This window comes from Chelonia mydas, chromosome 2 (genome assembly GCF_015237465.2).
Source record: "Chelonia mydas isolate rCheMyd1 chromosome 2, rCheMyd1.pri.v2, whole genome shotgun sequence".
NCBI classification, from domain to species: domain Eukaryota; kingdom Metazoa; phylum Chordata; order Testudines; family Cheloniidae; genus Chelonia; species Chelonia mydas.
The window spans coordinates 257781344-257892899 of record NC_057850.1 but is presented as its reverse complement, the minus strand read 5'-3'; the positions used below and the strand labels follow the sequence as shown (position 1 = coordinate 257892899).

The following is a 111556-nucleotide window of genomic DNA, read 5'->3' as shown; positions in this document are numbered from 1 at the left end:
GTGTTTACACTGCCAGATTCAAGTGCAGGTGTGGCCACATTAGCAGCTCTTGCAATGCCACAGAGAGCAGTGCATTGTGGGCAGCTATCCCAGCATGCAAGTGGCTGCAATATGCTTTTCAAATGGGGGTGGGGTGGGGTGGAGTGTGACAGGGAGTGTGTTGTGTGTATGTGGGGGGAGAGAGGTGGGTTTTTGGGGGGCTGAGAGCATGTCAGCATGCTGTCTTGTGAGTTCAGACAGCAGCAGACCCCTCCTCCCCCGCCTCTCTCTCATACTCACAGCAAGCAGCATCCCACACCGATGGTTGCTGTTAGGATATAGATATTCAGGCCTGTCTGTAAAGGCCTATACTCTAAGAATTTAGTGTATTCTTATCACTTGGCTAGTTATAGAGGTACAAAAGAGAATCAAAATCACTGTCTGCTGGTGTAAGGGCCTTTTCTTACTGTGACAGTCTGAGGCCCTGTGCTTAGGCTAAGGCCTTTGGCTAAGCAGCAGAGGCAGCCATAAGCTAGGAAGCGACCGGTCACATCCTCACATTCCAAACTAGTCACATTGAAAGAAGGTGCTATTGGGCTCTTAGGAATACAATCCTGTCCTGATAATGCCTATCACCTCCAGAGAAAGGGAAGTGCCTAGAAAATGTAAAAGGAAACAGCATCCTGTCTGGCAAGAACTCACTTATCAATACTGGGATGTGAAATCCTCACTTCTGTATTGTTTTGTCATTATAGTTCCCACTTTGCTATTGTTTGTCTGTATAATCTCTGTCTGGTTCTGTGATTGTTCCTGTCTGCTGTATAATTAATTTTGCTGGGTGTAAACTAATTAAGGTGGTGGGATATAATTGGTTACATAATCATGTTACAATATGTTAGGATTGGTTAGTTAAATTTCAGGAAAATGATTGGTTAAGGTATAGCTAAGCAGAACTCAAGTTTTACTATATAGTCTGCAGTCAATCAGGAAGTAGAGGGGTGGGGGTGGGCGTGGATGGGGGAGATGGGAACAGGGAATGGGGGTAAGGAAATTGGAACCATGTTTTGCTAACGGGGGGAAATGGGAACAGGGAATGGGGGTAAGGAAATTGGAACCATGTTTTGCTAAAGGGGGAAATGGGAACAGGGAATGGGCGTGAGGAAATTGGAATCATGTTTAGCTAAGGGCAGGAATGGGAACAGGGACACAGGTGTAAGGCTCTGTGGTGTCAGAGCTGGGAAGGGGGACACTAAGGAAGGAAACTGGAATCATGCTTGCTGGAAGTTCACCCCAATAAACATCGAATTGTTTGCACCTTTGGACTTCGGGTATTGTTGCTCTCTGTTCATGCGAGAAGGACCAGGGAAGTGAGTGGGTGAAGGAATAAGCCCCCTAACAGTTGCTTTATCCTGGAGCAGATAAGCAGCTGGCTGTCAGAAACGGAGCTTTGAAAGGGCATATCCGCATTCCTGCAGCCGATTCCAAACAATGACAAGAGTGGCCACTTGACTTAAGGGGACTTGGGGAGGAGGGATAGCTCAGTGATTTGAACATTGGCCTGCTAAACCCAGGGTTGTGAGTTCAATCCTTGAGGGGGCCATTTAGGGATCTGGGGCAAAAATTGGGGTTTGGTCCTGCTTTGAGCAGAGGGTTAGACTAGATGACCTCCTGAGATCCCTTCCAACCCTGATATTCTATGATTATGGGACATTTCCGGAGGCCAATCAAAGCGCAGTAAGGCAACACCTCGTTCACACTGGTGCTGGGGCGTTTCATCCGAGGTGCAGCAAGCTTTATGCTCCTCTTGGAAGTGGATTACCAGAAGCGCTCCAGCTGCAGAGTCCAGGAGCTTTAAGTGCCTTGCCAGTGTGGATGGGTTGTGAGTTAGGGCACCGGGGTCTGCTTTAATGCGCTCTAACTTGCAAGTGTATCCAAGCCCTTAGGTGCCTTGCTGGGGACAAAAGGGTCTAGTGATGTGTCAAAAGCTTCCACATCACAATGGGATTTGCTTTGCTAGGCCTGGTCTATGCTAGGAAATTAGGTCGGTATAACTACATTGCTCAGGGGTGTGAAAATCCACACCCCTGAGCAAGGCAGTTAAACCAGCCTAACTCCCAGTGTAGACAGCAATCCCATCAACCTAGCTGCCACCTCCTGGGGAGATGGAGTACCTACACCGAAGGGAAAACCTCTCCCATCGGCATAGGTAGCGTCTTCACTGAAGCACTGCAGCGTTTTAGGCGTAGACAAGCCCCTGGAATGACTGGGGGAATGTCTACCCTTAAAACGCTGCAGCTGCCCCGCTGTCGTGCTTCCGGGCTTGTCTTTATGCCCAGTGCTTCGCGTACAGTCGCACCCGTGCAGCTGCAGTGCTTCAGTGAAGACTCTGCTACTGTACACCGACGGTTAATCCACCTCTCCGAGGGGCGGGAGAAGCCCTCCCATCGACATTGCGCTGTCTACACGGGAGGCTAGGTTGGTGTAACTGTCGCTCAGGGGCGTGGATTTTTCACACGTGTAGTGTGAACATCTGTGGTGTAGATCTGTCCTTAGTGTAGACACTACCTGTGCTGATGGGAGGGGTTCTCTCATCACTGTCGTTAATCCACCTCCCTCAGAAGTGTTCACTGGGTCAACGGAGGAATTCTTATGTTGACCTAGTGCTGTTTACATCTGTGGCGGGGGGCGTAGGATGGCATTTTTCACACCCCTCAGAGAGGTAACTGTACCGATGTAAAGTCCAGGTATAGCCCAGGCCTCAATTAACTGACATTTGGAGACATGCTCCTGTGACTGTGGCTGTCCTGTACACACAGCTCTGTTACTTTACATCTGTCTGACAAAAGGCAGCCTGGCCTGCTGGGTAGGCCATTGGGTGGTGTAGACAGGCTAGCCGGGGCTCGTCTCTCTCCGGGGCGGCGGGGAACCACACTGCCTCACTAAACTCGGGACGATGCCTTGTGGGGAATTAGTCCGGCCATGGGAGACTTCCTCTGCGGCCTTTGTGAGGCTACGAATAAACACAGTGAGCCCAGGCCCTAGGGCAGGACGGGGCAATGGTGAGTCAGGCCCTCAGGCCGGGGCTGAGCAGTAACAGGATATAATAACAAGCCCAGGCCTTAGGTTCCAAAGGGCCTGGGAGAGGGGGAGACAGCCACCTGTGAGTTGGGTGGCAGGGGAGAAGCAGGCCCTCCCCTGCTTGGGTTTCCCAATCGTGAGCTAGGCCAGAGGCATCTGGCCTCCCTGGCATCTGCTCTCTCAATGAGCTCTGAGGTCATAAGAACATAAGAACAGCCATACTGGGTCAGACCAAAGGTCCATCCAGCTCAGTATCCTGTCTACTGAGAGTGGCCAATACCAGGTGCCCCAGAGGGAGTGAACCTAACAGGTAATGATCAAGTGATCTCTCTCCTGCCATCCATCTCCACCCTCTGACAAATAGAGGCTAGGGACACCATTCCTTACCCATCCTGGCTAATAGCCATTAATGGACTTAACCTCCATGAATTTATCCAGTTCTCCTCTTATAGTCCTAGCCTTCACAACCTCCTCAGGCAAGGAGTTCCACAGGTTGACTGTGCGCTGTGTGAAGAAGAACTTCCTTTTATTTGTTTTCAATCTGCTGCCCATTAATTTAATTTGGTGGCCCCTAGTTCTTACATTATGGGAACAAGTAAATAACTTTTCCTTATTCACTTTCTCCACACCACTCATGATTGTATAAGGTCCGGCCTTTATACTTCCGGAGCAATGCCTGACCCTCTGGGGGGTGGGCTCAGAGCTCCCTGGCTTCATCCACTCTGGTGTCCGGAGGGATTCATTTCTCTCCGGGGTGGCGGGGAACCACACCGCCTCACTAGGGGTGGGAACTTGGGAGAGCCGGCTTCTGTTCCTGGCTCAGCTACTGATCTGCTTTGTGACTTCTTAACTCATTTCACTTCTCTCTGCCTCTGTTTCCCCCATCGCCCTTTGTCCTGTCTATTTAGACTGTCTGCTCCTTGGGGAAAAGCTTTACTCTGGGTTTGTGCCCCACCTAGCACAATGAGGCCTTGACCTTGGCTTTGTGGATTGCTACAAAGAATAATTCTATATATTTTCTTTTCTATTTATCTCAATTCTTCATTTTGCTTCCTTCATTTTAACTCTCTGGCCACTTCAGAAGGACCTTTCCCTGAGCGATTTGCTAACACCCAAGTAAAGAGGTTACAAAAGTCTGTTCTTGCCCCACTGGTCCCCAAGTTTAGCTCTTGCATAAAACTGTTCTCTGATATGTTAGGAAACAAGAGGCAGTGTGCACTGCTTAGAACTTGGCATGTAGGGGGAGAGGGGCTGTCATCTGACCAGCCCTGGATTGCAAAAACAAGGCTACGGAAACGTGTGCAATGCATTTTCAAAGCAGAAGCAGAGGAAGAATTGAGCAATTCTAAGCACTCTTCTCCGGGCTGGCAGCTTCTGCAGATCGGCCTGTTAGCTGGCATCAGAACCTGGGCCTTTATTCCTAGAGCCCAAAATCTGCCGAGAGGGCCTGGCTCTCCTTCTCTGCTACCTTGGGGTAAATCAGGAGCAATGCCACTGAAGTTAAGGACTTACAAGGGTGCGACTCAAGGGAGAATCAGGCTCAGGACCTTCATGTAACTGTAGCTGGCAGGGAGCTGTGCAGTCCATGCAGCTTGCCTGATCTGATCATTTACATCATCACAGTCAGACTTCAGCAATTCAGCTGCAGCCTGGCCCAGCTGTTTGCACACATGGCCCAGAACACTGTACCCTGGTTACGGCCAGCCAGGTGACAAATCGTGGTCACTACCCTCGACTGGCTAAGAATTAGGCACCTTTTATTAATTTTATTACCGTCTCCATCACCCCCAGCCTGTCTGCCAGACCCACCCTCCTGTTATGCTTTGTCTTTTAGACTATCAGGACTTTGGGGCAGGATCTGTCATTTATTACATCTCTGTACAGCGCCTGGCACAACGGGCGTATACCCTGCTTGAAGCTTCGGGGCACAATCACTTAATAAAAATCACATGGGTCCGGACAACTAACTGCTGTTGTGCTACTTACTCACTCAGTACCTGCTGGCCTGTGCAAAAGAGGGTTTTCCACAGCAGCAGATGTTACACACACAGATGCAGCTGGCCCCGGCTGTCTCATAGAGCTAAAAGAACCAACACTCAGAGCATGATCCTGCAGGCTGTGCCATTGATTGTTTTTAATCAGAACTCTCCAGGGATTTCAGCTGAGAGTGCAAGTTAAAAACCAGTGCCGGGCTTGCTTCAGAGGGTCTAGATGGGCTTGCACTGATCTGGATGTTTATTCAAAGGGATCCACTTATTTTTTTCCGTTTCACATCCTTAGAAGAGTTCACTGACTCTGGAAATATTTGTCACTGGTCCAGGCAAGCATTTCTAGCCCATCGAAGGCAGGGATAGATTGAATTGGTAAGAACATATTGCATCATTCTCTAGGCCTAGCTGGGCTTTCCTCACTTCCAGTCCTCAGTGACTGGGTACCATGGAGCTGTTTCAGTCGATTGAGATTTAGGAAATGTCTTATGTTAATATTCTTTCCCTTCCAGTAACCCATTCTGTAAGCACAGTTAACAAGACATGACCGGTCACGGGCTTGCCAGAGGCACGAGGTGTTGCTGCCCCAGTGGGTTTGTATTGGTTGAGTGACACATTATTGCTCCCAGAGAAGCTGCTTTTGCAGGCGTGCTGTGTTCACAACCCACACAGCATCCCAGGCCATGGCAGGGCCACTCACAAGGGACCCACTGAAGTGCTCTCATGCCTCAGGCCCAAGTCTGCTTCCACTGAAATGGGTGGGTCTCTCCACAGCTGACTGCAACGGGGGCATGACCGGGCGAGTGTGCAGGGCACTGGGGTCTAAGCCCTGGTGGTGAGCGTTAGTAGACATTCTCCTTTTGTTACTTGGGGTTCTTTCAACCCAAAGCTCTTGGTAACTTTTACTCTGTGCGAGGTGGTGTCAGGAAATAAATCAGGGGAGACACGGCCGTCCGACGGATCGATGGCTGGCACAAACAGGACAACGCAAGGGTGCTTTCACTTAAAGCTAAACTTTAGTCTCAAGCACTTACACACGTCCGCAAAAGGTTAGTAAAACACCCCAACTCTTGAGAATTACCAAGGTGGCTCTCGAGTGGCACAGCAGCAGGCTTCCAGTGGCTAAATCTTCCGTCTGCCAGTGGGGACTGCAAGATGTATCCAGAGGGAGAGTCCAAAAACAGTCCCACTACCTGAAACTTTTCCCCCTTATTTATACATTAGACATGTCCCTTAAAGAAAACTTGTTACAAGCAGTTTCAGTGGTCCAGCAAAAGGTTCCTTCTGATTATCGATTAACCAGGTGCGGGTTTTTCCAGAGTTTGCAGCCTTGAAGCCCCAATAGACATTCCCGGGGCACATCCTGCTCTTCTAAGATGCATGAATCAGCAACTTCAACACAATTCTTATCAGGAAGGACGCGGGGTCAAGCTGCCCTCTCTGTGGCACCCAAAGACCCCCCCTCCCCTCCTGCCTTGGTTAAGCTAAGCCTGCTGACTTGGCCAATTTACAGCCTGCTGACTTGGCTGCTTTTAGCAATAAGCCATAGTGGTTTCAGGCACTTTACGGGTTTGCCAAAGTCTCCCCGTACAGTTTACCCCTGCGGCAGCATATCTGTGATTTAGCTTTAGGGTGTCCATTAGCTTCAGCCCAGGGACTCATTCCAGTGTGGCTTTGTCTTTTCCCGCTTCCCTTCCCAGCTGTTAACTCTCCCCCTCAGCCCCAGTTCCCAGGATCCCCTGGCTCCAGGTCAGGTTTGGGCTCTGTGATTGCTGTCACACACTGCTACAGCCCATGGGGGCTCTACGGGTCAGGTACCCAACAGTAGCTCACTCCTGGAGGGACCGTGGTGAAGGGCGAACGGCTCCCGGCATGGGGGAAAATACCGTCCAGTGTGTGTGTGTGTGTGTTATCTGTGCACAAAGCGAGGGGAGTTGGCAGGTTGCACAGCCCAGCTCTGAGTTACGGACGTGGGGCGCCGGGAGTTACCATAGGGGTGGGCTCTGGAGAACACTGGCAACCTGCCCTTTGACTGGCTAATTAACTACACATCTCTGCTGTGGTTTGATCCTTCCCATCCCCCCCCATCTCCTTACCCCTCGCTGGGGCCTCTCACCTGACTGCTTCAGTGCTGGGTCAAAAGAGGGATTTTTGTGGGAGATTACCTTAGGGTGTGGAAAGCACACAAAGCTGACTGGCACAATAATCTGCTTCACACCGGACCACACACAATGGGCACATCGACAGAAGGGAAAATGCACGTTAGGAGCTTAATCCTGCTTGCTTTACTCATCCGTGTGCTCCAATTCCCTTCAGTGCTCGTTGGAGGACAGTGACCAGGTTGTGAACTGTAAAGGCACAGAGAAAAGGAGTACTTGTGGCACCTTAGAGACTAACCAATTTATTTGAGCATAAGCTTTCGTGAGCTACAGCTCACTTCATCGGATGCATGCAGTGGAAAGTGTAGAAGATCTTATTATATACACACAAAGCATGAAAAAATACCTCCTCCCACCCCACTCTCCTGCTGGTAATAGCTTATCCAAAGTGACCACTCTCCTTACATTGTGTATGATAATCAAGGTGGGCCATTTCCAGCACAAATCCAGGGTTTAACAAGAACGTCTGGGGGGGGGGGGGTAGGAAAAAACAAGGGGAAATAGGCTACCTTGCATAATGACTAAGCCACTCCCAGTCTCTATTCAAGCCTAAGTTAATTGTATCCAATTTGCAAATGAATTCCAATTCAGCAGTTTCTCACTGGAGTCTGGATTTGAAGTTTTTTTTGTTGTAAAATAGTGACTTTCATGTCTGTAATCGCATGACCAGAGAGATTGAAGTGTTCTCCGACTGGTTTATGAATGTTATAATTCTTGACATCTGATTTGTGTCCATTTACTCTTTTACGTAGAGACTGTCCAGTTTGACCAATGTACATGGCAGAGGGGCATTGCTGGCACATGATGGCATATATCACATTGGTGGATGTGCAGGTGAACGAGCCTCTGATAGTGTGGCTGATGTTATTAGGCCCTGTGATGGTGTCCCCTGAATAGATATGTGGGCACAGTTGGCAACGGGCTTTGTTGCAAGGATAGGTTCCTGGGTTAGTGGTTCTGTTGTGTGGTATGTGGTTGCTGGTGAGTATTTGCTTCAGGTTGGGGGGCTGTCTGTAGGCAAGGACTGGCCTGTCTCCCAAGATTTGTGAGAGTGTAGGGTCATCCTTCAGGATAGGTTGTAGATCCTTAATAATGCGTTGGAGGGGTTTTAGTTGGGGGCTGAAGGTGACGGCTAGACAAGCCATTTACAACACACACTTTGCTTCTCTACAAAAGAAAAAGGACACTAAACTTTCTAAACTACTACATGCCACAAGGGGCTACAGCAATGGTTCCCTCAACCCACCCAGCAATATTGTTAACCTATCCAACTATACTCTCAGCCCAGCAGAAGCAGCTGTCCTATTTTGGGGCCTCTCCTTCTGCCCCTCTACCCCCACGAACATGATACAGTTCTGTGGTGACCTGGAATCCTATTTGACGTCTCCGACTCAAGGAATATTTCTAACATACCTCTGAACAACATACTAATCCACAGAGACCTCCCTACCAACACTACAAAAAGAAGGATTCTAGGTGGACTCCTCCTGAAGGTCGAAACAGCAGACTGGACTTCTACATAGAGTGCTTCCGCCGATGTGCACGGGCTGAAATTGTGGAAAAGCAGCATCACTTGCCCCATAACCTCAGCCGTGCGGAACACAATGCTATCCACAGCCTCAAAAACAACTCTGACATTATAATCAAAAAGGCTGACAAAGGAGGTGCTGTTGTCATCATGAATAGGTCGGAATATGAACAAGAGGCTGCTCGGCAGCTCTCCAACACCACTTTCTATAAGCCATTACCCTCTGATCCCACTGAGAGTTACCAAAAGCAACTACAGCATTTGCTCAAGAAACTCCCTGAAAAAGCACAAGATCAAATTCGCACAGACACACCCCTGGAACCCCGACCTGGGATATTCTATCTACTACCCAAGATCCATAAACCTGGAAATCCTGGGCGCCCCATCATCTCAGGCATTGGCACCCTGACAGCAGGATTGTCTGGCTATGTAGACTCCCTCCTCAGGCCCTACGCTACCAGCACTCCCAGCTACCTTCGAGACACCACTGACTTCCTGAGGAAACTACAATCCATCGGTGATCTTCCTGAAAACAGCATCCTGGCCACTATGGATGTAGAAGCCCTCTACACCAACATTCCACACAAAGATGGACTACAAGCCGTCAAGAACACTATCCCCGATAATGTCACGGCTAACCTGGTGGCTGAACTTTGTGACTTTGTCCTTACCCATAACTATTTTACATTTGGGGACAATGTATACCTTCAAATCAGTGGCACTGCTATGGGTACCCGCATGGCCCCACAGTATGCCAACATTTTTATGGCTGATTTAGAACAACGCTTCCTCAGCTCTCGTCCCCTAACGCCCCTACTCTACTCGCGCTATATTGATGACATCTTCATCATCTGGACCCATGGAAAAGAAGCCCTTGAGGAATTCCACCATGATTTCAACAATTTCCATCCCACCATCAACCTCAGCCTGGTCCAGTCCACACAAGAGATCCACTTCCTGGACACTACAGTGCTAATAAATGATGGTCACATAAATACCACCCTATACCGGAAACCTACTGACCGCTATTCCTACCTACATGCCTCCAGCTTTTACCCTGACCACACCACACGATCCATCGTCTACAGCCAAGCTCTGCGATACAACTGCATTTGCTCCAACCCCTCAGACAGAGACAGACACCTACAAGATCTCTATCAAGCATTCTTAAAACTACAATACCCACCTGCGGAAGTGAAGAAACAGAGTGACAGAGCCAGAAGAGTTCCCAGAAGTCACCTACTACAGGACAGGCCTAACAAAGAAAATAACAAAATGCCACTAGCCGTCACCTTCAGCCCCCAACTAAAACCTCTCCAACGCATTATTTCTGCCACGTGAGCTAAACTCACTAAGCTAAAGTGAGTTTGTGTGTGTGTTGGGGGGGGGGGTGAGAAAACCTGGATTTGTGTTGGAAATGGCCCAACTTGATTATCATACACATTGTAAGGAGAGTGATCACTTTAGATAAGCTATTACCAGCAGGAGAGTGGGGTGGGGGGAGGTATTTTTTCATGCTTTGTGTGTATATAATAAGATCTTCTACACTTTCCACAGTATGCATCCGATGAAGTGAGCTGTAGCTCACGAAAGCTTATGCTCAAATAAATTGGTTAGTCTCTAAGGTGCCACAAGTACTCCTCTTCTTTTTGCGAATACAGACTAACACGGCTGTTACTCTGAAACCTGTAAAGGCACAGGGTGCTCAGAGCCAGGGGATAAATAATATCAGGGCATGAAATTTCCCTGCCTTCCCCTTATAACTAAACTACTGGAAGAACCACCTCTGGGCAGGAAGGGAGGGAACTTTTGTTTAATCACATGGAAGTTGCCCAGGATGTGAAAGTACCTCTCAGAACTCGATGGAAACCCCCAGTTTACTACCACATGCCCAGTGCCAGTAGTCACTTCCATGTTTATGCAAAAGCCCGGGACCTGTCCCCAGCTCAGCAACAGGCCCCACCTATGTTCAGTTGCATACGGCTCTTCTGGGTAGGCCAGGGCAGCCTGCAGTAATGCTGGCGCGGCTGCACATCTAATTTGCCCACACGTCCAGGAATTGCGCACTTAAATCAGTGCAAGGTGGCCAGCTGGGTGTCTAAATGGCTGTTGGCAGGCATAAATCCATGCTTTCCAGGGCACAGGCTGATGCCACAGTGACACGGTCACAAATCACCGTGTGCAGATTTCTGAATGCAGCTGATGCTTGGTATCATTGGTGTCATGACACAGAGGGATTAGAGGACCGGGGAAGGGTCCTGCTGCTGGCAGGCCCCCCTGTGGCTGGGCATGGCATACCAGGCTTTCCTCCTCTAATGTCCCCATAGGACCGGTGCTCCAGTCCCTCTGGTGGTCTGCATCATTTCGTGACTCGGCCCTCCGGCCAGGCCACAGCCGTGGCCCCCCTTCTGGGGTAACAGACAGTCCAACAAAAACAAACCCCTGACCCCTCTGCCACACTTGGTTCTGGTAGATGATTTTCCCAGGGCTTCACGCCACCCTACAAGAGGCTGGTAGGGGAACCCAGGCCCATCCTCTACGCTGGCTTCCAGTCCAGTGACCCCAGCACAGGCAGTCAGGCTCACGCCAGACTCCCTGCTGCTTGCTTCCCTCTAGACTTCTCCCTACCAAGCCTGTCAGCTGGGATCCCTATGTGTGTCCTGCCAGGGCCAGGACTCACAGGGCTCCCCCAGAATACCGCATCAAACCCCCCCAAACAAAAGTATAAACAAACCCACTTCTGCCCTCCTTGGGCTTGAGCTTTCATCCCCCCAATCCACAGTGGAACACCTCCCAGGGGTCTCTCCCTGCAAATCCAGATCCTGCTTCATTATCAGGGCTCATCACCAGCTCCAGCTCCAGCTCCAGCTCCAGCTCCAGCTCTCTCCTGGCCTCTTAGCAGACTCCCCTGCTGAGCCCACTCTTCCCCTGGGCTCCCTCCTGATCTCTCTACTCTCATCCCAGAAAGTGACTGCAAAGCTTCTCCCTGCTTCAGACTTCTTGCTTTTAGAGCAACCAGCCCACCCCTCTCCCAGCTGGGACTCATGGGGCTAGCCCACCGCCCTAGCTGCAGCCAACTGGGTTAATTGGCCTCTCATTAACCCTTTTACAGCCAGGATGGGGTATATGTATCCCATCACAGGGCCAGTCAGGATCAGGTCCCCCTTGCATACACACACACAGTATGATATAGTCCTTGCCCTGAGGAGCTTACAATCTAAAGCAGGCCCCTTTCAGTTTCTTTCCCTTGAGCTGGGGTGGGGGGATAAGTGGTATCTCCTAAGCAACACCCACTTGTGATGCCAAACTGTAGTGTCATAGCTGGCATTAAAATGATCATCACTGGGCCCCTGAGTTAGTTCGGCATGGCAATGTATGGGGCAGGAGCTGTTATTTCAGGCTCTCTGCAGGCTCAGGCAGACACTGCTGCAGAGGGCACAGATGAGATCGCATCGAACAAGATGGCAGCTGGGGAGAAGTGGTGCTACACCACATTGCTGGGCATCTCTGACCCAGACCCTGGGAGTTAGGAGCTAATAATAAATGAAACATGTCGCAGGGAGCTGCACGCTCACTTCTTCCTTCTTTCTTTGCAGCTGCTTGCCCATGCCAAGTAAGGCAAATGTTTAGCAATACACACAGCCCCAGCATTGTCCCTTGTTTGGGCTGATCTTCTTGTTTTGCACATACCAGCAGATTGGCCAAGGGACATTTCCTGTAAACAACAGGAAAAGCCTCAGTTTCTGGGGAGCCCAAGGACATAAACAGTGAATCATGAATCTCCCCGTCGCGGAGCTAGATATAAAAGGGCTTCCTCAAGCAGCAGGATGGCACTCTGCCGGCACTGCCTGCAATGGGCCCGAGGATGGAAACCTGCTGCCGGCCCGTCCTGCTGCTGGTCATTGTGGCCGCAGCAGCCACCGCGGTGCCTTCTCAACACAAGACGCTGAGCTATGAAGAGGCCATTGCCCTGGCTGTCGATTTCTACAACAAAGGGTCAGGCATCGACCATGCCTTCCAGCTCCTTAAAGCGGACCCACAGCCTGAGTGGGTAAGTAGCAGCTCACTCCCTTTATGGCACTATGTTCTGGCTGCGGCTGAAACCAGGCACCAGAATCAGACCCTCACCCACCAGGCTCCCATCTATTCAAAACACAACCCTCGAAGCTTTGAGATATTCACACCAGGTTATAACACAGCAGCTTCCTGCCTTGTAATTGTCACACTGACAGACCCCGGTTGTTGGGCGGGATCGAACCTGGGACCTCTGAAGCTTAATGCATGAGCCAAAAGCCACAATGGCCATTAGCTAAGGCTGTAGCAGACTCATTAATGTCTAAGTGGTCTAGAGGGGACAGAGCACCACACCCAGGAGGTGTGCGGGTTACATACTTCCCTGGCTGAGGAAGCACGTCCTGAGCTTCAGAGACTTCCCAGTTGAAATCCCAGATGAGCCCCCACTTGTAACACCGACGGACCCCAGTCGTTGTCTTGTGGGGTCGAACCTGGGACCTCAGTGCTTGAGCCTCTACTGCATGAGCTAAAAGCCACATGATTCTGAGCTAAGGTGGTAGCAGACTCATGAAGCTCTAAGTGGTTTTAGTGCCCCCAGAGGGGACAGGACACCACATCTGGGAGGCGTGTGGGTTACATACGGACAACCATGAAGGGTCGTAACGCAGCCTTTCCCTAGGATTTGTTAAGTTAGGGATTGTTTTCTCTCTAGGCAAAAATTCATGATAAACTTTAATATTACATATATTGCAGAGCTCTCTCTCTCTATATTTCCAATGGAGAGCTGTGCAATAAGAGAGAAGTTTTAAATTAAGGGCCAGGTGTTCAAGCACTTGGTTGTACAAAATACAGATGTGATAGCTAGACTAATTTGCACATGTGATTGCTGGGATTGCTTGTGCAAACTGGTAATTGCATTACCAGCGGCTCAGCAGTGGCATTTGTGTGTGTATTTGTCCAGTTTTCATGCTCACTTGCGATAATTATGCATGCAAATTAGGTGAGTAGTTGCCATCCAAAATGTTTGTAAATCTGCCCCCTAGTGTCCACCGTGTGCCTCACTGTGCAGTGAATTGACATCTCAATAAGATAAACCCTGAGACACTACTCTAATGGGTGCCATATAAAAGCCTAAAGTACAGAGCTGGAGAATGGGTTGAAAGCAGATTTATGGAGATTTAGCAACAGTGTCACCTGCTCCCCATGTGTCCTCTACAAACGTTTGCAAAAGACTCATTTTATTTGTAAATTGCAATGATGGGGCTCAATTCTGCTCTTGGTCGCTCCGGCGTAACTTGGAGGAGTTCCAGTGGTGTGAGCTGGGTGACATGTGGGAACTTCGTCTTCTGCCTCATGACAGCTGGACCAATGCACTGTCTGCTGCTGCAGTAAGGCTGAGCTGCAGCCCGATGCACGGCTGCCCTTGCTGGATAAATGCAGAGAGAGAAGTTGGGATCGCACATGGCTGATGTGAGCTAAATGGCGAGGCAGAGCCTGATGTGTGGGTGCTGTTGTGGCTATGGGGGCTTACTCCCCATCAGAGTTTATCCCAAACTTCTATTTCATTTGTTTCCCCAGGACATGACGTCTAACTCTCGGCAGGCGCTGAAGTTCACGGTTAAAGAGACCGTGTGCCCGGTGTCAGAGAAGCTCCCCGGGACTGAATGTGACTTCAGAGACGATGGGGTAAGCCATAACCGTCTCTGAAGACAGCGCCACAGGCTCTGTCTCCTGTTTCGTTTAACACCCAGCTGCCGTGGTCCCTGATCAGCGCTCCCTAACCCCCGGGATAGCAGGCGCAGAACGTTCATCACCATGGCCCTTTGCGTGGCGACAGGCTCTGTGCCGAAATAAAGCGGGCTAGTCATGGGAGTAAACCCTACTTAGGAGGAGTAAGAAATGCGGCGCCAGACCCAAGCCCTCTTGCTGGAAATGAACATCCGGAAGGGGGGTGAATTCATTTTACAGTGATGTTCACAGGCTGATTTGCCAGTATCACCCAGCAGGGAAGGCTGCTGCTGGGGGGAAGTGTTCTTAGAGAAATGGTTGGGGGTGGGCTCTGACCCACCGTATACGTCTGTCTTTTGCCCATAATGGTTTGCAGCCTGTGGTCCAGCACTGCTCAGGAAGCCGCAATGGCCTATCCAGCCTTCTGCCTAGCCCAGAAGTTCCAACTTTTCCTCTCTACCATGGCCCTCACCAGGGTCATCCAGCTGTAATCACCTCCAGGCTAGACTCTTGTAATCTGCTCTTCTTAGGGCTGAATTTACAGACCACCAAGGGCTTTAACTAGCAGGGATGCAGCTGGTGGATAAAGTGGCCATCCCAATCTCTCCCTCTTGTACCCAGCCACACCACCTGTGGTGCTACTCGTCACCATGACCTAGGCTGAGGACTTCAGCCCATTTTCCCCACAGCCAGATTTGTACCCACGCCTCCAGAGGCGGCTCACGCACTGCCTTTCCTCCCACGGCACCCAGAAACTGAGCTGAGGTCTTCTTCCTCACAGGTGGTCAGAGACTGCTCAGGATTCTTCTCCACCCTGCAGAAGTCGCCCATAGTCCTCATCAGCTGCAACACTGTGACCCAGGAGGTAGGTCTTGCACTCTGGTGACATCATCTTCCAAGTGGGGGCTGGGCCGGTGATGGGGCAGGGATCGGTTCCCTGGGTGGGGATTTGAGACTGCAAGGACAGCACAGTGATGGGTGTCTAGCTGCATCCCGTAGGGACATAGCCATTAGAGACCCCCCTTGGGCTGGCAGCTGAATCCCACAGGTCCCATCTGCCATGCAAACACCTCACTGGGATATAGGTGGAATCCAAACCTCGGTGTCGTCTACACCTAGGACCAAGAGATGGCCAGGTGGAGAGGAGGATGCCCTCTCTGTGGCTACGATTTAGTCCCATTTAGGTGGTTCATGGGTAACTGATGCAGCAGGAGCCTTTCCTAAGCCCATACAACAGATATTGCACCCCCCGCCCCCATGTAGCAAGGACCTTCCCCCTGCCCAGAGAGCCATCATGGAAGCAAGGCTTGGACAGAAATGGGAGGTGGGTACTCTTTTCTTCCATGAAAGCTTTGTCCCAGAGCTCTGGCTCTCCAGCAAGGGAGTTTCTGGCCCTCCCAGACAGGCCCCATTGTGCAGCGTCAGCCACCAGCCAGGAAGAGAGAAGCAACAGTCTCTCCCTGGGGGGGACTCAAGGGCTGCAGCTGCTTCCCCCTCCTCCCAGGGCACACACTTATAGCATCCCCTCCACTAAACGCCCAGCTCCTGGCCATGGAGCAGGCGACCAAGCTGGGTCTCCTGACTCAGACCTCCCCAACACAGGGCAGTGCAGAGAACATAGCAATGGGCTGTTGAAGGAGACCGCCTCGTCCCACTTCCCAAGCAAATCCCAATTGGCAGATAGTGATGCAGAGCTGGTATCGGTCTCCCTGGAAACACTCGTGTGCTCCTTTCCTTCCAGCGTACTCACATCAGGAGGTCCAGAAGCCCAAGACGTAGCTGGTGGCGTCGTCGCTGGCACCGGCCTGGTTCCTACACACTCATCTCCCAAGGTGGACGCAAAGGCAAAGGCAAAGGCAGTAGATTACAAATGGCCTGATGGGAAGAGGCCTGGGCATCCGCACAGCAGCTTCTGCGACTCTTGCTTTGTTACTCTGTTCCTTCTGTTTCTGTTCTTAGTTTACTCCTGACACCATGTCATGTTCTTCTGCACCAGATGTGGACTGGATACAGGGCTTCCTTATACCCACCAGATGTGTTCATCATACAGTCCTTTTATGCTCTGCTGGGTGGTATTTGACACACAGGTGTGGCTAAGGTATTAAATAAAGTATTTGACACCCCTCCTTGCCCCCAGTGTCTTGACTGTATAATACAATTTCGCATCCCATTACAGTTCCAGCCTCCTCCCTGTAGCTTCTGAATGGCTTGTAAGTGACTCAGATACGAGGGGTGGGCCACATGACATCAGAACCACAGTCCAGCTAGGCCAGTGTCTTGCCTCACACAGTGACTAGCTTCTCACGATGGAGCAAGGAGGAAAGACGTTTCAAACACTGTCTCATTTTCCATCTCTTCCTTGGGTTGATTTTAAACGGCCTTTCCTAAACAAGTGTCCTTTCCTTGTGTCCTTTCCTAAACAAGTGATTTAACACAGCTGGGCAACACAGGGGTGGGCCTTCGAGTAACATTCGTCCCTGGGCCTCCTGCCCAACTTCGTGAATCCACGGATGCCCAGCACAAGCAAAAGCACTCCAGGCTCTGAAGCCAGTAGACACACATGGGGAGCTGGGGTGGAAAGAGCTGGGAATGGGGCTCCTGCATCACAGCTGATGGCTCGGTACAAGTGACAGATGCTCCAGAACTGCAGATCGATGCATTAATCTAGATAGGAAGATGGTAAAAACACTCACTGTGTATGGGCCTGATCCAAAGCCCATTGAAGCCAGTAGGCGTCTTTCCATTGACTTCAGTGGGGTTTGGGTGAGGCTTTCCGCTCCCACTTCCCTTTGCCTTTTGTGGGTGAGAAACTCCGGACTTTACCTGGTCTGTCCCAGTGGCAGAGCAATCTTTGCAGCACTGAAGGCCCTATACCACTGACAAGAACCCCAAGGCAATGTAAAAAGGAAGTAGATGCTGAAATTTCCCCTGTGAACAGAGGAGACAGAGACAGTATTTGACACTGCATCAGGCTTCCCAGTCTCCCCTTAACCTTTGGCAGGGGGCCCTAGATACATACTGGCCTCAGTGCTGCATTTGAGGGTGGGGAGAGTTCATCCCCTCTGAAGTTGTGGTTTAGTACAATTACAGCCAAAGACGCTATTATAGTCTACTGAGGTCTCAATGCATATGAAGGTTACTGTAGATCCTCACCCCATTGCCTCACCTGGATGTTGTTGGTTTAGGCTGTGAACTCTCTGGGGCAGAGACACTGTCTCCCTGTCTGCACGCTGTTAGCATGGTATGACTACATCCCAATAACCATTGGATCTATTTGACCTGGCTGAAGAAGGAGTATTATTCCTTGCCGCTATCCAAGAGAAATACATTCAGTGAGGTGTCTGTGCTCAGCTACCCAGCTGTCATGTAACTTGGAAGGATTAGGGCCCACTGACGGAAAGCAATAAAACATGAGCCTAAAGTCGATTACATGCTTAGGTCCCATTGAAGTCAATGAAGTTCTCTGCTGAAGAGAGATGCTTTTCTCAGCCAGGCTCTAGGGCATTTAATCTGTCACCCCCCTGCCAGCGCAGGGTTGTTCCCTACAGGGTAGTGCACACCCCAGTGCCTTTCCCAGCCTAGTGTCAGCAATGGGATTCCCTTGGCAGACTCGTTCAAGGCCCCCAGATGTTCTACCTAGATCACCCTGTGCTAAGTTTTATCCCAGTTGGTTGCAACTGCTTTCCTCTGAGTCTCTCCCTAACACCCGGTCCTAGTCCTGCCCCCCAGCCACTCCTGAATTTACCATCCTCGTCTCACCCAAGTAAAGTCCCCTTGGAGAACTAGCCCTTCCTGCTCAGTTCCTGTGCTTGGTGGGCCAAACTCAGAGAGACCTCCACTGGGAGGGGCTCCACTCACAGATCTGACTGCGGACACATCTCTAATTGCCCCATGTGGGCACTGCAGGGGATTTGAACTTTCAGGGTCTGAAGCCACTGGCTAGACTCCCACTGATTTCAATAGGCTTCAGATCAGGCCCTTGCTGTGCCCTTTTTGCCCCACATGATTTCCCTTGGGTTCCAGACATGCAATTGGGTCTGAATTTGGCTCAGGCGGTAAATACATTTAAGATAATCAGCTGTAATATTTACAGCTATTCCCAAACCCAAACGTGAGTGCAGTGGCTAAGTATGGGGAATCTAAACACAATTACATCTGACTGTCCCAAGCAGATCTCAGGCACATACAGAGTGTAACAGAAACGTGTCAAGCTTCACCCTGCACACTGAGATTTTTGACAGTAACAGCACCCCCTGCATGGCCTCGCCAGGTGAAAGTCACCCCTGGGCGGAGGGCCAGCCCAGGGCTATGCACCACTGAAGTCCCAAGGACAACCTCCGTGCTATGTAAGGCTCTCCATGAATGTTCTCTGTCTGGTGAATCTGATTTGCTTTGTCCATCATACCGGAAGGCTGGCCCTCGACTCAGTTACAACCTCTTGACTTCTATGATCATATAATCTTCCATTAACCTGTCTTGGTTCCTGCCCCAGGGGGTATTTCCCAGATGGTTCGGATGCTCTTTCAGTCTAGTTACACATGTTGAGGAACACCTGTTTGCTGTCTGCTCAGAGACTTATTGTTCCTCATGGCCTATGAAACTTGTCTGCCAGCAGGGGTGCTGGACTAATTTGTGTGTAGTGAGGGTGCAGAGAGCCATTGAACCAAACCCTGTAAACCCTGTATATAATGGAGTCCATTTCAAGCCAGGGGGGTGCAGCAGCACCCCCAGCACCTATATCTGCAAGTGTCTTTCTCAGCACAGGTCTACCACTGCAGCAGCCCCTGGTATTGGTCTGGTCTCCTACGCTGCTCTGCCAAAGGGCCTGCGACACCCCCCGCTAATTCAGTCCTGAACCTCCCATGTAGCTTCACAATGCACCTCAGTGCTGAGCTGCAGCTCCCATGCTCTTCCATCCTTGGCCTGCCCCCGCACCGCTCCACCAGGGCATTCCCAGCTGTTTCAGTCCTGGGGGTCCTCCACCTCTGCCAGGCCACCTTGCCCCTCGCTGCCAGCAGCTCCCGCTGCTCCAGCCCTGCTCCCACCCCACAGTCCTGCCTCGGCCTTGTGGGACCCCCCTCCCTCTGCCCAATTTTTCAAGGTGGTGGATATTGCATGAGGGACTGGGGGAATGATGGGCTAACAGCAAAATCAGGGAGAAGAGCCAAAAGTATGGAAAAATGAACCCCCAAAGCCATGGTCAGTTACACTCACTGTTAAAAATGTGCACCCTATTGCTAGTCTGAACATTGCAAGAGCTGCACCTTTTAGCCCCCGATCCTGCAGTCAGATCTGCACAGACAGTCCCCTGTGCCCACATGGACCCTGTTGAAGACAGTGGGGTTCCACACAGGTGCCAGGGTCTGTCTGTCTGCCCGTGATTGTGGGATTGGGATCTCATTTACCACAGCAAAGAAATGGACTAGGAGACCCCATTCCAGCGAGCAAGCCACTGGGGATGTTACCTAACTAACCTCCACTTTCCAGATTCGCAAAAGAAATGCCCTGGCATTTGGAAAGCAAACCTGCAACTGCCATAACATTGCAGTGCTGTGAAGCTGGGAGACCCATTCTCAATAACCTCCATCCTTAGCTCGTTCAGTTTGAAGTAGTGTACTCTCATAGCAGAATTTATATTACATTTTACATATTTAGCCATTGCCTAATCAACCCTCCCAATGCTCCAGTGAGCAGGGTCTAGATAGTGTTTTAAGTCAGGACTGGAGCTCTTTCTAAAAGAGATGATGCTCTCACTCATACAGGGGTTATGGGCTCAATGCAGAAATGACTGGCTGAGGTTCTTGGGCCTGTCCTGTGTTCCACAGATGATCTCAGTGGTCCCTGCTGGCCTTAACAGCTGTGACTGTATGAAAACTGTGAAGGTCGGCAGCAATGCTTCAGTAACACATGTGTTGGGGTTCCAAATTCCTTTCTCAGCGAGAGCTTGGAAGCTCCCTCACTGCGGTAAACATCACCACTGATTAGCTTCAATTTATTCTGTGGTCTGACCCTCCTGAGCCAAATTAAGACCAATTGTGTGTCTGTATCCCAAGGGAAACCATGTGGGCAAAAATGGCACATGTCAGCAAGCGCCAGATCTGAAGCCCATTGAAATCAATGTCCAGTGACTTCAATGGACTTTGGTTTAATTGTCAAGATCCTGAAGCTTAAAACGCCCACGACTGCCCACATGGGGCAATTAGAGATGCGTCCGCAGTGAGATCTGTGAGTGGTGCAGCTCCCAGTGCAGGTCTCTCTGAGTCTGGCCAGCAGAGCCCAGGAACTGAACAAGAAGGGTTAGTTCTTCAAGCAGATTGTTACTTGGGTGAAGTAGGATGGTAAATTAAGGAGACTTAGGACTAGGACAGGGGGTTAGGGAGTGATTTGGAGGAAAGCAGGTGCCTCCATGTGATAACAAAGAACACAAGGTAATCTAGGTGTAACACCTGGAGGGAAAAAACCAGAAGATGAGGTTTATTAGGCTGTTGTTGTTAAAATTTTCCAAAGCTCTCAATTTCATTCCGATATGGAAGGAAAACAAATTCTGAAATCTCAGTTTTGTTTGTGAAACTGAATTTTTGTTTTCTGGTCAGGCCTAATTATTAACCCCTTTTTAGAGGGAGAAACTGAGCCAGAGAGAGAGAACATCACATTTTCCAGTACTAATGCATCTCTTTATTTCTATTAATGCCCTCTTCACTGATACCTGTATTGACTGCAAAAGTTGCCAGTCACTTTTTTTAGTGAGTGTGGAGCAAAACTAGAGAACATCCCCAAATCTCAGTGAAGCAGAAGTTCCAGGGTAAGTGGGGTTCAGTGACCTAGGGTTCTGCTGCACAGTTACAAGCAGAATTCACTGAGACATTTGAACGACATAAAAGCAGCCACATGTTCCAGAAGCAGCTTCAGGAACAAGACCGCCAAACTCTGCAGGCTCCTAAACTCATAGACTTTAAGGCCAGCAGGGACTGTCTTTATCTAGGTGCCCTGGATGATCAGTGTCAAAGCCTAGTGCTCTAATCGGACTCTCAGAGCAACCAGAATTCAGTGGAGTTACAGGCTCCAACCAAGATCAGGGCCCCACTCTGCATACACATAGTAAGAGACAGTCCCTGCCCTTAAGAGCTTACAATCAAAATGGACAATACAGAAAAAGGGTGGGTGAAACGGAAGGATCATTATTTAAAGATGGGTAGCTGAGGGCCAGGGGGATAAAGTGACTTGGCATGTTCATACAAGCAGTAGACACTCTTTGCAAACTTTGGAGCCATATTCAATGAACCAGCATCCAAACTGGGACTCAAGTAAATTCCGCATCTAAACTAAACCTTAGGGGGACACAAGCAAGAGGCACTCGCTGGGGCTGAGGTGAAATTTGGGCTAGAGAAAGAATGGTTTTGTGATTAAGGTGTTACAACTACACAATTCATAATAATTATAAGTGAATTAAAACATGTGACAACTCAAGGATCAAACAGGCAACTAGGGGAGTATTATTAGACACATTAAGAATTTCTAGTATTTCAGCTACTAACTGATAGAGAAGCATGTGATATGAGCGCACTGCCACCCAACCCCATGGGACAGAGCAACAGTTTTAATTCACATACCGCACAGGGAGGGATGGAATTGTTGGCTACAAACCCCGACCGTCCTGCCTGGATTACAAAACCATAGCTAAACAGTCAGCCAGAATGTGCAAGAAATGAGCTGAAGAAAGAATCCTGAGACTTCCTGGTCTTATCCCGCAGCAGAATCCAAGGAGACTCCAGAGCCAGCAATACTGTCCACAGTGTTCACTGCATTTTATGTGAGAGGGAAAGTATTGTGAGAGCCCCACTCAGAGGACACAGAGAACATGCGGTAATCACACAGAAGATATCTGATAGTTTGATTGCTGCGCTTGACAGAACTGCAGGACCAGTGGATGAGCAGTAAGTGGTCAGTGTGATATAACCAACCCTTGGTAACACATATGAGATAGTGTCTTACAAAATGTGACTCTCAAAATTAATTCAGATTGTGTGGAGATCTGGTCCAACAGAATTAAGACACGTAGCTCAGCCTTTCCCAGCGCAGAGGCCCCTGGACAGCTCCCCGCCTCACCACGGGTTGTTTAGCAATTGGTGCACATGATTTCAGCAATGTATTTGAAAATTTTTTCCTTTTCCCCTGACCAACCTCCCCATGTACCTGCCCCGGCAGGGTGGCCAATGGAAACATCCTGCAGATGGATGGAGAAAAGCCATCAATTCAGGGAGGACAAGAGCAGGCAGCCAATGAGGCACTAGCCCGTACAGAGGAGGCAGCGTATAAAAGGGCTTCCCCCGAGAGGGACAGGGTTGCCGACCCAGCTCTCACTGAATCCCACAGGGCACAGGATGGAGACCGGCCTGAAAGTCCTGCTGATCCTCGGGGTGGTCACAGCAGCCCCCGCGCCATCATCATCCCCTCTGCCAACACACGAGGATGCGGTTTTAGCTGCAGTTCAGATCTACAACCGGCCTATCAGCTCCTGGAAGCTGAGTCCTTGTCTACCCTACTGTTTAAAGAACAGGAGGACTTGTGGCACCTTAGAGACTAACCAAATTATTTGAGCATGAGCTTTCGTGAGCTACAGCTCACTTCATCGGATGCATGCAGTGGAAAATACAGTGGGGAGATTTATATACACAGAGAACATGAAACAATGGGTGTTACCGTACACACTGTAACAAGAGAGTGATCACTTAAGATGAGCTAATACTAGCAGGAGAGTGGGGCGGGGGGGGACCTTTTGTAGTGATAATCAAGGTGGGCCATTTCCACCAGTTCACAAGAACGTCTGAGGAACAGTGGCGGGGGGTAAACATGGGGAAATAGTTTAAGTTGACGTAAATTACATCACTCAGGGGTGTAAAAACCCACCCCCCTGAGCAACATTCCTTACATCAACTTAACACAGTATCTACACTGCGCTAGGCCAGCAGGCGACACGCTCCCGTCAGCACAGCTTCCGCCTTTCACTGAGGTGGATTAATTATGTCGACGGCAGAGCTGTTTGCCAAAAGCTGGGAACGGGCAACAGGGGATGGATCGCTTGATGATGACCTGTTCTGTTCATTCCCTCTGGGGCACCTGGCACTGGATCCTCTTGGAAGACAGGATATTGGGCTAGATGGACCTTTGGTCTGACCAGGTATGGCCATTCACCAGACCCTCCGGCTAACTTGATGCCACTGCATCAATCGCAGCAGTACGGATTTAGCATGATAGTGAAGACAAGCCACAGCCTCAGCCAGACTGGGTGAGTGACCTGGGGAATTGCTTTGTGGCCTGTGTATATTCCATGCTGCTTGAGCTCACAGGGCCAGTCAATGGGAATCGCTGCCCTGTGATGCTAGGCTCCTGAACCTACTGTCTGGTATTTGCACCCTTGCTGTTATTAGCGAGGGCTGATTTCTGGTGGTGCCCCTATGGGCCTGGTACTTTCCAAACATTCAAGGACACTTAGGGAAATAACCTGTTTTAATGAAAGTCTGGATCCCGTGAGCTGCTGAGCACCCCCTGCTTGCAATGAGGTCGATGGAAATTGAGGGTGCTCAGCCCCACACAAGGGTGCTCAGAGCCATGCATGTTCAAGCCCAAAAGGAGGACACTTGGGGCCCGATCCTGCAAACACTTTTACACACAAGTCACTTCTGCAAGACAGGAACCTACATATGAAAATTACCGTGAGGCAATAAGACCTGGAATCCCAAGAACTCACTTGGACCATGTCACTTTTCAAACCAGAATTGCACTTTCAGGAATTAAAACACGTGCAGAAACACTGAGCGACTGGACTTTCCAAAAGAACAGCAGGAGATGGGGGAGGAATTGCAAGATACTCATTATTTGTTCAAAACATCGTGCTGAAGACACATTGGCCAGACCTCTACTGGTGCAAATCAGCCCCATTTAAGACAATGGAGCTACACCAGATCTAGCGCACAGCATATGAAGTTACATTCCTGGATTAATGTTTGAACTGCATTTGAAATATGCAAGGCCCTAGTCAACAGCTGAGAATGATTATTAACTTTTTACTTCAGTGGACAAGAACAAGTCAATGTTGCATTCTGATAGACTGGAATCTCTTTGAGGCAAGGGCCTTGCCTGCGTATGTGTGTGACAAGCGCCCAGCACAATGCGGCTCTGACGCCAATCTAAGCCTCTAGGCGATACTGTAACATAAAAGAAAAATATTTACAAGCCCAAAGTGGAGCCTGGTGCCTTGTCGATCACCATAAATGTTTATTTTGTTCTTTCATTGAATGTCTTCTTAGGACGTGTCTTCAAAAACTATCCAATCGCTGAAATTCACTGTTAAAGAGACAGTGTGCCCGGTGTCAGAGAAATGTGACATCAACCAGTGTGAATTCAAAGAAGATGCGGTAAGGATCACTTGCTTCACTGAGACATCTCCATCTGCTCTTCTGTCTCACTGATCACACAGCTGCATCTTGATAATAGTATTGCTCAGATCCCCAGGTCTCACAGAAAATGTCTGTTTCCAGCAGAGACATAAAGGAAGGAATGGGGCTATGGGACAGTGCCTTTTCTGCAGCAGCCTGCTTACTGATCCTTACGTCAATGTCACAGACAACATACATCCATTCATCCAACCCCCAATTATAGGACTGGATGGCTTTTAATCTCTGGTTTGCTGTTGTCAGCTGGGGCACCGTTCTACCGGGGAACCCTCACTGAAGTCAAAAGGTGAAGGGGATGCAGCTCGTGTCTAATATTATTTGTGGTACACTAGCACTTTGACATCCCTAATGAGATCAGGGCCCCATGGTGTCAGGTGCTGCCCAGACTCAGACAGTCCCTGCCCCAAAGTGTTCACAATCTAAATAGACCAGACAGAGAAAGGCTGGCCGAGAGGGAGTGCTCTTATCCCCGTCTCACTGGTGGGTGATGTGACTCACTCAAGATCACGCACCAGGTCAGCAGCAGAGTGGAGAATTTAACCCAAGTTTCCCTAATCTCAGCCCAGCGCTGTAACTGCAAGACCCTGCTTCTAGGTCCATAAGCATGCTCTGCCCTAACAGCAATCCAGCCTCGCCTGGCTCAACTGAGTGTAGATTTTGACTCATTCTCTCCATGTCTATGTCTACATTTACCCATACACTTTTTTCTGTGGGCCCCTCTCCCTCATCTGCAGTACACAAGGAATCCCACAGATCGCACAGTGAAAGCTCACAAAGTAAGGTGCTATTGAACATGAGCCAGGGTTACATAGATTGTGAGCTCCTCGGGGCAGGGCCCATCCTTCTGGTCTCTGTACAGCGCCTTGCACAACGGGGTCCTGGTCCACTGTGATGTCCAAACCAGGCACATAGTTGAGCCTCCCAACCTCCTGCTGAACTTGTGACCAACCCACCCTGGGAAGCAGGTCTCCACACGCGAGTAGCCTGAGCGTTATCACTCCCTGACAGGCAGATGCTGAGGTCTCTTTTCTCTCCCTTGCAGCTGGTCAAAGACTGCTCTGGATTCTTCTCCACTGAACAGGACCCTGCTTCCGTCATTATCAAATGCGAGGAGGTGTCTAAGGAGGTGGGTAACCGAGACGGCCTCCTCTCTGCTCACAGCTGGGCTGAGGCAGGGCTAAGGGTTTCCCTCGCTGAGATCCTGGCCAGGTATTTCACACTGCACAAGTGTTCCCAGAACAAGTGTCCAGCTCCACCTGCCGGCAGTGAGCTGGCAAAGGCCGCCTGCCCCACAGGCCTGGAGGTGGAACCCTGCAGCTGCCAGCAGAACCGCAGGGAGCAAATTTTAATGTCACTGGGATACATAAGAAACCTAAAGCTCCAGACGGTGCCTGGGAGCGGGGCAAGGGCAGGGGGCTCTGGGGAGGATCCTCACCACCTGCCTTTGTCTGGCAGCGACATTTACAAATGCTGTATGATGCAGACACTGAATGGCCCCTGGTCCCACACACAAGACAAAAGGCCCCAGCATGGCCCTTCCTTCTTACCCTAGAGCAGGGACCTGCCCTAACACATGGGCCCAGGTGGGTGTGTGGAGTAGAGACAGCAAAGGGGGAGGGAATAGGAGTTGTTTATAATCATAGATCCTGCACCTTCAATGGCACGGCCCTATCACACTGTCCCTCCAGCAGGCAAGCGCCTGCCCCTTCCTGAGCCACAGAGCCATGTCACCCTCTGTCCAAGAGCTCACTGGCAACACTCACTCCTGAAGGCTACACTTCTCCCCCAGTAGCCACCTCGGCCTGCAGTGACACTGGTCAGATGCTCTCTGTTGCTCTGGAGAGGCCATGTGCTCCAGGGGAGCGGGCACTGGGCTGGGACTCAGGAGCCCAGGGCGCTACTCTTTGCTCTGCCACTGAACAGCTGTGGGACCTCAGGCATGTCACGCTGTTACCGCCCCACCCTTTGCCCCCATTTATCTTGAGTGTAAGCCCCTTGGGGCAGAGATGGTCTCCCAGTGTGTGTGTGTGTACAGTAACACCTGCAGCCCTGATCAAAGGTGGGGCCTCTAGTCATTGCTCACCAACAATATACAAAAGAGAACAAACTAACATTCCCTGAGCTGCGGGAGCCAGTTTCAGTCTGCGTGGAGATGCTAACCCTGACCTCTTTCCCCTCTAGCCTAATGTCGCCTCACAGGGCTGCTGAGGAAATGTTGGTAGGTTTATTCGTCAAAATGCCTGGAACCTTATTCACGTCGGTCTTGCCCTTACTAGCTAGGAAGATCCAGAAAGAGAGGAGATGAAAGCGAGCTGATGCTGCCAGACCCAGCTGTGGCTCCATTTCTCCTCCACTGGAAGCACCATCGGAAGCCAGGCTCATAACAATCTCAACAGCTTCCGAGTGTCTGCTTCTGTCCGCCGCTTAGCACCTATTTCAGTGCTGCTCTACGGGGCTCCTCTGCATAATAAACTGCCATGCTGCAAACCTATACTGTTGTCCTCTTCTCCCATATTGTAGGAGGAGATTAGGGACATGAACCAGAGTGAGTCACCAGACTGTGCAACAGGCCAATGAAAGACCCCGACTAAGAGTCACACGCCACCCTCATTAAAGAGACCCAACCCCTGCCCTATTGCAACAGAGATCCAAACACTAAGGCCCAACTTGTTAAAAGTGACAAGAGATTTTGGGTGCCCAACACAGACGGCCTCAAAGAGGCCTGGTTTTCAGAAAGTGCTGAGCCCCCACCCTCTGAAAACGAGGCCCCTTCAATATCTCTCTCATTGGGCATCCAAATTTTGAGCCATCCAAAACCAACAGTCACTTGGGAAAACTTAGGGCCCATGGCATGTAATGCTTTCATAGAATCATAGAATATCAGGGTTGGAAGGGACCTCAGGAGGTATCTAGTCCAACCCCCTGGTCAAAGCAGAAACAATCCCCAACTAAATCATCCCAGTCAGGGCTTTGTCAAGCCTGACTGTAGACTGGGACTTTCATTTATCCACCACATGGCACCAATTGGCCTCAGGTGCAGTAAAGGGAATGGGTGTAACTAGCACACACAAGCCCTGGCTTCAGTCACTGAGGATCTTAACTGGGTTAACAGTCACATCCATCATGGACTCACTCAGTCTCCCTGATTTACTGCAGGTTCCAGCCAGAAAGTGGGTAACACCTTCTGCCCTGTTGGTTCGATGACCCAGGTAACCCCATAACCCCCAAAGAAATCACTCCCTGAGGGTTTAGTACACTCCAGCAAGGAGGGACTGACTGCATCCCATGTTAAAGGCTTGATGGTCACAGGTCCCTTTGCAGACTTGGGGTGAAATTTCCCCTAAAGAACAAGCTGGGGCTGCCCCAAGGTTTCTCCCAACCAGACACACCAGTAGAGTTCAGGCTCCTCGCACAGCTTTCAGTGAGGTGTTGATAACGAGAGTAGACCCCACAGCTCCCTTCCCACCTCCCAGTGCAGAAACCAAAAGGGACCAAATCCCACAGCAGGGTCATTAAGGGTACAATTCCACCAGACTAAAAACCCTCGAGCTGTTTGGCCTGACAACAAACCTGATTCTGCCGCCCTTATGCTCCAGCCTTAAAACGCTATGAATTTGGAGTCATGAGGGACAGAAAGTCTAGTGAGAGGCCAATATGGCTGTATCAGGAGCTCTCTAGGGACCTGAAAATCATAAAGTGGAATCATGGACAAATTGCTACGGATGAGTAGAAAAGAACAACCCAACAACCCAAGGAGAAAACCAGGAAGGCTAAGACACAAAATAAGTTACACCTAGCAAGGGACATACAAAGCAATAAGAAGAGGTTCTATAAATACATGAGGAGCAAGGGTAAAATGAAGGAAAGTGCAGGTCTGCTACGTAAGAGGGAAGGAGAGCTAATAACCGAAGACATCAAGAAGGCAGAAGAGTTTGATGCCTATTTTACTTCAGTCTTCAATAAAGGAGTTGATTGTGACCAGATGCTAAACAAGAGGGGGGAAGGAACACAAGCCAGAATAGGGAAAACAGATTAAAGAATATTTAAATGTTAGATGTTTTCAAGTTGGCAAGGCTGGATGCCATTCACCCTAGGGTACCTGAGGAACTAGCTGAAGCAGTCTTTGAACCCGTAGCAATGATCTTCCAGAACTCATGGAGGATGGGTGGGGTCCCAGAGGACTACAGAAGGGAAAACATGGTCCAGCACCTCTCTAAAAAAGGTAACAAAGAGGATCTGAGGAATTACAGACCGATCAGCCCAACTTCGATACCTGGAAAGTTATTGAAACATTAATAAACCATTCTTTTTGTAAATTCCTAAAGTATAACAGAATAATAAGTAGTAGACAAAATGGATTGGTCAAGAACAAATCATGCCAAATCAGCTTAATTTCTTTCTTTGTCAGGTTTCAGGCCCAGGGCGTGGAGTGAAGCAGTAGATGTGCTATATCTTGGTTTTAGTAAAGCATTTGACACAGTCCCACATGACATTTGCATAAGCAAATGAGAGGAATGTGGTCTAGATGAAATACTATAAAGTGGGTGCAACACTGGTTGAAAATATAGTAATGAATGTTCACTGTCAAACTGGGAGGGTGTATTTAGTGAGGTTGTCCAGGGATCTGTCCTGGGTCTGGTACTATTCAATATTTTCACTCATGATGTGGATAATGGAGTGGAGAGTACGCTTATAAAATCTGCAGATGACACCAAGCTGAGAGGGGTTGCAAGCACTGGAGGACAGGATAAAAATTCAAAATCACCTTGATCAATTGGAGAATTTGCAGTAAGTATTATTTAGATTAGATATTAGGAAATACTTTCCAACTATAAGGATAGTTAAGCTCTGGAATAGTTTCAGCATTAACTGCTCTCTGACACCCTCTGCTCTGCCGTGGTTCCTGGGCAGCCACAATTTAAGCACACACTAAACATTCCAGGAAGCACCCACCAACCTCATGGGGTCCCTACCGGGCCAAAGTCTTTCTAACACTTCTGCGAAGGTTGGGGTCCCCCTTGGACAGAAGGCCCTGTCCGTTTGCTGGATCAGAATCCGTGTCCGTTTAAACTCAGCCTTTTATACCAAAAGCCCGTTCTCTGATTGTCTCTGGAAACCCCAGTTTTGAACCAATCTATTGAAACCTCTCCCGAGGCAGATCCCTTTCTAGAATGGTTCAGTTTTAGTGATTCTCCTGAATCACCCCCTCCCCTGATGTTTGTAGTTCTGGGAGGAGGTCTGGTATCCCTCCCCCAGGGAGTAGGACACAAACACCGAAGCCATTCCTAGGTTTAACGCATTGGTCCCCAAAGATCCTGCAGGGGGTTGCAGTAGCTGTCACACCCAGTTCTTCTCCCTCAGCTCAGGGTCTGCTGCCGAGGAGTGAATGTGGTGGCTGCCGTGGCCACTGTGACCCACCAACAGGATCATGCCACCTCTCCCCAGCCAGTGCTGGGAAGGGCCATCATGTCGCCCCACTAGGACACCCCTGATTGTTACTCTGACCTTGGAGGATTTGTTGTTTGTGCACATGGGTTTTCTCGAAAGCTGTTGCTTCCTTTTGCAGGAAATACCTGTTGGCAAACGTGCCAGGGCAAGCAGAGATGGGAACTCAAATCAGCTGGGATCGTGGGGTTAGGCTGTACACCCCACGTTCAGAAGAGTTTACGGCTTTCAGTGTCCTGAGGTCAACAGCCCTTCTGGCTCCCTGTCAGGAATACTCACCGTCAGGTAGATATCTCACTGTACCCACTCAGCTAGCGATCCTCCTGGGACAAATGTACCTGCATCACTAGGCACCCAGGATATAATCAATGGAAACCTCACCTGATGTAAATAAGCACAACTCCATTAAACTCAGTAGATCAAGAGGCACTTTTACCAGCAGGGAATTTATCCCCTAGGTAGGGTATGATTTTTTCCCATTGTTCGTGAAGGAATGTCTGCCTTGGGAGACTGTGTGTACAGAAAGAACTGGAGTACTTGTGGCACCTTAGAGACTAACAAATTTATTTGAGCGTAAGCTTTCATGAGCTACAGCTCACTTCATCGGATGCATGCAGTGGAAAATACAGGAGGGAGATTTTATATACACAGAGAACATGAAACAATGGGTGTTACCATACACACTGTAACGAGAGTGATCAGGTGAGGTGAGCTATTACCAGCAGGAAAGAAAAAAAAACCTTTTGTAGTGATAATCAAGGGGGGGCATTTCCAGCAGTTGACAAGAACGTCTGAGGAACAGTAGGGGGGAAAAGTAAACACGGGGAAATAGTTTTACTTTGGGTAATGACCTATCCACTCCCAGTCTTTGTTCAAGCCTAATTTAATGGTGTCCAGTTTGCAAATTAATTCCAATTCAGCAGTCTCTCGTTGGAGTCTGTTTCTGAAGTTCTTTTCTTGAAGAATTGCCACTTTTAGGTCTGTAATCGAGTGACCAAAGAGATTGAAGTAAACATTCATAAACAAGTACTCCTTTTCTTTTTTCTCATTATAGTGTGTTTGGTAACACCCATTGTTTCATGTTCTCTGTGTATATAAAATCTCCCTTCTCTATTTTCCACTGCATGCATCTGATGAAGTGAGCTGTAGCTCATGAAAGTTTATGCTCAAATAAATTTGTTAGTCTCTAAGGTGCCACAAGTCCTCCTTTTCTTTTTGCAGATTCAGACTAACATGGCTGCTACTCTGAAACCTGTGTGTACAGTGTGTGTGTGTGTGTTGGGAGGGGTGGGGACAAGACTGACGACTATGAGCATACATTTGAGACTGCTAGACACACTTCGGTGCAACACTTGCGTGTCTTTATATGACTAAACTCCTCACTGAGTTTGACATGTGAGAGGCACTGGGACCAAGGGGATTTGGAATTTTCATGCAAAATGTCATCTGATGGACAGAGAGGGGCAAGAAGTCTCGTCCAAGTGATAGACGCTGCAGAGAAGAAGGTTCTTGTGCTAACAATGATGCGATTGTAAGGAGGGGCAGAGATGAGGGAGCTTCCAAGCTCCCACTGAGAAAGGAATTTGGAACCCCATCACATGTGTAACTGAAGCATTGCTGCCGACTTTCATACAGCCATAGTGAAGGCCAGCAAGGCCATTGTGGTCCGACCTGCTGCAGAACACAGAACAGGCCAAAGAACCACAGCCAGTCATTTCTGCATCAAGCCTGTAACTTCCATTTCTGCGAGAGCATCTCTTTTGAAAGGAAATCGAATCCTGACGGAAAGCCTGCAAGTGATGGAGAATCCAGCATATCCCCAGATAAGTGGTTCCCGTTGTCAATTATCTTCACTATTTAAAAATGCACCATATTTCTAGTCTGAACATTGCAAGAGCTCCAACTTTTAGGCCCCAAATCTGCAGTCATCCCAAAGGACAGACCTCTGTGCCCACATGGACCCCATGGAAATCATCGGGTGCCACACGGGTGCCAGGGTCTGTCTGTCTGCACAATACTGGGGAATTGGGGTTTTATTTAGCACAGCAAAGACATGGACTGGAAACCCTATTCCAGTGAGCAAACTGCTGGGAGTGTTACCCAACTAACTTCTATTTCCTGCATTCACAAAGAAATACCATAGCATTTGGGAAGCAAACCTGCAACTGACATAATGTCACAGTGCTATATAGATTCACAGAATATCAGGGTTGGAAGGGACCTCAGGAGATCATCTAGTCCAGTGGTCCCCAACGCAGTCCCTGCGTGTGCCATGGGGCCTGTCAGGGCATTTTTGTGCACCCGCAGGGCACCCCGCTGCTGAAATGCTGCCGAGAAGCATTGCTGTTTCTCAGCGGCATTTCGGAGGCGACGCTTCGTGCCGCTTCTTGGTGGCATTTTGGCAGCAGGGTAGCTGGCAGCTGTGGGGGACCACTGATCTAGTCCAACCCCCTGCTTAAAGCAGGACCAATCCCCAATTAAATCATCCAACCAATTTTTGCCCCATAACCCTAAACAGCCCCCTCAAGGATTGAACTCACAATGCTGGGTTTAGCAGGCCAATGCTCAAACCACTGAGCTACCCCTCCCCCCATTCTAAATAACCTCAGTCCTTAGCTCTTTCAGGTCGAAGTACTTTGCTCTAATAGCAGAATGTATATTCCATTTTACGTACTCGGACATTGTCTAATTAACCCTCCCAACACTCCTGAGACCCAGGTCTAGAAAAATATTATAATCTCCATTTCAGGGAGTTCCAGGCACAGAAATGCCATTTATCTTTGTCTCCTCTAACGAAAGCATAACCCAAGAAAGGAAAGGCGCTTTAGTTCTCTGTAAGGTAAATCACAGACTGTCCAACACAAGAGGACACAACACACATGTGTAAAGTCACTATGGGTGTGTACTATTCTGAGATATCTGTATTGTGTGTGTGACGGACAAAGCGTATTTGAAAACTCTGAAGAGCCATTTCTAGGGGAAAATTCATGGCAAAATTGCTTATTATCAGTGATTTGCATCACAGCAGCCCCCATTCAGTGCCGGTATCAGAGTCCCATTGCGCCAAGCACTGTCCCCAGGAATGAAGCCTGGACTTGGCTGGTAGCCAGCATCGATGTGAGCAGCCTTTAAGGCCAGCCTGCACTGGGATGGCCCCATGGTCCCCTTTAAACCAACCTGTCTTAAAAGCACTTCATGCAAACTAGGGGTCTCTCATTAGCTGAAGGCTTCAGGAGGACACACAAAGCTCTATGGAAACAAGTGGGGATTCCTGAAATCTGAGGCTTCGGTCTCTGTGCTCCAGATCCTCCAAACTTTGGAAACAGAGTTCAAGGCCTGTAGGGGCAGCTCCCTCGCTCTTCCAGGGAAGAGAGCTGGGGAACTGTGGAGGAGCCTGCTGCTTGGCACCATTGTGGGGACCGTATGAGCAGTGAGGATTGTATCGGCACCAATGCTGGCTGGCCCTGGAGGGAGGGGCTGGATTCCAGGATCTGGGGAGTGGGGACACAGGGAAGATGCACTGGCTGGCAATGTAAAAGGCAGCTGCCCTCCAGATCTGTCGGACTGAGGATACAGGGAAGATATGCCAGAGAGATCTGGAGAAAGAGGCTTCTTGAGGGACCTGGACAGCCAGGAGGGATAAATGCTGGTCAGTTTCCCAAGGCCAGGTTGTGCTGCAAAGGGAGGAGTCTGTGCTCCACAGGACAAACCAAGATTTCAATTAAGCAGGAGTCTTGTGATAAACAGGGGTCAGTGATCCAGTTTGTGCTGGAGAGCAGCAAGGAGGAAGCAGGGAGACATCTGACAGGTACAAAAGTAACATCTTGTTACAGACGCACCTGCAAGAAGGAGACTGCAAATGTTTGTGTAACAAACACACCCCCTGGGTGTGGTGTTCTGTCCCATCTAGTGGCACCCAGGAGGTGCGTGGGTTACATTTGCAGGCCCCTTGGCTGAGCACTGCTAAACCTTAGGGCTGCAACAGGGCTACAGTGGGACTCTCAGAGCAACCACTATTCAACAGAGCGCCAGAAACTGAAGACTGGTGACTGAATTCTTCACCGCCATGCACCTCAGTCTTATTTCATAGGACACTAGCACCTGCACATACCAACCAAGGTCTGTTATGCTAAGCGCTGTACGCAGACATAGGACAGGAGAGTCCTTGCCCTTATGAGCATTCAATCTAAACAGGCCACACGGACGAAGAGTGGGAGAAAGAAAGGATCGCTATTCACAGATGGGGAGCTGAGGCCCATCGAGATAAAGTCACTTGCCAAAAGTCACACATGGAGTTGACAGACTTGGTAAACTATTGGCCAGATTCAATCATCAACATCTAAACTTTGAATCAAATACAATTCTGCATTTAACCTAAACCCCAGAAGGGCTCATGCAAGAAGCACTCCTTAGGCTGAGGGGGAAAATTCGGCGGGGCAAAACATGATTTTGTGATTAAGGTGTTACAATAATAAATAATAATAATAAGTAATAAGACTCAAGGATCAGTCAAGTTAATAGGGGAGTATTATAAGACACATCAAGCATTTCTAGCATTTCAGCAACTGACTGATAGAGAAGTAAGTGGTACGAGCGCACTGCCACCCAACCCCACGTGGCACAGCACCAGGTTTAATTCACATAAGAACAGAAGAATGGCCATACTGGGTCAGACCAAAGGTCCATCCAGCCTAGTATCCAGCCCAGTATCCTGTCTACCAACAGAGGCCCATGCTAGCTGCCCCAGAGGGAGTGAACCTAACAGGTAATGATCTAGTGATCTCTCTCCTGCCATCCATCTCCACCCTCTGACAGACAGCGGCTAGGGACACCATTCCTTACACATCCTGACTAATAGCCATTAATGGATTTATCCATGAATTTATCCAGTTCTCCTTTAAAACCTGTGTGATGGGGCGGACTGGCCCCGCACTGGGAATGAGAGGGTCAACCCTTCCCTGCTGGCAGAGGAAGCCACGCACCTGAGCCTCTGCTGGGCATCCTCCAACAGAGAGTCAAGTATAAAAGCCTGCAGAGCTGCTCAGTCAGGGCTGGCGGCTGAGGAAGGAAGACACCCAGCGGAGGCTCCAGCCCAGGAGCAGTGGCGACTCGTACAGGAGGGAGCCGAGGGGCCAGGAAGTGTGACCAGAGACTGGCAGCTGTGGGAACCCCAGGGAGTCCCAGGGGCTGAGGAATCTGAAGACCCTGATGCCACAGGGACTGCTACATCAGGAGAACTGGTTGGAAGTGACCCAGGAAAGGGAAGGGAGTGGTATCTCCCACCACTCTGAGGGCAGTGTGTTGCGGTAGAATTCCCCGCTGACCGGGGGAGGATCACGCCGTCAATGACAGGGCCCTGGGTTGGAGCCCAGTGAAGGCGGGTGGGCCCAGGCTCCCCTACCGGAGGTCTCTAAGCCCCCCTGCCTTTTTTTGTGATGACATAATTCACCAACCCCTCTCTAGCCTCAAAGGAGATAGATGAACTCCGGCTGCTGGGCTGCACTATCCTACAAGGGGAAGGGGACTGAGAGGGACTCTGGCCCTCAGGCCACACAGCTTTTGGAGCGCACTATAGAGACTCCGGCCACTAGGCCATGCTATCCCACCAAAGGAAGAGAAATTTTGGGAGACTCTGGCGATTGGGCCACACTGCTTTGGGAGCACACTATAGGGACTCCAGCCACTAGGCCGCGCTATCTCACCAGGGGAAGAAGATTTAGAGGGACTCTGGCCATTGGGCCATACAGCCCTGACTACCAGGGAGGTTGTAGAACTGGCGTAGAAGCCGGGAGGTGGGGTTAACCTTGCCCCCCCCAGAATCAAAGAGGCAGACGAGGTACAAAACCCGCCACATCCTGCTATAGTCCTAGCCTTCACAACCTCCTCAGGCAAGGAGTTCCACAGGTTGACTGTGCGTTGAGTGAAGAAGAACTTCCTTTTATTTGTTTTAAACCTGCTACCCATTAATGTCATTTGGTGACCCCTAGTTCTTATATTATGGGAACAAGTAAATAACTTTCCTTATTCACTTTCTGCACATCACTCATGATTTTATAGACCTCTATCATAGCCCCCCTTAGTCTCCTCTTTTCCAAGATGAAAAGTCCTAGCCTCTTTAATCTCTCCTCATATGGGACCCGTTCCAACCCCCTAATCATTTTAGTTGCCCTTCTCTGAACCTATTCTAATGCCAGTATATCTTTTTTGAGATGAGGAGACCACATCTGCATGCAGTATTCAAGATGTGGGCGTACCATGGATTTATATAAGGGCAATAAGATATTCTCCATCTTATTCTCTATCCCTTTTTAGTGATTCCTAACATCCCGGTTGCTTTTTTGACTGCCGCTGCACACTGCGTGGACATCTTCAGAGAACTATCCACGATGACTCCAAGATCTCTTTCCTGATTATTTGTAGCTAAATTAGCCCCCATCATATTGTATGTATAGTTGAGGTTATCTTTTCCAATGTGCATTACTTTACATTTATCCACATTAAATTTAATTTGCCATTTTGTTGCCCAATAACTTAGTTCACATACCGCACAGGGAGGGATGGAATTGTCAGTTACAAACCCCGTCCGTCCTGCCTGGATTACCAAACTGTAGCTAAACGGTAAGCCAGAATGTGCAAGAAATGAGCTGAAGAAAGAATCCTGAGACTTCCTGGTCTTATCCCGCAGCAGAATCCTGATGAAGGGGACTTCACAGCCAGGAATACCGTCCACACTGTTTTCTGTATTTTGTGTAGGAGGGAAAGTATTGTGAGAGCCCCACTCAGAGGACACAGAGAACATGCTCTAATCACATAAAAAGAAGTCTGACAGTTTGATTGCTGTGCTTGACAGAACTGCAGGACCAGTGGATAAAGAGGAAGTGATTGATGGGATATAACTGGCTCTTGGTAACACGTTTGAAACAGTCTCTCATGAAATCTGATTCTCAAAATTAATTGAAATTGGCTTCGGTAGGGACACAGCCACGTGCACTGAAAATTGGCCAAGGTAAATACAGAATAAGGAAAAAGCGGTAGCAGCCTACAAAAGAGTTATCCCAAAGAGAGGGGGATCCATTTGGAAAGGGGGCTAGGGGTATGACTAGGAGCAATGGGATAACATTAAGAAGGAATGGGTTTGGATGACTCATAGGAAGACTTCATGATGGTGAGATGTCTCCAGCTTTGGAACAGGGGCCTCCTATTAGACATGGGGCAGCCCCATTGCTAGGGATACAAAAGAGCAGGTTGGCCAGTCAGGAGCAGTCTGGTGTGTGGTTATCCATTGCTGATGCACCTTACAGTCCCCTTGGATTTAGTGGTGGCACCATCAAAAACAACGACCTGGGCCTACTGACTGGCTCTAAGGGAATGCTTGTTGTGTGATTTCCGGACTGAGAGCTGACAGGTAAAGCTCTGGTTGTCTGGACTTTAGGGGAGAGGTGTTTTCTTGATATAAGTCAGCACAGATAGAGCAATGGCAACTTATAGCAGCTGAGGTTCTGGCCCAACAGATCCTCAGCTGGTATAAGTTACCCTAGCTCCATTGGCTTTCATGGATCTACACTGACTCACACCAAGAGAGGTACAGGTATCTTGGCCTTTCCCAGTGCAGAGGCCCCTGGCCACCCCCCCGCTATGGGTTGTTTACCATTGGTGCACACGATTTCAGCAATTTATTTGAAAAATTCCTCCTTTTCTCCTGACCAACCTCCCTTTGTGCCCGCCCCAGCAGGGTGGCCAATGGAAACATCCTGCAGATGGAGGGAGAAAAGTCACCTGTTAAGGGAGGATGAAGCAGGCAGCCAATGAGGCACTAGCCCACACGGAGGAGCCAGCGTATAAAAGGGCTTCCCCCGGGGGTGATTGGGCTGCCGACCCAGCTCTCACTGAATCCCCCAGGGCACAGGATGGAGACCTGCCTGAAAGTCCTGCTGATTGTCGGGGCGGTCACAGCAGCCCCCGCGCCATCATCATCCCCTCTGCCAAGCCACGAGGATGCGGTTTTAGCTGGAGTTCAGCTCTACAACCAAGAGCCAGGCACAACACTGGCCTATCGGCTCCTGGAAGCTGAGCCGCAGCCAGACTGGGTGAGTGACCTGGGGAATCGCTTTGTGGCCTATTAGATGATGCTTAAACTCAAAGGGTGAGTCAATGGGAATCGCAGCCCTGTGATGCTAGGCTCCTGTACCTACACTTTGGTATTTGCACCCTTGCCGTTATTATCCAGGGCTGATTTCTGGCTGTGCCAAGAAAGACATTTTCTGCTCACAATGCAAGTAGGCAGTGGTTAGGGGAAGGGGAACGACAGGGAATTTATAGACCAGCCAGCTCGAGTCACTGAAAGCAGCATGGCCAAAATTGGTTATAAAGAGGGAGTGAAATATGTGCAGGGACGGGTAGCAGCCAGACAGCTATTTCCCTGTATTACCACACAACAGCTTCCTGGTGCCGCTGCAGAGGAAGGGCCTGAGAGCAGCAGTTCATTCAGATTCAGCAGGCAGAGCATGTTTTCCATTTGAATTATACTCTGAGCAACTCGGGGCAGGGACCATCTTACTCTGTGTTTGTACAGCGCCTGGCACAAAGGCGGTGGCCAGCCATAAGTGTTCAAAAAGAATGTGTCTGCCCTGAAAAAATCATGCAATTGGCTTAAAAATCACGATTTAATAGAGATACCAGTGCAGTTCTAGTGGGTTTTGTTTTTTTTTTTTTGCTGTCTGGGTTCTGAAACTTTACAAATAAATACTGATTATTGGTCATTAAAAGATATGGCTCTTAGAAAGCTTAAAAAGCTTTAGGAAAAGACCATTTGAATTCAGTGCCCTCCCTGGGTCTCCTTGCGAAGAGAATTCAAATTTAGTAATATGGAGAAGACAGATTTAATGTAAAGACATTTGTTAATCCCTTATTGTCATTATTTATTAAGTGGCAACAAAGCGCTGGGCACTATTCTTCCCAGAGGGACCTAATTGATATATTTATATCCCAGCAGCATCTAGAGGTTCAAGCCAAGACCACGGCTCCATTGTGCTCGGTGCTGTACAAATACATAGTAAGATACAGTTCCTGCCTAGAAGAACTTTACAATCCAAATAGATAAGACAAAGGGTCGGAGAAAGGACATATTATTATCCTCATTTTAGAGGGGGAAACTGAGGCACAGAGCAATACCTTGCAATCAAAATAAGCATACACTATCCTATGTTCTAATGTACGTAATTTTTCATTAATGCCCTGTTCACTGACACCTATGTTGACCGCAAAAGTTGTCAGAGTTACCATTTATCTTCAGTACAAGTTTGTATTCGTTTTAAAATGCTGCCCTTGCTCTGAAAAGTGGGAGTGCCTAAAATGGCATCCCCTTGTTCAGCACAGCGGCTCGCTCTGCGTTTTCACAATCAGAACTGTCGGCTATGGGCCAAGAGTTTTGTAAGTAACAAGTGATTTCAGGTGCCCAACTTGAAACACCTCAGAAGGATCTGATTTCCATAACATTCTCAGCACCCGCACTCTGAGAGTCAGACCCCTTCAAATAGGGCACCCAATTGTGAGGCACACAAACTCACCAGCCATGTTCTAAAATCGTGGCCCATGGTTAACAGAAATGCTCACTCCTTTGTACTCCAACTGGGTCTGCAGAGCGGGAGCTGGATTTTGTTCCTTCTCATACATCATCAACAGCACCTTGTTTCTTGGGCTCCCGTAATGAGGCATGAAAAGCAAAAGCAGGGCTTGAGCAAACATTCAGTTGGCAAGACTGACAGTTAGGGAAATAACCATATTTTTAATGAAAGGCTTGATCCCGTGAGCTACTGAGCACCCTCTGCTCGCAGTGAGGTCAGTGGAAGTTGAGGGTGCTCAGCACCACACAGGAGTGCTCAGAGTGTTTCATGATCAAGCCCAAAAGGAGGACACTGGGGGTCCGATTCTGCAAACACTTGCACACACAAGTAACTTCTGCAAGACAGGAACCTACATATAGAAATTACAGTGAGGCAATAAGACCTGGAATCCCAGGAGTTCACTTGAACAATGTCATTTCAGACCAGAATCGCACTTTCAGCAATTAAAACACATGCAGAAACATTCAGTGACTGGATTTTCTAAGAGAAGGGCAGGGAACAGGAGAGGAAAGGGGGAGGGAGAAAGAGAATTGCAAGATACTAATTATTTGTTCATGCTGTAGAAACATGGGCCAGACCCTCATCTGATGCAAATCAGCTCCATTTAAGACAAAGCAGCTTACATCAGAGTTAGGCCGCAGCATATGAAGTTACATTCCTGGATTTATATTTGAACAGCATTTGAAAAATTCAAGGCCTTAGACTACTGCTGAGAACGATTATTAATAACTGTTTAGTTCAGTAGAATAGAACAAGTCAATATTTACATTCTCTTTAGGGCAAGGGCCTTGTGTGTGTGTGTGTGTGTGTGTGAACAACGCCCAGCACAATGCGGATCTAATGCCAATCTGGGTCTCTGGGCAATACTGTAACATAAAAGAAAAATATTTACAAGGCCAAAGTTCCTTGTTGCTCACTGTGAATGTTAATTTTCCTTATTCATTGAACTTCTTAGGACATGTCTTCTAAAACTATCCAAACGCTGAGATTTACTGTGAAAGAGACAGTGTGCTTGGTATCAGAGAAACGTGACATCAACCAGTGTGAATTCAAAGAAGACGGGGTAAGGATCACTCTCTGCATGGAGACCCCTCCCTCTGCTCTTCTATCTCACTGGCCACACAGATGCTCAACAGCATCTCTCAGATCCCCAAGCCTCGTAGACAATATATGCTTCAAGCAGAGACGTAAAGGAAGGAAGGGTGCTACGGTACAGTGCCTCTTCCGCTGTATCCTATTACTGATCCTTCCATCAAGGTCACAGATGTCAAACATTCATTCATCCAACCCCTAATGATAGGACTATGTGGTTTTTAATCTCTGGTTTGCTGTTGTCAGCTGGGGCACCGTTCTACCGGGGAACCCTCACTGAAGTCCAAAGGTGAAGGGGATGCAGCTCGTGTCTAATATTATTCGTGGTACACTAGCACTTTGACATCCCTAATGAGATCAGGGCCCCATGGTGTCAGGTGCTGCACAGACACAGACAGTCCCTGCCCCAAACAGTTCACAATCTGAATAGACCAGACAGAGAGAGGCTGGCCGAGGGGGAGTGCTCTTATCCCCGTCTCACTGGTCGGTGGTGTGACCCAAGGTCACACACCAGGACAGAGGGACAGTGGAGAATTCAACCCAGGTGTCCTGAATCTGTGCCCATCGCTGTAACTGCAAGACCCTGCTTCTAGTTCTGTAAGCATGCTCTGCCTTAACAGCAATCCAGCCTCACTTGGCTCAACTGAGTATAGATTTTGACTCATTCTCTCCTTGTCTATCTCTACATTTACCCATATGCTGTTCTCTGTGGGCCCCTCTCACTCATCACTCAAGGAATCCCACAGATCGCACAGTGACTGCTTGCAAAGTAAGGCGCTATTGAACATGAGCCAGGGTTACATAGATTGTGAGCTCCTTGGGGCAGGGCCCATCCTTCTGGTCTCTGTACAGCGCCTTGCACAATGGGGTCCTGATCCACTGTGATGCCCAAACCAGGCCCAAGGTCGAGCCTCCCAACCTCCTGCTGAACTTGTGACCAACCCACCCTGGGAAGCAGGTCTCCACATGCGAGTGGCCTGAGCGTTATCACTCCCTGACAGGCAGATGCTGAGGTCTCTTTTCTCTCCCTTGCAGCTGATCAAAGACTGCTCTGGATTCTTCTCCACGGAAAAGGACCCCCCTTCCGTCATTATCAAATGCGAGGAGGCGTCTGAGGAGGTGGGTAACCGAGACGGCCTCCTCTCTGCTCACGGCTGGGCTGAGGCAGGGTTACGGGTTTCCCTCACTGAGATCCTGGCCAGGTATTTCGCACTGCACAAGTGTCCAGCTCATCTGCTGGCAGTGAGTTGGCAAAGGCCTCCTGCCCCATGAGCCTGGAGGTGGAACCCTACAGTTGCCAGCAGAACCGCTGGGAGCAAATTCTAATCTCAATGGGATACATAAGAAACCTAAAGCTCCAGACAGTGCCTGGGAGCGGGGCAAGGGCAGGGGACTCTGAGGAGGCTCCTCACCACCTGCCTTTGTCTGGCAGCAACATTTACAAACGTTGTATGATGCAGACACTGAATGGCCCCTGGTCCCACACACCAGGCAAAGGCCCCAGCATGGCCCTTCCTTCTTACCCTAGAGCAGGGACCTGCCCAAGGTGGCTGTAAGGGATCCAGACAGCAAAGCGGGAGGGGATAAGGGCTGCTTATAATCCTGCACCTTAAATGGCACGGCCCTAGCACACTGTCCCCCCAGCAGGCAAGCTCCTTCCCCTCCCTCAGAGCCACAGAGCAATGTCACCCTCTGTCCAGAGTCCAGCAGCAACACTCGCTCCTGAAGGCTACTCCTCTCCCCCACTAGCCACCTAGGCCCACAGTGACACTGGTCAGATGCTCTCTGTTGTTCTGGAGAGGCCATGTGCTCCAGGGAAGAGGGCACTGGACTGGGACTCAGGAGACCTGAGCTCTACTTCCTGCTCTGCTACTGACCAGCTGTGTGACCTCAGGCATGTCACGCTCTCACCCCTCACCCTTTACCCCTCTGTCTATCTAGACTATAATCCCCTTGGGGCAGAGACTGTCTCCCACTGTGCGTGTTTAGCCCTCCTCAAAGTTGGGGCCTCTAGTCATTGCTAATAACAAATGAAACACAAGAGAGAACAAAGTAACATTCCCTGAGCTGCAGGAGCCAGTTTCAGTCTGCGTGGAGATGCTAACCCTGACTTCTTTTCTCTCTAGCCTAATCTCGTCACACGGAGCCGCTGGAAAAGATTCTGGAGAGGAGCTGGCAAATTTTTTCGTCAGCATGGTTTGAACATCCTTACTGCTACTCTCAAAATAATTAGCTAACAAGATCCAGAAATAGAGAAGATCCATCTGTGCCTCCATTTCTCCTCCACTGGAAGTCCCATTGGAAGCCAGGCTTATAACAATGTGAACAACTTCAAAGCATCTGCTTCGACCTACCACTTATCCACCCTTTCAGTGCTGCTCACCAGGGCCCCTCTGCATAATAAATTGCCATTCTGCAAACCTATACTGTAGCCCTCTGCTTCCATATTGTGGGAGGAGATTAGAGACATGAACCGGAGCGAATCACCTGACAGTCCCGCTGGCCAATGAAAGACCCGGAGTAAGAGTCAAATGCCATCCTCCTTAAAGAGATCCATCCCCTGCCCAATTGCCACAGAGATCCAGACACTAAGGCCCAACTTGTTAAAAGTGACTAGCAATTTTGGGTGCCCAACACGGGATGTCCTCAAAGGGGCCTGGTTTTCAGAAAGTGCTGAGCAGCTTCCCTCTGAAAATGTGGCCCCTTCAAGATCTCTCTAAATTTGGAGACACCCAAAATCAATGGTCACTTTGGAAAATGTAGGACTCAGGGCATGTAATGCTTTAGAAACTGCGATTTTCATTCATCCACCACAAGATGGCAAAATATTGGCCTCAGGGGGCCCTAAGGGAATGGGTTGAAATAGCACACACAGGCCCCGGCTTCAGCCACCAAGGGTCTTAATTGGGTTAACGGCCATAGAGAAGGAATGCCTGGCCACGGTGCTGGCCGCTAAAAAGCTGCAGCGTATCTCTTCGGGCAGCGCTTTACTGTGCACACTGACCATTCGCCCCTGACGTGGCTTCACCAAATAAAAGGGATTAATGCCAAGCTCCTGAGATGGAGCCTGCTCCTCCAGGGTTATGGCCCATGTGAGGGGGAGTGCCAATGTTATAGCCAATGCTTTATCATGAAGCGGGGGCCCTGAACTTCCCCAGGTGACCCCGCTCAGTTCAGACTCAAAGGGGGGAGAGGGGGAAAGAGATGTGATGAAGCAAGGGGGGTTCTTGTTGTTTTCAATGGTTTGCATGCAGAGGGGAGTGAGACTCAGTTTCCCTGGGTGTTTCTGGTTTAACAAGGTGGTGGGAGAGGGAGTTTGTTGTTACAGAGGGCCAGCAAATGGCCTGGAGAATGGATACCCCAGCGACTGGTGACCTGGTTACCGGGACGCCCAGCTTGGGAGTCACAGCCGGTTCTGGCCAGTGGGAGGACAATGGACCGTGGAGAGAGGTCCCCAGTGACCTGACCAGCCGGTTCCTGCCAGAGGGGAAACAAAGGACGGATGAGAGGAGAGGTTGAGAGAAGAGGAGGCCCAGGTCGCCTGTTTACCTGGGACAGAAGACAAAGGACAGAGGTGGGACTTGGGGGACAGTGATATTGGATGCCCAGCTGGAAGGAGGGGGTTGTGGGCTGGGAGGAGAGAGCAGCCAGAGCCCACCTGGAGGCCGGAGAGACCTAGATGTACTGTGCTGAAGGATGCTAGGCCTGAGGCCCTGAGAGTTTCCTATGCTGTGTTCAGATGCTCAAATAAAATCTGTTTTACGCTGGCTAAGAGTCACTCCGGTTTAGAGATCAGGGTTGCGTTATTCCCTCTGGGTGTGGAGGCCCCAAGGTCCAGAGCGAGGGGACTCCCTGAGGGGGCCCACGGCAAGAGACAGGCGTGCTGAGGGCTCAGAGAGGTGCAGTTCCAGGAGGCGGAGGGGCCTATGGCTTAACCCCCGAGGGAGAGTGGACCCCCTGAGAAGGGCTGTCACACTGAAGGGGGTTCCTCCCAGGGACCGTACAGAGCCGAGAGAGAGCATGAGTCCTTTGAGTCTGTGACAAGAGGCCAATATGGCTGTACCAGGTGCTCTCTAGGGACCTGAAAATCATAAAGTGGAATCATGGACAAATTGCTAAGGATGAGTAGAAAAGAACAACCCAAGTATGTAGGGAGAAAACCAGGAAGGCTAAGACACAAAATAAGTCACACCTAGCAAGGGACATACAAGGCAATAAGAAGAGGTTCTATAAACCCACTAGGAGCAAAGTAAGATGAAGGAAAGTGCAGGTCTGGTATTTAAGAGGGAAGGAGAGCTAATAATAGACAACACCAAAAAGACTGAGGATTTTGATGCTTATTTTACTTCAGTCTTCACTAAAAGTGTTGATTATGACGAGATGCTTAACAAGAAGGGGGAAGGAACACAAGCCAGAATAGGGAAAACAGATTAAAGAATATTTAAATAAGTTAGATGTATTCAAGTTGGCAAGGCCAGATGCCATTTACCCTAGGGTACTTAATAAACTATCTGAAGCAATCTTTGTACCAATAGCAATTATCTTCCAGAACTCATGGAGGGCAAGTGGGGTCCCAGAGGACTACAGAAGGGAAAACATGGTACCTCTCTTTAAAAAAAGGGAACAAAGGGAATTACAGACAGTCAGCCTAACTTCGATACCTGGAAAGTTACTCAAACAGACCATTAAACAATCCATGTGTAAGCGCCTAGAGTAGAACAGCATGATGAGTAGTAGACGAAATGGATTTGTCAAGAACTAATCATGCCAAATCAACTTAATTTCTTTTTTTGTCAGGCTATTGGCCAGTGTGTGAGGTGAAGCAGTAGATGTGCTATATCTTGATTTTAGTAAAGCTTTTGACACAGTCCCACATGACATTTCATAGTATCATAGAAGATTATGGTTGGAAGAGACCTCAGGAGGTCGAGTCCAACCCCCTGCTCAAAGCAGGACCCCACCAACTAAATCATCCCAGCCAGGGCTTTGTCAAGCCAGGCCTTAAAAACCTCTAAGGATGGAGATTTCATCACCTCTCTAGGCAACCCATTCTAGTGCTTCACCCACTGCAACTTGAGATCATTGCTCCTTGTTCTGTCATCTGCCACCACTGAGAACAGCCGAGCTCCATCCTCTTTGGAACCCCCCTTCAGGTAGTTGAAAGCTGCTATCAAATCCCCCCTCACTCTTCTCTTCTGCAGACTAAACAAGCCCAGTTCCCTCAGCCTCTCCTCATAAGTCATGTGCCCCAACCCCCTAATCATTTTCGTTGCCCTCCGCTGGACTCTTTCCAATTTGTCCACATCCTTTCTGGAGTGTAGACGCAATACTCTAGATGTGGCCTCACCAGTCCCGAATAGAGGGGAAAAATCACGTTCCTCGATCTGCTGGCAATGCTCCTACTAATGCAGCCCAATATGCTGTTAGCCTTCTTGGCAACAAGGGCACACTGCTGACTCATATCCAGCTTCTCATCCACTGTAATCCCCAGGTCCTTTTCTGCAGAACTGCTGCTTAGCCAGTCGGGCCCCAGCCTGTAGAGGTGCATGGGATTCTTCCATCCTAAGTGCAGGACTCTGCACTTGTCCTTGTTGAACCTCATCAGATTTCTTTTGGCCCAATCCTCCAATTTGTCTAGGTCACTCTGGACCCTATCCCTACCCTCCGGCATATCTATCTCTCACCCCAGCTTAGTGTCATCTGGAAACTTGCTGAGGGTACAATCCATCCCATCATCCAGATCACTAATAAAGATGTTGAACCGGCCCCAGGACTGACCCCTGGGACACTCCGCTTGGTACTGGCTGCCAACTAGACATCAAGCCGTAGATCACTACCTGTTGAGCCTGACAATCTAGCCAGCTTTCTATCCACCTTATAATCCATTCATCCAATCCACACTTTTTTAACTTGCTGGCAAGAATACTGTGGGAGGCCGTATCAAAAGCTTTGCTAAAGTCATGATATATCACGTCAACTGCTTTCCTCATATCCACAGAGCCAGTTATCTCAGCATAGAAGGCAATCAGGTTGGTCAGGCATGACTTGCCCTTGGTGAATTCATGTTGACTGTTCCTGATCACCTTCCTCTCTTCCAAGTGCTTCAAAATGGTTTCCTTGAGGACTTGCTCCATGATTTTTCCAGTGACTGAGGTGAGGCTGACTGGTCTGTAGTTCCCTGGATTCTCCTTCTTCCCTTTTTTAAAGATGGGCATTATGTTTGCCTTTTTCCAATTATCCAGGACCTCCCTGATCACCACGAGTTTTGCATAAGCAAATGAGAGGAATGTGGTCTAGATGAAATACTAAAGGGTGGGTGCAACACTGGTTGAAAAAAACCTACTCAAAAAGTAGTTATGAATATTCACGGTCAAACTGGGAGGGTGTATTTAATGGTATCCTCCAGTGGTCTGTCCTGGGTCCGTTACTATTCAAAATTTTCATTAATGAGGTGGATAATGGACTGGAGAGTGCGCCTATAAAATCTGCAGAGGACACCAAGCTGAGAGGGGTTGCAAGCACTTTGCAGGACAGGATTAACATTCAAAATCACCTTGATCAATTGGAGAACTTTTTTGAGATCAACAAAATAATATTCAGTAAAGACAAGTGCAAAGTACAATGCCAAGGAAGGAAAAATCAAATGCCCAAATACATAATGGACAATGACTGGCTAGGTGGTAATACTGCAGAAATGATCTGGGATTACAGTAGATCACAAACTGAATATGAGCCAAATTGCAAGATGCTCTTTTGAAAAAGGTTAATCTCATTCTGGGGTGTGTTAACAGGAGTGTCATACGTAAGACCCAGGAGTGAATTGTTCCATTCTACTGGGCATGGATGAGACCCCAGCTGGAGTGCCGTGTCTAGCTGTGGGGGCCACACTTTAAAAAATACATAACAAATTGGAGAGAGACCAGAGGAGAGCAACCAAAATGATACAAGGTTTAGAAAACCTGACCTATGAGGAAAGGGGGGAAAAAAGGGGCATGTTTAGTCTTGAGAAAAGAAGACTGAGGGGGACCCGATAACAGTCTTCAAATATGTGATGGGCTGTTATAAAAAGGGTGGGGATCCATGGTTCTCCATGGAGACTGAAGGTAGGACACGAAGCAATGGGCTTTATCCGCAGCTAGGGAGAGTTAGGTTATTATTATTAGGAAATTAGGAAATATTAATGATTAGGAAATACTTTCTAACTATAAGGATAGTTAAGCTCTGGAATAGTTTCAGCATTAACTGCTCTTTTGATACCCTTCCACCTCCACCCTCATTTCTGGGCATCCACAATTTAAGCACACACTAAACATTCCAGGAAGCACCCACCAGTCTTATGGGGTCCCTACCGGGCCAAAGTCTTTCTAACACTTCCGCAAAGGTTGGGGCCCCCCTTGGACAGAAGGTCCTGTCAGATTGCTGGATCAGAATCCATGTCAGTTTAAACTCAGCCTTTTATACCAAAAGCCCGTTCTTTGATTGTCTCTGGAAACCCCAGTTTTGAACCAATCTATTGAAACCTCTCCAGAGGCAGATCCCTTTCTAGAATGGTTCAGTTTTAGTGACTCGCCTTAATCACCCCCTCCCCTGATGTTTGTAGTTCTGGGAGGAGGTCTGGTATCCCTCCCCCAGGGAGTAGGACACAAACACCGAAGCCATTCCTAGGTTTAACGCATTGGTCCCCAAAGATCCTGCAGGGGGTTGCAGTAGCTGTCACACCCAGTTCTTCTCCCTCAGCTCAGGGTCTGCTGCCGAGGACTGAATGTGGTGGCTGCCGTAGCCAAAGTGACCCACCAACAGGATCATGCCACTTCTCCCCATCCAGTACTGGGAAGGGCCATCATGTCTCCCCACTAGGACACCCCCGATTGTTACTCTGACCTTGGGGGATTTGTTGTTTGTGCACTTGGGTTTTCCCAAAAGCTGTTGCTTCCTTTTGCAGGAAATACCTGTTGGCAAATATGCCAGGAGTAGCAGATATGGGAATTCAAATCAGCTGAGATCATGGGGATAGGCTGCACACCCCACATTCACAAGAGTGTACGGCTTTCAGTGTCCTGAGGGCAATAGCCCTTGCGGCTCTCTGTCAGGGAAACCCACCATCAGGGAGATATCTCACTGTACCCACTGTGCTAGGGATCCTCTTGGGACAAATGTACCTGCATCTCTAGGCACCCAGGTTATAATCAATGGGAACTTCACCAGATGGTAAAAGACATAACTCCATTAAATTCTATAGATCAAGAGGCACTGTTACCAGCAAGGAATTTATCCCATAGGTAGGGTATGATTTTCTCCATTGTGTGTGATGGCATGTCTGGCTTAGGAGACTGCGTACAGAGAGAGAGAGAGAGTGTGGGTGTGTGGTGGAGGACAGACTGACAACTTTGTGCACACATTTTAGACTGCTAGACACACTTCTGGGCAACACTCGCTTGTCATTATATTACTAAACTCCTCATTGAGTTTGACATATGAGAGGCACTGGTAAAGCCCAGGGACCGAGTGGATTTGGAATTTTTATACAATATCATCTGATAGACTGATGCTTGGTCCAAATGACAGGAGCTGCAGAGAAGAAGGTTCTCAAGCTAACAATGATGCCATTGTAAGCAAAGGCACAGATAAGGGAGCTTCCAAGCTTTCACTGAGAAAGGAATTTGGAACCACATCAACTATGTAACTGAACCGTTGCTGCCAACCTTCATAGTTTTCATACAGTCCTAGTTGTTAAGTCCACCAGAGACCATTGTGGGCGTCTAGTCTGACCTGCTGTGGAACACAGGACAGGCCAAAGAACCTCAGCCAATCATTTTTGCCTCAAGCCCATAACTTCCATTTGAGCGAGAGCATCTCTTTTAGAAAGAGATCCAGTCCTGACTGAAAGCTGGCAAGTGATGGAGAATCCAGAACATCCCGAGATAAATTGTTCCCGTGGTCAATTATCTTCACTATTATAAAATGTACCATATTTCTACTCTGAACAGTACAAGTGCTCCAACTTTTAAGCCCGAAATCTGCAGTTATTCTAAAGGACAGAAACCTGTGGCCACATGCACCCCAATGAAGACACAATGGGGTGCCACACGGGTGCCAGGGTCTGTCTGTCTGCACAATACTGGGGAATTGGGGTTTTACTTAGCACAGCAAGAAATGGACTAGAAACCCTATTCCAGTGGGCAAACTGCTGGGGGTATTACCCAACTAACTTCTATTTCCTGCATTTGCAAAAGAAATACCATTTGGGAAGCAAACTGGCAAATCCCATAACGTTACAGTGCTGTGTAGGTGAGGGTGAGAGACCCATTCTGAATAACCTCAGTCCTTAGCTCTTTCAGGTCGTAGTACTTTGCTCTAATAGCAGAATGTATATTACATTTTACGTACTCGGACATTGTCTAATTAACCCTCTCAACACTCCTGAGACCCAGATCTAGAGAAATATTATAATCTCCATTTCAGGGAGTTCCAGGCACAGATATGCCATTTATCTTTGTCTCCTCTAACGAAAGCATAACCCAAGAAAGGAAAGGCGCTTTAGTTCTCTGTAAGGTAAATCACAGACTGTCCAACACAAGAGGACACAACACACATGTGTAAAGTCACTATGGGTGTGTACTATTCTGAGATATCTGTATTGTGTGTGTGATGGACAAAGCGTATTTGAAAACTCTGAAGAGCCATTTCTAGGGGAAAATTCATGGCAAAATTGCTTATTATCAGTGATTTGCATCACAGCAGCCCCCATTCAGTGCCGGTATCAGAGTCCCATTGCGCCAGGCACTGTCCCCAGGAATGAAGCCTGGAGTTGGCTGGTAGCCACCATTGATGAGGGCAGTCTTTAAGGCCAGCTTGCACTGGGATGGCCCCATTGTCCCCTTTAAACCAACCTGTCTTAAAAGCACTTCATGCAAACTAGGGGTCTCTCATTAGCTGAAGGCTTCAGGAGGACACACAAAGCTCTATGGAAACAAGTTTCCTGAAATCTGAGGCTTCGATCTCTGTGCTCCGGATCGCCCAAACTCTGGCAACAGAGTTCAAGGCCTGCAGGGGCAGCTCCTTCGCTCTTCCACGGAAGAGAGCTAGGGAGTTCTGGAGGAGCCTGCTGCATGGCATGGTTGTGGGCACTGTATGAGAGGTGAGGATTGTGTTGGAATCAATACTGGCTGGCCCTGGAGGGAGGGGCTGGATTCCAGGATCTGGGGAATGGGGACACAGGAATGAGGTGCTGGCTGGCTATGATGTAGGCAGCTTCCCTCCAGATCTGGTGGACTGGGCATACAGGGAAGATATGCCAGTGAGGTCTGGAGAAAGAGCTGCTTGAGGGACCTGGACAGCCAGGAGGGATAAATGCTGGTCAGTTTCCCAAGGGCAGGTTGTGCTGCAGACAGAAGAGCCTGTGCTCCGTGCTCGGAGGATTTCACTGCAGTGCAGACACGCTGGTAACACAGGGCAAACCAAGAAGAACCCCGCACATTTCAGTTAAGCAGGAGTGTTGGGATAAGCACGGTTCAGTGATCAGGTTTGTGCTGGAAAGCAGCAAGGAGGAAGCAGGGAGACATCTGACAGACACAAAAGCAACATCTTGTTACAGATGCACCCTCAAGAAGGAGACGGCAAATGTTTGCAGGCCCCTTGGCTGAGCAGTGCCAAACCTTGGGGCAGCAACAGAGCTGCAGTGGGACTCTCAGAGCAACCACTATTCAATGGAGTGCCCGGAGATAAAGACTAGGAGCTGAATTCTTCACCGCCATGCACCTCAGTCTTCTTATTCATAGGACGCTAGCACCTACACACACCAACCAAGGTCTATTATGCTAAGCGCTGTACGCAGACATAACAGGAGAGTCCTTGCCTTTATGAGTGTTCAGTCTAAACAGGCCACACGGACGAAGAGTGGGAGAAAGTAAGGATCGCTATTCACAGATGGGGAACTGAGCCTCAGACAGATAAAGTGACTTGCTGGGAAGTCACACATGGAGTTGACAGGGTTTGCAAAATCATGGCCAAATTCAGTCATCAGAATCCAAACTGTGACCAAGTACAACTCTGCATCAAGCTGTACCCCAGGGGGGCACATGCAAGAGGCACTGCCTAGGCTGAGAGGGAAATTTTAGGTGGACAAAATATGATTTTGTGATTATGGTTTTACAATAATTATAATAAGTAAATTAAATGTTATCATGACACAAGGATCAGATGAGCTAATAGGGGAGTGTTATAAGACACTTCAAGAACTTCTAGCAACTGACTGATAGAGAAGTAAGTGGTACGAGCGCACTGCCACCCATCCCCACGTGACGCAGCACCAGCTTTAATTCACACACCGCACAGGGAGCGATGGAATTGTCAGTTACAAACCCCGACTGTCCTGCCTGGATTACCAAACCGTAGTAAACGGTCAGCCAGAATGTGCAGGAAATGAGCTGAAGAAAGAATCCTGAGACTTCCTGTTCTTATCCCGCAGCAGAATCCTGATGAAGGGGACTTCTCAGCCAGGATTACCGTCCACACTGTTGACTGTATTTTATGTAGGAGGGAAAGTATTGTGAGAGCACCACACAGAGGACACAGAGAACGTGCTCGAATCACACAGAAGAGATCTGATAGTTTGATGGTGTTTGACAGAACTGCAGGACCAGTGGATGAAGAGGAAGTGGCAGATAGGATATAACTGGCTTTTAGTAACACATTTGAGACAGTCTCTCATGAAATCAGACTCTCAAAATTAATTCAACTTTTCTTTGGTAGGGACACAGCCACGTGCACTGAAAATTGGCCAACTGTAAATACAGGAGAATGAAAAAAGGATAGCAGCCTACAAAGGACTTAACCCCGTGAGAGGGGGATACATTTGGAAAGGGGGCTAGGGGTATGACTAGGAGCAATGGGATAACATTAAGAAGGGACGGGTTAGACTGACTCACAGGAGGACTACATAATAGAAGGTTTCAGAGTAGCAGCCGTGCTAGTCTGTATTCGCAAAAAGAAAAGGAGTACTTGTGGCACCTTAGAGACTAACCAATTTATTTGATTGGTTAGTCTCTAAGGTGCCACAAGAACTCCTTTTCTTTTCATGGTAGAAAAATCTCTCAGGCTTTGTAACAGGGTCCTCCTATTGGATACGAGGGAGCCCCATTGCTAGGGATACAAAAGAGCAGGTTGGCCTGTCAGGAGCAGTCCGATGTGTGGTTATCCATTGTTAATGCACTGTACAGTCCCCCTGGATTTAGTGGTGGCACCATCAAAACCAGTGACCTGGGCCTACTGACTGGCTCTAGGGGAATGATTGTTGTGTGATTTCTGGACAGAGCTGTTGCGTAAAGCTCTGGTTGTCTGGACTTTAGGGGACAGGTCTTCTATTCATGTAAATCAGCGTAGATCCATGAAATCCAATGGAGATATGGCAGCTATACCAGACGAGGATCTGGCCCAACAGAATTAAGACACGTAGCTCAGCCTTTCCCAATACAGGGGGCCCTGGACACCCCCTACCCACTACCATGGGTTGTTTTGCAATTGGTGCACACCATTTCAGCAATTTATTTGAAAAAATCCTCCTTTTCCTCTTACCGACCTCCCCTCTGTGCCTGCTCCAGCAGGGTGGCCAATAGAAACGTCCTGCAGATGGATGGGGAAAAGTCACCTGTTAAGGGGGGATGGAAGCAGGCAGCCAATGAGGCACTAGCCTATACAGAGGAGGCAGCGTATAAAAGGGCTTTCCCCGGGAGGGACAGGGCTGCCCACCCAGCTCTCACTGAATCCCACAGGGCACAGGATGGAGACCTGCCTGAAAGTCCTGCTGATTGTCGGGGCGGTCACAGCAGCCCCCGCGCCATCATCATCCCCTCTGCCAAGCCACGAGGATGCGGTTTTAGCTGCAGTTCAGATCTACAACCAAGATCCAGATATAACACTGGCCTATCGGCTCCTGGAAGCTGAGCCGCAGCCAGACTGGGTGAGTGACCTGGGGAATCGCTTTGTGGCCTGTGTATATTCGATGCCGCTTGAGCTCATAGAGCAGGTCAATGGGAAATCGCTGGCCTCTGATGCTAGACTCCTGTACCTACAGTCTGGTATTTGCACCCTTGCTGTTATTAGCCAGGGCTGATTTCTGGTGGTGCTGGCTATGGGCTAGGTACCCTCCAGGCACTCATGAAAGACAGTTTCTGCTCACAATCCAAGTAGGCAGTGGTTAGGGGAAGGGGAACGACAGGGAATTTATAGACCAGCCAACTCGAGTCACTGAAAGCAGCATGGCCAAAATTGGTTATAAAGAGGGAGTGAAATATGTGCAGGGACGGGTAGCAGCCAGACAGCTATTTCCCTGTATTACCACACAGCAGCTTCCTGGTGCCGCTGCAGAGGAAGGGCCTGAGAGCAGCAGTTCATTCAGATACAGCAGGCAGAGCATGTTTTCCATTTGAATTATACTTTGAGCAACTCAGGGCAGGGACCGTCTTACTCTGTGTTTGTACAGCGCCTGGCACAAAGGTGGTAGCCAGCATAAGTGTTCAAAGAGAATGAGTCTGCCCTGAAAAAATCATGCAATGGGTTCACAATTCTTGAGTGTTCTTAAAGTAATACACTTGTTTTGTTTTGTTTGTCTGGGTTCTGAAACTTTACAAATAAATACTGATTATTGGTCATTAAAGGCATGGAATTTGGAAGGTTTAAAAAGGGTTAAGAGGAAAAATTATTTGAATTAAATGCCTCCCTGGGTCTCCTTGCGAAGAGAATTCATATTTAGTAGTATGTAGAAGACAGATTTAAAATAAAGACATTTGATAATCCCTTATTGTCATTATTTATTAAGTGGCAACAAAGCGCTGGGCACTATTCTTCCTGGAGGGACCGAATTGATATATTATTTATCTCCCAGCAGCATCTATAGGTTCCAGCCAAGACCATGGCCCCATTGTGCTAGGTGCTGTACAAATACATACTGTCAGCCCTGGCGGATTGGGCGTCATGCAGAATGGCCGTGCACACCCAGGCAGTGGTGGGAGGGGATAAAGGGAAGAGATGGAGTCCTGCCACTCTGGGGCTGACAGCCAGAGGCCCCGCCTCCCTGGGACAGTCACGGCCTGAATGCCGATGCCCCGAGTCAGTCACTGCCAGAATCCTGCCACCCAGGCTCTCCTTCCCATCCCCCCAGTCCCTCACCAGGAGACAGCCCAGGCTTGGGTTCTTTTCCCCGTCCCGCAATCACTCACCTGGAGGCAATGGCAGGGCTCCGGTTGTCAGCACTGGGCAGTGGGGACCTGGCTGTCAGCCCCGGGGTAACAGCAGCAGTGCAGAAGTAAGAGTGGCAACGGGACACTAAGTGTGCTGTGAAAAGTGATATTTCGCATTGCCACCCCACCCTTATTCTGCGCTGCTGCTGGCGGTGTGCTGCCTACAGAGCTGGACGCCCACCCCGCAGCCGCTGCTCTCTGACCCCCTGGGAAGCAGTCTGTGTATTTGAGTGGCGGGAGAGGGGGGAGAGATAAATGACTATAGATACGAAGAAGGGGGGTGCGATCAAATAAGTTTGAGAACCACTGGACTAGAACAAGTCAATACTTACATTCTGCTTAGACTGGAATCTTTTTGCATAAGGGCCTCATCTGCGTATGTGTTTGAGCAGCTCCTAGCACAATGCGGATCTGATGCCAGTCTAGGCCTCTGGGCAATACTGTAATAGAATAGAAAATAATTACAAGGCCAAAGTGGAGCCTGGTGCCTTGTTGCTCACAGTGAATGTTTATTTTGTTCTTTCATTGAATTTCTTCTTAGGACGTGTCTTCAAAAACTATCCAGCCGCTGACATTCACTGTTCAAGAGACAGTGTGCCCGGTAAAAGAGAAACGCGACATCAGCCAGTGTGAATTCAAAGAAGATGGGGTAAGGATCACTTGCTGCATGGAGACACCTCCCTCTGCACTTTAAGTTGACCAATGGCATCTGTCAGGTCCCGAAGCCTCACAGAAAACGTGTGTTTCCAGCAGAGACATAAAGGAAAGAATGGGGCCATGGGACATTATAGGACTGGATGGTTTTTAATCTCTAGTTTGCTGTTGTCAGCTGGGGCACCGTTCTACTGGGGAACCCTCACTGAAGTCAAAAGGAGACGGGGATGCAGCTCGTGTAAAATATTATTCATGGTGCACTGACGTTCCTAATGAGATCAGGGCCGCATGGTGCCAAGTGTTGCATAAACTCAGACAGTCCCTGCTTCGCCCCAAAGAGTTCACAAACTAAATAGACCAGACAGAGACAGGCTGGCCGAGAGGGAGTGCTCTTATCCCTGTCTCACTGGTGGGTGATGTGACTCACTCAAGGTGACACACCAGGACAGTGGCAGAGTGGGGAATTCCACCCAGGTCTCCCGAATGGCAGCCCAGTGCTTTAACTGCACGTCCATGCTTCCAATTCTATAGGTATGCTCTGTCCTAACAGAAATCCTGCTTCACTTGGCTCAACTGAGTACAGATTTTGGCTCATTCTCTCCTTGTCTATATCTACATTTACCCATATGCTGTTCTCTGTGGGCCCCTCTCACTCATCTGGAGTACACAAGGAATCGCAAAGTGACTGCTCGCAAAGTAAGGAACTATTGAACATGAGCAAAGGCTACTTAGATTGAAAGCTCCTCAGGGCAGGGATCATCTTTCTGGTCTGTGTTTGTACAGTTCCTCTCGCAATGGGGTCCTGATCCAGGGTGATGTCCAAACCAGGCCCAAGATTGAGCCTCCCAACATCCTCCTTAACTTGTGACCAACCCACCCTGGGAAGCAGGTCTCCACATGCAGGAGGGCTGAGCGTTAGCGCTCCCTGACAGTAAGATGCTGAGGTCTCTTTTCTCTCCTTTACAGCTGGTCAAAGACTGCTCTGGATTCTTCTCCACTGAACAGGACCCTGCTTCCGTCATTATCAAATGCGACGAGGCGTCTGAGGAGGTGAGTGACCTGGAGGACCTCCTCTCTGCTCACAGCTGGGCTGAGGCAGGGCTAAGGGTTTCCCTCGCTGAGATCCTGGCCAGGTATTTCACACTGCACAAGTGTTCCCAGAACAAGTGTCCAGCTCCACCTGCTGGCAGTGAGCTGGCAAAGGCCGCCTGCCCCACAGGCCTGGAGGTGGAACCCTGCAGCTGCCAGCAGAACCGCGGGAAGCAAATTCTAATCTCCCTGGGATACGTAAGAAACCTAAAGCTCCAGACGGTGCCTGGGAGCGGGGCAAGGGCAGGGGGCTCTGGGGAGGATCCTCACCACCTGCCTTTGTTTGGCATTGACGTTTAAATACGTTGTATGATGCAGACACTGAATGGCCCCCGGTCCCACACAGCAGACAAAAGGCCCCAGGCATGGCCCTTCCTTCTTACTCTACAGCAGGGACCTGCCCAAGGTGGGAGTAAGGGTTACAGACAGTAAAGGGCGAGGGGATAAGGGCTGAGTCTATAATCCTGTGCCTTCAATGGCACCACCCTAGCACACTGTCCCCCCAGCAGGCAAGCTCCTGCCCCTCCCTCAGAGCCACAGAGCGATGTCACCCCCTGTCCAGAGTCCAACGGGAACACTCGCTCCTGAAGGCTACTCCTCTCCCCCACTAGCCACCTAGGCCCACAGTGACACTGGCCGGATGCTCTCTGTTGTTCTGGAGAGGCCATGTGCTTCAGGGGAGAGGGCACTGGACTGGGACTCAGGAGACCTGGGCTCTACTTCCTGCTCTGCTACTGACTAGCTGTGTGACCTCAGGCATGTCACGCTCTAACCCCTCACCCTTTACCCCTCTGTCTATCTCGGCTGTAATCCCCTTGGGGCAGAGACTGTCGCCCACTGTGCGTGTGTTACAGCAACTACCGCAGCCCTCCTCAAAGTTGGGGCCTCTAGTCATTGCTAATAACAAATGAAACACAAGAGAGAACAAAGTAACATTCCCTGAGCTGCAGGAGCCAGTTTCAGTCTGCGTGGAGATGCTAACCCTGACTTCTTTTCTCTCTAGCCTAATATCGTCACACGGGGCCGCTGGAGTAGATTCAGGAAAAGAGCTGGCAGGTTTCTTCGTCGACATAAAGGGAAAATCATTCGTGCCGGTATAGGTATCGCCCTTGGCTAAGAAGATCCAGAAAGAGAGGAGATGAAAGCGAGCCGATGCTGCCAGACCCAGATGTGGCTCCATTTCTCCTCTGCTGGAAGCACCATCGGAAGCCAGGCTCATAACAATCTCAACAGCTTCCGAGTGTCTGCTTCTATCCGCCGCTTAGCAGCTGTTGCAATGCTGCTCACCAGGGCTCCTGTGCGTAATAAATTGCCATTCTGCAAACCTAAACTGTTGTCCTCTGCTTCCATATTGTGGGAGGAGATTAGGGACATGAACCAGAGTGAATCACCTCATTTTGCTACTGGCCAATGAAAACCCCCAACTAGGAGTCACACACCATCCTCATTAAAGAGACCCAACCCCTATCCCTATTGCAGCAGAGATCCAGACACTAAGGCTCAACTTGTTAAAAGTGACTAGCAACTATGGGTGCCCAACACGGGATGTCCTCAAAGGGGCCTGGTTTTAAGAAAGTGCTGAGCAGCTGCCCTCCGAAAATGTGGCCCCTTTGAAAGTCTCTCTAAGTTTTGAGACACCCAAAATCAATTGTCACTTTGGAAAATTTAGCACTCAGGGCATGCAGTGCTTTAGCCTCCCTGATTTACTGCAGGTTCCATCTAGAAAGTGGGTAACGCCCTTTGCCCTCTTGGTTCTATGAGACAGGTAGCCCATAACACCCAAAGAAATCACTCCCTGACGGTTTAGTACACTCCAGGAAGGAGGGCCTGACAATGTCCTGTGTTAAAGGCTTGATGGTGCTCAGGTCCCTTTGCAGCCCTTCTGCCAAGGGGTGAATTTTCCCCGAAAGAACATGATGGGGCTGCCCCAAGGTTTCTCCCAACCAGGCACACCCGTAGAGTTCAGGCTCCTTGCACAGCTTTCAGCGTGGTGTTGATCATGAAAGAGGACCCCACAGCTCCCTTCCCACCTTCCTGTGCACAAACCCACAGGGACAAAATCCCAAAGCCGGGTCATTAAAGGTACAGATTCCATCAGACTGAAAACCCTCGAGCTCTTTGGCCTGACAACAAACTTGATTCTGCCGCCCTTATGCTCCAGCCTTAAAAATCTATCAATTTGGAGTCATGAATGACATGAAGCCTCCTGAGAGGCCAATACGGCTGCACCAGGCACTCTTTAGTGACCTGAACATTATCAAGTGGAAACAGGGACAAATTGCTACGGATGAGTAGAAAAGAACAAGCCAAGAATGTAGGGAAAAAACCAGGAATGCTAAGATATAAAATAAGTTACACCTAGCAAGGGACATACCAGGCAATAAGAAGAGGTTCTACAAATACATTAGGAGCAAGGGTAAGACAAAGGAAAGTGTAGGTCTGCTACGTAAGAGGGAAGGAGAGCTAATAACAGACGATATCAAGAAGGCTGAGGAGGTTGATGCCTATTTTACTTCAGTCTTCACTAAAAGAGTTGATTGTGACCAGGTGCTTCACAAGAAGGGGGAAGGAACACAAGCCAGAATAGGGAAAAACAGATAAAATATTGAAATAAGTTAGATGTATTCAAGTTGGCAAGGCTGTACGCCATTCACCCTAGCATACTTAAGGAAGTAGCTGAAGCAATCTTTGAACCCATAGTGATTATCTTCTGGAACTCATGGAGGATGGGTGTGGTCCCAGAGGACTCCAGAAGGGAAAACATTTCTCTTTAAACTTAAACTCTTTTAACATTAAACTTTCTCTTTAAGAAAGGGAAGAAAGAGGACCTGAGGAATTACAGATAGTCAGCCTAACTTCGATACCTGGAAAGTTACTCAAAGAGACCATTAAACAATCCATGTGTAAGAGCCTAGAATAGAACAGAATGATGAGTAGTAGATGAAGGGTGAAGCAATAGATGTCCTATTTCTTGATTTTAGTAAAGCTTTTGACACAGTCCCACACAAGCAAATGAGAGAAAAGTTGTGAAGATGAAATACTTAGAGGTGGGTTCTACAACGGTTGAAAAAACATTCTCAAACAGTAGTTATGAATGTTCACTGTCAAACTGGGAGGGTGTATTTAATGGGGTCTCCAGTAGTCTGTCCTGCGGCCGTTACTATTCAATATTTTCATTAATGAGGTGGATAACTGAGTGGAGAGTACGCTTATGAAATTTGCAGAGGCCATCAAGCTGAGCGGGGTTACGAGCATTTTGCAGGACAGGATTAAAATTCAAAATCACCTTGATCAATTGGAGAACTTTTTTGAGATCAACAAAATAATACTCAATAAAGACAAGTCCAAGTGCAACACCAAGGAAGAATAAATCAACTGCACAAATACATAATGGGGAATGACTGACTAGGTGGCAATACTGCAGAAATGAATCTCAGGGCTACGGTAGATCAGAAACTGAGTATGAGCCAATGACGGGATGCTATTTTGAAAAAGCTTAACATCATTCTGGGGTGTCTTAAGAGATATGTCATATGTAAGACCCAGGAGATCATTGTTCCATTCTACTGGGCACGGGTGAGACCCCAGCTGGAGTGCCGTGTCTAGTTGTGGGGGCCACACTTTAAAAAATACATAACAAATTGGAGAGAGACCAGAAGAGAGTAACCAAAATGATGAAAGGTTTAGAAAACCTGACCTATGAGGAAAGGGCGGAAAACGCGATTAGGGTTATTTCTTTTATTTCTTATTGGCTTGTGGACTCCTCTGTGCTAACCCCAGATGCTTTTGTATGCTTGTAACCTTTAAGTTGAACCCCAAGAAAGTTATTTTGGGTGCTTAATTTTTGGAATTGCTCTTTTAAAATCTAGCAAAAGCCTAAGTTCCAGATGTATGTCTTTCTTTTTGTTTTTAATAAAATTTACCTTTTTAAAGAACAGGATTGGATTTTTGGTGTCCCAAGAGGTTTATGCATATGCTGCTTAATTAGCTGGTGGCAACAGCTAATTTCCTTTGTTTTCTTTCTCAGCTCTTCCCTGGAGGGGTATGTGTGAAAGGGCTGCAGGGTACCCCACAGGAAGGAATTCCCAAGTGCACCTTCCTGGGTTTCAAAAAAGGGTTTTCCATTTGGGTGGTGGCAGTGTTTCCCAAGCCAATGTCAGAGAAAAGCTGTAACCTTGGGAATCATACAATCATAGATTAACAGGGCTGGAAGGGACCTCAGGAGGTATCTAGACCCTCCCCCTGCTCAAAGCAGGACCAATCCCCAACTAAATCATTCCAACCTGGGCTTTGTCAAGCCTGACCTTAAAAACTTCAAAGGAAGGAGATTCCTCTTTTACCTGGGAGTTTAATACAAGCCTGGAGTGGTAAGTATTAATTTTTAAAAATCCTTGCGGGCCCCCACCTTCTGCACTCGAACTGCCAGAGTGGGGAATCAGCCTTGACAGAACCACATTAAATATGTAACTGAAGCGTTGCTGCCAACCTTCATAGTTTTCATACAGTCATAGTTGTTAAGGCTGCCAGGGACAATTGTGGTCATCTAGTCCGACCTGCTGCAGAAAATAGGACAGGCCAAAGAACCTCAGCCAATCATTTCTGCCTCAAGCCTGTAGCTTACATTTGAGTGAGAGCATCTCTTTTAGAAAGAGATCCAGTCCTGACTGAAAGCCTGCAAGTGATGGAGAATCCAGAACATCCCGAGGTAAATTGTTCCCGTGGTCAATTACCGTCACTATTAAAAAATGCACCATATTTCTACTCTGAACAGTACAAGCGCTCCAACTTTTAAGCCCCAAATCTGCAGTTATTCTAAAGGACAGAACCCTGTGCCCACATGCACCCCAATGAAGACAGAATGGGGTGCCACACGGGTGCCAGTGTCTGTCTGTCTGCACAATACTGGGGAATTGGGGTTCTACTTAGCCCAGCAAAGAAATGGACTAGAAACTTTATTCCAGTGAGCAAACTGCTGGGGGTGTTACCCAACTAACTTCTATTTCCTGCATTCACAAAGAAATACCATAGCATTTGGGAAGCAAACCTGCAACTGACATAACGTTACAGTGCTGTGTCGTTGGGAGCGGGTGACCCATTCTGAATATCCTCTGTCCTTAGCTCTTTCAGGTCGAAGTACTTTGCTCTAATAGCAGAATGTATATTACATTTTACTCAGACATTGTCTCATTAACCCTGTGATGGGTTCGATCACAGAAATCCACTTGGGAAGTGCCAAGACTACTTCTGCCCCTGCTTTCCCTGCCAGCCTGGGCCTCCAGCACCCCGTCTTGTTGAGCCAGACATGCCAGCCTGCTCCAGCACAGACCCAGGGTCTGAACCACGTGCCCCAAAGCTGCAGGCTTAAACTGAAAGCAGCTTAAGAAGTGTTCCTGTCTTTAACACTCAGTTGCCCAACTCCCAATGGGATCCAAACCCCAAATAAATCTCTTTTACCCTGTATAAAGCTTATACAGGATAAACTCATAAATTGTTTGCCGTCTATAACACTGATAGAGAGATATGCACAGCTGTTTGCGCCCCCCCCCCAGCCCCGGGTATTAATACATACCCTGGGTTACTTAATAAGTAAAAAGTGATTTTATTAAATACAGAAAGTAGGATTTAAGTGTTTCCAAGTACTAACAGACAGAACAAAGTGAATTACCAAGCAAAATAAAACAAAACACGCAAGTCTATGTCTAATACAGTAAAAAAACTGAATACAGATAAAACCTCACCCTTAGAGGAATTCCAGTGAGCTTCCTTTTACAGACTAGTGTCCTTCTAGTCGGTGTCCAGCAATCACTCACACCTCTTGTAGTTTCTGTCCTTTGTTCCAGTTTCTTTCAGGAATCCTTGGGGGTGGAGAGGCCGTCTCTTGAGCAAGCTGAAGACAAAATGGAGGGGTCTCCCACGGCTTTAAATAGACTTTTTCTTGTGGGTGGAGACCCCCTCCTCTCTCAAAGTGCAAAGTCCAGCTCCAAGATGGAGTTTTGGAGTCGCATATCCATGCATGACTCATTTTGGAGTCACATATCCATGCATGACTCCGTTTTTACAGGCAGAAGCCATTGCTTATCTGCTACCTTGAACGCCTTCATGTAGACTTCTTATGTGGATTGGAGCCTTCCAAGATCCATTGTCCCTTAAGTGCTTCTTGATTGGGCACTTAATTTGCACATTCCTTTCTCAAGAAGCTGACCAAATGCTTTACAAAGGCTACTTAAAAATCAAGCCAGTAAGCAGCCAATATTCAGAACTTCGAATACAAAAATGACACATGCATACAAATAGGATTAATAGATTCAGTAGATCATAACCTCTACAGAGATATGTTACATGGCACATGTAGCATGAAACATATTCTAGTTATGTCATTTATACATTCATAAGCATATTTCCGTAAAGCCTTATGGGGGGCACCATCACAAACCCTCCCAACACTTCAGAGACCCAGGTCTAGAGAAATATTATAATCTCCATTTCAGGGAGTTCCAGGCACAGAAATGCCATTTATCTTTGTCTCCTCTAATGAAAGTATACCCCGAGAAAGGAAAGGCGCTTTAGTTCTCCTAAAGGTAAATCACAGACTGGCCAACACAAGAGGACACAACACACATGTGTGAGTCACAACAGGTGTGTAGTGTTCTGAGATATCTGTATTGTGTGTGTGACGGACACAGGGTATTTGAAAACTCGAAAGAGCTGTTTCTAGGGAAAAATTCATGGCAAAATTACTTATTATCAGTGATTTGCATCACAGCAGCCCCCATTCAGTGCCGGTATCAGAGTCCCATTGCGCCAAGCACCGTATCCAGGAATGAAGCCTGGACTTGGCTGGTAGCCACCAATGATGAGGGCAGTCTTTAAGGCCAGCCTGCACTGGGATGGCCCCATGGTCCCCTTTAAACCAACCTGTCTTAAAAGCACTTCATGCAAACTAGGGGTCTCTCATTAGCTGAAGGCTTCAGGAGGACACACAAAGCTCTATGAAAACAAGTGGGGATTCCTGAAATCTGAGGCTTCTATCTGTGTGCTCCAGATCCTCCAAACTCTGGCAACAGAGTTCAAGGCCTGCAGGGGCAGCTCCCTGGCTCTTCCAAAGAAGTGAGCTGGGGAGTTCTGGAGGAGCCTGCTGCATGGCATGGTTGTGGGGACCGTATGAGAGGTGAGGATTGTGTTGGAATCAATACTGGTTAGCCCTGGAGAGAGAGGCTGGATTCCAGGATCTGGGGAGTGGGGACACAGGAGTGAGGTGCTGGCTGGCTATGAAGGAGGCAGCTTCCCTCCAGATCTGGGGGACTGGGCATACAGGGAGGATATGCCAATGAGGTCTGGAGAAAGAGCTGCTTGAGGGACCTGGACAGCCAGGAGGGATAAATGCTGGTCAGTTTCCCAAGGGCAGGTTGTGCTGCAGACGGAAGAGCCTGTGCTCCGTGCTCGGAGGATTTCACTGCAGTGCAGACACGCTGGTAACACAGGGCAAACCGAGAAGAACCCCGCACATTTCACTTAAGCAGGAGTGTTGGGATAAGCAGGGTTCAGTGATCAGGTTTGTGCTGGAAAGCAGCAAGGAGAAAGCAGGGGGACATCTGACAGATACAAAAGCAACATCTTGTTACAGATGCACCCTCAAGGAGGAGACGGCAAATGTTTGCAGGCCCCTTGGCTGAGCAGTGCTAAACCTTGGGGTTCCAACAGAGCTGCAGTGGGACTCTCAGAGCAACCACTATTCAATGGAGTGCCCGGAGATAAAGACTAGGAGCTGAATTCTTCACCGCCATGCACCTCAGTCTTCTTATTCATAGGACGCTAGCACCTACACACACCAACCAAGGTCTATTATGCTAAGCGCTGTACGCAGACATAACAGGAGAGTCCTTGCCTTTATGAGTGTTCAGTCTAAACAGGCCACACGGACGAAGAGTGGGAGAAAGTAAGGATCGCTATTCACAGATGGGGAACTGAGCCTCAGACAGATAAAGTGACTTGCTGGGAAGACACACATGGAGTTGACAGGGTTTGCAAAATAATGGCCAAATTCAGTCATCAGAATCCAAACTGTGACCAAGTACAACTCTGCATCAAGCTGTACCCCAGGGGGGCACATGCAAGAGGCACTGCCTAGGCTGAGAGGGAAATTTTAGGTGGACAAAATATGATTTTGTGATTATGGTTTTACAATAATTATAATAAGTAAATTAAATGTTATCATGACACAAGGATCAGATGAGCTAATAGGGGAGTGTTATAAGACACTTCAAGAACTTCTAGCAACTGACTGATAGAGAAGTAAGTGGTACGAGCGCACTGCCACCCAACCCCACGTGACGCAGCACCAGCTTTAATTCACACACCGCACAGGGAGCGATGGAATTGTCAGTTACAAACCCCGACTGTCCTGCCTGGATTACCAAACCGTAGTAAACGGTCAGCCAGAATGTGCAGGAAATGAGCTGAAGAAAGAATCCTGAGACTTCCTGTTCTTATCCCGCAGCAGAATCCTGATGAAGGGGACTTCTCAGCCAGGATTACCGTCCACACTGTTGACTGTATTTTATGTAGGAGGGAAAGTATTGTGAGAGCACCACACAGAGGACACAGAGAACGTGCTCGAAGCACACAGAAGAGATCCGATAGTTTGATGGTGCTTGACAGAACTGCAGGACCAGTGGATGAAGAGGAAGTGGCCGATAGGATATAACTGGCTTTTAGTAACACATTTGAGACAGTCTCTCATGAAATCAGACTCTCAAAATTAATTCAACTTTTCTTTGGTAGGGACACAGCCACGTGCACTGAAAATTGGCCAACTGTAAATACAGGAGAATGAAAAAAGGATAGCAGCCTACAAAGGACTTAACCCCGTGAGAGGGGGATACATTTGGAAAGGGGGCTAGGGGTATGACTAGGAGCAATGGGATAACATTAAGAAGGGACGGGTTAGACTGACTCACAGGAGGACTACATAATAGAAGGTTTCAGAGTAGCAGCCGTGCTAGTCTGTATTCGCAAAAAGAAAAGGAGTACTTGTGGCACCTTAGAGACTAACCAATTTATTTGATTGGTTAGTCTCTAAGGTGCCACAAGTACTCCTTTTCTTTTCATGGTAGAAAAATCTCTCAGGCTTTGTAACAGGGTCCTCCTATTGGATACGAGGGAGCCCCATTGCTAGGGATACAAAAGAGCAGGTTGGCCTGTCAGGAGCAGTCCGATGTGTGGTTATCCATTGTTAATGCACTGTACAGTCCCCCTGGATTTAGTGGTGGCACCATCAAAACCAGTGACCTGGGCCTACTGACTGGCTCTAGGGGAATGATTGTTGTGTGATTTCTGGACAGAGCTGTTGGGTAAAGCTCTGGTTGTCTGGACTTTAGGGGACAGGTCTTCTATTCATATAAATCAGCGTAGATCCATGAAATCCAATGGAGATATGGCAGCTATACCAGACGAGGATCTGGCCCAACAGAATTAAGACACGTAGCTCAGCCTTTCCCAATACAGGGGGCCCTGGACACCCCCTACCCACTACCATGGGTTGTTTTGCAATTGGTGCACACCATTTCAGCAATTTATTTGAAAAAATCCTCCTTTTCCTCTTACCGACCTCCCCTCTGTGCCTGCTCCAGCAGGGTGGCCAATAGAAACGTCCTGCAGATGGATGGGGAAAAGTCACCTGTTAAGGGGGGATGGAAGCAGGCAGCCAATGAGGCACTAGCCCATACAGAGGAGGCAGCGTATAAAAGGGCTTTCCCCGGGAGGGACAGGGCTGCCCACCCAGCTCTCACTGAATCCCACAGGGCACAGGATGGAGACCTGCCTGAAAGTCCTGCTGATTGTCGGGGCGGTCACAGCAGCCCCTGCGCCATCATCATCCCCTCTGCCAAGCCACGAGGATGCGGTTTTAGCTGCAGTTCAGATCTACAACCAAGATCCAGATATAACACTGGCCTATCGGCTCCTGGAAGCTGAGCCGCAGCCAGACTGGGTGAGTGACCTGGGGAATCGCTTTGTGGCCTGTGTATATTCGATGCCGCTTGAGCTCATAGAGCAGGTCAATGGGAAATCGCTGGCCTCTGATGCTAGACTCCTGTACCTACAGTCTGGTATTTGCACCCTTGCTGTTATTAGCCAGGGCTGATTTCTGGTGGTGCTGGCTATGGGCTAGGTACCCTCCAGGCACTCATGAAAGACAGTTTCTGCTCACAATCCAAGTAGGCAGTGGTTAGGGGAAGGGGAACGACAGGGAATTTATAGACCAGCCAACTCGAGTCACTGAAAGCAGCATGGCCAAAATTGGTTATAAAGAGGGAGTGAAATATGTGCAGGGACGGGTAGCAGCCAGACAGCTATTTCCCTGTATTACCACACAGCAGCTTCCTGGTGCCGCTGCAGAGGAAGGGCCTGAGAGCAGCAGTTCATTCAGATTCAGCAGGCAGAGCATGTTTTCCATTTGAATTATACTCTGAGCAACTCGGGGCAGGGACCGTCTTACTCTGTGTTTGTACAGCGCCTGGCACAAAGGCGGTAGCCAGCATAAGTGTTCAAAGAGAATGAGTCTGAAAAAATCATGCAATTGGCTCACAATTCTTGAGTGTTCTTAAAGTAATACACTTGTTTTGTTTTGTTTGTCTGGGTTCTGAAACTTTACAAATAAATACTGATTATTGGTCATTAAAGGCATGGAGTTTGGAAGGTTTAAAAAGGGTTAAGAGGAAAAATTATTTGAATTAAATGCCTCCCTGGGTCTCCTTGCGAAGAGAATTCATATTTAGTAGTATGTAGAAGACAGATTTAAAATAAAGACATTTGATAATCCCTTATTGTCATTATTTATTAAGTGGCAACAAAGCGCTGGGCACTATTCTTCCTGGAGGGACCGAATTGATATATTATTTATATCCCAGCAGCATCTACAGGTTCCAGCCAAGACCATGGCCCCATTGTGCTAGGTGCTGTACAAATACATACTGTCAGCCCTGGCGGATTGGCGTCATGCAGAATGGCCGTGCACATCCAGGCAGTGGTGGGAGGGGATAAAGGGAAGAGATGGAGTCCTGCCACTCTGGGGCTGACAGCCAGAGGCCCCGCCTCCCTGGGACAGTCACGGCCTGAATGCCGATGCCCCGAGTCAGTCACTGCCAGAATCCTGCCACCCAGGCTCTCCCTCCCATCCCCCCAGTCCCTCACCAGGAGACAGCCCAGGCTTGGGTTCTTTTCCCCGTCCCGCAATCACTCACCTGGAGGCAATGGCAGGGCTCCGGTTGTCAGCACTGGGCAGTGGGGACCTGGCTGTCAGCCCCGGGGTAACAGCAGCAGTGCAGAAGTAAGAGTGGCAACGGGACACTAAGTGTGCTGTGAAAAGTGATATTTCGCATTGCCACCCCACCCTTATTCTGCGCTGCTGCTGGCGGGGTGCTGCCTACAGAGCTGGACGCCCACCCCGCAGCCGCTGCTCTCTGACCCCCTGGGAAGCAGTCTGTGTATTTGAGTGGCGGGAGAGGGGGGAGAGATAAATGACTATAGATACGAAGAAGGGGGGTGCAATCAAATAAGTTTGAGAACCACTGGACTAGAAAAAGTCAATACTTACATTCTGCTTAGACTGGAATCTTTTTGCATAAGGGCCTCATCTGCGTATGTGTTTGAACAGCTCCTAGCACAATGCGGATCTGATGCCAGTCTAGGCCTCTGGGCAATACTGTAATAGAATAGAAAATAATTACAAGGCCAAAGTGGAGCCTGGTGCCTTGTTGGTCACAGTGAATGTTTATTTTGTTCTTTCATTGAATTTCTTCTTAGGACGTGTCTTCAAAAACTATCCAGCCGCTGACATTCACTGTTCAAGAGACAGTGTGCCCGGTAAAAGAGAAACGTGACATCAGCCAGTGTGAATTCAAAGAAGATGGGGTAAGGATCACTTGCTGCATGGAGACACCTCCCTCTGCACTTTAAGTTGACCAATAGCATCTGTCAGGTCCCGAAGCCTCACAGAAAACGTGTGTTTCCAGCAGAGACATAAAGGAAAGAATGGGGCCATGGGACATTATAGGACTGGATGGTTTTTAATCTCTAGTTTGCTGTTGTCAGCTGGGGCACCGTTCTACTGGGGAACCCTCACTGAAGTCAAAAGGAGACGGGGATGCAGCTCGTGTAAAATATTATTCATGGTGCACTGACGTTCCTAATGAGATCAGGGCCGCATGGTGCCAAGTGTTGCATAAACTCAGACAGTCCCTGCTTCGCCCCAAATAGTTCACAATCTAAATAGACCAGACAGAGACAGGCTGGCCGAGAGGGAGTGCTCTTATCCCCGTCTCACTGGTGGGTGATGTGACTCACTCAAGGTGACACACCAGGACAGTGGCAGAGTGGGGAATTCCACCCAGGTCTCCCGAATGGCAGCCCAGTGCTTTAACTGCACGTCCATGCTTCCAATTCTATAGGTATGCTCTGTCCTAACAGAAATCCTGCTTCACTTGGCTCAACTGAGTACAGATTTTGGCTCATTCTCTCCTTGTCTATATCTACATTTACCCATATGCTGTTCTCTGTGGGCCCCTCTCACTCATCTGGAGTACACAAGGAATCGCAAAGTGACTGCTCGCAAAGTAAGGAACTATTGAACATGAGCAAAGGCTACTTAGATTGAAAGCTCCTCAGGGCAGGGATCATCTTTCTGGTCTGTGTTTGTACAGTTCCTCTCACAACGGGGTCCTGATCCAGGGTGATGTCCAAACCAGGCCCAAGATTGAGCCTCCCAACATCCTCCTTAACTTGTGACCAACCCACCCTGGGAAGCAGGTCTCCACATGCAAGAGGCCTGAGCGTTAGCGCTCCCTGACAGTAAGATGCTGAGGTCTCTTTTCTCTCCTTTACAGCTGGTCAAAGACTGCTCTGGATTCTTCTCCACTGAACAGGACCCTGCTTCCGTCATTATCAAATGCGAGGAGGCATCTGAGGAGGTGAGTGCCCGAGACGGCCTCCTCTCTGCTCACAGCTGGGCTGAGGCAGGGCTAAGGGTTTCCCTCGCTGAGATCCTGGCCAGGTATTTCACACTGCACAAGTGTTCCCAGAACAAGTGTCCAGCTCCACCTGCTGGCAGTGAGCTGGCAAAGGCCGCCTGCCCCATGAGCCTGGAGGTGGAACCCTGCAGCTGCCAGCAGAACCGCGGGAAGCAAATTCTAATCTCCCTGGGATACGTAAGAAACCTAAAGCTCCAGACGGTGCCTGGGAGCGGGGCAAGGGCAGGGGGCTCTGGGGAGGATCCTCACCATCTGCCTTTGTTTGGCATTGACGTTTAAATACGTTGTATGATGCAGACACTGAATGGCCCCCGGTCCCACACAGCAGACAAAAGGCCCCAGGCATGGCCCTTCCTTCTTACTCTACAGCAGGGACCTGCCCAAGGTGGGAGTAAGGGTTACAGACAGTAAAGGGCGAGGGGATAAGGGCTGAGTCTATAATCCTGTGCCTTCAATGGCACCACCCTAGCACACTGTCCCCCCAGCAGGCAAGCTCCTGCCCCTCCCTCAGAGCCACAGAGCGATGTCACCCCCTGTCCAGAGTCCAACGGGAACACTCGCTCCTGAAGGCTACTCCTCTCCCCCACTAGCCACCTAGGCCCACAGTGACACTGGCCGGATGCTCTCTGTTGTTCTGGAGAGGCCATGTGCTTCAGGGGAGAGGGCACTGGACTGGGACTCAGGAGACCTGGGCTCTACTTCCTGCTCTGCTACTGACTAGCTGTGTGACCTCAGGCATGTCACGCTCTCACCCCTCACCCTTTACCCCTCTGTCTATCTCGGCTGTAATCCCCTTGGGGCAGAGACTGTCGCCCACTGTGCGTGTGTTACAGCAACTACCGCAGCCCTCCTCAAAGTTGGGGCCTCTAGTTATTGCTAATAACAAATGAAACACAAGAGAGAACAAAGTAACATTCCCTGAGCTGCAGGAGCCAGTTTCAGTCTGCGTGGAGATGCTAACCCTGACTTCTTTTCTCTCTAGCCTAATATCGTCACACGGGGCCGCTGGAGTAGATTCAGGAAAAGAGCTGGCAGGTTTCTTCGTCGACATAAAGGGAAAATCATTCGTGCCGGTATAGGTATCGCCCTTGGCTAAGAAGATCCAGAAAGAGAGGAGATGAAAGCGAGCCGATGCTGCCAGACCCAGATGTGGCTCCATTTCTCCTCTGCTGGAAGCACCATCGGAAGCCAGGCTCATAACAATCTCAACAGCTTCCGAGTGTCTGCTTCTATCCGCCGCTTAGCAGCTGTTGCAATGCTGCTCACCAGGGCTCCTGTGCGTAATAAATTGCCATTCTGCAAACCTAAACTGTTGTCCTCTGCTTCCATATTGTGGGAGGAGATTAGGGACATGAACCAGAGTGAATCACCTGATTTTGCTACTGGCCAATGAAAACCCCCAACTAGGAGTCACACACCATCCTCATTAAAGAGACCCAACCCCTATCCCTATTGCAGCAGAGATCCAGACACTAAGGCCCAACTTGTTAAAAGTGACTAGCAACTATGGGTGCCCAACACGGGATGTCCTCAAAGGGGCCTGGTTTTAAGAAAGTGCTGAGCAGCTGCCCTCCGAAAATGTGGCCCCTTTGAAAGTCTCTCTAAGTTTTGAGACACCCAAAATCAATTGTCACTTTGGAAAATTTAGCACTCAGGGCATGCAGTGCTTTAGCCTCCCTGATTTACTGCAGGTTCCATCTAGAAAGTGGGTAACGCCCTTTGCCCTCTTGGTTCTATGAGACAGGTAGCCCATAACACCCAAAGAAATCACTCCCTGACGGTTTAGTACACTCCAGGAAGGAGGGCCTGACAATGTCCTGTGTTAAAGGCTTGATGGTGCTCAGGTCCCTTTGCAGCCCTTCTGCCAAGGGGTGAATTTTCCCCGAAAGAACATGATGGGGCTGCCCCAAGGTTTCTCCCAACCAGGCACACCCGTAGAGTTCAGGCTCCTTGCACAGCTTTCAGCGTGGTGTTGATCATGAAAGAGGACCCCACAGCTCCCTTCCCACCTTCCTGTGCACAAACCCACAGGGACAAAATCCCAAAGCCGGGTCATTAAAGGTACAGATTCCATCAGACTGAAAACCCTCGAGCTCTTTGGCCTGACAACAAACTTGATTCTGCTGCCCTTATGCTCCAGCCTTAAAAATCTATCAATTTGGAGTCATGAATGACATGAAGCCTCCTGAGAGGCCAATACGGCTGCATCAGGCACTCTTTAGTGACCTGAACATTATCAAGTGGAAACAGGGACAAATTGCTACGGATGAGTAGAAAAGAACAAGCCAAGAATGTAGGGAAAAAACCAGGAATGCTAAGATATAAAATAAGTTACACCTAGCAAGGGACATACCAGGCAATAAGAAGAGGTTCTATAAATACATTAGGAGCAAGGGTAAGACAAAGGAAAGTGTAGGTCTGCTACGTAAGAGGGAAGGAGAGCTAATAACAGACGATATCAAGAAGGCTGAGGAGGTTGATGCCTATTTTACTTCAGTCTTCACTAAAAGAGTTGATTGTGACCAGGTGCTTCACAAGAAGGGGGAAGGAACACAAGCCAGAATAGGTAAAAACAGATAAAATATTGAAATAAGTTAGATGTATTCAAGTTGGCAAGGCTGTACGCCATTCACCCTAGCATACTTAAGGAAGTAGCTGAAGCAATCTTTGAACCCATAGTGATTATCTTCTGGAACTCATGGAGGATGGGTGTGGTCCCAGAGGACTCCAGAAGGGAAAACATTTCTCTTTAAACTTAAACTCTTTTAACATTAAACTTTCTCTTTAAGAAAGGGAAGAAAGAGGACCTAAGAAATTACAGATAGTCAGCCTAACTTCGATACCTGGAAAGTTACTCAAAGAGACCATTAAACAATCCATGTGTAAGAGCCTAGAATAGAACAGAATGATGAGTAGTAGATGAAGGGTGAAGCAATAGATGTCCTATTTCTTGATTTTAGTAAAGCTTTTGACACAGTCCCACACAAGCAATTGAGAGAAAAGTTGTGAAGATGAAATACTTAGAGGTGGGTTCTACAACGGTTGAAAAAACATTCTCAAACAGTAGTTATGAATGTTCACTGTCAAACTGGGAGGGTGTATTTAATGGGGTCTCCAGTAGTCTGTCCTGCGGCCGTTACTATTCAATATTTTCATTAATGAGGTGGATAACTGAGTGGAGAGTACGCTTATGAAATTTGCAGAGGCCATCAAGCTGAGCGGGGTTACGAGCATTTTGCAGGACAGGATTAAAATTCAAAATCACCTTGATCAATTGGAGAACTTTTTTGAGATCAACAAAATAATACTCAATAAAGACAAGTCCAAGTGCAACACCAAGGAAGAATAAATCAACTGCACAAATACATAATGGGGAATGACTGACTAGGTGGCAATACTGCAGAAATGAATCTCAGGGCTACGGTAGATCAGAAACTGAGTATGAGCCAATGACGGGATGCTATTTTGAAAAAGCTTAACATCATTCTGGGGTGTCTTAAGAGATATGTCATATGTAAGACCCAGGAGATCATTGTTCCATTCTACTGGGCACGGGTGAGACCCCAGCTGGAGTGCCGTGTCTAGTTGTGGGGGCCACACTTTAAAAAATACATAACAAATTGGAGAGAGACCAGAAGAGAGTAACCAAAATGATAAAAGGTTTAGAAAACCTGACCTATGAGGAAAGGGCGGAAAACGCGATTAGGGTTATTTCTTTTATTTCTTATTGGCTTGTGGACTCCTCTGTGCTAACCCCAGATGCTTTTGTATGCTTGTAACCTTTAAGCTGAACCCCAAGAAAGTTATTTTGGGTGCTTAATTTTTGGAATTGCTCTTTTAAAATCTAGCAAAAGCCTAAGTTCCAGATGTATGTCTTTCTTTTTGTTTTTAATAAAATTTACCTTTTTAAAGAACAGGATTGGATTTTTGGTGTCCCAAGAGGTTTATGCATATGCTGTTTAATTAGCTGGTGGCAACAGCTAATTTCCTTTGTTTTCTTTCTCAGCTCTTCCCTGGAGGGGTATGTGTGAAAGGGCTGCAGGGTACCCCACAGGAAGGAATTCCCAAGTGCACCTTCCTGGGTTTCAAAAAAGGGTTTTCCATTTGGGTGGTGGCAGTGTTTCCCAAGCCAATGTCAGAGAAAAGCTGTAACCTTGGGAATCATACAATCATAGATTAACAGGGCTGGAAGGGACCTCAGGAGGTATCTAGACCCTCCCCCTGCTCAAAGCAGGACCAATCCCCAACTAAATCATTCCAACCTGGGCTTTGTCAAGCCTGACCTTAAAAACTTCAAAGGAAGGAGATTCCTCTTTTACCTGGGAGTTTAATACAAGCCTGGAGTGGTAAGTATTAATTTTTAAAAATCCTTGCGGGCCCCCACCTTCTGCACTCGAACTGCCAGAGTGGGGAATCAGCCTTGACAGAACCACATTAAATATGTAACTGAAGCGTTGCTGCCAACCTTCATAGTTTTCATACAGTCATAGTTGTTAAGGCTGCCAGGGACAATTGTGGTCATCTAGTCCGACCTGCTGCAGAAAATAGGACAGGCCAAAGAACCTCAGCCAATCATTTCTGCCTCAAGCCTGTAGCTTACATTTGAGTGAGAGCATCTCTTTTAGAAAGAGATCCAGTCCTGACTGAAAGCCTGCAAGTGATGGAGAATCCAGAACATCCCGAGGTAAATTGTTCCCGTGGTCAATTACCGTCACTATTAAAAAATGCACCATATTTCTACTCTGAACAGTACAAGCGCTCCAACTTTTAAGCCCCAAATCTGCAGTTATTCTAAAGGACAGAACCCTGTGCCCACATGCACCCCAATGAAGACAGAATGGGGTGCCACACGGGTGCCAGTGTCTGTCTGTCTGCACAATACTGGGGAATTGGGGTTCTACTTAGCCCAGCAAAGAAATGGACTAGAAACTTTATTCCAGTGTGCAAACTGCTGGGGGTGTTACCCAACTAACTTCTATTTCCTGCATTCACAAAGAAATACCATAGCATTTGGGAAGCAAACCTGCAACTGACATAACGTTACAGTGCTGTGTCGTTGGGAGCGGGTGACCCATTCTGAATAGCCTCTGTCCTTAGCTCTTTCAGGTCGAAGTACTTTGCTCTAATAGCAGAATGTATATTACATTTTACTCAGACATTGTCTCATTAACCCTGTGATGGGTTCGATCACAGAAATCCACTTGGGAAGTGCCAAGACTACTTCTGCCCCTGCTTTCCCTGCCAGCCTGGGCCTCCAGCACCCCGTCTTGTTGAGCCAGACATGCCAGCCTGCTCCAGCACAGACCCAGGGTCTGAACCACGTGCCCCAAAGCTGCAGGCTTAAACTGAAAGCAGCTTAAGAAGTGTTCCTGTCTTTAACACTCAGTTGCCCAACTCCCAATGGGATCCAAACCCCAAATAAATCTCTTTTACCCTGTATAAAGCTTATACAGGATAAACTCATAAATTGTTTGCCGTCTATAACACTGATAGAGAGATATGCACAGCTGTTTGCGCCCCCCCCCCCAGCCCCGGGTATTAATACATACCCTGGGTTACTTAATAAGTAAAAAGTGATTTTATTAAATACAGAAAGTAGGATTTAAGTGGTTCCAAGTACTAACAGACAGAACAAAGTGAATTACCAAGCAAAATAAAACAAAACACGCAAGTCTATGTCTAATACAGTAAAAAAACTGAATACAGATAAAACCTCACCCTTAGAGGAATTCCAGTGAGCTTCCTTTTACAGACTAGTCTCCTTCTAGTCGGGGTCCAGCAATCACTCACACCTCTTGTAGTTTCTGTCCTTTGTTCCAGTTTCTTTCAGGAATCCTTGGGGGTGGAGAGGCCGTCTCTTGAGCAAGCTGAAGACAAAATGGAGGGGTCTCCCACGGCTTTAAATAGACTTTTTCTTGTGGGTGGAGACCCCCTCCTCTCTCAAAGTGCAAAGTCCAGCTCCAAGATGGAGTTTTGGAGTCGCATATCCATGCATGACTCATTTTGGAGTCACATATCCATGCATGACTCCGTTTTTACAGGCAGAAGCCATTGCTTATCTGCTACCTTGAACGCCTTCATGTAGACTTCTTATGTGGATTGGAGCCTTCCAAGATCCATTGTCCCTTAAGTGCTTCTTGATTGGGCACTTAATTTGCACATTCCTTTCTCAAGAAGCTGACCAAATGCTTTACAAAGGCTACTTAAAAATCAAGCCAGTAAGCAGCCAATATTCAGAACTTCGAATACAAAAATGACACATGCATACAAATAGGATTAATAGATTCAGTAGATCATAACCTCTACAGAGATATGTTACATGGCACACGTAGCATGAAACATATTCTAGTTATGTCATTTATACATTCATAAGCATATTTCCGTAAAGCCTTATGGGGGGCACCATCACAAACCCTCCCAACACTTCAGAGACCCAGGTCTAGAGAAATATTATAATCTCCATTTCAGGGAGTTCCAGGCACAGAAATGCCATTTATCTTTGTCTCCTCTAATGAAAGTATACCCCGAGAAAGGAAAGGCGCTTTAGTTCTCCTAAAGGTAAATCACAGACTGGCCAACACAAGAGGACACAACACACATGTGTGAGTCACAACAGGTGTGTAGTGTTCTGAGATATCTGTATTGTGTGTGTGACGGACACAGGGTATTTGAAAACTCGAAAGAGCTGTTTCTAGGGAAAAATTCATGGCAAAATTACTTATTATCAGTGATTTGCATCACAGCAGCCCCCATTCAGTGCCGGTATCAGAGTCCCATTGCGCCAAGCACCGTATCCAGGAATGAAGCCTGGACTTGGCTGGTAGCCACCAATGATGAGGGCAGTCTTTAAGGCCAGCCTGCACTGGGATGGCCCCATGGTCCCCTTTAAACCAACCTGTCTTAAAAGCACTTCATGCAAACTAGGGGTCTCTCATTAGCTGAAGGCTTCAGGAGGACACACAAAGCTCTATGAAAACAAGTGGGGATTCCTGAAATCTGAGGCTTCTATCTGTGTGCTCCAGATCCTCCAAACTCTGGCAACAGAGTTCAAGGCCTGCAGGGGCAGCTCCCTGGCTCTTCCAAAGAAGTGAGCTGGGGAGTTCTGGAGGAGCCTGCTGCATGGCATGGTTTTCGGGACCGTATGAGAGGTGAGGATTGTGTTGGAATCAATACTGGTTAGCCCTGGAGAGAGAGGCCGGATTCCAGGATCTGGGGAGTGGGGACACAGGAGTGAGGTGCTGGCTGGCTATGAAGGAGGCAGCTTCCCTCCAGATCTGGTGGACTGGGCATACAGGGAGGATATGCCAATGAGGTCTGGAGAAAGAGCTGCTTGAGGGACCTGGACAGCTAGGAGGGATAAATGCTGGTCAGTTTCCCAAGGGCAGGTTGTGCTGCAGACGGAAGAGCCTGTGCTCCGTGCTCGGAGGATTTCACTGCAGTGCAGACACGCTGGTAACACAGGGCAAACCAAGAAGAACCCCGCACATTTCAGTTAAGCAGGAGTGTTGGGATAAGCAGGGTTCAGTGATCAGGTTTGTGCTGGAAAGCTGCAAGGAGAAAGCAGGGGGACATCTGACAGATACAAAAGCAACATCTTGTTACAGATGCACCCTCAAGAAGGAGACGGCAAATGTTTGCAGGCCCCTTGGCTGAGCAGTGCTAAACCTTGGGGCAGCAACAGAGCTGCAGTGGGACTCTCAGAGCAACCACTATTCAATGGAGTGCCCGGAGATAAATACTAGCAGCTGAATTCTTCACCGCCATGCACCTCAGTCTTCTTATTCATAGGACGCTAGCACCTACACACACCAACCAAGGTCTATTATGCTAAGCGCTGTACGCAGACATAACAGGAGAGTCCTTGCCTTTATGAGTGTTCAGTCTAAACAGGCCACACGGACGAAGAGTGGGAGAAAGTAAGGATCGCTATTCACAGATGGGGAACTGAGCCTCAGACAGATAAAGTGGCTTGCTGGGAAGTCACACATGGAGTTGACAGGGTTTGCAAAATAATGGCCAAATTCAGTCATCAGAATCCAAACTGTGACCAAGTACAACTCTGCATCAAGCTGTACCCCAGGGGGGCACATGCAAGAGGCACTGCCTAGGCTGAGAGGGAAATTTTAGGTGGACAAAATATGATTTTGTGATTATGGTTTTACAATAATTATAATAAGTAAATTAAATGTTATCATAACACAAGGATCAGATGAGCTAATAGGGGAGTGTTATAAGACACTTCAAGAACTTCTAGCAACTGACTGATAGAGAAGTAAGTGGTACGAGCGCACTGCCACCCAACCCCACATGACGCAGCACCAGCTTTAATTCACACACCGCACAGGGAGCGATGGAATTGTCAGTTACAAACCCCGACTGTCCTGCCTGGATTACCAAACCGTAGTAAACGGTCAGCCAGAATGTGCAGGAAATGAGCTGAAGAAAGAATCCTGAGACTTCCTGTTCTTATCCCGCAGCAGAATCCTGATGAAGGGGACTTCTCAGCCAGGATTACCGTCCACACTGTTGACTGTATTTTATGTAGGAGAGAAATTATTGTGAGAGCACCACACAGAGGACACAGAGAACGTGCTCGAATCACACAGAAGAGATCCGATAGTTTGATGGTGCTTGACAGAACTGCAGGACCAGTGGATGAAGAGGAAGTGGCAGATAGGATATAACTGGCTTTTAGTAACACATTTGAGACAGTCTCTCATGAAATCAGACTCTCAAAATTAATTCAACTTTTCTTTGGTAGGGACACAGCCACGTGCACTGAAAATTGGCCAACTGTAAATACAGGAGAATGAAAAAAGGATAGCAGCCTACAAAGGACTTAACCCCGTGAGAGGGGGATACATTTGGAAAGGGGGCTAGGGGTATGACTAGGAGCAATGGGATAACATTAAGAAGGGACGGGTTAGACTGACTCACAGGAGGATAATAGAAGGTTTCAGAGTAGCAGCCGTGCTAGTCTGTATTCGCAAAAAGAAAAGGAGTACTTGTGGCACCTTAGAGACTAACCAATTTATTTGATTGGTTAGTCTCTAAGGTGCCACAAGTACTCCTTTTCTTTTCATGGTAGAAAAATCTCTCAGGCTTTGTAACAGGGTCCTCCTATTGGATACGAGGGAGCCCCATTGCTAGGGATACAAAAGAGCAGGTTGGCCTGTCAGGAGCAGTCCGATGTGTGGTTATCCATTGTTAATGCACTGTACAGTCCCCCTGGATTTAGTGGTGGCACCATCAAAACCAGTGACCTGGGCCTACTGACTGGCTCTAGGGGAATGATTGTTGTGTGATTTCTGGACAGAGCTGTTGGGTAAAGCTCTGGTTGTCTGGACTTTAGGGGACAGGTCTTCTATTCATGTAAATCAGCGTAGATCCATGAAATCCAATGGAGCTATGGCAGCTATACCAGACGAGGATCTGGCCCAACAGAATTAAGACACGTAGCTCAGCCTTTCCCAATACAGGGGGCCCTGGACACCCCCTACCCACTACCATGGGTTGTTTTGCAATTGGTGCACACCATTTCAGCAATTTATTTGAAAAAATCCTCCTTTTCCTCTTACCGACCTCCCCTCTGTGCCTGCTCCAGCAGGGTGGCCAATAGAAACGTCCTGCAGATGGATGGGGAAAAGTCACCTGTTAAGGGGGGATGGAAGCAGGCAGCCAATGAGGCACTAGCCCATACAGAGGAGGCAGCGTATAAAAGGGCTTCCCCCAGGGGTGATTGGGCTGCCCACCCAGCTCTCACTGAATCCCACAGGGCACAGGATGGAGACCTGCCTGAAAGTCCTGCTGATTGTCGGGGCGGTCACAGCAGCCCCTGCGCCATCATCATCCCCTCTGCCAAGCCACGAGGATGCGGTTTTAGCTGCAGTTCAGATCTACAACCAAGATCCAGATATAACACTGGCCTATCGGCTCCTGGAAGCTGAGCCGCAGCCAGACTGGGTGAGTGACCTGGGGAATCGCTTTGTGGCCTGTGTATATTCGATGCCGCTTGAGCTCATAGAGCAGGTCAATGGGAAATCGCTGGCCTCTGATGCTAGACTCCTGTACCTACAGTCTGGTATTTGCACCCTTGCTGTTATTAGCCAGGGCTGATTTCTGGTGGTGCTGGCTATGGGCTAGGTACCCTCCAGGCACTCATGAAAGACAGTTTCTGCTCACAATCCAAGTAGGCAGTGGTTAGGGGAAGGGGAACGACAGGGAATTTATAGACCAGCCAACTCGAGTCACTGAAAGCAGCATGGCCAAAATTGGTTATAAAGAGGGAGTGAAATATGTGCAGGGACGGGTAGCAGCCAGACAGCTATTTCCCTGTATTACCACACAGCAGCTTCCTGGTGCCACTGCAGAGGAAGGGCCTGAGAGCAGCAGTTCATTCCGATTCAGCAGGCAGAGCATGTTTTCCATTTGAATTATACTCTGAGCAACTCGGGGCAGGGACCGTCTTACTCTGTGTTTGTACAGCGCCTGGCACAAAGGCGGTAGCCAGCATAAGTGTTCAAAGAGAATGAGTCTGAAAAAATCATGCAATTGGCTCACAATTCTTGAGTGTTCTTAAAGTAATACACTTGTTTTGTTTTGTTTGTCTGGGTTCTGAAACTTTACAAATAAATACTGATTATTGGTCATTAAAGGCATGGAGTTTGGAAGGTTTAAAAAGGGTTAAGAGGAAAAATTATTTGAATTAAATGCCTCCCTGGGTCTCCTTGCGAAGAGAATTCATATTTAGTAGTATGTAGAAGACAGATTTAAAATAAAGACATTTGATAATCCCTTATTGTCATTATTTATTAAGTGGCAACAAAGCGCTGGGCACTATTCTTCCTGGAGGGACCGAATTGATATATTATTTATATCCCAGCAGCATCTACAGGTTCCAGCCAAGACCATGGCCCCATTGTGCTAGGTGCTGTACAAATACATACTGTCAGCCCTGGCGGATTGGCGTCATGCAGAATGGCCGTGCACATCCAGGCAGTGGTGGGAGGGGATAAAGGGAAGAGATGGAGTCCTGCCACTCTGGGGCTGACAGCCAGAGGCCCCGCCTCCCTGGGACAGTCACGGCCTGAATGCCGATGCCCCGAGTCAGTCACTGCCAGAATCCTGCCACCCAGGCTCTCCCTCCCATCCCCCCAGTCCCTCACCAGGAGACAGCCCAGGCTTGGGTTCTTTTCCCCGTCCCGCAATCACTCACCTGGAGGCAATGGCAGGGCTCCGGTTGTCAGCACTGGGCAGTGGGGACCTGGCTGTCAGCCCCGGGGTAACAGCAGCAGTGCAGAAGTAAGAGTGGCAACGGGACACTAAGTGTGCTGTGAAAAGTGATATTTCACATTGCCACCCCACCCTTATTCTGCGCTGCTGCTGGCGGGGTGCTGCCTACAGAGCTGGACGCCCACCCCGCAGCCGCTGCTCTCTGACCCCCTGGGAAGCAGTCTGTGTATTTGAGTGGCGGGAGAGCGGGGAGAGATAAATGACTATAGATACGAAGAAGGGGGGTGCGATCAAATAAGTTTGAGAACCACTGGACTAGAAAAAGTCAATACTTACATTCTGCTTAGACTGGAATCTTTTTGCATAAGGGCCTCATCTGCGTATGTGTTTGAACAGCTCCTAGCACAATGCGGATCTGATGCCAGTCTAGGCCTCTGGGCAATACTGTAATAGAATAGAAAATAATTACAAGGCCAAAGTGGAGCCTGGTGCCTTGTTGCTCACAGTGAATGTTTATTTTGTTCTTTCATTGAATTTCTTCTTAGGACGTGTCTTCAAAAACTATCCAGCCGCTGACATTCACTGTTCAAGAGACAGTGTGCCCGGTAAAAGAGAAACGCGACATCAGCCAGTGTGAATTCAAAGAAGATGGGGTAAGGATCACTTGCTGCATGGAGACACCTCCCTCTGCACTTTAAGTTGACCAATAGCATCTGTCAGGTCCCGAAGCCTCACAGAAAACGTGTGTTTCCAGCAGAGACATAAAGGAAAGAATGGGGCCGTGGGACATTATAGGACTGGATGGTTTTTAATCTCTAGTTTGCTGTTGTCAGCTGGGGCACCGTTCTACTGGGGAACCCTCACTGAAGTCAAAAGGAGACGGGGATGCAGCTCGTGTAAAATATTATTCATGGTGCACTGACGTTCCTAATGAGATCAGGGCTGCATGGTGCCAAGTGTTGCATAAACTCAGACAGTCCCTGCTTCGCCCCAAAGAGTTCACAATCTAAATAGACCAGACAGAGATAGGCTGGCCGAGAGGGAGTGCTCTTATCCCCGTCTCACTGGTGGGTGATGTGACTCACTCAAGGTGACACACCAGGACAGTGGCAGAGTGGGGAATTCCACCCAGGTCTCCCGAATGGCAGCCCAGTGCTTTAACTGCACGTCCATGCTTCCAATTCTATAGGTATGCTCTGTCCTAACAGAAATCCTGCTTCACTTGGCTCAACTGAGTACAGATTTTGGCTCATTCTCTCCTTGTCTATATCTACATTTACCCATATGCTGTTCTCTGTGGGCCCCTCTCACTCATCTGGAGTACACAAGGAATCGCAAAGTGACTGCTCGCAAAGTAAGGAACTATTGAACATGAGCAAAGGCTACTTAGATTGAAAGCTCCTCAGGGCAGGGATCATCTTTCTGATCTGTGTTTGTACAGTTCCTCTCGCAATGGGGTCCTGATCCAGGGTGATGTCCAAATCAGGCCGAAGACTGAGTCTCCCAACGTCCTCTTTAACTTGTGACCAACCCACCCTGGGAAGCAGGTCTCCACATGCAAGAGGGCTGAGCGTTAGCGCTCCCTGACAGTAAGATGCTGAGGTCTCTTTTCTCTCCTTTACAGCTGGTCAAAGACTGCTCTGGATTCTTCTCCACTGAACAGGACCCTGCTTCCGTCATTATCAAATGCGAGGAGGCATCTGAGGAGGTGAGTGCCCGAGACGGCCTCCTCTCTGCTCACAGCTCGGCTGAGGCAGGGCTAAGGGTTTCCCTCGCTGAGATCCTGGCCAGGTATTTCACACTGCACAAGTGTTCCCAGAACAAGTGTCCAGCTCCACCTGCTGGCAGTGAGCTGGCAAAGGCCGCCTGCCCCATGAGCCAGAAGGTGGAACCCTGCAGCTGCCAGCAGAACCGCGGGAAGCAAATTCTAATCTCCCTGGGATACGTAAGAAACCTAAAGCTCCAGACGGTGCCTGGGAGCGGGGCAAGGGCAGGGGGCTCTGGGGAGGATCCTCACCATCTGCCTTTGTTTGGCATTGACGTTTAAATACGTTGTATGATGCAGACACTGAATGGCCCCCAGTCCCACACAGCAGACAAAAGGCCCCAGGCATGGCCCTTTCTTCTTGCTCTACAGCAGGGACCTGCCCAAGGTGGGCGTAAGGGTTACAGACAGTAAAGGGCGAGGGGATAAGGGCTGAGTCTATAATCCTGTGCCTTCAATGGCACCACCCTAGCACACTGTCCCCCCAGCAGGCAAGCTCCTGCCCCTCCCTCAGAGCCACAGAGCGATGTCACCCCCTGTCCAGAGTCCAACGGGAACACTCACTCCTGAAGGCTACTCCTCTCCCCCACTAGCCACCTAGGCCCACAGTGACACTGGCCGGATGCTCTCTGTTGTTCTGGAGAGGCCATGTGCTTCAGGGGAGAGGGCACTGGACTGGGACTCAGGAGACCTGGGCTCTACTTCCTGCTCTGCTACTGACCAGCTGTGTGACCTCAGGCATGTCACGCTCTCACCCCTCACCCTTTACCCCTCTGTCTATCTCGGCTGTAATCCCCTTGGGGCAGAGACTGTCGCCCACTGTGCGTGTGTTACAGCAACTACCGCAGCCCTCCTCAAAGTTGGGGCCTCTAGTCATTGCTAATAACAAATGAAACACAAGAGAGAACAAAGTAACATTCCCTGAGCTGCAGGAGCCAGTTTCAGTCTGCGTGGAGATGCTAACCCTGACTTCTTTTCTCTCTAGCCTAATATCGTCACACGGGGCCGCTGGAGTAGATTCAGGAAAAGAGCTGGCAGGTTTCTTCGTCGACATAAAGGGAAAATCATTCGTGCCGGTATAGGTATCGCCCTTGGCTAAGAAGATCCAGAAAGAGAGGAGATGAAAGCGAGCCGATGCTGCCAGACCCAGATGTGGCTCCATTTCTCCTCTGCTGGAAGCACCATCGGAAGCCAGGCTCATAACAATCTCAACAGCTTCCGAGTGTCTGCTTCTATCCGCCGCTTAGCAGCTGTTGCAATGCTGCTCACCAGGGCTCCTGTGCGTAATAAATTGCCATTCTGCAAACCTAAACTGTTGTCCTCTGCTTCCATATTGTGGGAGGAGATTAGGGACATGAACCAGAGTGAATCACCTCATTTTGCTACTGGCCAATGAAAACCCCCAACTAGGAGTCACACACCATCCTCATTAAAGAGACCCAACCCCTATCCCTATTGCAGCAGAGATCCAGACACTAAGGCCCAACTTGTTAAAAGTGACTAGCAACTATGGGTGCCCAACACGGGATGTCCTCAAAGGGGCCTGGTTTTAAGAAAGTGCTGAGCAGCTGCCCTCCGAAAATGTGGCCCCTTTGAAAGTCTCTCTAAGTTTTGAGACACCCAAAATCAATTGTCACTTTGGAAAATTTAGCACTCAGGGCATGCAGTGCTTTAGCCTCCCTGATTTACTGCAGGTTCCATCTAGAAAGTGGGTAACGCCCTTTGCCCTCTTGGTTCTATGAGACAGGTAGCCCATAACACCCAAAGAAATCACTCCCTGACGGTTTAGTACACTCCAGGAAGGAGGGCCTGACAATGTCCTGTGTTAAAGGGTTGATGGTGCTCAGGTCCCTTTGCAGCCCTTCTGCCAAGGGGTGAATTTTCCCCGAAAGAACATGATGGGGCTGCCCCAAGGTTTCTCCCAACCAGGCACACCCGTAGAGTTCAGGCTCCTTGCACAGCTTTCAGCGTGGTGTTGATCATGAAAGAGGACCCCACAGCTCCCTTCCCACCTTCCTGTGCACAAACCCACAGGGACAAAATCCCAAAGCCGGGTCATTAAAGGTACAGATTCCATCAGACTGAAAACCCTCGAGCTCTTTGGCCTGACAACAAACTTGATTCTGCCGCCCTTATGCTCCAGCCTTAAAAATCTATCAATTTGGAGTCATGAATGACATGAAGCCTCCTGAGAGGCCAATACGGCTGCATCAGGCACTCTTTAGTGACCTGAACATTATCAAGTGGAAACAGGGACAAATTGCTACGGATGAGTAGAAAAGAACAAGCCAAGAATGCAGGGAAAAAACCAGGAATGCTAAGATATAAAATAAGTTACACCTAGCAAGGGACATACCAGGCAATAAGAAGAGGTTCTATAAATACATTAGGAGCAAGGGTAAGACAAAGGAAAGTGTAGGTCTGCTACGTAAGAGGGAAGGAGAGCTAATAACAGACGATATCAAGAAGGCTGAGGAGGTTGATGCCTATTTTACTTCAGTCTTCACTAAAAGAGTTGATTGTGACCAGGTGCTTCACAAGAAGGGGGAAGGAACACAAGCCAGAATAGGGAAAAAACAGATAAAATATTGAAATAAGTTAGATGTATTCAAGTTGGCAAGGCTGTACGCCATTCACCCTAGCATACTTAAGGAAGTAGCTGAAGCAATCTTTGAACCCATAGTGATTATCTTCTGGAACTCATGGAGGATGGGTGTGGTCCCAGAGGATTACAGAAGGGAAAACATTTCTCTTTAAACTTAAACTCTTTTAACATTAAACTTTCTCTTTAAGAAAGGGAAGAAAGAGGACCTGAGGAATTACAGATAGTCAGCCTAACTTCGATACCTGGAAAGTTACTCAAAGAGACCATTAAACAATCCATGTGTAAGAGCCTAGAATAGAACAGAATGATGAGTAGTAGATGAAGGGTGAAGCAATAGATGTCCTATTTCTTGATTTTAGTAAAGCTTTTGACACAGTCCCACACAAGCAAATGAGAGAAAAGTTGTGAAGATGAAATACTTAGAGGTGGGTTCTACAACGGTTGAAAAAACATTCTCAAACAGTAGTTATGAATGTTCACTGTCAAACTGGGAGGGTGTATTTAATGGGGTCTCCAGTAGTCTGTCCTGCGGCCGTTACTTTTCAATATTTTCATTAATGAGGTGGATAACTGAGTGGAGAGTACGCTTATGAAATTTGCAGAGGCCATCAAGCTGAGCGGGGTTACGAGAATTTTGCAGGACAGGATTAAAATTCAAAATCACCTTGATCAATTGGAGAACTTTTTTGAGATCAACAAAATAATACTCAATAAAGACAAGTCCAAGTGTAACACCAAGGAAGAATAAATCAACTGCACAAATACATAATGGGGAATGACTGACTAGGTGGCAATACTGCAGAAATGAATCTCAGGGCTACGGTAGATCAGAAACTGAGTATGAGCCAATGACGGGATGCTATTTTGAAAAAGCTTAACATCATTCTGGGGTGTCTTAAGAGATATGTCATATGTAAGACCCAGGAGATCATTGTTCCATTCTACTGGGCACGGGTGAGACCCCAGCTGGAGTGCCGTGTCTAGTTGTGGGGGCCACACTTTAAAAAATACATAACAAATTGGAGAGAGACCAGAAGAGAGTAACCAAAATGATAAAAGGTTTAGAAAACCTGACCTATGAGGAAAGGGCGGAAAACGCGATTAGGGTTATTTCTTTTATTTCTTATTGGCTTGTGGACTCCTCTGTGCTAACCCCAGATGCTTTTGTATGCTTGTAACCTTTAAGTTGAACCCCAAGAAAGTTATTTTGGGTGCTTAATTTTTGGAATTGCTCTTTTAAAATCTAGCAAAAGCCTAAGTTCCAGATGTATGTCTTTCTTTTTGTTTTTAATAAAATTTACCTTTTTAAAGAACAGGATTGGATTTTTGGTGTCCCAAGAGGTTTATGCATATGCTGCTTAATTAGCTGGTGGCAACAGCTAATTTCCTTTGTTTTCTTTCTCAGCTCTTCCCTGGAGGGGTATGTGTGAAAGGGCTGCAGGGTACCCCACAGGAAGGAATTCCCAAGTGCACCTTCCTGGGTTTCAAAAAAGGGTTTTCCATTTGGGTGGTGGCAGTGTTTCCCAAGCCAATGTCAGAGAAAAGCTGTAACCTTGGGAATCATACAGTCATAGATTAACAGGGCTGGAAGGGACCTCAGGAGGTATCTAGACCCTCCCCCTGCTCAAAGCAGGACCAATCCCCAACTAAATCATTCCAACCTGGGCTTTGTCAAGCCTGACCTTAAAAACTTCAAAGGAAGGAGATTCCTCTTTTACCTGGGAGTTTAATACAAGCCTGGAGTGGTAAGTATTAATTTTTAAAAATCCTTGCGGGCCCCCACCTTCTGCACTCGAACTGCCAGAGTGGGGAATCAGCCTTGACAGAACCACATTAAATATGTAACTGAAGCGTTGCTGCCGACCTTCATAGTTTTCATACAGTCATAGTTGTTAAGGCTGCCAGGGACAATTGTGGTCATCTAGTCCGACCTGCTGCAGAAAATAGGACAGGCCAAAGAACCTCAGCCAATCATTTCTGCCTCAAGCCTGTAGCTTACATTTGAGTGAGAGCATCTCTTTTAGAAAGAGATCCAGTCCTGACTGAAAGCCTGCAAGTGATGCAGAATCCAGAACATCCCGAGGTAAATTGTTCCCGTGGTCAATTACCGTCACTATTAAAAAATGCACCATATTTCTACTCTGAACAGTACAAGCACTCCAACTTTTAAGCCCCCAATCTGCAGTTATTCTAAAGGACAGAACCCTGTGCCCACATGCACCCCAATGAAGACAGAATGGGGTGCCACACGGGTGCCAGTGTCTGTCTGTCTGCACAATACTGGGGAATTGGGGTTCTACTTAGCCCAGCAAAGAAATGGACTAGAAACTTTATTCCAGTGAGCAAACTGCTGGGGGTGTTACCCAACTAACTTCTATTTCCTGCATTCACAAAGAAATACCATAGCATTTGGGAAGCAAACCTGCAACTGACATAACGTTACAGTGCTGTGTCGTTGGGAGCGGGTGACCCATTCTGAATAGCCTCTGTCCTTAGCTCTTTCAGGTCGAAGTACTTTGCTCTAATAGCAGAATGTATATTACATTTTACTCAGACATTGTCTCATTAACCCTGTGATGGGTTCGATCACAGAAATCCACTTGGGAAGTGCCAAGACTACTTCTGCCCCTGCTTTCCCTGCCAGCCTGGGCCTCCAGCACCCCGTCTTGTTGAGCCAGACATGCCAGCCTGCTCCAGCACAGACCCAGGGTCTGAACCACGTGCCCCAAAGCTGCAGGCTTAAACTGAAAGCAGCTTAAGAAGTGTTCCTGTCTTTAACACTCAGTTGCCCAACTCCCAATGGGATCCAAACCCCAAATAAATCTCTTTTACCCTGTATAAAGCTTATACAGGATAAACTCATAAATTGTTTGCCGTCTATAACACTGATAGAGAGATATGCACAGCTGTTTGCGCCCCCCCCCAGCCCCAGGTATTAATACATACCCTGGGTTACTTAATAAGTAAAAAGTGATTTTATTAAATACAGAAAGTAGGATTTAAGTGGTTCCAAGTACTAACAGACAGAACAAAGTGAATTACCAAGCAAAATAAAACAAAACACGCAAGTCTATGTCTAATACAGTAAAAAAACTGAATACAGATAAAACCTCACCCTTAGAGGAATTCCAGTGAGCTTCCTTTTACAGACTAGTCTCCTTCTAGTCGGGGTCCAGCAATCACTCACACCTCTTGTAGTTTCTGTCCTTTGTTCCAGTTTCTTTCAGGAATCCTTGGGGGTGGAGAGGCCGTCTCTTGAGCAAGCTGAAGACAAAATGGAGGGGTCTCCCACGGCTTTAAATAGACTTTTTCTTGTGGGTGGAGACCCCCTCCTCTCTCAAAGTGCAAAGTCCAGCTCCAAGATGGAGTTTTGGAGTCGCATATCCATGCATGACTCATTTTGGAGTCACATATCCATGCATGACTCCGTTTTTACAGGCAGAAGCCATTGCTTATCTGCTACCTTGAACGTCTTCATGTAGACTTCTTATGTGGATTGAAGCCTTCCAAGATCCATTGTCCCTTAAGTGCTTCTTGATTGGGCACTTAATTTGCACATTCCTTTCTCAAGAAGCTGACCAAATGCTTTACAAAGGCTACTTAAAAATCAAGCCAGTAAGCAGCCAATATTCAGAACTTCGAATACAAAAATGACACATGCATACAAATAGGATTAATAGATTCAGTAGATCATAACCTCTACAGAGATATGTTACATGGCACACGTAGCATGAAACATATTCTAGTTATGTCATTTATACATTCATAAGCATATTTCCGTAAAGCCTTATGGGGGGCACCGTCACAAACCCTCCCAACACTTCAGAGACCCAGGTCTAGAGAAATATTATAATCTCCATTTCAGGGAGTTCCAGGCACAGAAATGCCATTTATCTTTGTCTCCTCTAATGAAAGTATACCCCGAGAAAGGAAAGGCGCTTTAGTTCTCTGTAAGGTAAATCACAAACTGGCCAACACAAGAGGACACAACACACATGTGTGAGTCACAACAAGTGTGTAGTGTTCTGAGATATCTGTATTGTGTGTGTGACGGACACAGGGTATTTGAAAACTCGAAAGAGCTGTTTCTAGGGAAAAATTCATGGCAAAATTACTTATTATCAGTGATTTGCATCACAGCAGCCCCCATTCAGTGCCGGTATCAGAGTCCCATTGCGCCAAGCACCGTATCCAGGAATGAAGCCTGGACTTGGCTGGTAGCCACCAATGATGAGGGCAGTCTTTAAGGCCAGCCTGCACTGGGATGGCCCCATGGTCCCCTTTAAACCAACCTGTCTTAAAAGCATTTCATGCAAACTAGGGGTCTCTCATTAGCTGAAGGCTTCAGGAGGACACACAAAGCTCTATGAAAACAAGTGGGGATTCCTGAAATCTGAGGCTTCTATCTGTGTGCTCCAGATCCTCCAAACTCTGGCAACAGAGTTCAAGACCTGCAGGGGCAGCTCCCTGGCTCTTCCAAAGAAGTGAGCTGGGGAGTTCTGGAGGAGCCTGCTGCATGGCATGGTTGTGGGGAGCGTACGAGAGGTGAGGATTGTGTTGGAATCAATACTGGTTAGCCCTGGAGAGAGAGGCTGGATTCCAGGATCTGGGGAGTGGGGACACAGGAGTGAGGTGCTGGCTGGCTATGAAGGAGGCAGCTTCCCTCCAGATCTGGGGGACTGGGCATACAGGGAGGATATGCCAATGAGGTCTGGAGAAAGAGCTGCTTGAGGGACCTGGACAGCCAGGAGGGATAAATGCTGGTCAGTTTCCCAAGGGCAGGTTGTGCTGCAGACGGAAGAGCCTGTGCTCCATGCTCGGAGGATTTCACTGCAGTGCAGACACGCTGGTAACACAGGGCAAACCGAGAAGAACCCCGCACATTTCACTATTCAATGGAGTGCCCGGAGATAAAGACTAGGAGCTGAATTCTTCACCGCCATGCACCTCAGTCTTCTTATTCATAGGACGCTAGCACCTACACACACCAACCAAGGTCTATTATGCTAAGCGCTGTACGCAGACATAACAGGAGAGTCCTTGCCTTTATGAGTGTTCAGTCTAAACAGGCCACACGGACGAAGAGTGGGAGAAAGTAAGGATCGCTATTCACAGATGGGGAACTGAGCCTCAGACAGATAAAGTGACTTGCTGGGAAGTCACACATGGAGTTGACAGGGTTTGCAAAATCATGGCCAAATTCAGTCATCAGAATCCAAACTGTGACCAAGTACAACTCTGCATCAAGCTGTACCCCAGGGGGGCACATGCAAGAGGCACTGCCTAGGCTGAGAGGGAAATTTTAGGTGGACAAAATATGATTTTGTGATTATGGTTTTACAATAATTATAATAAGTAAATTAAATGTTATAATGACACAAGGATCAGATGAGCTAATAGGGGAGTGTTATAAGACACTTCAAGAACTTCTAGCAACTGACTGATAGAGAAGTAAGTGGTACGAGCGCACTGCCACCCATCCCCACGTGACGCAGCACCAGCTTTAATTCACACACCGCACAGGGAGCGATGGAATTGTCAGTTACAAACCCCGACTGTCCTGCCTGGATTACCAAACCGTAGTAAACGGTCAGCCAGAATGTGCAGGAAATGAGCTGAAGAAAGAATCCTGAGACTTCCTGTTCTTATCCCGCAGCAGAATCCTGATGAAGGGGACTTCTCAGCCAGGATTACCGTCCACACTGTTGACTGTATTTTATGTAGGAGGGAAAGTATTGTGAGAGCACCACACAGAGGACACAGAGAACGTGCTCGAAGCACACAGAAGAGATCCGATAGTTTGATGGTGCTTGACAGAACTGCAGGACCAGTGGATGAAGAGGAAGTGGCAGATAGGATATAACTGGCTTTTAGTAACACATTTGAGACAGTGCCTCATGAAATCAGACTCTCAAAATTAATTCAACTTTTCTTTGGTAGGGACACAGCCACGTGCACTGAAAATTGGCCAACTGGTAAATACAGGATAATGAAAAAAGGATAGCAGCCTACAAAGGACTTAACCCCGTGAGAGGGGGATACATTTGGAAAGGGGGCTAGGGGTATGACTAGGAGCAATGGGATAACATTAAGAAGGGACGGGTTAGACTGACTCACAGGAGGACTACATAATAGAAGGTTTCAGAGTAGCAACCGTGCTAGTCTGTATTCGCAAAAAGAAAAGGAGTACTTGTGGCACCTTAGAGACTAACCAATTTATTTGATTGGTTAGTCTCTAAGGTGCCACAAGTACTCCTTTTCTTTGCATGATAGAAAAATCTCTCAGGCTTTGTAACAGGGTCCTCCTATTGGATACGAGGGAGCCCCATTGCTAGGGATACAAAAGAGCAGGTTGGCCTGTCAGGAGCAGTCCGATGTGTGGTTATCCATTGTTAATGCACTGTACAGTCCCCCTGGATTTAGTGGTGGCACCATCAAAACCAGTGACCTGGGCCTACTGACTGGCTCTAGGGGAATGATTGTTGTGTGATTTCTGGACAGAGCTGTTGGGTAAAGCTCTGGTTGTCTGGACTTTAGGGGACAGGTCTTCTATTCATGTAAATCAGCGTAGATCCATGAAATCCAATGGAGCTATGGCAGCTATACCAGACGAGGATCTGGCCCAACAGAATTAAGACACGTAGCTCAGCCTTTCCCAATACAGGGGGCCCTGGACACCCCCTACCCACTACCATGGGTTGTTTTGCAATTGGTGCACACCATTTCAGCAATTTATTTGAAAAAATCCTCCTTTTCCTCTTACCGACCTCCCCTCTGTGCCTGCTCCAGCAGGGTGGCCAATAGAAACGTCCTGCAGATGGATGGGGAAAAGTCACCTGTTAAGGGGGGATGGAAGCAGGCAGCCAATGAGGCACTAGCCCATACAGAGGAGGCAGCGTATAAAAGGGCTTCCCCCAGGGGTGATTGGGCTGCCCACCCAGCTCTCACTGAATCCCACAGGGCACAGGATGGAGACCTGCCTGAAAGTCCTGCTGATTGTCGGGGCGGTCACAGCAGCCCCCGCGCCATCATCATCCCCTCTGCCAAGCCACGAGGATGCGGTTTTAGCTGCAGTTCAGATCTACAACCAAGATCCAGATATAACACTGGCCTATCGGCTCCTGGAAGCTGAGCCACAGCCAGACTGGGTGAGTGACCTGGGGAATCGCTTTGTGGCCTGTGTATATTCGATGCCGCTTGAGCTCATAGAGCAGGTCAATGGGAAATCGCTGGCCTCTGATGCTAGACTCCTGTACCTACAGTCTGGTATTTGCACCCTTGCTGTTATTAGCCAGGGCTGATTTCTGGTGGTGCTGGCTATGGGCTAGGTACCCTCCAGGCACTCATGAAAGACAGTTTCTGCTCACAATCCAAGTAGGCAGTGGTTAGGGGAAGGGGAACGACAGGGAATTTATAGACCAGCCAACTCGAGTCACTGAAAGCAGCATGGCCAAAATTGGTTATAAAGAGGGAGTGAAATATGCGCAGGGACGGGTAGCAGCCAGACAGCTATTTCCCTGTATTACCACACAGCAGCTTCCTGGTGCCGCTGCAGAGGAAGGGCCTGAGAGCAGCAATTCATTCAGATACAGCAGGCAGAGCATGTTTTCCATTTGAATTATACTCTGAGCAATTTGGGGCAGGGACCGTCTTACTCTGTGTTTGTACAGCGCCTGGCACAAAGGCGGTGGCCAGCATAAGTGTTCAAAGAGAATGAGTCAGCCCTGAAAAAATCATGCAATGGGCTCACAATTCTTGAGTCTTCTTAAAGTAATACACTTGTTTTTTTTTTTTTTCTGGGTTCTGAGCCTTTACAAATAAATACTGATTATTGGTCATTAAAGGCATGGAGTTTGGAAGGTTTAAAAAGGTTTAAGAGGAAAAATTATTTGAATTAAATGCCTCCCTGGGTCTCCTTGCGAAGAGAATTCATATTTAGTAGTATGTAGAAGACAGATTTAAAATAAAGACATTTGATAATCCCTTATTGTCATTATTTATTAAGTGGCAACAAAGCGCTGGGCACTATTCTTCCTGGAGGGACCGAATTGATATATTATTTATATCCCAGCAGCATCTACAGGTTCCAGCCAAGACCATGGCCCCATTGTGCTAGGTGCTGTACAAATACATACTGTCAGCCCTGGCGGATTGGGCTCATGCAGAATGGCCGTGCACACCCAGGCAGTGGTGGGAGGGGATAAAGGGAACAGATGGAGTCCTGCCATTCTGGGGCTGACAGCCAGAGGCCCTGCCTCCCTGGGACAGTCACGGCCTGAATGCCGCTGCCCCGAGTCAGTCACTGCCAGAATCCTGCCACCCAGGCTCTCCCTCCCATCCCCCCAATCCCTCACCAGGAGACAGCCCAGGCTTGGGTTCTTTTCCCCGTCCCGCAATCACTCACCTGGAGGCAATGGCAGGGCTCCGGTTGTCAGCACTGGGCAGTGGGGACCTGGCTGTCAGCCCCAGGGTAACAGCAGCAGTGCAGAAGTAAGAGTGGCAACGGGACACTAAGTGTGCTGTGAAAAGTGATATTTCACATTGCCACCCCACCCTTATTCTGCACTGCTGCTGGCGGGGCGCTGCCTACAGAGCTGGACGCCCACCCCGCAGCCGCTGCTCTCTGACCCCCTGGGAAGCAGTCTGTGTATTTGAGTGGCGGGAGAGGGGGGAGAGATAAATGACTATAGATACGAAGAAGGGGGGTGCGATCAAATAAGTTTGAGAACCACTGGACTAGAACAAGTCAATACTTACATTCTGCTTAGACTGGAATCTTTTTGCATAAGGGCCTCATCTGCGTATGTGTTTGAGCAGCTCCTAGCACAATGCGGATCTGATGCCAGTCTAGGCCTCTGGGCAATACTGTAATAGAATAGAAAATAATTACAAGGCCAAAGTGGAGCCTGGTGCCTTGTTGCTCACAGTGAATGTTTATTTTGTTCTTTCATTGAATTTCTTCTTAGGACGTGTCTTCAAAAACTATCCAGCCGCTGACATTCACTGTTAAAGAGACAGTGTGCCCGGTAAAAGAGAAACGCGACATCAGCCAGTGTGAATTCAAAGAAGATGGGGTAAGGATCACTTGCTGCATGGAGACACCTCCCTCTGCACTTTAAGTTGACCAATAGCATCTGTCAGGTCCCGAAGCCTCACAGAAAACGTGTGTTTCCAGAAGAGACATAAAGGAAGGAATGGGGCCATGGGACAGTGCCTTTTCCACAGTAGCCTCCTTACCAATCCTTACATCAATGTCACAAACAACATCCATCCATTCATCCATCCCCTAATTATAGGACTGGATGGTTTTTAATCTCTAGTTTGCTGTTGTCAGCTGGGGCACCGTTCTACCGGGGAACCCTCACTGAAGTCAAAAGGAGAAGGGGATGCAGCTCGTGTAAAATATTATTCATGGTGCACTGACGTTCCTAATGAGATCAGGGCCGCATGGTGCCAAGTGTTGCATAAACTCAGACAGTCCCTGCTTCGCCCCAAATAGTTCACAATCTAAATAGACCAGACAGAGACAGGCTGGCCGAGAGGGAGTGCTCTTATCCCCGTCTCACTGGTGGGTGATGTGACTCACTCAAGGTGACACACCAGGACAGTGGCAGAGTGGGGAATTCCACCCAGGTCTCCCGAATGGCAGCCCAGTGCTTTAACTGCATGTCCAAGCTTCCAATTCTATAGGTATGCTCTGTCCTAACAGAAATCCTGCTTCACTTGGCTCAACTGAGTACAGATTTTGGCTCATTCTCTCCTTGTCTATATCTACATTTACCCATATGCTGTTCTCTGTGGGCCCCTCTCACTCATCTGGAGTACACAAGGAATCGCAAAGTGACTGCTCGCAAAGTAAGGAACTATTGAACATGAGCAAAGGCTACTTAGATTGAAAGCTCCTCAGGGCAGGGATCATCTTTCTGGTCTGTGTTTGTACAGTTCCTCTCGCAATGGGGTCCTGATCCAGGGTGATGTCCAAACCAGGCCGAAGACTGAGCCTCCCAACGTCCTCTTTAACTTGTGACCAACCCACCCTGGGAAGCAGGTCTCCACATGCAAGAGGCCTGAGCGTTAGCGCTCCCTGACAGTAAGATGCTGAGGTCTCTTTTCTCTCCTTTACAGCTGGTCAAAGACTGCTCTGGATTCTTCTCCACTGAACAGGACCCTGCTTCCGTCATTATCAAATGCGAGGAGGCATCTGAGGAGGTGAGTGCCCGAGACGGCCTCCTCTCTGCTCGCAGCTGGGCTGAGGCAGGGCTAAGAGTTTCCCTCGCTGAGATCCTGGCCAGGTATTTCACACTGCACAAGTGTTCCCAGAACAAGTGTCCAGCTCCACCTGCTGGCAGTGAGCTGGCAAAGGCCGCCTGCCCCATGAGCCTGGAGGTGGAACCCTGCAGCTGCCAGCAGAACCGCGGGAAGGAAATTCGAATCTCCCTGGGATACGTAAGAAACCTAAAGCTCCAGACGGTGCCTGGGAGCGGGGCAAGGGCAGGGGGCTCTGGGGAGGATCCTCACCATCTGCCTTTGTTTGGCATTGACGTTTAAATACGTTGTATGATGCAGACACTGAATGGCCCCCGGTCCCACACAGCAGACAAAAGGCCCCAGGCATGGCCCTTCCTTCTTACTCTACAGCAGGGACCTGCCCAAGGTGGGCGTAAGGGTTACAGACAGTAAAGGGCGAGGGGATAAGGGCTGAGTCTATAATCCTGTGCCTTCAATGGCACCACCCTAGCACACTGTCCCCCCAGCAGGCAAGCTCCTGCCCCTCCCTCAGAGCCACAGAGCGATGTCACCCCCTGTCCAGAGTCCAACGGGAACACTCACTCCTGAAGGCTACTCCTCTCCCCCACTAGCCACCTAGGCCCACAGTGACACTGGCCGGATGCTCTCTGTTGTTCTGGAGAGGCCATGTGCTTCAGGGGAGAGGGCACTGGACTGGGACTCAGGAGACCTGGGCTCTACTTCCTGCTCTGCTACTGACCAGCTGTGTGACCTCAGGCATGTCACGCTCTCACCCCTCACCCTTTACCCCTCTGTCTATCTCGGCTGTAATCCCCTTGGGGCAGAGACTGTCGCCCACTGTGCGTGTGTTACAGCAACTACCGCAGCCCTCCTCAAAGTTGGGGCCTCTAGTCATTGCTAATAACAAATGAAACACAAGAGAGAACAAAGTAACATTCCCTGAGCTGCAGGAGCCAGTTTCAGTCTGCGTGGAGATGCTAACCCTGACTTCTTTTCTCTCTAGCCTAATATCGTCACACGGGGCCGCTGGAGTAGATTCAGGAAAAGAGCTGGCAGGTTTCTTCGTCGACATAAAGGGAAAATCATTCGTGCCGGTATAGGTATCGCCCTTGGCTAAGAAGATCCAGAAAGAGAGGAGATGAAAGCGAGCCGATGCTGCCAGACCCAGATGTGGCTCCATTTCACCTCTGCTGGAAGCACCATCGGAAGCCAGGCTCATAACAATCTCAACAGCTTCCGAGTGTCTGCTTCTATCCGCCGCTTAGCAGCTGTTGCAATGCTGCTCACCAGGGCTCCTGTGCGTAATAAATTGCCATTCTGCAAACCTAAACTCTTGTCCTCTGCTTCCATATTGTGGGAGGAGAGTAGGGACATGAACCATAGTGAATCACCTGATTTTGCTACTGGCCAATGAAAACCCCCAACTAGGAGTCACACACCATCCTCATTAAAGAGACCCAACCCCTATCCCTATTGCAGCAGAGATCCAGACACTAAGGCCCAACTTGTTAAAAGTGACTAGCAACTATGGGTGCCCAACACGGGATGTCCTCAAAGGGGCCTGGTTTTCAGAAAGTGCTGAGCAGCTGCCCTCCGAAAATGTGGCCCCTTTGAAAGTCTCTCTAAGTTTTGAGACGCCCAAAATCAATTGTCACTTTGGAAAATTTAGCACTCAGGGCATGCAGTGCTTTAGCCTCCCTGATTTACTGCAGGTTCCATCTAGAAAGTGGGTAACGCCCTTTGCCCTCTTGGTTCTATGAGACAGGTAGCCCATAACACCCAAAGAAATCACTCCCTGACGGTTTAGTACACTCCAGGAAGGAGGGCCTGACAATGTCCTGTGTTAAAGGGTTGATGGTGCTCAGGTCCCTTTGCAGCCCTTCTGCCAAGGGGTGAATTTTCCCCGAAAGAACATGATGGGGCTGCCCCAAGGTTTCTCCCAACCAGGCACACCCGTAGAGTTCAGGCTCCTTGCACAGCTTTCAGCGTGGTGTTGATCATGAAAGAGGACCCCACAGCTCCCTTCCCACCTTCCTGTGCACAAACCCACAGGGACAAAATCCCAAAGCCGGGTCATTAAAGGTACAAATTCCATCAGACTGAAAACCCTCGAGCTCTTTGGCCTGACAACAAACTTGATTCTGCCGCCCTTATGCTCCAGCCTTAAAAATCTATCAATTTGGAGTCATGAATGACATGAAGCCTCCTGAGAGGCCAATACGGCTGCATCAGGCACTCTTTAGTGACCTGAACATTATCAAGTGGAAACAGGGACAAATTGCTACGGATGAGTAGAAAAGAACAAGCCAAGAATGTAGGGAAAAAACCAGGAATGCTAAGATATAAAATAAGTTACACCTAGCAAGGGACATACCAGGCAATAAGAAGAGGTTCTATAAATACATTAGGAGCAAGGGTAAGACAAAGGAAAGTGTAGGTCTGCTACGTAAGAGGGAAGGAGAGCTAATAACAGACGATATCAAGAAGGCTGAGGAGGTTGATGCCTATTTTACTTCAGTCTTCACTAAAAGAGTTGATTGTGACCAGGTGCTTCACAAGAAGGGGGAAGGAACACAAGCCAGAATAGGGAAAAACAGATAAAATATTGAAATAAGTTAGATGTATTCAAGTTGGCAAGGCTGTCCGCCATTCACCCTAGCATACTTAAGGAAGTAGATGAAGCAATCTTTGAACCCATAGTGATTATCTTCTGGAACTCATGGAGGATGGGTGTGGTCCCAGAGGACTACAGAAGGGAAAACATTTCTCTTTAAACTTAAACTCTTTTAACATTAAACTTTCTCTTTAAGAAAGGGAAGAAAGAGGACCTGAGGAATTACAGATAGTCAGCCTAACTTCGATACCTGGAAAGTTACTCAAAGAGACCATTAAACAATCCATGTGTAAGAGCCTAGAATAGAACAGAATGATGAGTAGTAGATGAAGGGTGAAGCAATAGATGTCCTATTTCTTGATTTTAGTAAAGCTTTTGACACAGTCCCACACAAGCAAATGAGAGAAAAGTTGTGAAGATGAAATACTTAGAGGTGGGTTCTACAACGGTTGAAAAAACATTCTCAAACAGTAGTTATGAATGTTCACTGTCAAACTGGGAGGGTGTATTTAATGGGGTCTCCAGTGGTCTGTCCTGCGGCCGTTACTATTCAATATTTTCATTAATGAGGTGGATAACTGAGTGGAGAGTACGCTTATGAAATTTGCAGAGGCCATCAAGCTGAGCGGGATTACGAGAATTTTGCAGGACAGGATTAAAATTCAAAATCACCTTGATCAATTGGAGAACTTTTTTGAGATCAACAAAATAATACTCAATAAAGACAAGTCCAAGTGCAACACCAAGGAAGAATAAATCAACTGCACAAATACATAATGGGGAATGACTGACTAGGTGGCAATACTGCAGAAATGAATCTCAGGGCTACGGTAGATCAGAAACTGAGTATGAGCCAATGACGGGATGCTATTTTGAAAAAGCTTAACATCATTCTGGGGTGTCTTAAGAGATATGTCATATGTAAGACCCAGGAGATCATTGTTCCATTCTACTGGGCACGGGTGAGACCCCAGCTGGAGTGCCGTGTCTAGTTGTGGGGGCCACACTTTAAAAAATACATAACAAATTGGAGAGAGACCAGAAGAGAGTAACCAAAATGATAAAAGGTTTAGAAAACCTGACCTATGAGGAAGGGGCGGAAAACGCGATTAGGGTTATTTCTTTTATTTCTTATTGGCTTGTGGACTCCTCTGTGCTAACCCCAGATGCTTTTGTATGCTTGTAACCTTTAAGTTGAACCCCAAGAAAGTTATTTTGGGTGCTTAATTTTTGGAATTCCTCTTTTAAAATCTAGCAAAAGCCTAAGTTCCAGATGTATGTCTTTCTTTTTGTTTTTAATAAAATTTACCTTTTTAAAGAACAGGATTGGATTTTTGGTGTCCCAAGAGGTTTATGCATATGCTGCTTAATTAGCTGGTGGCAACAGCTAATTTCCTTTGTTTTCTTTCTCAGCTCTTCCCTGGAGGGGTATGTGTGAAAGGGCTGCAGGGTACCCCACAGGAAGGAATTCCCAAGTGCACCTTCCTGGGTTTCAAAAAAGGGTTTTCCATTTGGGTGGTGGCAGTGTTTCCCAAGCCAATGTCAGAGAAAAGCTGTAACCTTGGGAATCATACAATCATAGATTAACAGGGCTGGAAGGGACCTCAGGAGGTATCTAGACCCTCCCCCTGCTCAAAGCAGGACCAATCCCCAACTAAATCATTCCAACCTGGGCTTTGTCAAGCCTGACCTTAAAAACTTCAAAGGAAGGAGATTCCACTTTTACCTGGGAGTTTAATACAAGCCTGGAGTGGTAAGTATTAATTTTTAAAAATCCTTGCGGGCCCCCACCTTCTGCACTCGAACTGCCAGAGTGGGGAATCAGCCTTGACAGAACCACATTAAATATGTAACTGAAGCGTTGCTGCCGACCTTCATAGTTTTCATACAGTCATAGTTGTTAAGGCTGCCAGGGACAATTGTGGTCATCTAGTCCGACCTGCTGCAGAAAATAGGACAGGCCAAAGAACCTCAGCCAATCATTTCTGCCTCAAGCCTGTAGCTTACATTTGAGTGAGAGCATCTCTTTTAGAAAGAGATCCAGTCCTGACTGAAAGCCTGCAAGTGATGCAGAATCCAGAACATCCCGAGGTAAATTGTTCCCGTGGTCAATTACCGTCACTATTAAAAAATGCACCATATTTCTACTCTGAACAGTACAAGCACTCCAACTTTTAAGCCCCAAATCTGCAGTTATTCTAAAGGACAGAACCCTGTGCCCACATGCACCCCAATGAAGACAGAATGGGGTGCCACACGGGTGCCAGTGTCTGTCTGTCTGCACAATACTGGGGAATTGGGGTTCTACTTAGCCCAGCAAAGAAATGGACTAGAAACTTTATTCCAGTGAGCAAACTGCTGGGGGTGTTACCCAACTAACTTCTATTTCCTGCATTCACAAAGAAATACCATAGCATTTGGGAAGCAAACCTGCAACTGACATAACGTTACAGTGCTGTGTCGTTGGGAGCGGGTGACCCATTCTGAATAGCCTCTGTCCTTAGCTCTTTCAGGTCGAAGTACTTTGCTCTAATAGCAGAATGTATATTACATTTTACTCAGACATTGTCTCATTAACCCTGTGATGGGTTCGATCACAGAAATCCACTTGGGAAGTGCCAAGACTACTTCTGCCCCTGCTTTCCCTGCCAGCCTGGGCCTCCAGCCCCCCGTCTTGTTGAGCCAGACATGCCAGCCTGCTCCAGCACAGACCCAGGGTCTGAACCACGTGCCCCAAAGCTGCAGGCTTAAACTGAAAGCAGCTTAAGAAGTGTTCCTGTCTTTAACACTCAGTTGCCCAACTCCCAATGGGATCCAAACCCCAAATAAATCTCTTTTACCCTGTATAAAGCTTATACAGGATAAACTCATAAATTGTTTGCCGTCTATAACACTGATAGAGAGATATGCACAGCTGTTTGCGCCCCCCCCCCCAGCCCCGGGTATTAATACATACCCTGGGTTACTTAATAAGTAAAAAGTGATTTTATTAAATACAGAAAGTAGGATTTAAGTGGTTCCAAGTACTAACAGACAGAACAAAGTGAATTACCAAGCAAAATAAAACAAAACACGCAAGTCTATGTCTAATACAGTAAAAAAACTGAATACAGATAAAACCTCACCCTTAGAGGAATTCCAGTGAGCTTCCTTTTACAGACTAGTCTCCTTCTAGTCGGGGTCCAGCAATCACTCACACCTCTTGTAGTTTCTGTCCTTTGTTCCAGTTTCTTTCAGGAATCCTTGGGGGTGGAGAGGCCGTCTCTTGAGCAAGCTGAAGACAAAATGGAGGGGTCTCCCACGGCTTTAAATAGACTTTTTCTTGTGGGTGGAGACCCCCTCCTCTCTCAAAGTGCAAAGTCCAGCTCCAAGATGGAGTTCTGGAGTCGCATATCCATGCATGACTCATTTTGGAGTCACATATCCATGCATGACTCCGTTTTTACAGGCAGAAGCCATTGCTTATCTGCTACCTTGAACGTCTTCATGTAGACTTCTTATGTGGATTGGAGCCTTCCAAGATCCATTGTCCCTTAAGTGCTTCTTGATTGGGCACTTAATTTGCACATTCCTTTCTCAAGAAGCTGACCAAATGCTTTACAAAGGCTACTTAAAAATCAAGCCAGTAAGCAGCCAATATTCAGAACTTCGAATACAAAAATGACACATGCATACAAATAGGATTAATAGATTCAGTAGATCATAACCTCTACAGAGATATGTTACATGGCACACGTAGCATGAAACATATTCTAGTTATGTCATTTATACATTCATAAGCATATTTCCATAAAGCCTTATGGGGGGCACCATCACAAACCCTCCCAACACTTCAGAGACCCAGGTCTAGAGAAATATTATAATCTCCATTTCAGGGAGTTCCAGGCACAGAAATGCCATTTATCTTTGTCTCCTCTAATGAAAGTATACCCCGAGAAAGGAAAGGCGCTTTAGTTCTCCTAAAGGTAAATCACAGACTGGCCAACACAAGAGGACACAACACACATGTGTGAGTCACAACAGGTGTGTAGTGTTCTGAGATATCTGTATTGTGTGTGTGACGGACACAGGGTATTTGAAAACTCGAAAGAGCTGTTTCTAGGGAAAAATTCATGGCAAAATTACTTATTATCAGTGATTTGCATCACAGCAGCCCCCATTCAGTGCCGGTATCAGAGTCCCATTGCGCCAAGCACCGTATCCAGGAATGAAGCCTGGACTTGGCTGGTAGCCACCAATGATGAGGGCAGTCTTTAAGGCCAGCCTGCACTGGGATGGCCCCATGGTCCCCTTTAAACCAACCTGTCTTAAAAGCATTTCATGCAAACTAGGGGTCTCTCATTAGCTGAAGGCTTCAGGAGGACACACAAAGCTCTATGAAAACAAGTGGGGATTCCTGAAATCTGAGGCTTCTATCTGTGTGCTCCAGATCCTCCAAACTCTGGCAACAGAGTTCAAGGCCTGCAGGGGCAGCTCCCTGGCTCTTCCAAAGAAGTGAGCTGGGGAGTTCTGGAGGAGCCTGCTGCATGGCATGGTTGTGGGGACCGTACGAGAGGTGAGGATTGTGTTGGAATCAATACTGGTTAGCCCTGGAGAGAGAGGCTGGATTCCAGGATCTGGGGAGTGGGGACACAGGAGTGAGGTGCTGGCTGGCTATGAAGGAGGCAGCTTCCCTCCAGATCTGGTGGACTGGGCATACAGGGAGGATATGCCAATGAGGTCTGGAGAAAGAGCTGCTTGAGGGACCTGGACAGCCAGGAGGGATAAATGCTGGTCAGTTTCCCAAGGGCAGGTTGTGCTGCAGACGGAAGAGCCTGTGCTCCGTGCTCAGAGGATTTCACTGCAGTGCAGACACGCTGGTAACACAGGGCAAACCGAGAAGAACCCCGCACATTTCAGTTAAGCAGGAGTGTTGGGATAAGCAGGGTTCAGTGATCAGGTTTGTGCTGGAAAGCTGCAAGGAGAAAGCAGGGGGACATCTGACAGATACAAAAGCAACATCTTGTTACAGATGCACCCTCAAGAAGGAGACGGCAAATGTTTGCAGGCCCCTTGGCTGAGCAGTGCCAAACCTTGGGGCAGCAACAGAGCTGCAGTGGGACTCTCAGAGCAACCACTATTCAATGGAGTGCCCGGAGATAAATACTAGGAGCTGAATTCTTCACCGCCATGCACCTCAGTCTTCTTATTCATAGGACGCTAGCACCTACACACACCAACCAAGGTCTATTATGCTAAGCGCTGTACGCAGACATAACAGGAGAGTCCTTGCCTTTATGAGTGTTCAGTCTAAACAGGCCACACGGACGAAGAGTGGGAGAAAGTAAGGATCGCTATTCACAGATGGGGAACTGAGCCTCAGACAGATAAAGTGACTTGCTGGGAAGTCACACATGGAGTTGACAGGGTTTGCAAAATAATGGCCAAATTCAGTCATCAGAATCCAAACTGTGACCAAGTACAACTCTGCATCAAGCTGTACCCCAGGGGGGCACATGCAAGAGGCACTGCCTAGGCTGAGAGGGAAATTTTAGGTGGACAAAATATGATTTTGTGATTATGGTTTTACAATAATTATAATAAGTAAATTAAATGTTATAATGACACAAGGATCAGATGAGCTAATAGGGGAGTGTTATAAGACACTTCAAGAACTTCTAGCAACTGACTGATAGAGAAGTAAGTGGTACGAGCGCACTGCCACCCAACCCCACGTGACGCAGCACCAGCTTTAATTCACACACCGCACAGGGAGCGATGGAATTGTCAGTTACAAACCCCGACTGTCCTGCCTGGATTACCAAACCGTAGTAAATGGTCAGCCAGAATGTGCAGGAAATGAGCTGAAGAAAGAATCCTGAGACTTCCTGTTCTTATCCCGCAGCAGAATCCTGATGAAGGGGACTTCTCAGCCAGGATTACCGTCCACACTGTTGACTGTATTTTATGTAGGAGGGAAAGTATTGTGAGAGCACCACACAGAGGACACAGAGAACGTGCTCGAAGCACACAGAAGAGATCCGATAGTTTGATGGTGCTTGACAGAACTGCAGGACCAGTGGATGAAGAGGAAGTGGCAGATAGGATATAACTGGCTTTTAGTAACACATTTGAGACAGTGCCTCATGAAATCAGACTCTCAAAATTAATTCAACTTTTCTTTGGTAGGGACACAGCCACGTGCACTGAAAATTGGCCAACTGTAAATACAGGAGAATGAAAAAAGGATAGCAGCCTACAAAGGACTTAACCCCGTGAGAGGGGGATACATTTGGAAAGGGGGCTAGGGGTATGACTAGGAGCAATGGGATAACATTAAGAAGGGACGGGTTAGACTGACTCACAGGAGGACTACATAATAGAAGGTTTCAGAGTAGCAGCCGTGCTAGTCTGTATTCGCAAAAAGAAAAGGAGTACTTGTGGCACCTTAGAGACTAACCAATTTATTTGATTGGTTAGTCTCTAAGGTGCCACAAGTACTCCTTTTCTTTTCATGGTAGAAAAATCTCTCAGGCTTTGTAACAGGGTCCTCCTATTGGATACGAGGGAGCCCCATTGCTAGGGATACAAAAGAGCAGGTTGGCCTGTCAGGAGCAGTCCGATGTGTGGTTATCCATTGTTAATGCACTGTACAGTCCCCCTGGATTTAGTGGTGGCACCATCAAAACCAGTGACCTGGGCCTACTGACTGGCTCTAGGGGAATGATTGTTGTGTGATTTCTGGACAGAGCTGTTGGGTAAAGCTCTGGTTGTCTGGACTTTAGGGGACAGGTCTTCTATTCATGTAAATCAGCGTAGATCCATGAAATCCAATGGAGATATGGCAGCTATACCAGACGAGGATCTGGCCCAACAGAATTAAGACACGTAGCTCAGCCTTTCCCAATACAGGGGGCCCTGGACACCCCCTACCCACTACCATGGGTTGTTTTGCAATTGGTGCACACCATTTCAGCAATTTATTTGAAAAAATCCTCCTTTTCCTCTTACCGACCTCCCCTCTGTGCCTGCTCCAGCAGGGTGGCCAATAGAAACGTCCTGCAGATGGATGGGGAAAAGTCACCTGTTAAGGGGGGATGGAAGCAGGCAGCCAATGAGGCACTAGCCCATACAGAGGAGGCAGCGTATAAAAGGGCTTCCCCCAGGGGTGATTGGGCTGCCCACCCAGCTCTCACTGAATCCCACAGGGCACAGGATGGAGACCTGCCTGAAAGTCCTGCTGATTGTCGGGGCGGTCACAGCAGCCCCCGCGCCATCATCATCCCCTCTGCCAAGCCACGAGGATGCGGTTTTAGCTGCAGTTCAGATCTACAACCAAGATCCAGATATAACACTGGCCTATCGGCTCCTGGAAGCTGAGCCGCAGCCAGACTGGGTGAGTGACCTGGGGAATCGCTTTGTGGCCTGTGTATATTCGATGCCGCTTGAGCTCATAGAGCAGGTCAATGGGAAATCGCTGGCCTCTGATGCTAGACTCCTGTACCTACAGTCTGGTATTTGCACCCTTGCTGTTATTAGCCAGGGCTGATTTCTGGTGGTGCTGGCTATGGGCTAGGTACCCTCCAGGCACTCATGAAAGACAGTTTCTGCTCACAATCCAAGTAGGCAGTGGTTAGGGGAAGGGGAACGACAGGGAATTTATAGACCAGCCAACTCGAGTCACTGAAAGCAGCATGGCCAAAATTGGTTATAAAGAGGGAGTGAAATATGTGCAGGGACGGGTAGCAGCCAGACAGCTATTTCCCTGTATTACCACACAGCAGCTTCCTGGTGCCGCTGCAGAGGAAGGGCCTGAGAGCAGCAGTTCATTCAGATACAGCAGGCAGAGCATGTTTTCCATTTGAATTATACTCTGAGCAACTCGGGGCAGGGACCGTCTTACTCTGTGTTTGTACAGCGCCTGGCACAAAGGCGGTAGCCAGCATAAGTGTTCAAAGAGAATGAGTCTGCCCTGAAAAAATCATGCAATTGGCTCACAATTCTTGAGTGTTCTTAAAATAATACACTTGTTTTGTTTTGTTTGTCTGGGTTCTGAAACTTTACAAATAAATACTGATTATTGGTCATTAAAGGCATGGAATTTGGAAGGTTTAAAAAGGGTTAAGAGGAAAAATTATTTGAATTAAATGCCTCCCTGGGTCTCCTTGCGAAGAGAATTCATATTTAGTAGTATGTAGAAGACAGATTTAAAATAAAGACATTTGATAATCCCGTATTGTCATTATTTATTAAGTGGCAACAAAGCGCTGGGCACTATTCTTCCTGGAGGGACCGAATTGATATATTATTTATAACCCAGCAGCATCTACAGGTTCCAGCCAAGACCATGGCCCCATTGTGCTAGGTGCTGTACAAATACATACTGTCAGCCCTGGCGGATTGGGCGTCATGCAGAATGGCCGTGCACACCCAGGCAGTGGTGGGAGGGGATAAAGGGAAGAGATTGAGTCCTGCCACTCTGGGGCTGACAGCCAGAGGCCCCGCCTCCCTGGGACAGTCACGGTCTGAATGCCGCTGCCCTGAGTCAGTCACTGCCAGAATCCTGCCACCCAGGCTCTCCCTCCCATCCCCCCAGTCCCTCACCAGGAGACAGCCCAGGCTTGGGTTCTTTTCCCCGTCCCGCAATGACTCACCTGGAGGCAATGGCAGGGCTCCGGTTGTCAGCACTGGGCAGTGGGGACCTGGCTGTCAGCCCCGGGGTAACAGCAGCAGTGCAGAAGTAAGAGTGGCAACGGGACACTAAGTGTGCTGTGAAAAGTGATATTTCGCATTGCCACCCCACCCTTATTCTGCGCTGCTGCTGGCGGGGTGCTGCCTACAGAGCTGGACGCCCACCCCGCAGCCGCTGCTCTCTGACCCCCTGGGAAGCAGTCTGTGTATTTGAGTGGCGGGAGAGGGGGGAGAGATAAATGACTATAGATACGAAGAAGGGGGGTGCGATCAAATAAGTTTGAGAACCACTGGACTAGAACAAGTCAATACTTACATTCTGCTTAGACTGGAATCTTTTTGCATAAGGGCCTCATCTGCGTATGTGTTTGAGCAGCTCCTAGCACAATGCGGATCTGATGCCAGTCTATGCCTCTTGGCGATACTGTAATAGAATAGAAAATAATTACAAGGCCAAAGTGGAGCCTGGTGCCTTGTTGGTCACAGTGAATGTTTATTTTGTTCTTTCATTGAATTTCTTCTTAGGACGTGTCTTCAAAAACTATCCAGCCGCTGACATTCACTGTTCAAGAGACAGTGTGCCCGGTAAAAGAGAAACGTGACATCAGCCAGTGTGAATTCAAAGAAGATGGGGTAAGGATCACTTGCTGCATGGAGACACCTCCCTCTGCACTTTAAGTTGACCAATAGCATCTGTCAGGTCCTGAAGCCTCACAGAAAACGTGTGTTTCCAGCAGAGACATAAAGGAAAGAATGGGGCCATGGGACATTATAGGACTGGATGGTTTTTAATCTCTAGTTTGCTGTTGTCAGCTGGGGCACCGTTCTACCGGGGAACCCTCACTGAAGTCAAAAGGAGAAGGGGATGCAGCTCGTGTAAAATATTATTCATGGTGCACTGACGTTCCTAATGAGATCAGGGCCGCATGGTGCCAAGTGTTGCATAAACTCAGACAGTCCCTGCTTCGCCCCAAAGAGTTCACAATCTAAATAGACCAGACAGAGACAGGCTGGCCGAGAGGGAGTGCTCTTATCCCCGTCTCACTGGTGGGTGATGTGACTCACTCAAGGTGACACACCAGGACAGTGGCAGAGTGGGGAATTCCACCCAGGTCTCCCGAATGGCAGCCCAGTGCTTTAACTGCACGTCCATGCTTCCAATTCTATAGGTATGCTCTGTCCTAACAGAAATCCTGCTTCACTTGGCTCAACTGAGTACAGATTTTGGCTCATTCTCTCCTTGTCTATATCTACATTTACCCATATGCTGTTCTCTGTGGGCCCCTCTCACTCATCTGGAGTACACAAGGAATCGCAAAGTGACTGCTCGCAAAGTAAGGAACTATTGAACATGAGCAAAGGCTACTTAGATTGAAAGCTCCTCAGGGCAGGGATCATCTTTCTGGTCTGTGTTTGTACAGTTCCTCTCGCAATGGGGTCCTGATCCAGGGTGATGTCCAAACCAGGCCGAAGACTGAGCCTCCCAACGTCCTCTTTAACTTGTGACCAACCCACCCTGGGAAGCAGGTCTCCACATGCAAGAGGCCTGAGCGTTAGCGCTCCCTGACAGTAAGATGCTGAGGTCTCTTTTCTCTCCTTTACAGCTGGTCAAAGACTGCTCTGGATTCTTCTCCACTGAACAGGACCCTGCTTCCGTCATTATCAAATGCGAGGAGGCATCTGAGGAGGTGAGTGCCCGAGACGGCCTCCTCTCTGCTCACAGCTCGGCTGAGGCAGGGCTAAGGGTTTCCCTCGCTGAGATCCTGGCCAGGTATTTCACACTGCACAAGTGTTCCCAGAACAAGTGTCCAGCTCCACCTGCTGGCAGTGAGCTGGCAAAGGCCGCCTGCCCCATGAGCCTGGAGGTGGAACCCTGCAGCTGCCAGCAGAACCGCGGGAAGGAAATTCGAATCTCCCTGGGATACGTAAGAAACCTAAAGCTCCAGACGGTGCCTGGGAGCGGGGCCAGGGCAGGGGGCTCTGGGGAGGATCCTCACCATCTGCCTTTGTTTGGCATTGACGTTTAAATACGTTGTATGATGCAGACACTGAATGGCCCCCGGTCCCACACAGCAGACAAAAGGCCCCAGGCATGGCCCTTCCTTCTTACTCTACAGCAGGGACCTGCCCAAGGTGGGTGTAAGTGTTACAGACAGTAAAGGGCGAGGGGATAAGGGCTGAGTCTATAATCCTGTGCCTTCAATGGCACCACCCTAGCACACTGTCCCCCCAGCAGGCAAGCTCCTGCCCCTCCCTCAGAGCCACAGAGCGATGTCACCCCCTGTCCAGAGTCCAACGGGAACACTCGCTCCTGAAGGCTACTCCTCTCCCCCACTAGCCACCTAGGCCCACAGTGACACTGGCCGGATGCTCTCTGTTGTTCTGGAGAGGCCATGTGCTTCAGGGGAGAGGGCACTGGACTGGGACTCAGGAGACCTGGGCTCTACTTCCTGCTCTGCTACTGACCAGCTGTGTGACCTCAGGCATGTCACGCTCTCACCCCTCACCCTTTACCCCTCTGTCTATCTCGGCTGTAATCCCCTTGGGGCAGAGACTGTCGCCCACTGTGCGTGGGTTACAGCAACTACCGCAGCCCTCCTCAAAGTTGGGGCTTCTAGTCATTGCTAATAACAAATGAAACACAAGAGAGAACAAAGTAACATTCCCTGAGCTGCAGGAGCCAGTTTCAGTCTGCGTGGAGATGCTAACCCTGACTTCTTTTCTCTCTAGCCTAATATCGTCACACGGGGCCGCTGGAGTAGATTCAGGAAAAGAGCTGGCAGGTTTCTTCGTCGACATAAAGGGAAAATCATTCGTGCCGGTATAGGTATCGCCCTTGGCTAAGAAGATCCAGAAAGAGAGGAGATGAAAGCGAGCCGATGCTGCCAGACCCAGCTGTGGCTCCATTTCTCCTCCGCTGGAAGCACCATCGGAAGCCAGGCTCATAACAATCTCAACAGCTTCCGAGTGTCTGCTTCTATCCGCCGCTTAGCAGCTGTTGCAATGCTGCTCACCAGGGCTCCTGTGCGTAATAAATTGCCATTCTGCAAACCTAAACTCTTGTCCTCTGCTTCCATATTGTGGGAGGAGATTAGGGACATGAACCATAGTGAATCACCTGATTTTGCTACTGGCCAATGAAAACCCCCAACTAGGAGTCACACACCATCCTCATTAAAGAGACCCAACCCCTATCCCTATTGCAGCAGAGATCCAGACACTAAGGCCCAACTTGTTAAAAGTGACTAGCAACTATGGGTGCCCAACACGGGATGTCCTCAAAGGGGCCTGGTTTTCAGAAAGTGCTGAGCAGCTGCCCTCCGAAAATGTGGCCCCTTCAAAGTCTCTCTAAGTTTTGAGACGCCCAAAATCAATTGTCACTTTGGAAAATTTAGCACTCAGGGCATGCAGTGCTTTAGCCTCCCTGATTTACTGCAGGTTCCATCTAGAAAGTGGGTAACGCCCTTTGCCCTCTTGGTTCTATGAGACAGGTAGCCCATAACACCCAAAGAAATCACTCCCTGATGGTTTAGTACACTCCAGGAAGGAGGGCCTGACAATGTCCTGTGTTAAAGGGTTGATGGTGCTCAGGTCCCTTTGCAGCCCTTCTGCCAAGGGGTGAATTTTCCCCGAAAGAACATGATGGGGCTGCCCCAAGGTTTCTCCCAACCAGGCACACCCGTAGAGTTCAGGCTCCTTGCACAGCTTTCAGCGTGGTGTTGATCATGAAAGAGGACCCCACAGCTCCCTTCCCACCTTCCTGTGCACAAACCCACAGGGACAAAATCCCAAAGCCGGGTCATTAAAGGTACAGATTCCATCAGACTGAAAACCCTCGAGCTCTTTGGCCTGACAACAAACTTGATTCTGCCGCCCTTATGCTCCAGCCTTAAAAATCTATCAATTTGGAGTCATGAATGACATGAAGCCTCCTGAGAGGCCAATACGGCTGCATCAGGCACTCTTTAGTGACCTGAACATTATCAAGTGGAAACAGGGACAAATTGCTACGGATGAGTAGAAAAGAACAAGCCAAGAATGTAGGGAAAAAACCAGGAATGCTAAGATATAAAATAAGTTACACCTAGCAAGGACATACCAGGCAATAAGAAGAGGTTCTATAAATACATTAGGAGCAAGGGTAAGACAAAGGAAAGTGTAGGTCTGCTACGTAAGAGGGAAGGAGAGCTAATAACAGACGATATCAAGAAGGCTGAGGAGGTTGATGCCTATTTTACTTCAGTCTTCACTAAAAGAGTTGATTGTGACCAGGTGCTTCACAAGAAGGGGGAAGGAACACAAGCCAGAATAGGGAAAAACAGATAAAAT

The 111556-nt window shown here is 48.4% G+C and overlaps 4 protein-coding genes and 1 long non-coding RNA gene across 5 annotated transcripts; 4 read left to right on the top strand and 1 right to left on the bottom strand.

Moving 5' to 3' along the window:
• Positions 1-6519: 6519 nt before the first annotated feature.
• Positions 6520-68772, bottom strand: LOC122464793. The gene is made up of 3 exons (XR_006289177.1): positions 68662-68772; positions 55658-55765; positions 6520-7393 (listed from the first exon to the last, which is right to left on the bottom strand). It is a non-coding gene; the product is annotated as an uncharacterized LOC122464793 (long non-coding RNA).
• Positions 12529-16597, top strand: LOC102945746 (cathelicidin-related peptide Oh-Cath). Its single transcript, XM_043541724.1, has 4 exons — positions 12529-12783; positions 14325-14432; positions 15256-15339; positions 16216-16597. The coding sequence occupies exons 1-4, from the start codon at positions 12586-12588 to the stop codon at positions 16351-16353; spliced, it is 528 nt and encodes a 175-aa protein (XP_043397659.1). The 5' UTR covers positions 12529-12585; the 3' UTR covers positions 16354-16597.
• On the top strand, positions 38243-58398 carry LOC119565439. Its single transcript, XM_037891293.2, has 8 exons — positions 38243-38460; positions 40952-41059; positions 42124-42211; positions 50123-50133; positions 53840-54046; positions 55867-55974; positions 56946-57029; positions 58072-58398. Exons 1-8 carry the CDS (start codon positions 38281-38283, stop codon positions 58183-58185), a joined length of 900 nt encoding a protein of 299 aa, XP_037747221.2. The 5' UTR covers positions 38243-38280; the 3' UTR covers positions 58186-58398.
• On the top strand, positions 66827-84402 carry LOC119565440. The gene is made up of 8 exons (XM_037891296.2): positions 66827-67056; positions 68871-68978; positions 69950-70037; positions 74719-74729; positions 79850-80056; positions 81871-81978; positions 82950-83033; positions 84076-84402. Exons 1-8 carry the CDS (start codon positions 66877-66879, stop codon positions 84187-84189), a joined length of 900 nt encoding a protein of 299 aa, XP_037747224.1. The 5' UTR covers positions 66827-66876; the 3' UTR covers positions 84190-84402.
• An 8225-nt stretch (positions 84403-92627) lies between these two features.
• On the top strand, positions 92628-110284 carry LOC119565441. Its single transcript, XM_037891297.1, has 8 exons — positions 92628-92843; positions 94662-94769; positions 95821-95908; positions 100590-100600; positions 105726-105932; positions 107753-107860; positions 108832-108915; positions 109958-110284. The coding sequence occupies exons 1-8, from the start codon at positions 92664-92666 to the stop codon at positions 110069-110071; spliced, it is 900 nt and encodes a 299-aa protein (XP_037747225.1). The 5' UTR covers positions 92628-92663; the 3' UTR covers positions 110072-110284.
• Positions 110285-111556: the final 1272 nt, after the last annotated feature.

Coding starts and splice junctions, on each gene's coding strand:
- LOC119565440 (XM_037891296.2), top strand. CDS start 66,877: ATGGAGACCTGCCTGAAAGTCCTGCTGATTGTCGGGGCGGTCACAGCA. Junction 68,979..69,949: donor GTGAATTCAAAGAAGATGGG/GTAAGGATCACT, acceptor TCTCCTTTACAG/CTGGTCAAAGACTGCTCTGG. Junction 83,034..84,075: donor GCGAGGAGGCATCTGAGGAG/GTGAGTGCCCGA, acceptor TTTTCTCTCTAG/CCTAATATCGTCACACGGGG.
- LOC119565439 (XM_037891293.2), top strand. CDS start 38,281: ATGGAGACCTGCCTGAAAGTCCTGCTGATTGTCGGGGCGGTCACAGCA. Junction 38,461..40,951: donor CTGAGCCGCAGCCAGACTGG/GTGAGTGACCTG, acceptor TGAACTTCTTAG/GACATGTCTTCTAAAACTAT. Junction 41,060..42,123: donor GTGAATTCAAAGAAGACGGG/GTAAGGATCACT, acceptor TCTCCCTTGCAG/CTGATCAAAGACTGCTCTGG.
- LOC102945746 (XM_043541724.1), top strand. CDS start 12,586: ATGGGCCCGAGGATGGAAACCTGCTGCCGGCCCGTCCTGCTGCTGGTC. Junction 12,784..14,324: donor CGGACCCACAGCCTGAGTGG/GTAAGTAGCAGC, acceptor TTGTTTCCCCAG/GACATGACGTCTAACTCTCG. Junction 15,340..16,215: donor GCAACACTGTGACCCAGGAG/GTAGGTCTTGCA, acceptor CTTTCCTTCCAG/CGTACTCACATCAGGAGGTC.
- LOC119565441 (XM_037891297.1), top strand. CDS start 92,664: ATGGAGACCTGCCTGAAAGTCCTGCTGATTGTCGGGGCGGTCACAGCA. Junction 92,844..94,661: donor CTGAGCCACAGCCAGACTGG/GTGAGTGACCTG, acceptor ATTTCTTCTTAG/GACGTGTCTTCAAAAACTAT. Junction 94,770..95,820: donor GTGAATTCAAAGAAGATGGG/GTAAGGATCACT, acceptor TCTCCTTTACAG/CTGGTCAAAGACTGCTCTGG.